Here is a 141,246-nt window from a genome sequence, read left to right on the forward strand (position 1 = left end):
TCTTTGAGAAATGGACAGAGCTGGAAGCCCCCAAACTACCTGCCTTGGCAGCCTTGGCCTTATCTCTGTGGGCAAACGCTTTTTACCTGTGGTTACACCACACCTGCCGGAGGAAGCTGAGCGCTTTCCTGGGGCTGTAGAAAAAGACGTTAAAAGGCACCTGCCTGCCCGCCCGCGCCCCCCCCCCCCCTCCTAGGCCAGGCCCAGTCAGGCCCATTTGGGGTGGTAGGAAGGAAGAGCTCAGGGTCTAGGCATGGCTCTGGGCTTCTGTGGACTTTTCTGATCTCTAGTGGGGAGCTGGCACCGAGATGGTCTGCCTAAAGTTAGCCTCTCCACTTCCCCATGGGGTTTAGAAAGAGGCCTGAACTGTGGGGGCAGCTAGGTGGCGCAGTGGATAAAGCACCGGCCCTGGATTCAGGAGTACCTGAGTTCAAATCCGGCCTCTTGACACTTACTAGCTGTGTGACCCTGGGCAAATCACTTAACCCTCATTGCCCCACCAAAAAAAAAAAAAAAAAAAAGAGGCCTGAACTGTGTACCAGGAACCCTGGGTTCAAATCCTACACCTGTCATTCATGACCTCTGGGTCATGGTAGCCAAGTCACTTCCTTTGTCTGAACCTCATTTTGCTCATCTATAAAATGGGAACCAACATTATTTGTGGATTTATTGCTGGAAGGGGCCTCAGAGATCACTGGATGAAGAAGTAGTCCCAGGGCTGGGACACGGCAGGGCTGGGACCGTGAGCCTGCGCCCATGAAGGACAGGGCTTTGTTGGCCCTAGAGCCTCACACACCTATGAGAAACCTACAAGAAGTCGGCGCACCATCTTCAGCCTCTTCCTTCTCTACTCTGTGGTTTCCCCAGTGACTGGGGAAAGACACAGGACCAGGACCTTCGGGAAGGTGGGGGTGGGGTCTAGGGGGGTGAAGGATCAGCTGGTGATTCATGAATGTGGGGTCACCTCAGTCTGCCTTTCCTCGGGCCCTTGTTGGACCAGCCTAAGAAGGACATCATGTAGGAGACCAAGGAATAGGCTTAGTTGGGCTCTCAGGGAACTAATGGGGGGGGGGGAAGGTGGGGCGGGGCATAAGACCCCCCCCCACGAATCTAAGGAAGACAGTGCTGTGTAGTAGGAAGAGCACCAGACCTTGGGCAACTCTTCCTTTCCTGGGTCTCAGTTTCCCCATCTGCAAATATCCAAACAGATGTGATTTCAACAATGTTGGTGTTCCTTCTGATGATATGAATGATGCCCCTTATGCCTCCCCACTCTGCAGCTCTTACCCGTGGTCTCCCCACAGTTCACCAACAAGAGTCTCTGCCTTCACCATGTGGCCAGCCCGTCTCTTTTGTTTTACAGGGCTTCTCCCTCATCTTTGTTGTGAGTCCTCCTCATGCCCTCCCACTGCCAGGGCCTCCCCATTGCCCTCAGGGGGACCCCCAGGGACCACGGTGGTCTCCTGATCTCCAGTCTGACTCTTGGCCCCACTCATGGTCTATCATCTGGGTGCCCAGAGGAAGCTATAAATGGCTCCACTCCATCAGGGGATGGCCAGGACGCACATGCTGAAGGACAAGCCCAAAGCCTGCCCGTCCAGCTGCCAACTGCCTTCTAGGTAATGGGCCTATATTTTTTCTGGGCAGGTGGTCGTGCATCTCATGTCGGGGGCTCTTCAGGGCTCGATGGAGTCTGAACAGTGTTATCTGCAGCCAGGAATATCCCAAGGGAAGGGATCCCTCCTCAGTGTGGGCACTGTGATGGATCCCTCCCCAATGGACATGAACCCTGCTGGTGCCTCTAGGTCTCCCCTTGCTATACCTGGCTCGTATATATTCAAAAGGGTCAGTGATGTCCCAGCTCAGGATCCCTCCCCTTCCCCACTGTGACACACATTATGGCCCCATGCATTTTGCACCAGGGGGCAGACGTGGGGCCTCCCTGATGGAGTGGAGCCATTTATAGCTTCCTCTGGGCACTGGGAGGCTGCCCCTGGAGCTGGATAGCTGTTCATCTGCCATGCCAGGGTGGTCTCAGCCTTCGGCCACTGCCATCCTCCCCTTTCTCCCCTCCTCTGAGTGCTGTAGGTTTTGTTGCTGACCCAGGATTCTGCGGTAACGGCACAGTGGAAAGAGCACTGGATTTGAAAGAGGTGGGTCTGAATCTAGGTCCTGTGTCACCTTGGGTGAGTTACTTCTCTCCAGTCTCATTTTTTGTCAGAACTAGGGACTTGGGCCAGATAATGGAGGCATCTCAGAGTTGGCGGGGCCTTGGATGGGTTCTTCCCTTTAGCATCTCTGAGCTTACATCCAACCTCTGCTTGGAGACCTCTGGTGACAGGGAATTCGATAGGTTTGGAGGTGCTCGGGTCCCTTGGGGACCTTTCCCTTACTGCCCTTCAGGGGTTTTGCTGCTCCTTGGTCTGAAGTTTAACCCCCTTTCTCTACAGCCAGTGAATGCTGTCCATCTCACAGGGTGCGTTCAGGTCTCTATCTCTTGGAGCCCTTCAGTGATCCCATGATGGGGAAAGGAGATCATGTCTCTGCAGGCAGAGGAGGATACTGATGTTCAGAAAAGCCAGGGAGCGTGACCAGCTTCACACAGTGGGTTTTTGGCTTCCTGGGGCCCAGGCTCAGGGCTTCTCTTCACTTTGTGGCTCTTGTGCTAACAGTATAGAGCTTTCTGGGGTGCCCCGGGGACCCCTTCCAAGAGCAAGAAACTGGCTCTGTGCTGAGGAGCAAACTGGACCCTGGGAGGCCTTTGCTTTTCAAAGTAGCCCTTGGGGGGCAGCTAGATGGCCCAGTGGATAAACACCGGCCCTGGATTCAGGAGTACCTGAGTTCAAATCCGGCCTCAGACACTTACTAGCTGTATGACCCTGGGCAAGTCACTTAACCCCAATTGCCTCACCAAAAAAAACCCACAAAACACCAAAGTAGCCCTTGAATCCCAAACAGCCAGAGCCCAATTCAAACTGGGGTCCCATTCCCTGCCTGGCCCTTTTCACTTATGTGGGTCGAGGTATGCCCTGAGCTATGCTGTTGAAGGCCACACTTCTAAGCCATGGTATTAACTCGGCAACAATCTTGCTTTTCCAAAGGATTCATCCCAGGATCCCTCTAATTGGTGAGCTCCCACCAGACACTAGAAGCACAAAGACATTACTCAAAGTTGGCACCGTATCTTTATCAGGCACCAGTGACTCAAGGATCTGTGATTTCCTCTACACAGACACCTGATAGCACAATCTGCTGCCTGAACTTGTGGTGACGAGCCTTTCTGTGCTTAGCAAGACGGGCCCTTATAGTGACCTCGCTGGCTGTTGGCCTCATACTTGAAGCTTTTCCAGCTTGGAAATAGCTGCCACATTAGTTAGGAGGGAGCACAAAAAGACCTCTGCAGGCTGGAGGGACATGAGGAATTTAATAGGTATAAATGTAAAATCTTATATTTGGGTTCAAAAAGTCAACTTCCAAAGCACTGGATGAGGGAGCTGTGTGTAACAGCACTCTATGTGAACAGGGTCTGGAGGAGAGTGAGTCAACAATGAGATGATAAAGCAAAGGAAATAAAAAGCTCCAACACCTAATTTGAATTGATGTTTCCTTGAGAGGCAGAGCCTCTAGAACTAGGAGGTGATCATTCCACCACTCTGGTCTGATCAGCCTTGGTCACACTACTTTCTTTTCCTTTTTTTCCCCCCCCCCCAGTGAGGCAATTGGGGTTAAGTGACTTGCCCAGGGTCACACAGCTAGTAAGTGTTAAGTGACTTCAGGGCCAGTGCTCTATCCACTGCGCCACCTAGCTGCCCCCTGGTCACATTACTTTCAACAGGCATTGATCAAGCAGCCTACTATGTGCAGTGATGCGATCCCGGCCTTTGGACACCACATTCTGGGAAGAACACCGACTGGAGTGCCCAGGGGATGGCAGGCAGGGTGAGCAGACGGACTTTGAGACCATTGGGGTACAGGAGGAGAGAAGATTTCGAGGGGCCTGGACAGCTAGACTTTGGAGTCAGGAAGATGAGTTGGAATCAGGCCACAGACACAAGCTGTGTCATCCTGGACAACACTCCCGTTTCAGTTTCCTTGTCTGCAGAATGGGGATGATGGTAGTGCCCACCTCCGGGGCGTGTTGTGAGGATCAAGTGAAATGACATGTCAGTCATTTTGTAAAACTTTGGAGACACACAGAGCTGCTGGCTGGGGGACAGCCACTTCTGCCCCTGCCCAGAGGCCTGCATAGCTGTGGAAGTCCTGGGGTGGAAGTTGTGGAGACAGACTTGGGCTGGACGTCAGGAGCACTTTCCCCAAATGCAGAGCCGCTACAGGAAGGAGTGACGTTCACTTGTAAATTCTTTGAGGGCAGGCTCTATTTGGCTTGTTATATTGCCAGTGCCTAGCACAGGGCTAGAGGAGTCATTTATTCTTTCAGTAAACATTTACTAAGCACCTCTTCGGTGCTTAAGAGCTAGAAAAGAAGCAGAAAACAGTCCCTGCCCTCAGAGAGTTTATAATCCAATGGGGGGGGGGCAACATGCAAATAAATAGAAAGCAAGCTCAATAGAAGAGAAATGGTTGGTTGGTTGTCCTTTGTTCTCAAGGAGGATGTTACTATGTTGGGGTCAAGGTGCAGTGTCCAACTGTGACTGATCAAACTAATAGAAGCTCGGAAGGTTCCGCCACAGGTTGGGCATTGAGAGTCGATATAGGAAATCGTTAACAGAGAGAAGGCACGGGGATGAAGAGGAGTCGGGAAGTCTTCTGGAGAAGGTGGGATTTCAGTTGGGACTTAAAGGAAGCCTGGGAGGTCAATGGAGGGAGTAGAGCGGGAGGGTGTACTAAGAATGGGGGGGCGGGCAGCCAGGGAGACTGGGGGGATTGTTTATGGATTAGTATTTAGTAGACACGATAAGCACCTGGGAGATGATTGAGAAGTGCTTGTTGATTGACTGAAAAGCTTTTTGGGTGACTGAAAGGTTGGGCAGTCTTTTGTGCCAGATAGGCTGTCAGTGAGATTTTTGATTTCCTGAGATTCTGTGACTTTGGTAGGACTGGCGGAGCCTGTACAAAGCCTTCAAGAGCCCAGTGTCACTTCAAGGTGCAGTAAGGCACCTGAGAAGATTCTAGTAGGGCTTTCAAGCACATCTGCCTATAACTCCCATTTCTAGAAAGCATGATGAGTTTGAAGGCCTGGCACAGAGCTTGGCACAAAGTACTTGCTTAAAAATGCTTTTACATTCATTGATCTGTCCACCCACCCACCCACCCATCCATCCATCTACCCACTTACCCAATCCACCCATCCATCCTTCCATGCATCCACCCATCCACCCGTCCATTCATCCGTCTATCCACCCGTACATCCACCCATCTGCCCATCCGTCCATCCGTCCGTCCATCTGTCCATGCATCCGACCGTTCATCCATCCAGATAGGAATCTGGCCGTCGGTGGGACGCCCTGGGCTGAGATCTCCCCTGAAGGCTTAGATTCCTTGGCCTCTCTGGGCTTCCCTTAGTTCCCCGGGGAAATGACCGGGTGTCCCCCGAAGCCCCCAGGGTCCAATAATGTCCCCATTTCACAGATGAGGAAAAGGAAGCTCCGTGTGGGGATGTGATGTAGCGGAGCCCCTGCCCCCCCATCAGACGCCAGGCCCATGGCGTCTCCCACGGGAGGCGCTGGGCTGGCCTAGGGCTTGGGGCGCTGCGGGGGGCATCTCACCCGCTGAACATCCCTCTGTACAGGCTGACAGCTTCAATCTCGGCTCCCGAGGCCCCGCCCACCCGCCTCGGTCCCGCCCACCCGCCTCGGTCCCGCCCACCCCGGGCTCCGCTCCCCCGCCCAATCCGTCTCTGTTCCAGGCAGGGTCGTACCACTCTGAATGGAAGGGGGGAGCCTCCCGCTTCTGCTTTCCCTTCTCTTCCTCAGCGGCCGCGCTCGGGGGGCCGCTGCGACTCTCACCAGACAGTTGGGTTCTGCTGCGCCTCGGCGGCCGCTGCCCCTCCTAGCGGGCCGCCCATGGTGCCCGCGGCCCGACCGAGCTCCCCTTAGCCTCCCCAGCCCGGCCAAAATGCCTTTCCCCTGGATGCAGATGAGCACCTGGGGCCCCGCCCCCGGCCGGCGCCGCGCGTGCCGATTGGCTCGGGGCGGAGGCGGGGCCGGGAGGCGGCTTGTTGTGAGCGGAGCGGGATGGCCGCCATCTTGTGCGGCGCCCGAGCCCGAGCCCGAACCTGAGCTCGAGCCTGATCACTAGGCGTGCGGCCTCTGAGCGAGGGAGCGCGGGCCCAGGTCCCGGAGGCGCGGGAGCGGGAGCGGCCGACCCCCACCCACCGCCCCGCACCGCCCCGCAGCCCCTCCCCGGACCGCGGCACAGCCCGTGTAGAGCGGAGCGCTCCGGGGTCCGGCGGGGGCCCGCGCCGCCCGCGGAGGATGAACGGAGGATAAATGGTGCCCCAGGCGGACAGCGGCGCCTTCGTGCTCCTCTTCCTGCTGGTGCTCACCGGCACCGAGCCGCTGCGCCCAGGTGAGGACTGAGGACGAGACCGAGGGCCCCACGGGCCCCGGCCAGGGCCGGGGGGCCTGGGGCCGAGGGGCGGGGCCTGAGCGTGAAGGAGGGGAACCTGAGTCTGGGGGCGGGGCCTGAGTCTGGGGGCGGGGCTTGAGCGTGAAGGAAGGGAACCTGGCCCACAGGGGGCGGGGCCTGAGCCTGAAGGAAGGGAACCTGAGCTCGAGAGGTGTGGTCTGAGCCTGGGGGGCGGGGCCTGGGCCTGGAGCTGTCCCCCTTGAGGGTGCCCTGGAGGCCCCTGCGCCTACACTGAGTGTGACCCAGAGTAAACCGTGACCCCAAAGCGAGTAGAAACAGGTTCCTACATTGGGCTGATTTGTTTTTCCCGGCATTTTGCAGAGTCGGTAAACATTGATTAAACGCCTGCTGTGTGCCGGGCACTGTGCCAAGCAGTGGGGAATGCAAAGAAAGGCCACGCCCAGCCCCTGCCCCCTGGAGCCCCTGGTTCCCCCCCTCCATGTTTTGTTTCCTTTCTTTGGCCTCCGCCCAGGCCCGGTACACAGGAGGCACTTAATAAATGTGGGATGACCTGACTTCCAGCCCTCATGGGTGCTTCCCCTGCCCCAAAGTTGCCCATGGTTCTAAGTGCCCCTCACTCATTGCCCTCGGTCTTTTCCCAGGGACCCAGCCCTGATTTGGTTTCCCCTTCCTCTGGCCCAGGATGGGGGGTCACGGGAGACCAGCTCCCAAGCCTGCTGACCACTCGGCCATTTCTTCTGCCGCCATTTCCTTTTGGTTGCCGGAGGCGCTTCGTGCTTTACCCTCTGATTTTATGTTCTCAGAAGGAACGCAGTGGAAGCCCCCTTGGCAACAGCATGCCCAACAGCCAAGCCAGCTTTCTGAGGGTTCTCTTAATGCAGTGCCTGGCATGGGACGGGGTTCTTCCTGAACGCTTGCTGACTGACTCCTAGATTGACCCCTGAGGGGATGGGCAACAGTCAGTGAGAGTCATCCAGCAGGAGAAGGGCTGCTTTGCTCACTCTGAATGTTCCCTGTTCCTGGGTCCTGGATACAACAGGGACTTCTGCATGTCCCCTCCCGGGCAGAGGGGCCGGGCTCCAAATCCCCATGCCAGTGCTTGGGAGGGACCCCCGTTGTCGGTGTGTCAGGGCTTCCCCTTGGGACACTTGGACTTTTCCCTTCAGTGAAGCTGAGTTCCTTGTGCTTGTTCCCCCCCTCCCCCCATTCCAGAGCACCTACTGTTTGCCTGTGCCTGGGAGACCACCCACCAAGGCTTTCCTTCTGTCCCTGAGGGTGTGTGATTCTGTCATTGGGGGCAGGGAGCCTCTCTTTGACTCATTCATCCCTCTCGGGCCAGTATAGGGGCGAGCCGCTCCAAAGTGAGGCTCCACATTTGGACGGTGCATAGATGTGTGTGTCTTCTCTCGGGGCCTACCTGAAGAACAACCTTCCTGAGTGTGCCCTCTGTTGGCACAGCTGAGAAGCCGGGATTGGCACTTGTCTGCCATGGGATGGAGGGAGGCTTGTACCCAGATGAGTAGGGCTGTGAGAGCAGTGTGGGGGTGGGGGTGGGGCGAAGTGATGGCCAAGTAAGGGAGGGCCCTTCTAGCCTTCCATTTCTCCAAGGGATCCCTTCTGCTGGGAGGAGGAGGACAGGAACCAGGGGCTGGGAACTAGGGGCTGGGACCTGGGGTGGGGGACCAGGGGCTGGGGGAAACAGCATTTGCACAAGGTCTTCTGAAGAAGCTGGGGTTAGAGAATCGGAAAAGGGAGGTGTTGGCGTCCAATTGGGAGGTGTCTCTTCAGTGGAGTACCTGGGGGGGGAGGGGAATTCAGAGACAGCAAGCTGAAATCCCTGCTCCACAAGTGAGCGTTCTTGGGTGTCTGCCGATTGTTTGTGAGATCTCAGCAAACTTTGGACTGTGTGGCAATGGATACATGGCATAAGGGAGACTCCTTCCTTTGTCTTTGGGAAAATGCGATTTAATCTATCGGTGTGCATTTATTAGGCACCTCTGTATGCCCAGTAACACTTTGCATTTCTCTCCTAGCACTTCATAGACTGTTTTTGCCTTGGATTAGAGTCATCCAGGCATTTGTCCTTTCACTCCCAATTGACTGGAAGCTCTTTGAGGGCAGGGACTGGGTTGTACCCCTGCTGTGCCTCTCCAAGTGGCTCGATGTAAGTAGGTGCTCGGGTGACTCTTTGGTGACCTGGGCTGCTGACTTCAGGATGGGCTGGTTTGATTTCTGGAATAGACTCTCTTCATTTTCGTAAATGAGCATTGCTTTCAGGATGTGCTGTCTGAGAGATGGCTTTTGTCTCTCATTTCTGCTCTGTGTACCAGTCTTCAAGCTTTGGGCTCCTGCCTGCCACTGAGGTCCTTCCAGGAGCAAGGCCGGCGGCATGCCAGGGGCCATGCTTCTGCTTTTGTAGGGCTTTACTCCTTGGGTTCTGACATTAGTCACAGCCCAGATTTCACCACAGCTCCCTAGAGCACATGGTTCGTGCCTGTGGGACTCTGGGGGCTGGGCACTGTTCAAGTGGGGAAGCTTCATCTGGATGAATTAGTGGGCCTTGTGCCTTGGCCTACATGACCAAAACTTTACAGTTCACGGAAAAGGTTGTATCCGAATTTGGCAGTTTCTGTACGAGCGGCCATGACATCTGCCTCCGTACAGTGAGTTCTCGATGATTTTCACAGCTTACTAGCGAATGAAGGTGTCCCAAGGATGAGGGCATTTGTCTTTTTCTGGGACAAGTTTCTTGAAGTGGCGGGGCTCTCACAAGGCCTTTCACTAAAGCTGCCTCAGTCAGGAGACGTGGAACTGGAGCCCAGAAAGCCCAGGTGACCCCTGCTTCCTCTTCCTGCTGCTCTGCTCCCTTGTCATTACCTGTATGGGTGCTGCCAGTAGTCTTCCATTAGGCCCCCTCTCCCTGCTCCCATCTGCCCTCTGTACAGAGCTAGGCACACTTCTATGTTTCAAACTGTTCGGTGATTCCCAGGGAAAGTTCTTTAGATTCGTTAAAAAATTTTAAAATAGTAAAAAAAATGGTCTGTTGAGGCTCTTCAAAACAAAACAAAGCAAAACATGGCCGTCACTTCCAGTGACTGTGAACAGCCCCTCACAATAGAGAAGTAGAGCTGAGCAACACGTTGGCCCTGCCTGAGGAGGGCTGCTCCATTCCTCACCTGTAGTCTCCCACTTCCCCACCCAGAGGTAAGATATATGCCTCCCTGTCGGTCCATTGAAGTCATCATTGGTCATTGCAGTAATCAGAATGTTGATGTCTTCAGGGTTGTTTTCCTTTGAGTTATTGTGGTCCCTCATTTCCTCCTCCTCCCCATGTTTCCCTGGATTCTTCCCATTTGCTATTTCTTTGTTGTTGTTGTTTGTTTGTTTTTGTGTGGCGCAATGAGGGTTAAGTGACTTGCCCAGGGTCACACAGCTAGTGTCAAGTGTCTGAGGCTGGATTTGAACTCAGGTCCTCCTGACTCCAGGGCCGGTGCTCTACGCACTGCACCATCTAGCTGTCCTCCCATTTGTTACCTCTAATGCTGTAGGAATCCTATTCCTGAACCACACTTTGTCTAAACATTCTCTACTCAGTGGTTCAGGGTCACGACCCTGGTGTCATTTTGGTCATCTTTGATGACGAAGGACAAGAACCAAGCAAGCCAAGCCATTCCTTCCTTTGTAGTCACTCAGAGAAGGCCGCTCTATCTAACTCTATGTATTTGAGGCCTTTCCTTCTGACTCTGACCGCCAAAGAGACTTTTCCGGTATCATTCCAAACTGGCTCCGCCAGCCAGTTCATGAGCGCGCCTCTCAAACATTGGCTGTCTGCATCTCTGCTGAGCTTATGGCTCGGGGGCCGCCTGGTTGGCAGCACTCATGTTGGCCCCTTTGTGTACCCGCGTTCCAATTAGACTTGACTCTGTGCTATGCTGTCACCCCGAAATACTGCCATTCGCCTCGGCATTGGGCACACCCACAGTCACTGGAATGGAATTTCCTTGAGGGCATGGACTGGATTACTTTTCAAATGATTGATTTTGATTCAATTATGAATAGATGTGTTTTTTGCACCACTTGAATTTTCTGGTGTATCCCTTCCCCTCCTTACATCTCCCTTCTCCAGCTAGCTCAGTGTTTTAGGGAGCCTAGAAAAAAAAAGCAAGGCGCAGGACAGACTGACGTGGCAGCTGAGTCTGATGGCAGACGCACTGTTTCCCACTCAGCCTGTCTGGATTGCGTCCCTTGTGCCAAGCCCAGTACCTTGAGCACAGGGCGTAAAGCATGTGTAAATTGAGTTGAATGCTAGGATTGTGGTGGGTTGGGTTTCCTAGGAAAGACTCGGAGGTGATGGGCCATGAAGTGTCTTTTTTTTTAAAATGGTTTTATTTTAAATTTTTTCTCCAATTACATGTAAAGGTATTTTTTTGAGTTCCCAATTTCTCTCCCTTCTTCCCTTCCCTTCCCGTTCCGAGGCCAGCTAGCAGTTTGATATAGGTTATACATTACCATCGTGTTAGACAGACTTTCACATTAGTCATGTTGTGAGAGAATAATCAGAACAACAGGGACAAAATGCAAGAAAGAATAAACAAGAACAATAACAAAAAAAGCAACAACAAAAGTGAAAATAGTCTGCTTCAGTCTGCATTCAGACCCCACAGTTCTCTCTCTGGACGTGGAGAGCACTTTCCATCACGCACCCTTTGGCATTGTCTTGGACCATTGTATTGCTGAGAAGAGCTGAGTATCACAGTGGATCATCACACCGTATGGGTCTTGAAGGGAAGGCAGGATCTGGAGAGCGATTGGAGAAGTTTTTCTTTCCTCTGGAATTTGTTTTCCTTTGAGGAGGAGTATAAGCCACAGTGGAGTTGATAAGAGGGCTGGGACCTTTGCAGAAAGGCCTGGGCCCGTGTGGGAATCCTGCTCTGGCCCTAACTTAGTGCCTCCCCTGGGCAAGTCACCGTCCCTCCATCCCTCAGTGGCCTCATCTGTAAGGTAAGAATCCCTAATAATGGCTGGCATTTCTATGGTGGCAGGCCTGGTGCTATGTGCTTTACAATTACGATCCCTCGGGGTTAGGGTTAGATGAAAACCTTAAGGCGTCAGTAGGTGTTGACTATAAGACTTGCCTTCAGTGACCCAAGTGTCCTTTTGCATATGATGCTGAGATGGCTTATTGGAGGCAGCGCCACAAGGCGGCCTTTTCACCCAGGCCGCTCACATCGGGCGATGGTGCTGCTCAGCCCTTCGTCAGGCGGGGCCTGTTGTCACCAGCGGGTGTTACGTGCGCTTTCACACACCTGTGTCCAGGATGTCGGTTTCTCTTTAAATGAGGTCAGCTGCCCCAGGGAGGAGCCTTCATCTTTCTCCCTTTGCCCTTTGGTCTCTTAAAACAATTCATTTTACTGTTTTAGCCCCGTCTATAAAGTGCCAGTTGCCTTTCCATGTTTAGCGCGGTCATCTAAGACTGGGCTCGTTATTTTAACGCTGAAGAAGCCAGGGCCCAGAGAGGCTAAGTGATTTGCCCAGCATCTCCTGGGGTGTGGGGTGCCTGCCATGCCGCCCCCCCCTACTGGCCTTGGAGTTTAGCGAGTGAGCTGGTGCTAGCCCTGAGCCCTGGGTAATTTTGCTCGCAGGCACTTTCCCTCCCAGGGTGCTTGGGAGCCCTCCAGTGCGATGGAGCACTGTAAAACCCACCAGCAGAGAGGAAAGGCAGCAGTACAAATTTAGGTGCTTCTAAGGAGAGGACAATTTCACTTTTTTTTTTTTTTGTAGGGCAATGAGGGTTAAGTGACTTGCTCAGGGTCACACAGCTAGTAAGTGTTAAGTGTCTGAGGCCGGATTTGAACTCAGGTCCTTCTGAATCTGGGGCTGGTGCTTTATCCACTGCACCATCTAGCTGCCCTGACAATTTCACTTTTTAAGTAGATATTTGGATGAAAAGAAAGAGGCTCTGTTCAACCACATTTCCCCAGTGTTCCCAGAGCAGCGATTTAGGTAGGTCTTGGCTTATCCTTCTCAGGCTTTGCTGGAGCAAGCAAGCTCAGGCACCCATTGGGTGGGCGAGGATCCGAGCTGGGAAGATGAGCAGATGGCAGCAGCCAGCCCCCAGCTGAGTAGTATAGGGTATTCTGGTTCCATTGTCCCCCGGCCCAAAGGGATAGGGCATGCAGGGTTCCATACCAATTGTCCTTCCTCTCCCCTGCAAAGAAGGGATGGAAGTGCTAAAACACCCTTTTACTGTCAGAGAAGTCTGCTTCCTTTAAGAGTTGACAGTAATTATACGCATCTCTATGACACTTGAAGGTATACAGAGGACCATGTTGGGTTTTGAAAATGCTATGGAGGCATTGTGTAAGAAGCCAAGTTGACATTTATTCTAGTAAAGGCACAAGTGGGGGTGGGGTGGGGAGGGGAGGACTCTGTCTTCTGACCTTGTTGATGGCACCTAAGTGCCTCCTCCCAGGTCTGGCACATGGGCTCTTTTTGGGGTGTGGCGAGATGTGGGTGGAGGATGGGATCCGATGGCTTAGAGACAGTGGGCTGGGGTAGGGACAGGTCCTAGCTCAGTGACTAGGAGGGGTTTGCGTGTGAAGCTGAGGCTGGACAGGGATTGCTCCTTCTCCTGTCTCATCACACAGTTCTTGACGTCAGGCCTGGTCTCTCAGTGAGCCTGCATCTCTGTCCTGTGCGGTCTGAGTTGGGATGCTCCTGTCATTTCTTTCTTTCTTTTTTTTTTTTTGCAGGGAAATGGGGGTTAAGTGACTTGCCCAGGGTCACACAGCTAGTTGAGTATCAAGTGTCTGAGGCTGGATTTGAACTCAGGTCCTCCTGAATCCAAGGCCAGTGCTTTATCCACTGTGCCACCTAGCTGCCCGCTCCTGTCATTTTTGCCTGAGACTCCTGTAAAATAAGACCCACCGTCATGGACAGGTCTTGTGCTTCTCACTGTGATAGGGAGAATATGTCCCCCAATGCTGAAGCGATTCAGCAGGAGAAAAGAGAAGGCATCGGTCCAGAGTTAGGGCCAATCCCCTGTGGGCAAGTTTTTAGAGTCTTTTATTTTATCATCTGGTCATCAGTCACTAAACATTTATGAAGTGCCTACTGTGTGCCAGGCCCTGTGCTGAGCACTGGGGATACAGAGAGGCAGAAGCACAGCCCTGCCCTCCAGAAGCTTCCTGTCTGCTGCAGGTGATGCCATAAGAGCAGTCTGCAAAGGCGGGGATGAGGAAGAAGGCACCTGGAGAGGCCCGAAGTGAGCGCAGCCAGGTGGGAGATGAAGAGATGTCTGAGGGTGGGCCTGGCCTGGCCCTTCTCACATCTACAGTAACAATTTAAAAAGAAATGACAACTCACCGGGCCAGTCCTTGGGTTTGTTAGGTTTTACTCCGGCCAAGGAGACAAAACTACGCTGTGAGTGTCCCAGCATTAAATGATCTCCTGCCTTGGGGAGCTTTGCCCATCCTGCTCTTTCACAAATAACAGCTCCTTTCTTTTCAGTTTACAACATGCTTTCCTTCTGACAACCCTGGGAGCAGGCCCTGCAAGAATCCCCCTTATCTTAGAGACGAGGAAGCCGAAGGTCCTTCAAGGAAAGTGCTTTGTCCACGGGTCCCGGGAGGGGGCGTGTTGGAAGGAGGTCTTGGGACCTCCTGCTTCTGAGGCCACTGCCCTTTGCATCATTTCATGGGCAAATGGATGGGTGATCTCATTGATCCGGGAGGACCCTGCCATGATTTAGGTCATGACCAGTCCAGGCTTGCCTGTCCAATGTCACTCTTGTTCAGATCCTCCAGAAAGTTTGTCACAGGGAATCCAGCCAACGTGCTGGAGGCCATTAATGGAAGAAGGCTCTGGCTGTCTACCACCTCTGGCTCTTGCCAGGTGACTAGTCCATCTTGTCTACAGTCATAAAATTCTCTGATGCCTTAACGTGCTTTGCCCGTGTCCTTTGGAGTTGCCTCCTGTTCACATCTACCTCGTGCCAAGCTTGCCATTGCCCCTCTCTAGGATCATCCTGTTGAATTGGTCAGAGGCAGTGAGCGTCCAGGTCTTGCTGGGAGCAGTGGAGAGGACCGGCTAATTCTCAACCCTTCCCTGGGCTTGTAAAGCCAGAGTGCTCCCTTAGAGAACTCAGTGACTCTTATGATGTTAGATAGTCTTCTGACTTTGTTTTCATTTTCCAGGCTAATGAAAATACTCTTGTGAGATACATTCCATTTATTCCCCAAATCTGTGCTCCTAATCTCATGTATCATGCTCCAGGGACAGAGCCTTTCTCTCCTCTTTGTCCCTCACTGGTAGGACGGAAACTTCTTCACTTCTTGGTCAGAAGGAGCTTAGGCAAAACCACCTGTGACCCAGTTGGGAGAAAAGCCTGGCACATCCGTCCATTCCTGTAACTTTTGTGCTCTCAGGAGTGCCCTCAGCAGGCTGGGTGGGTGGGCGGGCACCTGGAGAGGGAGGAGGCCGGGAAGGACAGAGCCAGCAGTGCAGGAAATGCCCACTTCTGGGAACACACCCGGGCTCTGCTGGTGGGTGGCCATATGCCTTTTTTTTTATAGAGACTCCATGATTTATATGTGAACACACTGGTCAATAAAGACACATTCCCAAGTGAAATCTCAGGTGGTTCTTTTTCCTAGTGCTCTCTGCTCAGCCCTGCCCATCGGGCATATGTGTTCTGTTATAAGGGCCAGGCTGACACGCAGAGCAGGCAGGAGTCAGCATTGGGCTCTGGAGCCCCACCTTGCCTGTGGCACCAAAGTCAGAGCTTTTCCCCAGAGAGCAGAGAGCTCTGGGACCCTCGTAGGCCGCTGTGAAATATCACGTGCTATGCGCACCGGGCCTAGGTGCTTCTGGTGTCTGAGGAGTCCCCAGGAGGAGACCCAGGTCCTTGGGCCTCTTTGAAGTGATAGCCAACATTGGGGTGGCACTTTTGGACTCTCAGAGTGCTTTCCCACAACAGTCCTGTGATGTGGGTTCTGCACGTACTATTTATCCCCATTTTATAAATGAGAAAGCAGGTTCAGAGAAGTGTTTTGCCCAAGGAAACACAGTTTTGTTTCAGACGCTAGTTTTAACTCCAAGTCCAGCATTCCTAGATGCTGATAGGAGGAGAGCCATTGGAAACTCTGGGGTGGGGAGAAAAAACGAGAAACCAGTAAGGACCGATTTCCAAGAACGTACCAGTAATGTCTAAGTGTGGAAAAGATAGGCCTTTGCTTGCCTTCGATGCTTGGGTCAGGAAAAGGGCATGCAGGCCCAGTGCGCTGTGCTTTGGCCCCGTCTGTCCCAGTTGTGGACACTCTCAGGCAAGCTCTCTAGGACTTGCATTCCAATGCCCTTTGAAACCTGGGTGCTGGACATTCTTCATCCCTCGGTCAGGCCAGGGAGCGGACTGCCCAGACTTGTTGGAGTCTGACCTTTTCTCTGAGGTTCTGTAGGGTCTTGGGGCTTGATGCTTTCAGCACAGTGTCACCCTCCTGGAGACTTTCCCCCACCCAGAAGATCCCTCCTGGATGTGGGCTTTGTGCTGGCTCCCCTCCGTCACTGTGGCCGATGTTTGATTATCAGAGGGCCACGGAATGGGCTGCTTTCCATCTTCCAGAGCATCTTGTGAGGCACTTGGCTATAAAAGATCTGCAAGGGAATTCCAGCCAATAAAATACTTAAAAAAAAAAAAATCAACCAGATGGGATCGCTAGTCTCTGTATCTCTTGGTTGATCACAGCATGGTAAAGCTATGCTCCCTCATTGAAGAGGCCTGTGTGTTCCCTGCTAGTGGCTTCCCCGAGCATGTGCCCAATTTGTGTATACTTTCTCATGTTGCTGCTGGTTCTAAGGTTCTCTGATTCCTTGAGCATGGATCAGCCTCTTCTGGTGCTTGGTGCTGGCAAAGACTGGCATGCACTTGTGGGCAAGATCTCACAACCTTGTCTTGGCGGTGGTTAGCCAAGATTCTAATCTCGTGAAGGAGTCTTGGGGCTCCCCTGAGCCATATTCCAGAATCCCAGGGTAGCAGAAGTTGGCACACAGCATTTTGTTCATTTTGTAAATTCTCCAGGGTACAATGTTGATGGAAATATTCTAGGTGTTGTGTTTGGCAATTTATTAGACAGCTCTGGATGACTGTGCTTAAGTGTGAGTCCCATCCCTTTCTAAAATAGCAATGATATACCTCGAAAGCAAGATTCCAGGCACACACGTTTGCAGAGCGGCACAGTGTGGGGCTCAAGCCCATGAGCTCTAATCTTAGCTCTTCTCCCAAGTCACTAGAAATGCAGGGATATTGAAGTCCTATTTTGACCTTTTGTAGAAAAGCTCCATTTTGTGTATTTTAATTTCGTGGTCATTTATTTAGCCTCTATGTGGGGCAAAGAGCTGTGTTGCTGTCTAGTGGAGGGCCCTGTCAAGATACTCAGACCTTGTCCCTGGGGGCATGGAGCTTAAAGTCAACTGGGGGAGAGGGGCTGCATGTGTGCTCGCACACACACACTCACAGACATGCAGACACACACACACACACACACACACACACACACACACCAGCAGCAGCAGCTATACAACAGCTAAAGTCCAGAAGGGAGCCTGGCAGAAGATTAGTGCAAAGTGAAGTATTAATTGTGTTCAGAGGAAAGAAAGAAAGACCATTATTGGTGTGGGGGAGTCAGTGAAAACTTCCCAGAGAAGGTGGCACTGGGGCATTTCAAAGGGCAGGGGTGAGCCATCTTCAGAGATGGGCCCCTCTCCCCCCATCCATCCTCTGATGGAGCTTCCTGATCCATGTGGATCTGGTTGTCCCTCTGCTCCAAACCTCGTAGGGACTCCTTTGTTGTCTATTGAATGAAGGTCCTCATTCCTTCTGCCGGGAGACTTTGGGGTCTGTGGGAAGAGAAAGAAGGGAATGCATTTGCATAAGAGACATGGGACATTCATTCTCTTGGTGATATGTACAAGGAATGGTCAGTAGTCCAGACTGGTCAGAGTGTAGGACCCTGGAAAAGAAGAGTGTGAGGCAGGACTGGAAATGGAGGCAGGGGCCTGGGTGGGGTGAACTACGGAGTTAAAGCCCCAAAGGTCCAAGGAGAGCATTTCTCTCTACACGGCAGCACAGAAGAAAGAGTCTCTGTGTAACTCTGAGTCTCCAGTTCAGGCTGATCCCTTTTTAAAGGGGCTTGATAAACTCTTCATGTTCCTTTCAAGACTGTCCTGCTTGTCTGTGCCTGCTCTTTAACCACAGTGTGACTTCGGACCCCTCAAGCCCTCAGTCTCCCAAGGCCATCGGCCCTGCACTGTCCACTTCCTTCTCTTTTCCCCATTTTCACCTTTTGGTAAACCAGCTCAGCTCTGCACCATCCTCAAGTCCTCGGCCCCCTTAACTGTTGACCGTTGGACTCTGCCAGGCCTCAGCCTTGGATCCTTCCCACCACCCTTTACCTTTGCTCCTACACATAGCCCGCGGAGCAGGCAACCATTCTGACAGAGCCCCCTACAAAATTGTTACACACCTCGCCTGGACCCTCACTGCTGCATGGCAGTCCTGCACCACTCTTACCACCTCCCTGACCCCTTCTCATGGTGCCTCTTCCAACCCTTTTCATCCTTCCACAGACCTCCCGGTGCGAACCCAGAGAACCTCATATTTTACTGGAAAAAACAGACCATTCGCCAAGAACTCTCTTTTTTCCTGTGTTCTATGTCTCCTAACTCTTAGATGCCTTCGGCCACTATCTCCTCCTTCACTCTTTAAAACAATTTAATAGTACTTTATTTTTTCTAATCACATAATGACAATTTTTAACATTCATTTTTGGGAAAGATTTTAAGTTCCAAATTTTTCTCCCTTCCCCTTCACCAAACAGCAAGAAATCTGATACAGGTTATACATGTGCAGTGGTATAAAATGTATTTCTACCTTAGTCATGTTGTGAGAGAAGAAACAGAAAAAAAGGGGAAAAACTGCCAAAGTGAAAATAGTCTGCTTCAATATGCATTCAGACTCCATCAGTTCTTCTGGATACGGAGAGCATATTCCATCATGGGCCCTTTGGAATTGTCTCAGATCATTGTATTGCTGACAAGAGCTAAGTTATTCATTGTTGATCATGGCACAGTGTTGCTGTTACTGTGTACAGTGTTCTCCTGGCTCTGCTCACTTCACTCACTTCACTCACTTCATTCTTGTCTTGTGAAGAGGGGGCCCTTCTCCTTGCCAAGGAAACCCTTCTTTGTGCACAAGTGATCCCATTCTATCCTGTCTTCTCCAGCATTATTGCCCGCTCTGTCCTTTCTCCCTTATCTTAAATCTCTACTGGTCTAGCGGCTTCTTTCCTGCTGCCTACAAACATGCTCATGTCTTCCCCACCCTCAAAAAACCGTCAATGGATCCTTCCATCTTCACTGTCATCCTATATTTCTCCTCTCTTTTGTGGCTAAACTATTCAAAAAGGCTTCTATGATAGGCAGACTCTCTTGTTTTTGTTTTTTGTTTTTTGGCAGGGCAATGAGGGTTAAATGACTTGCCCAGGGTCACACAGCTAGTAAGTGTCACATGTCTGAAGTCAGATTTGAGCTCAAGTCCTCCTGAATCCAGGGCCGGTGCTCTATCCACTGTGCCACCTAGCTGCCCCCCCCCCTTTTTTTTAACATAAAGATCACATAGACTTTCTCCTTAACCCCTGGCAATCAATCTGGCGTCCACCCTTATCATGCCACCAGAACTGTTCTCTCTAAAGTGACCACTGATCTCTTAGTTGCCAAACAACAGCCTCTTCCTTGGCCTCTCTGCAGCCTTTGACACTGTTGATCACTTACTCGTTCTTGATCCTCTCTTCTCTATAGTCTTCGGGACACTTCTCTCTCTCTCGGCTCTCCTCCTCCCTCTCTGATGGCTCCTTCTCTGTCTCCTTCGCTGGATCCTCCTCCAGATCACGCCCTCGCATCAGAGTCCCTCAGGGCTCTGTCCTTGGCTCTCTGCTCTTCTTCTGTATGACTTTGCTCTGTGATCTCAGCACCCCCATTGATTCATGGATCATCTCTAGGCTCCTGATTGCCAAATCTAGCCCTAACCTCTTTGCTGACATTGGGTCTTGCCTCTCCTATTAGATGTTTTAAACTTAATATGTCCAAAACAGAACTCATTATCTTTCCCCCTAAACCCTCTCCACCCAACCTCCCTGCCCCCTACCTTCTGCTTTCTCTGTTACTGTCCCTCAGGCTTCCAATCATGGACTCCTCACTGTCTCTCACCCCCCATTTCCAAACTGTTGCCAAGACCTGTGTATTGTACTTTTGCAGCATCTCTTGAATATGTTCCCTTTTCTGACATTGCGCCTGCTCTCACCTCATCATCTCTCGTTTGGACTGTTGCAATAGCTGCTGGTGGCTCCCTCTGCCTCCAGTCTCTCCCCATTTCAGTCCCTTCTCCAATTCAGCCAATAAAGTGATTTTCCTAAAGCACAGATCTCACCATGTCACCCCCTTACTCAGCAAACCCCAGTGGCTCCCTATTACCTCCAGGATCAAATACAAAATACTATTTGGCCTTCAAAGCCCTTCATAACCTGCCCCTTCCTACCATTCCTGCCAAGAACTCTCCATGCCAGTGATGCCAGCCTCCTGGCTGTTCCATGAATAAGACCCCTCCATCTCTTGGCTCTGGGCATTCTCTCTGGCTGTCCCCCGTGCCTGCAAGGCCCTCCCTCCTCATCTCTGCCTCGGCAGCTAAAATCCCATTTTCCACCCCCCTCTTAATTCTAGTGCCTTCCCTCTGTGAATTATCTCCAGTTTATCATGTTATAGCTTGTTCGTACATCATTGCTTCCATGTTGTCTCCCTCTTTGGACTGAGCTCCTCAAGGCATAAACTGGCACCTCTGGGGGAGGGCCAATGAGCCCTTTTCAGGGCTGCTCATTCGCCTTTGGTGTCTGCCCACCGCCCAACTCTCCCCTGTGCCTCCAAGAAGCTGTAGCATGCACTGCAGCCACCCCCTGGTGAACTGTTTCAGCTGACGGGCTAAACCAGGTTGAGGGTAAATGAGGGGCCTCAAACCCATGGGCAAGTTAGTGGGGGTCTACCCCACACATGTCAAGACTTCCCTGGATAGAGTGGATTTATTCCAATGGCCATAAGGCGGCTGGAGCAGGACCTGTGGAGCTTAGAGCTTGGTCTGGCATTGGAGATGCCAAGGTCGCCCACTGTGTCCCAGGCCATTGCCGGTCACCCTGGCTTTTGTCCTGCCGCTGGACTCTGATGGCTCTGGAAGAGAACCTGATGACTTTGTGTAGCTCTGCCTTCTTCAATCCAAATCACACACAAGTCAAGCTATCACCCTGTGACGTCATTGGTCCTGGGAAATGAAAGAAGAACAAGAACATCCCCAGTACTTAGCACTTAGTGTCTGGTATCTAGTAGGTGCTTAATAAATGTTTACTGACTGCTGCTTCCTTTTGGAACTTCATTTTTCTTCTGTGAATTAAAAAAAATGTGTCCCACCCCCTTCCTTTTCCTAAGGAGTTTTTGAAAAGTTTTGAGCAGAGTGGTGTCATGTCATATCTGTGCAGGGTGAGTTGGATGAATGAGAGAGATTGGTTGGTATGAAAAGTAATAACAATCAAGCAAGCAAGCAATAATAAATAAATAATCTACTGTTGGTGGAGTTGTGAACTGGTCCAACCATTCTGGAGAGCAATTTGGAACTATGCCCAAAGGGCTATAGAACTATACATACTTTTTGATCCAGCAATAACACTGCTAGGTTTACATCTGAGGGACATCCAAAAAAGAGAAAAAGACCTATTTGTACAAGAATATTTATAGCAGCTCTTTTTTTTTTTTTTGTGGTGGCTAAGAATTGGAAATCAAAGGAATGTCCATCAACTAGGAAATAGCTAAACAAGCTGTGGTATACGATGGTGATGGAATATTGTTGTGCTCTAAGAAATGACAAACAGGATGATTTCAGAAAGGCCTGGAAAGACTTGTATGAAATGATGTATAATGAAGTGAGCAGAACCAGGAGAACGTTGTGCACAGGGACAGCCATGCTGTTTGATGAAGGATTGTGAATGACTTAACTATTCTCAACAAAACAAGGATCCGAGACAGTCCAAAAGACTGAAGATAAAGCATGCTCTCCACCTCCAAAGAAAGAACTGATGCTGATTGAACACAGACTGAAGCAGGCTATTTTTCTTCTTTAGTAAACTGCCTGTTCAGATTCTTTGTTTATCAGCTGGGGAATTAGTATACATTTGAAGCAGTTCCTTATGTCTTTGAAATGAAAGAAACTTTTTTGCAAAAGCTTTTTTCCTCATTTATCTGTTTCTGTTCTAGTGGTAAAAATCCCTTTTTAATCTCACAGTCATAGATTTTTACTTTGTTTTCTGTGATTCTCTATCCTTTGGTCATGAGCTCTTCTAGTTCTGAAAGATATTTTTCATTTTATTTCTTTTATTCATTTGCTTATACAAAATGACTGATATGGTAATGTTTTACATAATTGCACATGCATAGCCCATATCTGATTGCTTACTGCCTCAGGTAGAGGGGAGGGAGGGAAGGAGGGATAAAATTTGAAATTTAAAACTTTAAATAAAAATGTTTATTATTAAAAAAAGAAAAGTACAGGGTCAGCTGTACAGACACTTAACACTTACTAGCTGTGTGACCCTGGGCAAGTCACTTAACCTCAATTACCTCACTAAAAAAAAAAGAAAAAAAAAGAAAAGTACAGCTGTTAATATTTTTTGTCCATATGGGACATTTTCCTTTTTCTTTTATCTCTTTGGGGTAGAGGCCAAGTAGTAGGGTTGCTGTGTCAAAAGGTTATACACAGTTTAATTAGCTTTTTGGACACAGTGCCAACTTGTTTTCTTTTCTTTTCTTTTCTTTTCTTTTTTTTTTTTGTGGGGCAATGAGGGTTAAGTGACTTGCCCAAGGTCACACAGCTAGTAAGTGTCAAGTGTCTGAGACTGGATTTGAACTCAGGTCCTCCTGAATCCAAGGCCAGTGCTTTATCCACTGCGCCACCTAGCTGCCCCCTTCTTTTCTTTTTTAAAAATGAGGCAATTGGGGTTAAGTGACTTGCCCAGGGTCACACAGCTAGTAAGTGTTAAGTGTCTGAGGCCAGATTTGAACTCAGGTCCTCCTGACTCCAGGGCCGGTGCTCTATCCACTGCACCACCTAGCTGCCCCTCCAACTTGTTTTCAAGAATGGCCAGATCAATTCACAGGCCACCCAGAAGTGCTTTAAGGTGCCTGTTTTTCTGAAGTTCCTCCAGCTTTTGTCATTTTACTTTTCTGTTGTTGTAACTGATCTGAGGATTATATGGTGGAACCTCAGAGTTTCTTGGATATACATCCCTCTCAGTATTGGTGATATAGAGCATTTGTTCCCATGGCTATTGATGGCTTGGATGTCTTCTTTACTAAACTGCCTGTTCAGATTCTTTGACTGTTTATTAGCCGGGAAATTACTATACATTGGAAGCAGTTCCTTATGTCTTTGAAACGAAAGAAACCTGTCGCAAAAGCTTTTTTCCTCATTTATCTGTTTCTCTTCTAGTGGTAAAAATCATCCCTTTTTAATCTCACACAATCATAGTTTCCTACTTTGTCTTCTGTGATTCTCCGTCCTTTGTTTGGTCATGAGCTCTTCTAGATCTGAAAAATATTTGTTCTGAGTCCCTCTGATTTATGTTATTCTTAATGTCTAAGTCATGTGTTTATTTGGTGCTTATCTTGATATATGGTAGAAGATGTTGGTCTATATCTAGTTTCTGCCAGATTGCTCTCCAGTTTTCCCAGCAGTTTCTCTTGAAAGATGAGTTCTTACCTTAATAGATTGGGTTTTGGGATTTATCACACACTGTTATTGTGTTCATTTGATTCTGTATGTTGCCTACCTAATAAGTTCCACTGATGGACCTCTTTATTTCTTGACCAGTGCCAAATTGTTTTAATGATGACTATTTTGTACCATAGTTTGAGGTCTGGTATGGTTAGCCCTTTTTCCTTCCTGCTTTAAAAAATTTCCCTTGAAATTCTTGCCTTTTGTTATTCTGGATGAATTTTGCTATTTTTTTCTAGCTCTGTAAAATAATGCTTTGGGGATAGTTTGGTTGGCTTGGCACTGAATAATTAATTTACTAGTATTGTCATTTTCATTACAGTTGCTCAGCCTTCCCATGAGCAATTAATACTTGTCCAATTATTTGGTTCTATCTTTATTTCCCTAAAGAGTGTTTTCTAGCTATGTTCATATAATTCCTGTGTGTTTGGCCAACACATTTCATGGCCTAGGCAAGGAGATATCTAAGTCTGTTCCCTCTTTTCCACCCTCATAGTTGCTAGCTTGTTTGCCCAGCAGCCTGGCCACCACTCCTGCAGGTGCTATAGCCCCAGCCACCAAAGACGGAGAAAAGAAAGTTTTTGCTACCAAAGTCCTTGGTCCTGTCAAATGGTTCAACATGAGAAGCTGGGAGAATTGTTGAAAAAGAAGTTTTAACTTTTTGCTTTTTACATCATGAGAATTTCCCTCAGTATCCCTTCTCCTCTCCTCCTAGAGAGCCTCTCCTTCTGACAGCATTTTTTTAAACAAAAAGAAAGAAAAAGAAGAGGAAAAAGCCAGCACAAGCTATCTATCTTGTCTGAAAGCAGGCAGTGTGTATCACTTGTGGATCCCACCTCCAGTAAGCCTCCTCACCAGTCTTTTTCCTTCAAGTCTTCCTAAAGGAAAGCTCTGATCATGTTACTCCTTTGCTCAAAAACCCTTCAGTGGCTCCCCATTGCTCACAGAACAGAGCCCAAACTCTTGAGCAGCATGGTGTGAAGACCTTGCAGGATCCGAACCAAAGTGTGCATGTGCTCAGGTGTGTGTGTGTGTGTGTGTGTGTGTGTGTGTGTGTGTGTGTGTGTGTGTTGGGGGGAAGGGAATGTAAGAAAACCAGAAAGTTAGGAAGGGTAGGTACCCTTAAATGCCAAGAAGAGATCATATCCAACCCTGGACACAATAGGGAACCGGTGGTGTTTACTGAAGAATGGGATTGATCCAGTTGGATCTGGACTTTAGGAGAATCACTTGGGCACTTGGGTGTTGAGGGGCTGGAGTGAGGAGATCAGCTTTCAGCTGTTGGCAGGGGTCCCAGGCCATAGATGCCAAGGGGCCAAACTCTAGTGGTGACTTGTGTGAGAGGGGAGAGAGCAATATTCTGAGACCTAGATGATTTGGCAACTGATTGGGTCAGTTACGGTTTGAACAGGTGGGCTGAGTGAGGGTTACACTGACTGACATTGGCGGGGACGATTAACAACCGTTTTGGAAAGGTTTCTGAAACGAACAGTTTCCTTTCTCAGCCTGCAGTAGTTATCTATAGGCTGAATTTCCAACTGCTTGAAAAGCTGATAGGAAACTGAGTAGCTGCCTGGCTTATTGCATTCTGAAGTTCCACGTGGGACCAAAGAGTAGATCATTTCGATTTGGGGAGTGAATGCTGCCTGCCCTTCTTTGATTCAGTGTGATAAAAGACTGCCTGCCTGAGGTAACAGTTAAGGGAAGAAGACCTTTTGTGGCCCTGCTTGTTAGTTAGGTGCCGAATATACATTTCACCTAATAGGTTCCTGGGAAGGGAGGATAAATTATCTTGAAAGGAATGAAACAGGTGCTCTGGCTTTACTGACGTCGTGGCAGGAGCTCATCACAACTCTCTCTCCCTGGCCACAAGAGATGAGGTCACTAGGTGCCACGGCCAATAATGGATCCCTGGACCTAAAGTCAGGAAGGTCTGAGTTCACATCCAGCCTCAGACACTTAACTGTGTGACTTTGGGCAAGCCTCAGATCAAATGAAATAATGTTTGCAAAGTGCCTTGCAAACCTTGGTGTGTATTATACATTCTAGCTATGAATATGAAAAATAAAATGAAAGAGAATCTTCAGATCCCTGACCTCTCCTGCCCATCTCTTTTCCTTTCTCACCCTCAAACATGCCTTGATGAGGAATAATGTTCTAAGCATTAGCAGTAGAGGCCTTCCCTCCCCCACTGTAAAAATGCTGTCAGCTGGGGAAGAGGTTGGTGAGAGCCTCTGCCTTGGGCTCTTGGCTGGGCCGCTCCCTGTCTCAGCAGCCCCGCCTTTTCCTCTGTGCTAATAGGAAGAATGCTGACTGCTTTCTGCGAATCATAGCTGTACTGAGAACATGCAGGGGGGTCAGACGGGGTTCCTGGTCCAGAACCCTCCTCTGCACCCCTTAATCCTGTGTGGCCCAGTGCTCCTCCTTCTCTGCCTTTTGGGTCTTTGTATTTGGGGGGTGCATATGTGAACTCATCCAGTGGTAAGGCACCTGCTGACAGCCCTGGAGAGGGCTGTTTTCTAAGGCCTCAGATGCACCTTCGTTAATTGATGTTTGCTTCTGTGACAGGTACGCCAGCCTAATTCAGTCTCATTGAGCCTTGGCCTGTCTTGGGAGGGAGGCAGTGCGGGTGGTATGAAGGAAAAAGCACCAGCTTGGCTGTCAGAGGTCATGGGTTCAAATCCTAGCTCTGCCGTGAACTCTGTTAGTTACCTTGGACAAATCACAACTTTCCTCTAGGCCTCAGTTTCCTGATCTGTAAAATAAGGGGCTTGGACTAGCTGGTCTCTGAAGTTCCTTTCAGAGCTAAGATTGATGGGGGGGGGGCTAAAGGGGGCTAACAGATAACCTCAGACTTTGATCAGTGGTAGCCAGAAGGGTTAACAGAGAAACTAACCCCTGAGTAATCAGGGGGTTACTGTCAACCAACACTATCAACAGAAGCCTGGGGAAGGTAATTAGGGACCATTAATTATTAATAGCCATTAATATTCCTAAATGACAGGACACCTAGAAAACAGATCTTAAAGAGATATCATAAACAGACCCTCTGGCTCTGGCAAATCTAAGCATGTCTTTATGCACATGTGTGGAAAGACCAAATATGTCCTTAGGTTCACCTTATGCCATTTAAACCCTAAAAACACACCCTTAGGGAAAAAGGTCCCCACCTTGGAGGGTGTCTCAGGACCCCAGGAAGTCCAAAATAGGATGTGAACCTTTCACAATGCGGAAGATTAAGATAATGAGGAGATAACATCTACTTTTCTCACTATAAATATAACAATTTTCCCTCTCCCTATTGGAGACACCTTTGGGTGCTTCTCCCTGGGGTCATCACAGTATTCTAATAAAACTTAGTGAACTGAGTCACTGAGTCTTGTAATTCTTTGGGACACTTCACGATCAATTTGATCAATTAAACCCATCCCCCACTTCAAGATCACATCCACAACCTCTCCCAGTGCCGGGCCTGATGTGAACTTTGTGGGGCCCTGGGCAAGTTCCTTTCCCCAGACAGGGCTTCTGTTTGCTCTGCTGTCAGTGAGGGTGCTTGATGAGGTGATGTCCACTGGGGCCCTTCCAGAGCGAGCCTTCTGTGACTGGAAGCTTCAGCAATTCCCCAACACTCTGTTTCTGTCGTTCCTCATGGGGCTGGGGAAGAGGAGGCACTGGTGTGGGTGAGCCGAGATGGCCCAATTTCTGCACACGCTCATTGGCCGTGTTTCAGGCTCTCCATAGCTAACCGTTTGCTTTGGCTTTTGCTCAAGGAAATCTGCAACCGCTTTGTAAGTTTCTTTTAAATTTTAAATTACAGGTCCACCACTAGTTCTGGCGAGACTTCTGTCAGGTGAGTAGGTTCTCCTGCCCGTGGGCCCCACCCCATGACGATGCTCTGCAGCACCTGGTGCCCCTTTGCCCATTTATTCCTCACAGGGTGGGTCTGAGCGTGTCCTCTCTGCTCTTGGCCTCTTGGGCATGGCTGCTTAGGACAGGGCTGTTAGCTCAGAGGGAAGTTCCTAGGCATGCTTCCCACTGGGGGTTCTAGACTGCTCTTACACCTCCCCCTACCTGATGGGGCCTCACTTTCCTCCCTTGCTCAAAGAGGAGACACATGATCTGAGGCCCTGAACATGGAGTCACGGGTTTGTAGGCCTAGTCTGGGGTCATAGGTCTAGTCTGACTCGGCCCCCTTTGAGACCTGGACTGTCACTTGAATCTTCTGAGCCTTAGTTTCCCCCTCTGTAAAGTGAGGGGCTGGGTTAGAGGATTTCTTAGACTCCTTCCAGGCCTAAGTCTCTGGTCCTAAGAAATCTGCCAGGCACGTGTAGGTTGGTATGGCAGACCAAGTGCTGGGTGCAGAGTCAAGAATGCCCCCTCTGGTACTTCATGGGTGTGTGACCCTGGGCAAGTCATGTCACCTCCATGGGATCAGATAGCATCCAAGGCCCCTTCTTGCCCTACATCTCTGAGAGGCACAGTACCTAGCAAATAGTAGGTGCTTAATAAATGTTTACTGAATGAATGACTGCTGGGATTAGCTGGCCACGGTCTGACATGGAGATCTTTGCTGTGCATGCAGCCCATAGGAGCTGCATTAGCTTAGCTGGCTTTAGTTAAAGCAGACCCTCCTGCCGGGGGCTTGTGTGCAGTGACCCAGCCGTGACGGTGGGCAGGCCAGGGCTGACTCCGCTCACTCCCCCTCCTTCCTGGGGCTTCTTCCTCCTTTGCCCCTGCTCGTGTCTGTCCTCATGGGCTCAGGCTTTCTGTTAGGGAGGGAGGGCGGGCTTGCTTGGGCCTTCTGTGCAGGTGAGCCCAGCTCTGGAGTCCTTTTACCTGTTCAGAGAGGACTGTGGGGAGTTTTGTGTAATGCAAAGCAGGAGAGTCCCCCATTCTGAGTTCTTAGCACGCGCTAATGAGAATGTTTTGTTTTGTCTAGTCTAGATTCCCTGTTGCCCTCAGGAACCTTACCAGACCACTGTCCTTTAGAATAAAGAGTTGGTTTTTTGTTTGTTTGTTTGTTTATTTGTTTTTTGGTGAGGCGATGGGGGTTAAGTGACTTGCCCAGGGTCACACAGCTAGTAAGTGTCAAGTGTCTGAGGCCGGATTTGAACTCAGATACTCCTGACTCCAGGGCCGGTGCTCTATCCACTGCGCCCCCTAGCTGCCCCATAAAGAGTTGTTTTTTAAAGAAGAGGAAAAAGAAAAGTTAGCAAAACTAATTAGGCCACTAGGTGACTGTGCTGTGGTTAGAGCAGCAGACCTGGAGTCAGAAAGGCCTGAGGTCCCACATGGCCTCTGCCTCTTCTTAGCTGTGTGACTCTGGGTGAGTCACTCACCTGCCAGCCTCCCCCCCCCCCCCTTAAATGGGGCTAATAACAGCACTTAACTCTCAGGATTAGTGTGAGGATCCACTGAGATATTTGTAAAGCACTTAGCACAGTGCTTGGCACATAGAAAGCACTATATCAATGTTGATTAAGATTATCATTATTAACCAGCCCATTGGAAAAACCGCCCTGCCCATTCTTGTCCCACACCTGTGCCCTGCCCCGTTCCTTCCCCTCTGCAGAGGAGCTGGGGGAGGATCATCTGTGGAGGCAAGCCATGGTTCGAGGGATGGGCCTTTGTATCCTCCTTTGGGTTCTCATTTTGTAAGCCGCTTTCCTGGCTCTGCATAAGTCACATTCTGTCATCAGGTCATGCCAGTCTTTGCGTGCCTCTTTCTCCACACTTGTCATGCCTCAGCACAGGTGACTTTCCTTTACACTCACGAACCATGGTTTGCTGAGCCCTTCCCCAGTCAATGGGCATCCCATACACTTTGTTTTACGATCAGTATTTTCATGTATATACAGAGATCCTCATTTTATAAATGGGAAAACTGAGGGTGAGGTGGAGCGGAATTATCTGGGGACTGAACTCACAGATGATGGGCACCACCTTCCTCCCTTTTGAAGCATCATCTTCCTAGACACTTTGGAACTTTAGAGAAGCTCTGGATCCCATGGGGGGAGGTGAGAGAGGGGGTCAAACACCTGCCACTCCTTTATATTTGGGTGGGCAGACTCCACAGACTCCCATGAGTTATCTGGTGGCACATTGCTTCTCTGTACCACCTGTGCTCATAGTTCCTTGGAACCCTTCTGCCTGGGTAGGAAGGGCCCCAGGTCACTCTTCCCCCTGGAGGCTGTGAAGCAAACTAATGGGAAGGAGTCCATCCGTGTCACTTGGATGAAGCGCTCCTAATTCATGGTTGTTTCTTACTCCTGGAAAGGGTTTAGTCAGAGGAATTGAAGGCTGACCTTCACAGCATCTTCTGCCATGGTCATGTGGGCGTCGGCAGGTTAGAGAGAGTGGTGGCCTCTATTTCCTGGTCTGTTCAAATGAAAGCAAACACACCTTATTTCTTCAGCAAATGAAAACTCAGGCAGAATCCTGAACTCAGTGAGACATTTTTAGGAGCATATGGAATTTCTCACCACAGGAGATAGAGTGGGGTCACAGTTTGTGTAAGAATGCCAAGAATCTGTGGATGGAGTAGGCCCAGTGACTTCTCTGTTTGGGTCTCCACAATTGGTTCAGTTTGAAAAGGGTTCCCTGGCTTAAAAGCAGACTTTTCATTTAATAGGAATGAGCTCTGTGGATGATCTTGGGAACCCTCACAAACCCCATTTTAAGTAGGGAGCCTACATTTTCACCCCCCCCCAACAAACGGGGGAGAGAGAGGCTGTATGGATGAGGCTGTGCCCCGGGAGCAAAGCTTTCTGTGGCTTTCTCTATTTTTTGACCAGAGTCTCCCCCATTCTCCACATTGAGGGCCTTCCTGCTTAAGGGGTTTGTGGAAGAAAACCACAACCAATCTGGGCCTTCCGCTCCTCCTTCCTGTCCTCGGATTTGCACCACCAAGTGCTGTTTCTGCATTTTGCAACAATCTTCCAAATCCCTTCTGGAGCGCCAGGATCTATTTTCTTTCAGATATAAGTGCTGGTCCCTTAGTCTTTGTATGAAGGCTTTGGCTCTGGATAGCCTGAAGCCTGGTCAACCAAGTGACACCTTTGTATGGGTGGAGTTTGTTGGCAAGACAAGATCATTTTCCCAACAAAATCCAGATGCTGTTGTTAAGCGGAATAATTTTTTAAAAGCCGCGTCTGTAATATCAGAAAGCACTTCCTTTGTACGAGGTTGCTTATAGAATTGCTAAGTGTAAAAAAGCCTCATCCACTGGGAGAAATATTGGACCAGCTGGTGGCTGTCAGTTCTCAGGCAATCAAGCGGCATTTATTCACAGTCATTTATCAAGCTGCTGTTTGGCGGCTGAGGATACGCAGATAAAAGTGAAGGGATTGCTGCACCCAGGGAGCTTCCGTTCCAGTGAGGAAGGCCTGCCCTAAGTAGATGCCTAGGGAACCCAGGGCAGCTGGGGGAAAGGCTGCATCTAGAAGGGCTTCTGGAGCTGAGTTCTTATTCTAAGACCCCAAGGTGAAGAGAAAGAAGTGCATGCCAAGGAAGGAGACTGCTGGGAAATGGAGTGATCTCTGCACGCAGGTGCTCATACACAGAGCCCCTGCGAAGAGCTCTACTTGCAGATAACAGAGGGCAAAAGAACTTGCCTGTGTCTGAAATCCTTCACGATCAATAATTTGAGAAACCCAGATTTCTGAGTTTTACCTTGCAAGTGGCCCAGGCACCAGAGCGAGTTAAACACGTTTGTTTGTATGTAAAACTGCGCCTTCTAGACATTTCCTGTGTAGAGATAGATGTAGGGGATGACATTGAAATCGATGTGGGGAAGGACTGATTGCCGGGAAAGCCTGTAGTGGCAGTGCCCCATGGAGAGAGATTTGGGGTATAATAGGTAGGTTTTTACAAATGAAAACAGTAGAACATGGGAGAATGATACTGACTGAGCTCACAGCTCTGTGAGAGTTGGGCTGATAACTAGGCCTATGAACACTTGTTAAAAATGGGACCCCTGTTGTGGTTTGGACATGCTTCATGTTTCACAGACAATCCTTGGGGCAAGAAAGGGAAGTAAGGAGCCACAGACGGGGTTAGCGTCATTGGAATAGTAAACAGATTGATGACAAACAGTCCAGTAAAAGGAAGGTTCTTGGCAAAATTGTGTGATGATGTGGGGGAAGAGGATAGGGTGCTTAAAACCCCACCTTTGTCTTCATCTCTTGTGTTTTGACACTGCCTCTTTTTCCCAGAGGTGTTCCTCTCCCTTTCCCTTCCAGAAAGCCATCCCTGATCACACAGGATGAGTAAGAGGGAGAAAACCAGAGCCAAACCAGTTCAGCTGAATGGAAGGCACACAAAGGCCTCTGTCCTTAACAGACACATTTAGCAGAGTGATTCTCCAACCCTGTAGGGCCTTCAGGGGAGGGGGCGCCCCCTCGCGTCCTTCTGATTGGCTCTTCTCTCCCCTTACACGGTTCTAGTGGGTGCAGATGCTGTTTTGCTGGTTTTTTGTTCTGGTACAAAGAGTGCAGGGAAGTGCCACTGGGGGAAGAATAAGCAGGCCCCTCCTTGAGCATCTCTGGCTTTGTGTGCAAGTGATATCCTGAGGGATAAATCCATTGCTTGACAAAAACCCCTCCTAAAATTGGAGCGTTGGGTAAATATTTTTAAAACCTGTGTACTATGAATCAGGGTGAGGTCCCTTAGTTCATACTTGGATCTAGAAAAGTCAAGTCAAGTCAGCAAACCTTTAGGAAGGGCCGGGCGTGTGCCACACCGTCCTAAGTGCTGGTGATGCAAAGGAAGGAGGCAGTGAGGACACCACCTACACTGGAGATCCTTGAAGGGCCGAAATGCCCGGAACTGCCCACCTCCTCAGGCCCCACAGAGGAAGAAGAAAGGAAGTGGAGTAGGCCATTTCAGGAAACGGAGGGCAAAGTCCAACCTCCTACAAAGCAAGCCCGACCCTGGCTGAGGAAAATGGGAACAGCGGAAAGTCATGTTTGATAGGATCTAACGCTTTCCTAACATGTGACTGTTGTGGGAGCGGTCTCTCTGTCCCTAGGGGCAGACGGAGGCATTTAGACCAAGTCTGTCCGGGGACTCGTCAGTGTTCATGCTGGTGTGATCCCCGTGGGAAAAGGAGCACTTTTATCTACTTTATCTTTGCTCTAGCAGAGAATATAGACAACATGGCCTTTCGGGGACTTGAGGGAATTGTCATTTTTGTTGTTTGGAAGGCAGACGTAGACCCATGCTATAGTCTGTGATTCCTGCCTGGGCCTTGGACGGAAGCCTGGCACGGGAGCAAATGAATGGGAAGTGCTGAATAATCCAGTGGAGAGAGTGATTAATGCTGGTGAGGAACCTTGAAACATGCAGCTTCTTGTGTTGAGCAGGTGCACATGCCTCACCTGTGTCACTGGGTAGATGCCATCATAAGGCAGCTGGTGGTCCAGTGGTTAGCTCATTGGACCTAGAGTCAGGAAGCCCTGAGCTCAGATCTGGACTCAGCACTTATTAGCTCTGTGACCTACCTCTGTTTGCCTCAGTTTCCTCAACTGTAAAGTGGGGATAGAAATGGCACCCACCTTGCAAGATTGTTATGAGACTCAATTAGGATTGTAAAATGATTAGCACAGTGACCGGCACGTAGTGGGCGCTGATAAACGTGAGCTGCTTTTATCAGTCAAGGGCTCTTTTTCCAAAGGTAGTGATTTAATTATTTCCTTGGTTTTGTCTTGTTTTGTCTTCCTCGTGCTCAAGGACACTACCTTGTGGCAGCCTAATTCTCTTTTCTCTCTCTCTTTCATCCTCTGAAGATGGAAAACTTTTGATTATGATAACTAAGCACAGGAGACTCATTATCACAACTTCAGACATCCTCGGGGTTAGGCCGCAGAGCCCTGTATTGGCATCAGAGCATGCAAGTTCCAACTCTGGTCTCCAAGCCTCAGTTTCCTCATTTGTAAAGTGAGGACACTGGTACACATGGTACCTTTCTCAGAACCGTGAGGATCAAATGAGGTAATATATGGAAAACACGCCAGCCTTAAGACACTTAAAATGCCAAGTATTGTTTTTAGCTCTATGACCTTGAGGGAGATCACTCGGCTTTTCTGGCCCTTTGTTTCCTCATGGGTGAAATGATCTGATTGGATTTGATGATCTATAAGGCCACATCCAGGTCTAAAGCCTATAAACTCCATGGCGTGACTTAGTTATATGAAGGTGGTGCTAAGTCCTCCCCAGACTCTGGCTTCAAAAAGAATTCTGCTGACCCTGAAGCAAAGATGAGCCCATCTTTCTGTCAGCTCTGGGTAGGGTAGGAAGGAAGGGTGGCCTCAGAGTCCACCCCTGTTGGCTTTTATGTTTGTGTACAAAACTTCCAGGTTGTCACCAACTGTCCACTGAGGTGTATTTGACACAAGTTCAAGTCTGCTCAGAGTGGCATTTGGAGTCTGAAGATGGTGGTGAGGTGGTGGTCAGCTGACCTTTTGTTGGGATGGTAACGTCATGAACCTCGAGTGGATTGAGTGGGGAAGGGGCTATTCCTGTGTAAGGCGTCAGGTGGGAGTGACCCAGGCAGCTTGGGGCTACAGCTGATGAGCGCCAAGTCTGTGTGAGTGCTTTTGGAAGTTCAGGTGTTTGGGGCTTGTTTTCAGAGCATGGTTTTAAGGTGGGATTTTATTTTTAAATGGTTCTTTTAAAAACCACTTAAAGTATCCCGTTCGTGAAGGAATCGATGCTCAGGTAAGAGAAATTTAACTCAACTCCCACCTCCACCACTTGCTACAGTGTGTTTTTGGACAAGTTATGTGACTTCTCTGGGCCTCAGTTTCCTCATTTGTAAAATAAAGGAAGTTGTGCTAGGTGACCTCTAAAGTTCCTCCCTGTTCTGCATCTGGGATCCCCTGTATGACCTCTGAGAATCTGGTTGGGGTTTTTCCTAATACTTTTTAAAATATAAGTTTTTTCTGCAACCTTGCTCTGCTCCCAGGTCTACCCCCCCCCCACCACAAGAAGCACCCAAGTTATTGTAATAAATACAGTCAAACAGATTTGTACACTTGCCACATCTGAAAATATGTCCCATTCTTCAGCTTAAGTCTTATTTCTCAGGACATGGGTGGCTTGCTTTGTCATTGGTCCGGTGGAGACACGGGTGGTCATTGTGTGAAGTCTTTCAGAAATGTAGTTGTTTACAAATTGTTCTCCTGCTTCAGCTCATTTCACTCTTTGTCAGTTTATGCAAGTCTTCCCAGGTTTCTCTGGAACAGTCAAAAAACATAAGAGCCTACTATGTGCCAGTGCATGATAATAATATTCCTTCACATGCATATCTCATAATCCGTTCAGCCATTCCTCAGTTGATGGGCAGTGCCTCAGTTTCCTGTTCTTTGCTGCAGCAAGAAGAGTTGTTCTAAATCTTTTGGTTCCCATGGGGTCTTTTCTCCCTTCTTTGGGGCTTAGTCCTAAGAGTGGCATCACTGGGTCAGAAGGTATCCAGTCTGATGACTTCTGGGTGCGGCTCCAAGTCACTTTCCGGAACGGCTGGCCCATCACCAGGGTTCAGTCTGCCTGTTTCCTGCAGCCCCTTCAACTCATCATTTTCCTTTTCTGTCAGCATTGCCAAACTGGCAGGTGTGATGTTTGACCTGTGAGTTGCTTCAGTGTGCGTTTTTCTAATCATTAGTCATAGCTTGGATTTCTTCCTTTGAGAACTACTTGCTCTGAGGACCTTTGTCATGTCTAAACTTTCCTTGGGTTGTCTGCTCGTTCTATTTTATATCTATGAGTTACTCATTTTGGCCTCAGAGACAGTATGGCAGAGTGGGTAGAGTGCTAGGAGTGCAGTCCAGAAGATTTTCTTTCACATCTAGCTTCAGGCATGGACTAGCCGTGTGAAACTGAAGAAATCGCTTGCCCGTCGTAGAGGGATTAGAGTCTGCCTTGGTGGGGATTCCCAAGCCTGCAGTGGCCGATGCTGCTGCTGAACTCACAGAAATCCTTTGAGTAATCTTGGCATCTCTTATCTTCAGATGGTCCTCTTGTTGCCTTTGACCATTTTCTGTCTCCCATACAGCATTTGAAATAGTGTTTCTTTTATGTGATTTATGTATTCTTAGGGCCACAGAAGCATAGAATTTCAGAAGCCAGGTCAGAGTAGAAGGCTTGTCAGAGTCTATGCAGGCTAAGCCATCCTTGAAAAGCATCTCCATGGCCACATGCCCAACAAGTGGGCCTCCAGCCTCTATCTAAAGACTCCTGATGAGGGAGAGCCCTTTATTTCCCCAAGTCAGTCAGTCAGTCAGTCAGTCAGTCAGTCAGTCAGTCAGTCAGTCAGTCAGTCAGTCAACAGGCATTTATTAAGCACTATGTGCCAGGCACAGGGGAAATCATGAGTCCTGCTCTAAAGCACCTCCCGTCGGAATAGGGGAGACTCCATGCAGAGAACTCTGTACGTGTGAAGTTTATATGGTATAAATGGAGGGAAGCCACAGTGGGGAGGGGCGGCCAGAAAAGATCTCCTGCGGAAGAGGGGAGCTGAGAGAGGTAGAGGTGAAGGAGGAGAGCGTGCCTGACATGGAGGACACCGAGGGCAAAGGTGAGGGGTCAAGACGTAGAGTGACCTGTGTGAGGAATAGGAAGGTGGCTATGGCCTGGGTTGTGCCGTGGATGGAAGGCTAGGAAGGGCCCAGGTTGGGAGGGGCTTTAAACGCCAACAGAAAATTTTGTCCCTGCTCCTCCTCTCCCTTCCTCTTCCTCTTTTCCAGCCCAGCCAACCCTCCCGTTTGGGGTGATCTGTTCTCTTCCTGCCCAGCTTGTTCTGAGCTCGAGATCCCAGGGGCTCCATGTTCTCTGTGCTGGGCTGGGTCTCTGGGGCTTTGAGATCCCCGTTTCCTGCCCTTGCTTCCTAGCTTCTGCACACAGGGGCCTTTTTTCTATCTGGCCTGCTTGGGGAGTTCTCGCTTCCTTACTGGACTTTTCTCTTTGTTTCTTCAGATTTCATTCTTATGAGGTTTCCCTTCCACACTGGGCTGACTTCCCCTCTAGGCTGGTAGTTCCTGGGATCCCATCTGTCCTTGCTGTGAACCCTTGGAAATGTGCCCTCCCAACACCCGGGGTGCATGTCAGACAGTGTCTGCCTTCTCCTTTCTCACAGAACTCGTCAGGGTGAAGGGTGGGATTCCTCCTCTCCCAGGTCCTGTCCCTTCCACTCCAAGCAGAGTAGAGTCCCTTCTGTTGGTGAGGGGAGGACATGGAATTAGATTTCCCCTTGGTGCTTTCTCTCTCTTTTTAAATTGGAGAGCCCCATGTGTACCTTGAGTCTGTGCATTGGCTTTGAAAGCCATGCCTTCCTTTCATATCTGAGTGCTGCTTAGTATATATGATTGTTTAATTTTAAACATGTCATCAATGTGTAGGCCTCATTTCCTTTGGACTCTATGCCATGCATCCAATGGTAGGGTTTTTGTTTAAATCATTGAATCAAAGATAGGAAGCCCAGAGTACTTTTGACTCGTCTGAGTTCATATGTTTGGAAGACCTGGGCACATATCCTTCCCCACTGTGTGCCTGCCTCCATTCAGATTTATTGCCTTAGTAACTTCAGGTCTGAAATAAGTGTCTTTGCACTGCACATATTCATGCAACAAACATTTATTAGAGGCCTGCCTCCCATGCCCAGAGCACGGTGGCTGCCACTAAGTGAATGATACAAAGTTTGGATAAGAGAAGTCCCTGTTCCTGTGGAGCTTTAGAGCCCAACAGCACCAAGATGCACTGGGAGCAAAATACCTTGTTGGACGAGATGTGGGGCTTTGATTTTCCTTTAGGACTCAGGTCCTCCTGAATCTAGGACCCGTGCTTGATCCACTGTGCCACCTTGCTGCCCCCAATTCGCCAGCTTTTCAGTGCAATGGGGGTTAAGTGACTTGCCCAAGGTCACACAGCTAGTAAGTGTCAATGTCTGAGGCCGGATTTGAACTCAGGTCCTCCTGAATCCAGGTTGGTGCTTTATCCACTGCACCACCTAGCTGCCCCCTCATGTCACTAGCTTAAAAAAATTTTTTTTTAAGTAATAAACATCTCTATTTATGGTTTTGGGTTCAAATTTTTGTCCCTCCTTCCCTCCTTCCCCTTCCCTGAGGCGATAAGCAATCAGATATGGGTTATACATATATGATCATGTGAAACATTCCCATATTAGTCATTTTGTATAAGAAAGTTTGAATAAAAGAAAGAAAATGAAAGAAAGTGATATAGCCTGCTTCAGTCTATGTTCCATCAATATCAGTTCTTTCTTTGGAGGTGGATGGTATGTTTCATTAATAGTCCTTTGGGATTGTCTTGGATCATCGTATTATTGAGAATAGTTGTCATTCACAGTTCTTCACCAAACAGTATTGCTGTCCCTGTGCACAAAATTCTCCTGGTTCTACTCACTTCATCATACATCAGTTCATACAAGTCTTTCCAGGCCTTTCTGAAGTCATCCTGCTTGTCATTTCTTAGAGCACAATAATATTCCATCACCATCGTATACCACAGCTTGTTAGCCATTCCCCAATGGATGGGCATTTTGATTTCCAATTCTCAGCCACCACAAAAAGAGCTGCTAGAAATAGGTCTTTTTCTCTTTTGGGGAATGTCTTTAGGATATAAACCTAGCAGTGGTGTTGCTGGATCAAAGGGTATGCACAGTTCTATAGCCCTTTGGGCAGAGTTCCAAATTCACCAGCCTTTTTTGCTGAGTGTCTCTTAGATGAGGCTGGTTCTTGGATAGAGTTATCCTGTCTTCAGCCTTTCTCACTCGGAGATTATGTTCCGATGGCTAACCCTTAGAGACCCAAAGCTTATCTCCAGATCACAGGGAGGTATTGAAAGAACACTCCAATGGAAGACTATTTTGGTTCTGAATGATACTTCTTTTCAATCTAATCAACTTTGTATTTGTACTAAAGCCTTTCATTTTGTTTTTCTTTATAATTATGTTAATTGATTTATGTCCTTTTGGAGTTCTAGGAGCCAGGACATGATTCATCCACCTTTAGAGGAGAAGTAGGAAGGAAATAGAATAGAGGAAAGGGCCAAGAGAGGTCTTTCTATTATCAGCCAATCACCTAAAAAGAAATACTTGACTCCCCATGGGAAAGGACCAACAGGTGCTTTCCTCCCCTTCACAGGTTTTTCAGGTCTGCCCAAATTGTGTTACTTTCCCCAGAGCTCTGTCTCCTCCTCCTGTATTCCTGCATCTGCTCAGACCATCCGAATCCTTAGGGTACCCTCCATCTTGAACCCCACATCCCAGAAGGCTTCTTTTCCTTGAGGCAAAGCTCAGGAGCCACGTCCTATTGAGACTTTTCCCTCCTCAAGAGTGCATCCCCTGATACCTGCTGATGTGTGGCCCTGGTGAGCTCCCCAGGAGAAAGTGGGCTTCAGGACCACCTCCCTTTTCTGCCTTTCTATCCCCAGCATAAATGGTTTTGAATTGAACGGACCGCATTGAATTTAGCTAGACTGAATCTGTCCCATCATGTTCTGTTCTGGAGTAGTCAGTTACCGAGACAGCTGGCTTTGTATGCACCCATCAGCTGATCTCCACCTCCTGAATTATTTTGCAATATTCTTGTGTTTTGTAGAATTGCGGTGCAATCCGGGCCAGTTTGCTTGTCGCAGTGGCGCCATCCAGTGCATCCCCCTCTCCTGGCAATGTGACGGCAGGGGGGCCTGCGAAGATGAGAGTGACGAGGTTGGCTGTCCAGGTGAGTGAGGACAACACCGGAGAAACATTGTTGTTGGTGCTTTAGAAATGTGGGCTGCGGTCCTACCAAAGTCCCAGCCAGCCATGGCCTGGATTTCAGATTTAATAATACTCTCAGATACCAAGTAACCAACAACAGAATGGAGACACCTCAGCAAAACCACAACATCAGACGTAGTTACACACTTTCAACCACACTTTTAATGTCCGTAACTTATTTATTGTGTTCTTTTCTGACCTGGAATGGGCTGCCTGGTGGATAGTGAGCTCACCTTCTTTCTTTTTTTCCTTTTTTTTTGTTATTTTGTTTTCAGTCAGCAAAGATCTGCTCTTTTTGGGGGGGGATTTTCAATGCAGCTTTGTTTTCATAATCTGCAAAGTATGCTTGTTATTAACTATAAGCTATTAATTCTTGCCCCAGCTCTTCCCTCTTTGCTCCTACTTGAGAACTAAAGGAAAACAAATCCTGTTATAAACAAGTCGTCAATAAAAATTAATTTACTCATTGTCTCATTCCTCACTCTTGAGTTCTTCCCTTATCAGCAAGTGGGTGGCCTCTTTCATCGTTAGTCCTCCGGTGTTGTGGTTGCTCATGACTCATTACACTGATTCAAGTTCCTCATTCTTTCAGAGTTGTTTGCCTTTACCATATTGATGTCAGAATAAATGTTCTCCTGATGCTGTTCCTGTCCCTCTGTATCAGTTTACACAAATCTTTCCATGTTTCTCTGAAACCATCTTCTTCATCATTTCTTACAGCACAGTAGTATTCTATTACATTTATATATCATAATTTCTTCATTCTTTGTCCAATTTATGGTTCCTTCATATTCCCATTCTTTGCCACCCCCAAATTTCTGCTATAAATATTTTTATATATTCTTAGAATTTGTTTTGTCTAGGAATAATATCTCTCTTAATCTTGTTGTCATTCAATTATTTCAGTAGTGTTCGACTCTTTGTGACCCCATCTGGGATTTTCTTGGCATTTCTTTGCCATTTCCTTCTCCAGTTCATTTTACAGATGAGGAAACTGAGGCGAACAGGGTTAAGTGACTTGCCCAGGGTCACCCAGCTAGGAAGTTTCTGAGGCTGGTTTTGAACTCATGAAAATGAGTCTTCCTGACCCCCGACCTGGCACCGTGTGCACTATGGCGCCCCCTAGCTGCTTCTCTTTTCCCCTTTTTTTCTTCTGTCTCTCTCTTAATCTGTTCTCTCTTTAATTCCCCTTCTCCCTCCTCTCCCTTGACTCCTATTTCCTTGTGAAGTGAAATGTATTTCTGTGCTCCACTCTGTATGTGAGTGTGTTCTTCCCTCCTTTGATCAGTTCAGATGAGAGTCAGCTGCTCCTCCTCCTTCCAGCCCCCAGATTATTTTCTCTAAACTTCTTTTCCTTCCCACCATCCTCAGTGTATTCCTCTTCCTCTTCCTCTCCATTCTTCTCTTAAGAAGGTAGTGAGCCGGGGCAGCTAGGTGGCTCAGTGGATAGAGCACCGGCCCTGGAGTCAGGAGTACCTGAGTTCAAATCCGGCCTCAGACACTTAACACTTACTAGCTGTGTGACCCTGGGCAAGTCACTTAACCCCAATTGCCTCACTAAAAAAAAAAAAAAAAGAAGGTAGTGAGCTTTCCATCCCTGACTCTTCCAGGCATTGTCTTTAGCCTGGATGACCACTTGTAGGGGTATCTCTCAGGTTGTTATGTGTTGTTGTACCCTGGTATTAGGCCATCACAGGAAGTACCATTGCTTAAGGCTGATGAAAGAGATAGATGGTACAGGAAGACATGCAGAAGGCAGGCCGTAGTATTGCCTCTGTTCTAGGTTATGTCACAGAGCTGATATCTTTCCATGATGTCGTTAAAGCTCAAATTCTAGCTAAACTATCTAAAATATCTAATGAGTGGTCACCAATAAATTATAAGCTTTAGCAAGAGTTAGACTTTTAAGCATTTATTAAAGAGAATAAGAATTTGGTAAAGAGAGAGAGAAAAGGCCTAGATTCCTATCTATTAAAGGGAGAGCGCATTTCTAACTCCCTTCTCCACCAGCGTCCCCAGGAAAAAAAAGCGAGACAGAGCACCAGGCTCCCCCTTCTTCCTCCCACAAGCAGAGGTCACTTCCTGACGCCAAAGAAAAGACTCCTGGTCTTGCCCTCAAAGACCTTCACTTCATGGGGAGCTTTTCTACAGGAAGTCTCCAGCAGATGGCGTCATTCCAATTGTTACAATGTGTTCACCAGATCTGTTAAGGGTCTTCCCAGGTCTCATCTCATCCTGGGACTCCCCTTGGGCTCTCAGAGCCTCTCCCAGGAAGCACAACACATACGAGCTCTGCAGACGGGCCCAGTTGTGGACCCAGCCTTGTAGACCACAGGGTAGGAGCCCACCAGGCTCAGGACTGGCTGCTGGTTGATAAATTGTTTTGGCTGTGGCAGCTCATCAAAATAGTCATTTAGTCCTCGATCCATCCAAGCATCTAGCAGGCATTAATGAATCACCTCCTGTATGCTGAGTACTGTGCCAGATGCTTTGTAAAATGCAGTATGGGAGGAGATGATTTCAGAGACTCCCTCAAGTTCTCAATCCGAACCTGCCTTTTCTTTCCTGGCTGAAAGGTCTGCTCTGATGCCACTTGAGATGCTGGAGCGGGGAGGCCCCTAAACAGTGACCAGGCTCCATATTGTTTTGAATTATTTGGATGGTCCGGGTAGATGGATTTTGTTAAGGCAATTAAAATATTTTTCTATTTTTTATTTAGTTTAAATATTCTTTTCTTTTTAAGTGTTGTGCTCCAAATTCTTTCCTTCCCACCCCTTCCTCTACCCGCTGAGAAGGCAAGCAATACACTAATTATACATGTTACCTAAAAAATGAATTTATCCTGATCTGTAAATTTTATAACTGTGAAAAATTATCATTGGTTCATAAGTCCCAGCTGGGTCGCGATTCAAATGTAAAAATATTTTAACTAACTGGGCCTAATCTGGACTTTTGACTGGCTATCTGACCGCTTTTAATTCGGTACGGGCTGTTTATAAAATCCCACACCGCTTCTCCCAAATTGATAAGCAAGAGATTAGGAGCCCTCTTCCAGTTTAACAGCAGAGGGTTTATTTATGAGAGACAATTTAAAAACAAGAATACAGGAAAATAAGACATACAACCTGAAACCTCGGCCAACAAACTCTCCACTTTCTCTGTCAGCCGAGCCTTTTCCGTCCTGTCTCTGTCTCCTTCTTCTACCTTCTAACTGAAAAGCCCTTTCTCCACACCGTTGTGAGCTCCCAGCATCTCTAGTGTCTCTGTACCAACCGACCTTCTTCCAGCACCCCCCTCACTGAAAAGCCCCCTGCTTCACCGCCCTGCTCCTTTCTTCTAACTCTAAGCCCTCCTCATTTTGTCGACCCCCCCCCTTTTATGTCTCCCTGTGTGTCTTTTTATTAACCTCCTCTCTCAGGTGAAACTCGGGCTGGCCACACCCAGGGCCGCTGCTGAGCCCTGTGATGCACTTGCCAGGAGCTGGGGGTTGGGTGAAGCAAACCCTGGCATCCCTCCGGCTTCTTGTGTGTCTCTCCGATGTGTGCGTGGCTGTTCCGTGCCATGCCCGGGCTGGGGTTTTTCGGTCCTCGCAGCTTACCCTGGCTCAGAGGCCACCCCCCCCCCCCCCCATGGAGGGGGAGGGGCAGCTCCACTAGCAGAGCCTGAGGCTAATTTTAATGCCTATAATGTAAATTATACATGTATAATTATATAAAACATTTCCATATTAGCCATATTGGAGAGAAACCCAAGAAAAATAAAGTGAGAAAATTATATGTCAATTTGCAATGAGTTCATGAGTTCTTTCTCTGGAAATGGATAGCATTTTTCTTCATGTGTCCTTCAGAATTTTTTTGGATCATTGTATTGAACAGAGTAGCCAAGTCTTTCACAGTTGATCATCATTACAATATTACTGTTACTGTATACAGTGATCTCCTGGTTCTTCTCACTTTGCTTTTTTTTTGTGTGTGTGTGGGGCAAGGAAGGTTAAGTGACTTTCCCAGGGTCGCACAGCTCTAGTAAGTATCAAGTGCCTGAGGCCGGATTTGAACTCAGGTCCTCCTGAATCCAGGGCCGGTGCTTTATCCATTGTGCCACTTAGTTTGCCCCTTTCACTTTGCTTTGCATCAGTTCATATAGATCTTGCCATGTTTTTTTATGAAACCACCCCCTTTGTCATTTCTCATAGCACAATAATAATTCATCATAATCATATACTACAACTTGTTCAGCCATTCCCCAGTTGATGAGCATCTTCTCTATTTCCAATTCTTGGCCTCCTCAGAAAAGAGCTGCTATAAATATTTTTGTACAAATAGGTGCTTTGCCTTTTTCTTTGATCTCTTTGGGATATAGACCTAGTAGTAGTATTGTTGGGACAAAAGGTATGCACAGTTTTATGGCCTTCGGGCCTAGTTCCAAATTGTTCTTCAGAAGGGTTGGACCAGTTCACTACTCCATCAAGAGTTCATCAGTGTCCCTATTCTTCTTTCATCCTATCCAGCATTTTTCTGCTAGGTGTGAGGTGGTAGCTCAGAGATGTTTTAATTTGCCTTTTTCTAATCAGTAGTGATTTTTTGGTATAGCTTTGATTTCTTCTTCTGAAAACTGCCCATTTATATCCTTTGACTATTTATCAATTGGGGAATGGCTCTTCTTTTTATCATTTTGGCTCAGTTCTATACTCAGTATATATTTGAGAAATGAGGCCTTCATTAGAGAAACTAGCTATAAAAATTTTTGATGTTACTTCATTGTCTGTGGTTCCTTTCAGCCAAATACCAAATGTCATTATGCAGCTGCTGCTGCTGCTGCTGTTGCTGCTGCTGCTGTTGCTGTTGCTGCTGCTGCTGCTGCTGCTGCTGTTGCTGCTGCTGCTGCTGCTGCAGATATTTCGGGCTTCTAAGCCTGGGCCTGGTGGCAGATTCATGCAGCTGCCCTCCAGCCCTTCTCACTGGACTTCCAGATGTGTTCATTCAGTTTTAGCTGCCCTTCTTCTGGAGGCTTTGAGGAAGGGCCATCAAAGGGCCACCTTCTTCTCCATGAAACCTTTCTTGAGTCTTCCTTGCCCATAGCTTCCCTGCCTCCCCACCCCAGATGGGACAGGAGCTCGCCCTACCCATGCTTCTCATTGCACACTTGGAGCCTCTCTCTGGCATTGCCACTTTCTGCCTTGTGTTAGTAATTTGTGTCCACGGCTTAGCTTCTCCCTGCCTGTGAGGGCAGAAGCCCATGTCACTTTTCATTGCTATGTTATCCCCAGGCACAGAGCCCTGCCCATTATAGGTGCTTAAGTGTTTGCTGAATTAAATTAAATGGAATTGGTAATGTGACCCTATTTTGTGCATCAGTGACTGGTAGTACAAATGGAATGCATTTAGAGCTTCCTGAAATACAGTTGACATGTTAGTAGCATTTGAACCTGCAGGATGTGATTCTCTAGAGAACTAGATTGCCAGACCATCCTCTCTTTAATTGTCTTCCCAAATGTTCTCCGAAGGGAAACAGGAAAAAGCTTATTTTCATCGATTCCGGGAAAGCTCTTTAGAGCACAGAGCAAGCTTTGGAAGGGATGGTAGCCTGACTCTTAGCTTTCATTTTCCAAGCGATCCTTCAGTTTGTTTTTAGAACCTGAAACTTTTGTGCTCTGGTGTGAAAGAAAACTGAAAGAAGCTGGCAAAAGCTGAGGCAGGCTTTTGTGACAATGAGTTAGATGGTGTGAAATGTGAGAGGAGACACCTGGAGACAAGAGTGGAGGACCTTGCTTTCATCTATAGTGTCTCAGATTCCAGGCCTGAGGGGGACCTTTCACTGATGATCAGCCTTTCCATTTCACTGAAGGGGAAACTGAGGCTCTGTCTCCTTGGGCAGTTCTGGTTAAGTGCCCTCAGTCATTTTCTGCAAGCCTCTTTTCTCCTGATTTTTCCAGGATTTTTCACCTGCCCAGCATGGAGCACTGTGCACCCCAGCCCCCTGCTGGCAGTGTACTCCTGTGCTTATGGACAGATGCATGAAGCAGGGGCCTGTGAAGAGGAAAAGGGCTCTCTGTAGCTTGGGCCACCTCATTCACACTTACAGAACTGAAGCAGAGGATAGCCAGTTACACCTTTTCTGTCCTTTTTTCTCTATAAATCAACAGGGAACCAAGCATTTATTAAGTGCTTACTTTGTGCCAGGCATCCTGCTAAGCCCTGGGAATACCAATACAAGCAGAAAGAAAGTTCCTGCCTTCAAGGAACTTACATTCTAATGAAGGAAAGAGAAGGAGGGAGGAGGAAGGTGTCTGCACAGGGGGAATGGTGGAGAAAATCTAGAGAGTCTGAAATGGGGCCTGAAGAGAAAGGAAGGCGTGCCTGGGCCTGCGCTCTCCTTAAAATGGAGGTCCTGGGAGAAACTGGCCAATCAGGGGAAGGGAAGCATAAGACTTGTTCTAGGGAATGTCTATTGTGAGTTTGGAAGCAAGAGGATGAGGGAGTCTGGGCCTGCTGTGTTTTATGAGCCAGTTCTGGGCCATCTTTGGCTGGAGCCTTCTGCAGAAACAGCTCTGGAGCAAGAGCAGCCCCTGTCCTGAAGACCCGGGTGAGGCCAGAACAGCTTTGCCCAGTCTTCTCTTTCCCTTTTTCACTCCCCCCCCCCCACTTGGCCTCTCAGTTCTACTCCCTTTCCCTTCTCTTTCCTAAGCTCCTGTTTTCTGATTCCTAGACATATCTCTCCACAGGATTGTCATAACTAAAGTGCTCTGTAAATTTTTTAAAAAAATATTTTTTTCTTTTATTTTTTCTTAATAGTATTTATGTTTCCAATGACATGTAAAGAAAGCTTTCAATATTCATTCTTTTTTTTTTTTTTGTGAGGCAATTGGGGTTAAGTGACTTGCCCAGGGTCACACAGCTAGTAAGTGTTAAGTGTCTGAGGCCGGATTTGAACTCAGGTCCTCCTGACTCCAGGGCCAGTGCTCCATCCACTGCGCCACCTAGCTGCCCCTAATATTCATTTTTGTAAGATCTTGAATTCCAAATGTTTCTCCCTCCCTCCTTTTCCTCTCCTCTCTTGAAGCCAACAGGCAATCTGATATAGGTTTTATATGTAAAATCATGTTGTGAAAGAAGAATCAGAACAAAAGGGAAAAACCACAAGAAAGAAAAAACAACCAAAAAAGTGAAGAGTATGTTTTGATCTGCATTCGGACTCTGTAGATCTTTTTCTGAATGTGGAGAGCACTTTCCATCATGAGCCTTTTGGAATTGTCTTGGGTGATTGTATTGATGAAAAGAACTAAGTCTTTTACAGTTGATCATCACACCGTGTTGCTGTCACTGTGTACAATGTTCTCTTGGTTCTGCTCACTTCACTCAGCATCAGTTCATGTAAGTCTTTCCAGGTTTTTCTGAAATCTGCCTGCTCATCCTTTCTTATTAGCACAACACTATTCCATTACAATCATATACCACAACTTGTTCAGTGATTTCCCCAGGTGATGGGCATCCCCTCAATTTCCAATTCTTTGCCATATTTTTTCCAGTTACATGTAAAAACAATTTTTAACATTCCTTTTAAAATTTTTTGAGTTCCAAAGTCTCCCTCCTTTCCTTCCCCCACTCCCATCGAGAAGGCAAGCAATTTGATATAGGTTCTATACATGTGCATTCATGCAAAATATATTTCTATATTAGTCATGTTGTGAAAGAAAACACAGATCAAACAAACCAACCCCATGAAAAAGCAAAGTTAAAAAAAAATTAGCTTCACTCTATATTCAGCCTCCAAAGCATTTTTCATCATGAGTCCTTTGGAATTCTCTAGGATCATTGTACTTCTGAGAATAGCTAAGTCATTCACATTTGATCATAATGACATTGTTGCTATTACTGTGTACAATGTCGTCCTGGCTCTGCTCACTTCCCTTTGCATCAGTTCATTTAAGTCTTCCAAGGTTTTTCTGAAACTATACTGCTTGTCATTCCTTACAGCACAATAGTGTTTCATCATGATCAGATAGCACAACTTGTTCAGCCATTTCCTGATTGTTGAGCATCCCTTCAATTTTAATTTCTTTACCATTCCTATAAACTTTAAAATGCTATCTAGTTCTTCATTATTTTGTTCCTCTTTTTTTACAAAATGAATTCCATTTTCCCTGAAGTTCTCACTCCATTATCTTATTAAAGGATTTCTCCATTATTCCAAATACTGACAAACAATTCATTTTCTCAGTGATAGTTTGTCCTTGAGGAACCTTCCCACTTGGCCCATGGAATGTCGCAGGAAGTGTAGACATCTGTTGGGGTCCTGGACTGGAAAAACATTGGGAAATTCTGGGCTAGAGTGTGAAGTAGTGAGGCTCTGGGTTTCCATGGAATCATAGGAATCAGATCTCTAAGCTCTGAGCTCAGAGGCATCTGCCCAGTCTGTGTCTGAGCCTCGAATCTTCCCCAGGATTCCCGGACATATGTTGCTCCAAACCCGTCTGGGACCATTTTGGACCCATGCTGACTGACTGTACCCTCTCCTGTGTCACATGTGTGTACTGTTCATGGAGAAAGAGTTCACGAGAGGGACTAGCCAGGCTACATTGGGAAGACAATTTACAAACCCAAGCCCTTGTGGCACTGCGGCATTGCTCTGGGGAGAGAATCTTAACGTGGAACGTTCCCCTCTCCTAGCATGTGAGCCACGAGAGACTGTGGTTGTAAATCCAGTCTTTGTAAGTGAGTTCCTTGAGAGCTGAATCTCATTATTGCTGTCTTCTGGAGGACAGAGCAAGGATCTCACTGCCTTTCCTGCAATCACATATAACAAGGTTTTCACAGTTTGCATTGCAGCAGAAATGCTCCCCCCATTCCTATGCTTTTTGAGGGTCTCCTCTCCCTTATTTTTTTCTTAGACCATCCTGTGAGAGTGAAGAGGTACTGGTACTGCCTCCCAGTCTCTCCTTCCCTGTGGATACCTCGAAATAGAGTTAGGAATTGTAGTTACCATCAGTCATCACCAAGAGATAATGGAGGATTGCTGGGCTGTTGTGAAGGGACCTCTGAGATCATTGAGTTCAACCCCCCCCCCCAAAAAAAAGCACATGAATCCTGTGGAGTTGGGGCCACAAGTGACTCATCAGCCTCTGACTCTGAGTGACAATTCCTATCTTACAGAAGAGGAGGCTGAGGCTCAGAGAGGTCAGGTGACTTGCCCAGGGTCCTACAGCTAAAGAGTGTCAGAGCTTGAATTCACACCCTTGGTTCCCAACTTCAGGGCCAATACCCTTTCATCTGTATTGCACTCTTCAGGCAAAATAGCCTGGATATCCTCCTTCCTTTCTTCCTAATGTGGCTCTCTGATGCAAGGCTCCTCTCTCGCAAAGATTGGGCTATATCCCCTTTCTGAGACTTCTCCTAAGTATTCCCCTTCCCTCCTACATTTGAAGTCTTGCTGTGCTGAAGGTTCGGCCCCTTGCCCAAGGGCCTCTTGAAACGTCTCCTTGTGCTGGTTTCCTTCCATGGGGCTCAGATGGCACTTTGTGTTATCTCGGGTGTATCCTTATAATCTGTCCTGCCTTCTCATAGAGTAGAGATTGTTTGCCTGTCTTAAGCCTTGATTTGGGCTGTTGAAAGGAACATGCTTTGTGGCCTGTGAAGGGTTCTAGAAATGGGAGCAACTCTTTGTTGTTGTTTCTTGGCAATTCCATTGGTTCCACAGTATACCTCAGTGCAACCCCCTCCCTCTTTTCTCCTGAGATTCTTGGGCTTGTTCTCCCTCCCCTCCAACCCCCACCCCCCAGTTTTTAAAGGTGATGCTTTTTTTAAAAATCAGTTTTTCCTGATTTACCAATTAAACTTTGTCTTTTAACTGATAAAAATGGTTATCTAAAACTGACTGATGAAGCCACTAAGCCTAATGTTACTGAATTCCACCCCTGTAGGCCTCCGCCTTTCCAGGCTAGAGATTTCTAGGAGGTATAGGGCATTCTGGGCATGGGGGACAGCCTGCACAAAGATATGGAGATGGGAAGTGGACTGTGTGTGAAGGACAGCTTGTAGGCCAGTCGGACTAGAGCATGCTGTGATGAGGGAGGGGAGTCTAGAGTCTAGGAAGGTAGTCTGGAACCAGATTGGGAAGGCATCAGTGAAGTATCAAAGACATAAGATTGGATTTGGGCTTAGATGCAGTGAGTAACCTTGAGAGTCAGCCCTGTGCTTGCTAAAGGAAAGTCACTTTGGGAGCCAGGTGGAAGACGAATGGGGGAGAGAAGAGATTGGAGGCAGGGAGACCACTTAGGAGGCTTCTCTTGGAGTTCCCATGAGGGTAAGAAAGCTTAGCCTCCAACTTGTCACCTGTAAAACAGCATGTGCCTTCCACACAGGGGACTTTATGATACTTTGTGATCAAGGTGCTTAGTAAAAAGCTGTTTAATTGTTCAATAAACATTTATTTATTAAGCTCTAGGCACTGGGGATTCACATCTGCAGCCTAATTTCACCTCTGCCTCCCTCCAAGAAGTGAGCCTTCTTCTAAGGGGATACAGCATGTATGGGGAGTGGTGTTGTGGCCCAGCAATGGAGCTTCGGACTCAATGAGGGGAGTCACAGGGCAATAAGAGGTCTTACGGCACTCTTGTTAGGCTCTCTGATACCTAGGGCATGAACTGGAAAGGGGTCCGTGTGGCAGCAGGGGAGAGTGCACAAGGCCCATGCTGGGCAGGCTCTCGAGGCCTTCCTGGAAGTGCTGGTGTGGTATAGCCCCAGTGCCCAGTGCCTGGAAGGCTGACAGACATTTCATGAATGCTTGATGATTTTGACTCACATGGGCTTATGTCAGGACCTAATAAGAAGTGTTGAATGAAGGCATTTCTCCAATTAAAATGGTGGCCGTCACCACTTAATTCTTGAACTCTTAACTTTTGTCATTCTGAAGCATTTTAGCTAAATTTCAAAAAGTCTACGTCATTTTGTGGTTATCGGGCATTTTATTTTGCTTCTAGATGTGCCTGGGGACCAGCGTTCTTATCATGGAAAGGAGGCCATGGATTCCCGGCCCAGTCGTGGAAGAGGAGACACAACCCGCTTCCATACGGTGAATGTGGCCCAGCCTGTCCGCTTTAGCAGTAAGTTGCAGACTTGGGATGGTCTTTGTCTTTGAGATGGGAAGGTCTGTGGACACCTTCCTGCTGGATCAGACACCCTGTGGTTTTGGCTAGGCATTAAAAGAATAATTTTGTCATAGACGTCACAGTCCTGTAGGCAGGATTGTGCCAAATACTGTAAGTATGTTCTGGTGGGGGTTGAGGTTAATTAGTGACACAGCCTAACATAGGAGAGAGAGCACAGGCTTTGGAGTCAGGAAGACCTGGGTTTTCAAGTCACTCCTTGGAAACTCCTGGGAAGTCACTTGACATACTCTTGGTCCTCCAGGCAGCTCCTTTAGCATTCTGAGTGTGACAAACACCAATAAATGCAAACATTTCCCTGCACAAAGGAGAGCAGGGCTGCCTATGGAGCCAAGAATCCCAGGCCTCCCAGGCCACACTCTTGAGACTGTGATCTGCAGGCCCCTTGCTGAACTCCACTGGTAAGTGGCAATTTGTTTACCAGAAGCTCTCTACACTAGAGAAGTTCCAGATCTGAATCGGTGGCTCTCTAGAAAAAGGAAGCAGTGGTCACGGGGAGGCAACCCATCCAGCTCCTTTAAGAACAGTCCCACCCAGACCAGGCTCATGACTTGTTTGACAGGATACCTAGACTGGCACATCAGGGGAAGACAGTGGGCATAGTTTAGCTACACAGCAAAGCATTTGACAGCCTCTTGCTTCCTCGTGGATGAGATGACATGCAGGCTAACAGTGGATTCAAAGCCTGCTGAACAGCTCACTCAAAAAGCTGTTGTTAGGGCTCTGTCTCAGCTTGGCAGATCGTCTTGAGTGGAAGATCCCAGGGCTTGGTTTTTGACTGACGCTTTGGATAAAGCTAGAGAGAGCCTGCTTTACAGATGTCTAGATGACACAAACCTGAGAGGGAGAGGCACAAGGTTAGGGTCAGGATCCAAAAAGATTCTGGCAAGCTGGAATGAAGGTTCTTTAAAAATGTTTGGGGGTTTGTTTGTTTGTTTCGATGAAGTTTAGGGTGGATTTATGATTTTACCAGCGTAGGGAATTAATTATAAGTCACAGACGAATTGTTAATCTGCACTGCTGGGCCAAATCTAATAAGGTGAAATTGAGTAGAAATAAATGTGGGTTCCAGAAATCAACATGATGAGACCAGGATGAGTAGGGGTGTGGCTAAGCAGCTCACTTGAAAGAGGTGGGGCATGTTTTGTGAATTCCTAGCATGACGGCTCCCAACCGTGAGCCACTGTAGACACCGTAGCTAATGAGGTCAGAGGCTGCATCCAGAAGGTCCTTCACAAGGCGGGCTGTAGGGCTGCTCTCCTGGGCTCAGGTCTGGGCAACACTTTGAGGGCATGGAGAAGCCAGGGTGGGGAAGGAAGGGCCTCCCTCACTGAATGTGCCCTATGAGAATGGCAGAGCTTGAGTGTGCAGAGGGGCAGACTTAGGGGGACGTGGCAGCTGCCTTCAACACGGGGCTGGAGAGCCACTGGATGTGTTCTACCCCAGGCAGCATTTTTTTAAACTAGTAATGGTGAAATCTGACTTTTATGTAGCCCTTAACATTTATTGTTGTATTCAGCTGGTATTATTATCCCATTTTCTAAATATAGAAATGGAGGCCCCGAGTAACCAGCTGTTGTCACTTAGACCAGGAGACACTGGTGGAAGTTACTGAGAGGCCGTTTTAGACTTGATACCAGGAAGTGCCTCCTCACACTGAGAATTGTCCCAGAGTGGAATGAGATGCCTCAGAAAGTGATGAGCTCCCCGGCCTTTGAAATCTCCAAGCAGAGCCTGAACAACCACTTGTTGGTGTGCCATGGAGAGGATTCTTGGTTAACTGTAAATTGACTTTGATGGCTTCTAATGCCCCTTCTAAACCCAAGATTTAGTCACTTTGGTCTCAGGTCTTTACATGTGAGCTCCCCTTTTTTGTTTGCACAGGTTTGCTTTAGGATTTTTTTTTTTTTGGTGAGGCAATTGGGGTTAAGTGACTTGCCCAGGGTCACCCAGCTAGCAAGTGTCAAGCATCTGAGGCCGGATTTTTTTTTTTAAAGTGAGGCAATTGGGGTTAAATGACTTGCCCAGGGTCACACAGCTAGTAAGTGTTAAGTGTCTGAGGCCGGATTTGAACTCAGGTACTCCTGACTCCAGAGTCGGTGCTCTATCCATTGCGTCACCTAGCTGCCCCTCTTTTAGGATATGCAGGGATGCAGGTTGTGGTTTGGATCTTGCTGGGTGGCAGAGTGGGAACTCTGATTCCTGAGGCCCTTAGGGATGCCTCAGGGCTTATGTAGGAACCATAGGATTTAGAATCCCTCCCATCCCCCCCAAGCCTGGCTCAGGTCAGAATCAGGATTCACAGCCAGGCTGCCTAGCTCCAAGGCCAGCATGTTTCTCCATGGCCCTGCTTGATTGGCACACCACTGAGGTGTGTTGGTAATTTTCCTAAATTCCTACCAGCTGAAGATTCTGCATTCTTTTGCACATCTTCCACTTCTCCCACACAGTGTTCCCTGTTGCATTTCTTTTGCAAAGTTGGGCTGGGGGACAGAAGCAAAGTCATGTAACCATGACTTGTGGCGCCATGGAGACTCACTCCTTCTAAGCCTTCGGGAGAAGGCTTGGTCAGAGATCCTGGAGCCCTTGGTGTCTCGAAGCCAGGGGTCAAGAAACCCTGAATTCTGGGAACCTTTTCCATCCTGGCCTCCAATGAAGTGTACTTTGGGGGTCTGCCAACTAGTCTGGCATTGGCCATTGTTGCTTGAAACCAAAGGAAGACTAATTAAGAGACCTTGAACTTGTGTTCTAGTAGTATCTCATAGTTAGACTGTGCTATGACCTAGGGCCAAAGCTCTCTGCCTCTTTGCTTCCAGTTGGAAAATGAACCCTGTTACCCCATAAAGTAAAATGAGGTGACGGAAATTAGTCCTCTTATTTCATGTATTTGCTGAATTTTTAAGAAATGGAGTTGTTAAGTGGAAGTGGGATTTAGGATTTATAGCAGGCTTTGTATAGAGTAGGTATTTAATAAATGCTTGTTAAATGGGGACAGCATAAAAGCCATGATCATGAGGTATTTTTCTCCCAATATCAATTGCCTACATTATTTAAACAATGAATCACAAAACTGAAGAATGGTCATTTAAAAAAAATAAACATTTTTATTTAAAGTTTTTAGTTCCAAATTTTATTCTGTCTTCCCTTCCCCCCTCCCCTCCCCCCCAGTAAGCAATCAGATATAGGTTTTACATGTGCAATCATGCAAAACATTACCATATTAATCATTTTGTATAAGAAAACTTGAGAATTTAAAAAAAGTTTTATTGCTATCTTTTTTGATTACATCACAAAATTTCTTCTCTGTCTCCTTCCCCTCCCAGAGAGCCATCCCCTTTTACTAAAATAATTTTTTTAAAAAGGAAGAAACCAAAAATCAACTAACAGATGTCAAAGATCTGGTGCTAAGGGTAGCATTCCACACCTGTTGACCCCTCTCCTCTGCAGAAGACCAGGGAGAGCTCCCATCTCATAGTTCTTGTTGGGGGCCATGCTTGTTCTTGATAATTATCACCATCAGAGGATGGGCATTTATTTCACCAGCATCTCCTGGTTCTTGGGGGAAATCTTCCAGGCACTGTGTTCAGTCAGCTCAGCAGTATAACAGTTGGTATTGATTCCAGCATGCCCATGTGCAGCTAAACAGAGTTGACCTTCTTTCTCCCTCTGGCCATACACAGTGAACTTCCAGAGACCACTTGTCATGTTACTCCTCTCCCTGAGATAGGGAACAGGGCCCCTTCTTCCGTGCCTCAGTAGAGAGTCTTCATGGATGACTGTGGCCACCCCACTGGTGCTGGTCAGAGGCATCTGGGAGCCCATCCAATCCAAACCCCTCATTTTATAGATAAAGAGACTGGTACCCAGAGAGGTCTCGGAGCTGTGGAGCAGGGCCTATAATTAATTCATCCTCTAGCACCCCCTGCCTCCAGTGGCCTCCTATCAATCTTTTTTCACTTGGGTCTAGATGGTGCTTACATGACAGATATGCCCAAATCTATGCCTAGAACCTTCCATCCAGCAAAGGACTGTCCCCAGGCACAGGAGGGGGAGGTTTATCCTAATGGGGTTTAGGAATTCTGTACCCGGAACATATCCTGTTGGACGTCTCTGGATCCAAGGTGGAGGGAAGCAGAGTCTGGGAGTTGGAGTCAAGGGATCCTAATCTCTGAGAGAAATCCTTGGGATCCCCAAGAGCAATGGAGCAGTGCTCAGCAGAGGGGCGATCTAAACATTAGAAGGCAGAGGTAGATAGTGGCAGGGCCTTGGCCAAGAGAGGAGCAGCCTGGCCGTTTCTATTTGGGCGACTCCTTGGCGCCCTAATCTCCTTATTTGTGAATAGCAGATGATGCTGACCGGTATCGTGCGCCCCCAGGTTTGTTGTGAGGGACTTTACAAACCTTTGGTATTACCAGGAGCAGCAGCCACTGCTCGGCAAGGCAGGAGCGAGGGGCCACGGGGAAGCTTTGGGAGCTGCGTGAGGCTGCCCAAGGCTTGGACTTTGCATTCTTTGGATTTGCAGGGATGACCTGGCACTTACAGACCAGACTGTTGATTTTTACCTGTTCTCATTAGGGAGGACAGACTCTCCAAGATGCCAGGTGAGAAAAGCTGGTCCTCATTTTGGCCTGCTAGCCCTAACATGGGGGACTTTGATTCAGGCCTTCCACTGGATGCTTTCAGAAAAATGAGACTCTCAATGGCACTGGGGATTGGGGTTAGAAACATTTAACTGACTAAATAAAACACCCACTTGCCCCCCTTCATCTTGTTTTATAAAGAAAACAACCAGGTCAGCTAGGAGGTATCTTTTATAATATTGAAGGAGTAGTCACCGAATCGGCTTGTTCTCGGCCCTCTGTGTCCTGAGCTTCTGAGATGTCAGTGATGCAGAAAGCCCAGATACTGCAGAGTCGCTTCACCTTCATGATGAGAATGAAAGCTTTGGTTGGGCGGCTCTTCCCTTGAGAGGTTTTCATAAAATGGTTCCTCTTGTTTCCCTTCGATGAAGAGAGGGATGTCTTTGTCCAAGTCATGTGGAATCTTGGTGGAGGAATGTAGCACAATTAGAACTAGCAGCTGGATGGGCAAGGGCGTGGCGGGGAGCGCGAGCGGCCTTTCACTTCTGTAAATCTGTTCATTTGGCGTAAGGAAAGGCATCTACCTGGTCTGGTGGAATGTACTCTGCTTGAGTCCCAGTCATCTTTGTAGGCAGCGTATGCGTGTGAGCATGCCCATCTGTGAGTGTGTGTGTGTGCAAGAGAGAGTGTGTATGGGTGTGTGTCTGTGTGAACACATGCATGTCTGTGAGTGTGTATGGGTGTGTATCTGTGAATATGTACACATCTGGGAGTGTGTATGAGTGTATGTGCGTGTCTATGTGAACATATGCATGTCTGTGAGTATGTGTGTGAGAGTGTGTCTGTGTGAACATGTGCATGTCTGTGAGTGTGTATGTGTGTGTATCTGTGAATATGTACACATCTGGGAGTGTGTATGAGTGTATGTGCGTGTCTATGTGAACATATGCATGTCTGTGAGTATGTGTGAGAGTGTGTATGGGTGTGTGTCTGTGTGAACACATGCATGTCTGTGAGTGTGTATGTGTGTGTATCTGTGAATATGTACACATCTGGGAGTGTGTATGAGTGTATGTGCGTGTCTATGTGAACATAGGCATGTCTGTGAGTATGTGTGAGAGTGTGTCTGTGAATATGTACATATCTGGGAGTGTGTTTGTGTGAATATGTGCATGCCTGTGAGTGTGCAAGAGTGTATGTGTGTGCGAACACATGCATGTCTGAGTGAGTGTGTATGGGTGTGTGTGAACACGTGCATGTCTGTGAGTATGTGAGAGTGTGTGTCTGTGAATATGTACATATCTGGGAGTGTGTTTGTGTGAACATGTGCATGCCTGCGAGTGTGCAAGAGTGTATGTGTGTATGAACACATGCATGTCTGAGTGTGAGTGTGTGTGAGTGTGAACACATGCACTTCTGGAAGTGTGTTGCTTGGTGTACACTAGACCTTGGTTGGATGATACTTTGGGGAAATGGAGCAAGGGCTTCCTGGGCTAGGAAAATGTATCTTCTTTCTGCTTCTTTCACGTTCCGGTCCTAACTGGGGGGGACTGTTTCCCTTCTGTCCTTCATGTTTCCTAGGAAAGTGCCCGACAGGCTGGCATCATTATGAGGGCACGGCCAGCTGCTACAAGGTCTACCTGAATGGGGAAAACTACTGGGACGCCGTGCAGACCTGCCAACGGGTCAATGGCTCCTTAGTCGCCTTCACGACCTACCAGGAGCTGCGCTTCGTCCTGGCCCAGGAATGGGACCTGCAGGAGAGGACCTTTGGCTGGAAGGACCAACGCAAGTGAGTCATGGAGCTGCTCAGGCTGGTGAAGGAGGAGGGAAGAAAGCGGAAAGGGAGCCAGCCCAGAGCTGTGGGAGCTGGGCTGTGGGGAGGGGGTCTGCCTGTACCTCAGCCCCCATCTGCCCTCTGCACCCCCTTTAAAGGGGCCGTCCAGCCTGGGCTCATAGACCCCCAGGGCTGGGCCAGGCCAGGCCAGGCTAGGCCAGCTACCCACACCAGCCCACTGTGGGGCGGCTCTAGGAGCTGGGAAATGTTTCTGCCTCTGCCTCCCATCCCCCACAGCTGTTGCATCTGGTTCTGTCCTCTGAGGTCAAGCAGATCATGTGGGATTCCCGCTTCCACTAGGCAGGCCTTCTGAGGCTTGGGGATAGGGACTGGGCCCCTCCTAAATCGTGTGTTCTCCTCTGGTTAAGGTGCCCTCGCTAATAGGGAGGTGCTCTCGTTGGCCTGGAAACTGAACAGGGGCTGAGGGTGAAGGGCAGCCCTAGAAGCTGAGGGAGCAGAATGAGCTCAGAGCAGGGTCCAAGTCAGTGGTGGAGGCTCTCTCCTTAGCTCACCACCTCATTTTGCATCAAGGCCCTTCCTCTGTGGGCCTTAAAATGAGTGATGCTACATCAGCTTCTGCCTTCTTAACTCCTCATCTACCTCTGAGGTTTTAGAGTGTCCTGAGGACCTTTTCGACTCTGACAGGCTGGGTTCTAAGGTTCTGTCTGGCAGGCCCATCAGGAGTGACCAGCACCTGGCCAGGGGCTATAGGAGGTAGCAGGCCCCAGGGCAGGGGTTCTTACCTCAAGGTCTGTGAATTAGGTTAGCTTTTTAAAATTATAATGATTTCAGTAGAATTGATTTCCTTTGTAATCCTCTGTTTGATCTTATGCATTTAAACATGCTATTCTGAGAAAAGGTGGTGGTCCGTGGTCTTCCCCAGAGCGGACTGCTACCCGAGGGGTCTGTGGTCTTCCTCAGATTGCTGCCCAAGGGGTTAAGGCCCTCCGGTCTAGGGCTTGGAGTTAAGGTGCTGAGGATTGAGTGTTCTCCAGGGACGGGAGAGATAGGGGAAAGAGGCCCACCAGCCTGTCCCTTCTTTAACGTGCTTAGCTCTTTGGCCTGTACGAAAGTGAATGACGGGCATCTCAGGGGATTTGTCACTGCAAGTGAGAGATCATTAGCTTCAAGCTTAGATTTCAGATCGCAGTCTTAGGGTCCAGCAGTAAGTTGCAAATCTGAAAATACCATATTGTATCCAGGCTTTTCCTTTGATTCTTTGTGGCCCTGACATGAGAGACTGATAGATATTATTATTCCTTTGGTTAAACCGAGACCCAAGAAAGCATCTATTTCGAGCTCTGTAACTGGAGCCCAAAGCTCCCTGCTACCTTTTCTTCCAAGACTTGCTAAGATTATGTGTGAGTGTGTCTTCTGCATTTTATAAATGGGCTCATGGGCCCCCCAGACTTGACAGCCCAGGGTAAGTTAGATTGGGCATAGGAGCTGTGTCTCTTGACTCAGTGGGTGTCCTGGGATCCCAGGCACGGGGCTGTTAGAACATGTGCTTCAGGGTGGTATAAGTGGGGCTTCCTCCCCAGAAGTAGCAGTGAGGTGTTTCACACTTCCCAAGGTGTGGGGCATTTACAAAAAATGGTCCTTGTACAAGCTTAGAAAATAAGAAGGTGCCTGAGGCGGGCAGGAGCCTGGTGTTCCCTCCACTTGGGAGTCGAATCTGTCATCTGCAGGAGAATAAAGCTAGCTAATAGCGTGACCAAACCCTCCATAAGAGATATGGAGAAACTATAATAGGGCTGCTTCTCCATTGAAATCACCCTGATTTTCTTTTCTCTGTCCCCACAGGTTCTGGGTTGGCTATCAGTATGTCATCACTGGTCGAAACCGTTCCCTCGAAGGTCGTTGGGAGGTGGCTCACAAAGGTAAGTGCCTGCTTAGGTGCTGTTTCATTCGTTAGGGGATGGTGGGGGGATAGCACACTGGCCTGGGAGTCAGAAAAACCTACGTTCCAATCCTGCCTCGGACACTTACGATCTGGGTAAGCCATGTCATCACCCTGTGCCTCAGTTTCCTCATCTGTGAAATGAGGGGGTTGGGCTCCATGGCCTCTTTCCTGATTGAAGTCTGTGACTGTGTGATCGTTAGGCAGATACTCCCTGGGCACCTGCTAGCTGCTTCTGAGCTAGGCCCTGAGGAGGAGGGTTGTTTGAAAGCGAAAAGGCGGCCTTGTCCCTGTGGATGGGGAGAAGTTAGGTGCTCCTCAGGTACCTGTCCTCGGGCCCCTTCTGCATCTCCAGGTGGGCTCCTGCTGCAATCTTGTGTAGAAATGATCGATTATGGCTCAGACACAGAAAGGGCGTGACTCGAGGGTTCACTTGTACCTCTGGACCTGGCCTTGGTGTTGGTTTGCAAGAAGGTAGAGGAGGACGCAGTGCTGGCTAAACAGATGTAGGCCAGTGTGGAAGCTGCCCAGGTATGGTCCTGAGTACCTGGGCATATGGGGCACCACGTGGAGATCCAGGCCGAGGAGAATGCCTGTGCCCTGGAGGGACAGCCCAGATCCTGCTCAAGACTCTGCCCAAGCTCTGGCTCATTAAGAAGGGGCCCACCCGGCAGAACCTACACCTGGGGGCCTTGAGAGACACCTGCCCATGGCACACTTTCTGGCTAGCTCTGGAGGAGAATGTGGCATCTTGGATGCTGAAGCTCGATCCAGATGCGTGTCTGCCTTGATGTGGAGGCTCTGAGGAGAGGCTAGAAGCCAGCCAGCTGAAGAGGTGGAGAAGCCAACACGGCTGGAGCCCCAACGAGGCAGGACATGTCTTCATCTGTGACCCCTGAAACATCATGGAGCAGATCCACTGTGAGAGCTAGGGCAGCAGTGGGGCCTCCCCACTCTTCCTGTTTTCTGTGTCATTCTGGGCTCATGCGTATCCAGCCTCTTCAATAAAAACCCTTTACTTCTAGAAAGACGGGATGGAGAGTAATGTATGGGGAGACTTGAAAGCTTAGGTGTTGGGTCAGGTGAGTTATGGGCTTTAAAAGCTAAGGATTTATTGATAGGGAAAGAATTTAAGACCAAAGAAGATATAGAGAACATTACAAAATATAAAATAGATAATAATGATTTTATCAAATTAAACCGCTTTTGCACAAACAAAAGTAATGCAACTAAAATTATAAGGAAAGCAGAAAACTGGGAAAGAATTTTTGCAACAAATATCTCTGATAAAGGCCTCATTTCTTAAATATATAGAGAACTGAGTCAAATTTATAAAAATACAAGTCATTTCCCAGTCGATAAATGGTCAAAGTATATGAAAAGTTAGTTTTCAGATGAAGAAATCAAAGCTATCTTTAGTCATGAAAAAATGCTCTAAATCACTATTAATCAGAGAAAGGCAAATTAAAACAACTCTGAGAAACCACCTTACACCTATCAGAGTGGCTAATATAACAAAAGAGGAAAATATTGGATATTGGAAAAGCTGCTGTAATATTTTTGTACAAATAGGTCTTTTTGGGGGGCAGCTAGGTGGCGCAGTGGATAGAGCACCGGCCCTGGAGTCAGGAGGACCTGAGTTCAAATCCGGCCTCAGACACTTAACACTTACTAGCTGTGTGACCCTGGGCAAGTCACAACTCCAATTGCCTCACAAAAACAAAACAAACAAACAAACAAAAAACAACAACAAAAAAACCAAATAGGTCTTTTTCTCTTTTGGGGGTGTCTTTGGGATATAAATGTCTATATACGTGTATATCTAGATATGTATGTATTCATCTATCCTAGCAGCTCTGACTTCGTCATACATACAGAAAAGCCGAGTGAGTCAAGAATGTGTGTTGCTCATATGCGATGTGCAGTTGGATGGTGGGTCTGGTGAATTCAAACTAGGATTGACGATAAAGGGCGCAGGCTGAAGGGTGCAGGCTTTGGGGTGGCCCTTTTAGTGGTCTCCCAACTTTCCAAACTCAGCTTCTTAATGGACGCCTCTTCCACTGGCTACTGGTCATAGAACAAAGTTTCAGTGACCCACAGGGCAGTGGAGACATTAGCGGTTGGGTGTAAGTAGTCTGTTATATTTTATTGCTCAGTATTCATGGCAGGAAGTGACCCGAGAGAGCTGATGGAGGAAGGGTGTTTGTATGATGAGAAAGGGTGTGTCAGCTTGGACTTTGTACTAGTATCCATGGGAGGAGGTGCCTCCTTGGGTGAATCCTGGTGGAACAGGTGGGTCGTGGCATGGAGAGCATCAGAGGAAGCTAATAGCAGCACCTCAGAGGAACTTGGGGGATTTGCCCCTTCTGTCCTCTGACCCTGCCCCCTCATGCAAGCCCTCGGCCCCTCACCCCAGGACACCGCGGTGACTGTTGGGCAGTGGGGGCATCTGCCTGCCTCATCTCTTTCCCCTCAGTCACTGAAGTGCTTTTCCTGAAGTACTGGAGCCGTGCCACCTCCTCCTCAGTAGGTTCCAGTGGCTCCCTGTTTTCCTCTGGGATCATATGCAGAATGTTCGGTTTGGCATCCAGGTCCTTCAGAGCTCATCCCCTGCCACCTCTCCAGTCTCGTTTCCCCTCACTCCCCAACACGTGCTCTTTGGTCCCATGCCCCCAGCGTCCTGGCTGTTCCACCTCATCTGTGGCTCTGGGCTTTCTCTCTGACTGTCCCTCATGCCCAGGATGCTCTCCCTCTTCACGTCCTTCCTTCCTTCTGCTGCCCTGAAGCCGGCCAAAGCCCACCACCAGCCCCCAGGTCAGGGCAAAGCGTCGTCTCCTGTCGCCAGCTTCTCCTCCTCAGTCACACAACTTCACACACAGCAGTGCCTAAGCTGGCATCGTAACCTGGGTCTGTTCCCAACTTGAGGAACCTGCCTCTTTGCTCCATAGCTGTTACTGCTAGGAGAATTTGAGGATACCAGCCATCCTGCAAAAGTGCCTTGGGAGTGTGAGTAGCTACCCGCTCTGTGGCTCCGGGCAGGTGCCTCAGTCTCCTTGTCAGCTGACTTCCTCATGCAGTCATGCCTCGGTGTGCTGAGCTGTGCCCACAGAGCCGGTGCTCAGACAGGTCCTCCCGAGGGCAGAGCCTTTGAGTGCTAGCCCCTCCTGGTGCCCGTCCTCATTCCTTAGACACAGATGAGATGGCATGGGCAGAGTCCCTCTGTCCTTCTCTTGATCTTATTGTGCCTGTTGGTGTTTCTCTGCCAGGTCCCTCTGAGATCTTTTTGCCACCAGACCCCATTTTTGCCTCGGCTGTGCCTGAGAATGACAACGTGCTCTGTGCCCAGCTCCAGTGCTTCCATTTCCCCACCCTGCGGCACCATGACTTGCATAGCTGGTATGCAGAGAACTGCTACGAGAAATCTTCCTTCCTCTGCAAAAGAAGTAAGCAGTGGCCTTCTCTGCCTCCTGAGCAGGGCTCCCAGGACCCCAGCCCTTGTCAGAGGGGGATCGTGGCCCTTGTTAGAGAGGTACCCCCAGCCCTTGTCAGAGGGGGACCATGGCCCTTGTTAGAGGGGGACACCCAGCCCTTGTCAGAGGGGGGCCTTGGCTCTTGTTAGAGGGGGACCGTGTCCCTTGTTAGAGGGGGGCCTTGGCTCTTGTTAGAGGGGGACCGTGTCCCTTGTTAGAGGGGGGCCTTGGCTCTTGTTAGAGGGGGACTGTGGCCCTTGTCAGAGGGGGACCATGGTCCTTGTTAGAGGGGTGCCCCCAGCCCTTGTCAGAGGGGGACTGTGGCCCTTGTTAGAGGGGTGCCCCCAGCCCTTGTTGGAGGGGGGCCTTGGCCCTTGTTAGAGGGGGACCCCTAGCTCTTGTCAAAGGGGTGACCTTGGCCCTTAGGCTGGCCCTTCTTAGAGGGGGGGCCCCGGCCCTCAGGCTGGTCCTTGTTATGGGGGGGCACGGGCTCTCAGGCTGGTTCTTGTCAGGGGGGGGTTCCCCTGGCCCTTGCCAGACAGAGGCTTTGGGCTCTTTACCGCAGGGATGATCGCTGGTTAGCTCAGTAGCTCAGTGTGGGGGAACATTGCACAACAGGGGAAGCAGGAGAGGAAGCCCTGGCCTGGGAATGCAAGTTGGCCTCAGAGTTAGGGAGAGCTGGGGTCAAAACTCACCGCTGACCCCTCCTGGCTGTATGTGCTTGTACAGGTCACTTAGACGCTCTAGGCTCTGCCCTCAGATTCCCCTCCCGGTTAACAGAGGTCCCCCCCAAAAGGGGCCAGGCCATGGCCGAGCTCCGTGTACTCTCGGGACGGTAAACAAATCAAGGCGCTGATGATCCATGACTTGCAGGTCAGGCGGGGGAAGGCGGCCCTCCCTGGGCTTACCCAAGGGGAGACACCCGCCTGCTCAGGCATTCCCGGGGACTCTCCGCCACCATAACGCCCGCCGTGCTCCCGTGTTGAGTCAAACCGCACCCCGCTTTTTCACATGAGGAAGCACGGTCACACGGAGTCAGTTGCAGGCCTAGGATCCCGACTTAGGCCCCTGACCCCACACCCTGCCTCCTTTCCATTGTGCTCCCCGCTGTCTTTTGCTTCTGCTCGTTGTGCCCCCTTGGGACATCCCACTGTGCGTATATGTCTGTCCCAGACCAAACGTGTGTGGACATCAAGGACAACATCGTGGGCGAAGGCTATCACTTCACGCCCAAAGGCAACGACCCCTGCCTGAGCTGCACCTGCCACAATGGGGAGCCGGAGATGTGCGTGGCTGCACTGTGCGAGGGGCCCCAGGGCTGCCAGCAATATGACAAGGACCCCAAGGAGTGCTGCAAGTTCATGTGCTTGGATCCAGGTAGGAGCCTGTCTCTGAATGCCAAGGCAGACATTCTGATACCCTGTACCAGTCGCAGTGTGTACCAGAGAGGAAGAAGCGGGGGGACAGGGAGAGAGGGAGGAAGAGAGGAGGGAGGAAGAGAGGAGGGAGGGAGAGAGGAGGGAGGGAGAGAGGGAGGAAGAGAGGAGGGAGGGAGAGAGGAGAGAGGAAGAGAGAGGAGGGAAGAAGGGAGGGAGGGGAGAGGTGGGGAGAGAGACAGACAGACAGGAGGAGAAGGGGAGAGGGGGAGAAGGTGGAGGGAGGAAAGGGGAAAGGGAGGGAGAGAGAGGAGGGAAGGACTTCGCTGATCACAAAGCCTGTCCACTCTTTTTTTGGTTTTAAAGTCCACTTCACCCTCTTGCTTATTACCTCCTGCCATTTCTTGACGTGAGCTGCCTTTCCCCCAGACCAGGGGCAGCGGGACCTGTGTGAGACCGTGGGCTGTGGGCCACTCTGACCCCCGGCCCACTTTGTTTTCTGTGAATTGATGGTCTTACAGGGGGTGTCTTTTGTGAGCCATTTAACAAAATGATTGCAGAGTCATCCAGACTCATGTTTAGTAAAGAGAAAATTGATGTTCTCATTCAGTTTTTTGTGGAAAGAATTTCTGTTCAAAGCTCGTGGTGCCCTGATGTACGACAAGTCCCAGACTGCTTTGTGTGGCATGAGGTCACAGGGCCTGCTCCCGTTCTCTTGGAGGTTTTCTTTACTGCTCAGCTATGGGATTCATTCAGTTTAACCAACACTGATCAGCACCTACTGTGTGTCAGACATGGGTGTGGACTGTGTGCTGGGGCTACCCCAGGAGGCAACACCTGCCCTCCCCTGGGGTGGCACAGCCTGGGGGTAACCATGGAGGTCAGAGGCCCAGAAGGGCCTTGGCTGCCCTCTGGTCTGCCCAGGCTCCTCACATACTGGAGGGCCCTTTGTCTGTGCTGGCCAGAGGAGGTATCTCCAACCTGGGGTGAGGAGCCCTTGGGATTCTCTCTCCCGCTCCCATCCCCATTGTTTACATGTTGACGTTTTAGGCGCTTATAAAGGTTCTGCTGTCAAGTGCCCAGGGATAATTCATGATCTGTCAAGGTAGCCTGTCCAGATTTATGAGCTCATCCAGGTAGGAGGCACTTCCTCTCCCAGTGCTAATGGCAGTCCATCCACACCTCTCCTCCTTTGTCACCCTTGCCCCTACCTTGTGGTGCATCCTCCATTGGGTCTGCCTCTCACACTAGGAGCCTTCTCCTGGTGGCATGCGTGATTATCTGGAGCAGCCTCCCCCCCCCCCCACTTAGCTTGGCCCTCCCCACCTCCAGGCCTTGGTGCATATGTCATGGAGGGTGCTGGGTTGCTCTTGGCAGGGCTCTCTTCCTGTCCTGGTCCTCTGAACCATCTGCAGTCCCAAGATGGTGGTGTTGGCATCCTGGGATTTACAGCAAAATAGCATCATGGAGAATATTTGCTTGAAGAGGTGCGGGCCGAGCATCATTGAGTGGCCTGGGCTAGTCAGACGTGCAGCTGCTCTTCCCAAGCCCCAGAGCTCCCACTGAGAAGTGTGCACAAGAGCATGCTTGCTTTCTCTTATGATCAGAGTAACTCGCATTTGTATAGCACTAGAAATTCCCTTGTACGGTTAGCTCACTGGATCTTCATATCAACTGTAGAAAGCAGGTGCTAGTACCATCCCAATTTTTCCAATGAAGAGACTGAGGTCTCGGTGTCATCCCCAGCTTCCCACTTGAGCTCACCCTACATACCTGTATGCCTTGTTTATATCTTGTGTGTGGTCCCTCCCCTTCTCTGCTCACCCGGTGCAGGCCCCCGGCCCATGTGTCCCTCTGTGCCACTCCCATTCAGCCTTCATTCAGCTGCCAAAGTCATTCTCCTATCCTGTAGGCTTGGCCCCGCCACTCACTCAACTCCAGTGACCCCCATCACCTCCAGGATCAAATAGAAAGTCCTCCATTTGGCTTTAAAGCTCTCACAGTCCTGTCTCTGGGGCCCAGTGACCCCGGCCTCTGGCTGTTCTTGCACCTGACACCCCCATCTTCACTCTGTGCCCCTTCCCGACTGTCTCTCCCCTGCCTGTAATGCTCTCCCTCCTTAGCCCTGCCTCCTTGCTTCCTGCTCCCTCCCCCTACCGGTACTTTTGGGTGACCTCATTTGCATGTGCACAGTTGTAGGCACATTGTCTCCCCTGCTAGATTGTAAACTCCTTGAGGGTAGGGAGAAAGTTTTTGCTTTTCTTTGTATCTCCAGTGCTTACCACAGGGCCTGGCCCATACAAGTCACATGATTATTGATTTAACAAATGTTTGTTGACTGACTAATATGGAAATAAAACTTAGGGGAGAGTTTGGGGTGGGATATGTAGATCTGGAAGCCTTTTGCAGGTGACTTACCCAGGGTCATATAGCTAGTAAGTGTCTGACACAGAATCTGCTGCCCTTTCCATGTTTCCACACTGCCTCTCCTGGCCTATACAGAGGTCAGAAAATGCCCGGGGGCCTCCCATAGGGCATCCACCATTGACCACCTCATGACTGGAGTCTTGTTAGGACAAGAATCCTTCAACTTTCCAGAATTAAAAAAAAAAATAACAGCTAGGGGGTGGGAATTCTTTTGACTTGATTTTTATGAATCATGTAACTATTTTGAAATAGATTTATAGTTTGGGGTCATTCCTACCTTGACAAACATCAACATTTAGTATTTCCATATATAAAGAAGAATCGCTATTATGTAAATCTTATTTTTTTAAAAGCGTCTAATAAATTGGGCCCATTTGTCCTGAAGCTGCCCCTCTTGTTGGTGTTCTAATTATCACATGCAAAATGTTTATTGATGTTTTCACTTTTTATCATTATCACTAGTCCCTATGGGGTAGCTAGGTGACACAGTGGATAGAGCACTGGCCCTGGACTCAGGAGGACCTGAGTGCAAATAACACCTCAGACACTTACTAGCTGTGTGACCCTAGGCAAGTCACTTAACCCCAGATGCCTTTAAAAAAAAATCCAAGTCCATCTCCAGTCGTCCTGATATATATCATGCCACCAGACCCAGATGGCTCTGGAGGAGAGAGTGAGGCTGATGGCTTTGCACAGCCCTCCCTCGCTGAAATCCTGTTTAGTGCAAGTCATGACATCACCCTGATTTTATGATCCTCTTCAAGAACGGAGGACAAACAACATCACTAGCCCCATTTCCTCTGTTTTTTAAACACCCTTATAACCCTTAAAGATAAGCAAAAAAATCCATACATTGGCCATGTCCAAAGATATATCCTTCATTTGGTGCCATGGGGCATCCTGCACCCTTGTGTACCACAGTGTTTAAGCCTTTCAGAGTCGTTTTTCTTTAGTGTTTTAGATGTCATATAAATTATTCTCTGGATTCTGCTCACTTCTTATCACATCATTCACACTAGCCCCCTCTTCATTGATGTCCCAGCCAGGAAATGAGCAAGTTTTTATCTTGGTTTCATACTCTCTGGGAATTAACTCTAACTCACTTTGTTGTTCATTTTATTTCCAAGTGACCTCTAAACAATGTCTTTGTGATTTCTCTTCCACCCTTTTTAATTTCCGCTCTCCAAAATCAGATACTTTGGAGATTTTAAAAGGTGTGTATTTCAGGTGAAATTCCTGAAGCCAGTTAGTTTCCAAACAGTGTGTTGGGCAAACTTTTTTTTTTTTTTTTTGTGGGGCAATGAGGGTTAAGTGATTTGCCCAGGGTTACACATCTAGTAAGTGTCAAGTGTCTGAGACCAGATTTGAACTCAGGTCCTCCTGAATCCAGGGCTGGTGCTTTATCCACTGTGCTACCCAGCTGCCCCCAGAGTATTCTTTCTTTTTTCTTTTTTTGATGGGGGCAGTGGGGGTTAAGTGACTTGCCCAGGGTCACACAGCTAGTAGGTGTCAAGTGTCTGAGGCCGGATTTGAACTCAGGTCCTCCTGAATCCAGGGCGGGTGCTTTATCCACTGTGCCACCTAGCTGCCCCCTGGGCAAACTTTTAAGAAGATGATCTGTGGTTTGAATTGTGAATTTTTCCGATGTTATTCAGCCTTGAGTTTCATTCTGTGATCCTTAGGAAGGTGGCCTGTCATGTTGTTTGCTGTTACTGTTGCTAACAGTGCTTTGTCAGCAGGTGGGGCTGTTGCAGTTGGCATAATTCAGCTGATTCCATTTCTCCCAGATTCTTAAAAGTAGAACCTCTGGACAGATACATCCTTTTGACTGATGGTTTGTAACCACATAACTGAGAGGTTGCCTTCTTCACAAGCGAGGGTCTCTGGTCCTTTGGTATAGTCCTAGCAGAGACACAAGGAAGAATTTACAGCAAGGGAAGTGATCCTTGACTGTTGATAGAAGCATTAGGATTTCTTTGGGGGCTCAGCTAGCCCTGAAGACATAAGGCTGGTAATCTGGAGGGAGAAACCACAGGGCCTGGCGGTTTTGAAGTTAACTCCCAGTTGCTACTTTTGGATAAGAGCGCAAAGCTTTTCTTAGGGGCAGCTGAGCATTAGGAATTGACTTGGACTGGGAGCTCAAAGGACCTGAGTCCAGATCTCTCATGAGACACATACTATATGATCCCAGATAATTCCCTTGACCTCTATTGTGCTGCAGGAACCTTGCTAAGTTGAATCCTTGGAGCTGTGGATGGCTCTAGGTATATGTTGGTGGAGGGAATACCCCACACCAACAAAATCATAGAATTTTCAGTTCTCCTCTTGTATTTGTGTCTTGAGGTTTATAGATTGCTTTCTACACAGTGACTCTCTAATGTAGGGGATTACAAGGATCGTCCTTTTTGTAAAAAGGATTCCTTTTTACAAAGGAAGAGGCTGTGAAGATTGGGTGAGTTATCTGTGGCCCTGCAGCTGGCAAGGGTCAGAGCTGAGATCTGAACCCAAATCTCTTGATTCCAAGTCTAATTCCCTTTGGACCACTGATGAGGACAGTACCCTACAAGGAGCCCCTTCATTCAGCTTTTCATTGTGGGGACCCAAAAGAGGGAGAGAAATTTTCCAGTTGGCTCTCATAAACCTTGGAATTTTGGGAGGAAAATAAAAGGTAGCATCTTCCTCTCCTCTTCTCCGAGCATCTTCTACCAAGACAAACTTTTCTCTTGGTCCTTTTCTTCACTGTCCTACTGCCCTCCTCTGGAAATCCAGACATCATCATTGTTGTCATCACCCTTTGTCCTTTTTTTCTTGGTAAATTTTGTTTCTTCTCATTATATTGAGAATCCTCAGGGTGTCACTTCTCCAGAACACGTAAGCCAAACAGTGTAAACAAGTGAATAAACTGATAGTACCTGCAACCTCACATGATGATATTTGACCACCGATTCTTTTAAAGGTATGTCATCAGGACCAGTGTTGCCCAGTGTTTTTATCTTGAATTTTGTTGCCATTTGAAATGGCATTCATAACAGAGGAGAAATAAAAAGAATTCTCAGAACTAACTATGTAGAAATATATACTAGAAAAATGGAGAATTTAAAAGAAATGGTTGAGAGAATATTAACCATCCAAATTGATAGAACAGGAAATAGACATTTTAAACAATCCAAAGTCAGAAAATAAAGTTGAATAAACCCTAAGGGAATTACAAGAGGGGAAAACACCAAGTCCAGGCATATTTAGAGGTATCAGATGTTTAAAGAGCAATTAATACCCATACTACACTAGTTATTTTGTTTTTTGTTTGTTTTTTGTGGGGCAATGAGGGTTAAGTGACTTGCCCAGGGTCACACAGCTAGTAAGTGTCAAGTGTCTTGAGGCCAGATTTGAACTCCGGTCCTTCTGAATCCAGGGCCACTGCTTTCCACTGCACCATCTAGCTGCCCCCTACACTAGTTATTTTGAAAAACTGAGAAAGAAAACACTATTAAGCTTTGATAAGACAAATGTAATCCTAATCCCTAAACTAGGGAGGGATAAATAAAAGAAAGAGAACTGTAGAACAATATTACTATCCACTATCACTGATGAATATGACACCAAAAATTTTAAATGATGTCTTAGCAAAAAGTCTATAGCATTAGATTTAAAGAAAATAATTCACTTTGACCAAGTTGAATTTATACTAACTACAGAAAGATGGTTCAACCTTAGAAAATAACTATTGACATAATTAACCATATTAAAAACAAAAACACTCCTAATTACATAAATAGGTGGATAAAAAGCCCCTGGAAAAGTACAGCAGTCATCTATGCTAACAACCTTATAAAGGGAAGGCATAGAAAGATCTTTTTTTTCCATATAATAAAACTATATATTTCCATATATATCTATATTTCCAACTACACGCTATTATTATTTGCAGTGAGCAAACACTAGAAACTGTCATAATAAATATCGTGCTAAAGCAAGTTTCTTACTGTTATTTAATGTAATTATAGAAATGTCAGCATCAGTAGTGAGAGAGAAGACCTCAAAAACCTACATATTGGCAGTGGGAAACAAAACTCTCCCTTTTTGCTCACAACATGATGTTTTACTTAGCCCCAAGAAAACAACAAAAAAAAACCTAATAAAAAATAGTTTTGGTAAGGTAGTTGTATGCAAAACAAATCCACAGCAACCACCAACATTACTATTTATTGTTATTATTAAGAATAATATCTGAAAGGAAATAATGGAAAAGGAAATTCCATATAAAATAGCTTCAAAATGCATAAAATAGGGGCAGCTAGGTGGCGCATGAGATAAAACACTGGCCCTGGATTCAGGAGGACCTGAGTTCAAATCTGCCCTCAGATACTTGACACTTACTAGCTGTGTGATCCTGGGCAAGTCACTTAACCCTCATTGCCGCCCCCCCCCCAAAAAAAACTCTTCCAAAATGCATAAAATATCTGGGAATTCATCTATTAAGATATGCTTAAGACAAATACAATGACAAAACTCTCTTTAAAGGTATAATAACAAATAATTGAAAGGATATTCATTGCTCCTGGTTGGGGTGGACCAAAAATAATAAAAATGACAAGACTGCCTAAATTCATTTATAGATTTAATGCTATGCCAATATTAAATTCCTAAAGTAGAGAGGTGTGGGTGATTTTATAAAGCTTGATGAAATAATAATTAATTTGGAGGAACAAAAAGTCTAGAACTTTAGGGGAAATAATGGAGAAAAAATTAGAATTGAAGGTGGAATAAGACTTCCAGCCCTCAAATTGTACTTTTCAGTAGTAATAATAAAAACTTTCAGGTATTTTTTACAAAATAGAGAGTATGTGAGTGGAACTGAGTAGATAAGAACAAATCAGAAGCAATTAAACTCAGTGAACCAGTATTTGATAAACCTGAGAATTTCAGTTACTTGAGGAAGAACTCCCTATTTGACAAGAACCGGGAAACCTGGAGAACAGATTTGTAAGAATATGGATGAGCCCCACATCCTGTACTGTGTACATGTCACCCTAGTCAACAAGCATTTAGTAAGTACTTATTGCTATGAGCCTGAGCCCTGGCTTCCAGGAACTCCCATTCTAGGGGCAGACAGTACTATGTACAGAGAAAATAGAGGGGAGGCAGAAGGTCATCCCAGAAGAAAGCCACAGGAACAGCCTCCTGAAGAAGGAAAGGCTGGAGGGGAAAATATATATATATATATATATATATATATATATGTGTGTGTGTGTGTGTGTGTGTGTGTGTGTGTGTGTGTGTGTAAAATCATAAACATTTTTATTTCTAGTTTTGGGTTCCAATTTTTATCCCTCTCTCCCTCCCTCCTCTCCCCGCTCTCAGAGGAGGCAAATAAATATGGGTTATAAATGTATGATTATGTAAAACATCACCATATTTGTCATCTTGTACAGGAAAACTTGATTAAAAGAAAACAAAATGAAAGAAGGTGACAAATCGCCTGCTTCAGTCTGTCCCATCAATATCAGTTCTTTCTTTGGACATGGGGTATGTTTCATCAGTAGCGCTTTGGGATTGTCTTGGATCATTGTATTGCTGAGAATAGTCAAGTCATTCACAGTTCTTCATCAAACAATATTGCTGTCTGTGCACAATGTTCTCTTGGTTCTGCTCACTGAGCAGAATCTTTTTAAAAAAAATTATTAATTATTTAATCATAATGAAAATATAAATAAATAAGAATATATCCACAAACCACATTTATGAAAAATATAATGATAAAATATACAAACATTATATACATATAATTATATTATTAATATACAATGTATTATGTTATATAAAATATAAAAATATATTTATAAAAACAAATATAAATTTATTACAAATGATCTAATCACATTTATTTAAATCAGGTGATTTGTTATTAAATATTTTATTAAATCATTTAGTTATTTTATTTAAATTGTTTTATTATTAAATTGTGTAATTCTTTTTCTCAATTACATGTAAAAAAGAATTTTTTAACGTTTATTTAAAAAAAAATTTTAGTTCCAGATTCCCTCCCTCCAGATTCCCATCCCCCTCCTTGAGAAGGCAAAAATTTGTTAAATATTACACATATGTAGTCATGCAAGATGTTCACCTCGTGATGTCATTGGTCCTTTTTCAAAACGAAGGATGAACAGCAACAATTTCCATAGTAGTTCTGTTGCAAAAGAAAACCACATAAAAAATCCCAAGAAAAATAAGGAAAGTGAAAAAAGTATGTTTCGGTTTGTATTCAGACTCCATTACTTCTTTCTCTGAAAGTGGATGGCTTTTTTTTTTCATCATGAGTCCTTCAACATTTTCTTGGGTCATTTTATTGCTGAGAATAGCTAAGTCTTTCATAGCTGACTACTGTATAATATTACTGTTATTGTATACAGTGTTTTTCTGGTTCTGCTCATTTCACTTTGTGTCAGTTCATATAAGTCTTTACAAGGTTTTTCTGTGTGAGATTTAAAATTGGATATTAGATCATAAATCTCCCCTACTTAACCCTTCCCTTAACTCATCTCCCAGACTAGTAAATGGAAGAAGCTTCTGGTTTTCTAGATAGAGCCTTTATTGTATATAAGGTGTTGTTGATTAGAAGGATAGGAAAACAGAAATACAGTACAAATCGTCTTAAATCTAGGCTTAGTCTATATTCCTTATAAAAACTCACCAAACCGATTTAGGCCACCTTTGGAGTGAGTCAGACCGTCTGTGCCGTGCCGCCCGGAGTCCCGCCAAGCCGGCAAAAAAGGCTACTGCCCTTCTCTCCACCCCGGAAGTCAAAAAACCCGGCAGGCAGTCTGACATGCGCAGCAGGCGGACTGTACCCGGCAGGCAGTCTGACATGCGCAGCAGGCGGACTGTACCCGGCAGGCAGTCTGACATGCGCAGCAGGCGGACTGTTCATCTCCTCCCCAAAAGGGTGGTCCTTGAAAAACTGGCGTCTTTCAGTTATCCTAGCCGACTGTTAAAAACTTTCATATTTTACCACATTTCCCCCCTTTGCTTCCTCAAGAAATGGAATGTTTCCTTGATGGAACAGTAAAAAGAATATAATAACTTCTGCTGACTAATAATATGCGAACAACAATACAGAAAAGGAAGAGAGGAAAGTTTTGTCCAGAGGGACGATTTTTTTTCTTTCCTCATGAACCGACGCTTTGACATTAGTCTTGCAAAGGGAGAGCCTCTGCAGAGAGTACATGTTACAGATAGTATATAACAGAAAGGAGATAGTAAAAGCTAATAAAGCAAAACAGTTCATATAAAGTCTCTGAGTTCTCTTGTCTTCTTGAAGTGGTAAGATGTCATCAGGAGGAAACTGGATTCTGGTCTGGAAAACTGGATTCTGGACTCTGGTCTGGATTCTGGATTCTGGACTCTGGTCTGGAAAGCTGGATTTCTTCTTTAACTGTTTGAATTGCTGTATTTTTTTTTTTTTTTACTAAACCTTAGCATAGCATTTTGCAATCAGTAACACTTTTTACCACCATGTGTCTGGATCAAAGTCAAATTTAGTATGTGTTCATGACACCTGAAAATGTTATGGAAAGGTTATCATACCATATCTCATGGTTCCGAGACAGCCAGTGATTGTGCTAGGCCACAGGTGAATTCAACTGAGTGAGATAAAAAGATAAGTAAGTTCAGTTAAATTAGGTTAAATTAGGAGGGAGAGAGGATGAATACTGGACTGTGCCTAGTAATTGTGCTCTACATAGTCACCATCATAAGCAAACCATGGACTTATGTATACCTGTCTCTCCTTTTGTTGCACATATATTCTCTCCAGGGCCTGCATCAGAGTTCACAGCAAGTTAGTCTCTGAAATGATAAGTTTCCATATTTCTGAAATCTCATTAATTTCACCAAAGACAATATGATGGTAAAAATGTGTGCTATGCTGCATAACTGAGAATATATTAGTGATATATACAATAATTCCAAACCATACCCAGAGTATAATGACATATAAATAATAAACGAATGTAAATAGCTGATTATATTAGACATTGTTACATAATCTTCTTTTAGACATTATTACATAATCTTCTTTTAGCAATTAGACCACATCATCTTATACATGAATTCTCTAGTATAACAGTAGCAGATACTTAAAGTGGTGATTAATTCATCAAAAAGAAATAAGACTTCAATAAGCAAGATTCAATATTCAATAGCATATACTTAAAATGCCTTTGAAAAGTCACTTAGTTTACAAAATCGGGTTTTTAAAGAAAAGCAAAAGAAACAAAAGTAAAAAAAAAAACAAAGCAAAACCAAAAACCAAAAATAAAAGGCAAAAGATTCGCTAAGCACCCTTTTGTGCTCTTAAAGAATTTAAAGGTGTGGTGAATTCCAGGTCTTTTCAGTGCCTTTCAAAAGTCAAAACAAAACAAAAAGCAAAAAGGATAAAAAAAAAAAATAGGTATAGGGTAGGGAAAAGGGTGGGAGAAATTGAGGTGGGCCAGAAAACTAGGCCATGTGCTTCAGTGCTTTTGCCTGTGGAAGGAAATGCTTGTTAAATTTTAAGGTATTTAAGCTGCTAGAGTTTGGGGTATGCCACATTGTTTTAACTGGTTCCCCAATTCTCTGCATGCCAAAGTGGCAGGGGTTTCTGAATTGTCATTGATCTTTCTAATGCTGTCATAATGTTCTTTATGGTAGAAAATGTGGAGTTCTCTAGCATCAGTTTTGTCTGTGCCACTGATTTTCAATAAAGGCTGATTTAATTGATGAACCACAACATTCAGCTGATGCTGCTTAGCAAATGCTACAATTGAATCATTTCCTCCCCACTTTCCAAATTTCTTTAATTCATCAACATATTCTTCAAAAGGGGAGTCATTTACTATAAAAGACTCAAACTCTTGTCTATGGTTAATCATATAAGAAGCAGCTTCTTGTCTGTGTCTGAGATGATTTCTACAGTGACCTTCTAGCTGGTCTGCTAAAGCCCTAAAAAGGCAATTTCCGTCTCCTGATACTTTACGAAGACTGAGTCCCAAAGCATTTAACTGATCAGTGGGATTATTAAATGGGAACTGCCTTTTTCCTCTGAACTCTCTTTGCTCTTTAACAGTTGCTATCTTTAGGGTTTTTACCTCTTTAGCGTCTACCTCAGGTCTATCTGAAATCTCTTCACCTATGAATGGTGCAGGCTTTATATGAGAGCAATGAATCCATGAGTCTTTTTCACCAATTTTAATGGCAGTAGGAGTTGTCAATAATACCTGAAAAGGTCCTTCCCAGGCAGGTTGAGTTCCACTGGTTTTCTGAAAATTCTTTACATATATTTTATCTCCTGGGTTGAAGTTATGCAATGAAAAGTCTAATGGTCCTGCCTGGACCACAGCTCCTGCCTCATGGAGTTCACGTAGCCTGGTCTGTAATTCCTGTATATAGGAAGCAACAGAAGTATCACCTCCCACCAGTGATGTATAAACTGGGGAAAAAGTTTTAGCTTGGATAGGAGGGTGACCAAAAAGCATTTCATAAGGAGATATATGAAGTTCTCCTCTTGGTCTACTTCGTAGATAGAATAATGCCAATGGTAGAACATCAGGCCATTTCAAATGGGTTTCAGTACATAATTTGCCAATCATACTCTTAAGCTCTTTATTCATACGTTCGACTTGGCCTGAACTTTGTGGATGGTAGGGCGTGTGGAATTTTGGAGTCACTCCCAAGAAAGAATAGATTTGGGATAAAATCGAATCAGTGAAATGTGTGCCTTTGTCAGAATCGATGCGGGCTGGTGGGCCAAAACGAGGTACTATCTCTTTAAGAAGAATTTTGGCAACAAAGGCAGCTGTGGCTCGGGGGCTGGGAAAGGCCTCCACCCACCGAGTGAGCTGATCAACTATAACAAGGCAAAATTTATAATGTCCTGCTTTTGGCATAGTAATATAATCAATTTGTAAGTGCTCAAAAGGTGTATATGCTAGAGGACGCCCTCCATAAGCTTTGGCCTTAAAAGCATACTGATTATAAGACTGACATGTGGAGCAGCCCGAGCAGATTCGAGATGCTGTATTAGTCACACCTGGTGCTATCCAGGTTCTCTTAATAGAGTCTACAATGCCTTGTGTACCAAAATGGCCTTTTCTGTGAACAGAGAGGCATACCTGGTGGTAGAATTTCCGGGGAAGAAATGGCTTACCTTCCGGAGACACCCAGATGCCATTGATCTGTTTCGCCTTAAATTTCTTTTTCCACTTTTCTACTTCAGAATCGTCATAGGTTAGGTTGGAAGGAATATCCTCAGAAGGTGAAAGGTTAAATACATGTTCAGGAGCTTCTAATGCAGCTAGCTTGGCTGCAGAATCGGCTCGTGCATTTCCCTTTGAAACAGGATCACTATTCCCTGTGTGGGCAGGGCAATGTACAACGGCTAGGGAAGAAGGCAGTTTTAGGGCATCTAAGAGGTCCTTGATAAGGTCCCCATTGGCAATAGCCTTGCCCGAGGATGTTAGAAAGCCTCGTTGACGCCAAATCATACCAATAAAGTGGCATATGCCAAAGCCATATTTCGAGTCAGTAAAAATGGTGGCACTCTTATCTTTAGCTATATTACAGGCCTGTGTAAGAGCCACAAGTTCAGCAGCCTGTGCACTAAAATGGGAAGGCAGAGAAGCTGCCCAGAGGGTGTCATAATCAGAAACTACAGCAGCTCCAGTAAAACGGGTTCCCTCTCTCATAAATGAGGAACCATCTGTATAGAGGACAAGATCAGGATTTTCTAAAGGTGTATCAAAAAGATTGTCACGGGGTTTTTCAGCCATATCAACTAAAGAAGCACAGTCATGCAACGGTTCCCCCGAGAATGGTAAGTTAGGGAGTAGTGTTGCTGGATTAAGAACTGTGCAGCGTTTTAAAGTGATATTCTCATTACCTAACAGGGTTATTTCATACTTAGCCAGCCTTTGATCTGAAAAGGCTTGTGTCCTGTGACGTAGTAAGAGAGCCTCCACTTCGTGAGGGCATTGCACAGTTAGAGGGTTACCTAGGACCAAATCAGAGGCTTTTTCTACCAAAAGCGCTGTGGCCGCCACTGCTCTAAGGCAAGGTGGCGCTCCAGCCGCTACAGGGTCCAGCTGAATTGAATAGTAGGCTATAGGACGTTGGTTAGGCCCCAGTGACTGAGTCAGGACTCCAGAAGCCACCCCCCTTTGTTCATGCACAAAGAGAGTGAAAGGCTTACTATAATCTGGCAGTCCTAGGGCAGGTGCTGATAACAAGGCCCGTTTTAATTCTTTTATGGCTGAGAGATGCTGGGGATCCAACTGTAAACTGTCTGGAACAGAACTTTTTGTAAGAGCTATGAGGGGTTTAGTAATTTCACCAAAAGAGGGTATCCATTGTCTACAGTACCCAGCTGCTCCCAGAATGGCTCTCAACTGCCTCTTAGTAGTGGGGGCAGAGAGTTGTTGAATGGCCTGGACTCTCTTAGAAGAGACAGAGCGAGTTCCAGCAGCCAAAATAAATCCTAAATATTCTACCTGGGGCAAACACCATTGTACCTTTGTCTTGGAAACCTTGTGTCCTCTCTTGTGCAGCTCCAGCAGTAAGTGACGGCTATCTTCCTGACAAATTTCAGCATTAGGAGAGGCCAAAAGTAAGTCATCAACATATTGTACTAGTATGGAGCCCTTAAAGGTAATAGAGGCCAGATCCTGCTGTAAAATTTGGGAAAATAATGTGGGACTGTCTACAAATCCCTGTGGGAGTCTAGTCCAGGTCCACTGTCTATTTTTCCAGGTAAAAGCAAATAAATATTGGAAGTCCTCATGTACTGGTATGGAGAAAAAGGCAGAGCAAAGGTCTACCACTGTGAAACATGTAGATTCATAGGGAATCGATGAAATTATCGTAGCCGGGTTTGGAACTATGGAATGTCTAGGAATAACATAATTATTAATCGCTCTAAGATCTTGCACAAAACGATAAACAGGTTTACCATCTGGCCCAGGCTTGGGTTTTTTAACTGGCAAAATGGGAGTATTGCATGGAGAGTGATGACATGGAATAATAATACCCTGGCTTTTCAAAGCCTCAATTATAGGGGTGATCCCTTCTATTGCTTCCCTAGACAATGGATACTGTGGAATGGAGGGGGGTGGTCCCCCCTTAACTTTAAAGGTAACAGGCATGGCAGACTTAAGGAGCCCCACCTCATTAGGGGATGAGGCCCATAAAGACTCAGGAATGTCAGAGGGGATTTTGGATACCTCCCCTGCTGTTCCTTGAGCTTCTGTAAGTAAAATTGGTAATAAATGAACAGTATCCTCTGGCAATTGTAAGGAGACAGCCCCATCTGGAGCACAAGATATGGTTGCTCTAAGCTTGCAAAGGAGATCACGACCTAATAAATTTACAGGGGCATCAGGCATGAGTAAAAATGAATGTTCCACTGTTAAGGGCCCCATAGATACCATGCGAGGATTCAATTTTGCCACTCTCTGGCTCTTTCCTGAGACTCCCACTACATTCAAAAATCCTACAGGTCTACACCCAGCATCTGGTTTGCTTACTAATACTGATTTAGAGGCTCCTGTGTCTAGCAGACAATCATAATAAGTCTCCCCCACTTTTAAGGTGACATGTGGTTCATTACTCTGGGGAGGTGAATGGACTGGCACAAGTGCATTCAAAAAATCCGGATCTGGGAATATATGGCTTTCATTATCTATGTTCCATTCCTCCCCAAGACACCATCATTCCTGTGTCCTCTTCTGAGGGGGGTCTTGGTTACCATTATTCTGGTACTGCCTTTCTGTATTCCTCCAAAAAGATCTATTTCTATTTTGATTTCGCCTGTAATTAGAATTAGAATTTCTTCTCCAAGTCCTACATTCTCTCAATTCATGCCCCTCCTTACGACAGTAACAACACACCTTAGTGTCCTTGTTCCGGTGTCCACATGGCTGACTAGGAATCGCTGGTGCCAGAATGCTCTGTTTAGGGTGATCTGGATCTTCCTCACGTGAGTCAAAGACATAATTTGCAAGTTCCTTAATTCTATCTACTGAGAGATTTCTCCAGTCTGGACATTGTTTCAGAAAGTATCTGCGTATTTCTGGCAGTGAATTATAAACAAATGTGTTGAGAATGATACAGGAATCTCTTAAATCTACTGGATCCAATCTGGTGTACTGTCTAGCGGCCTCACAAAGTCTATCATAAAATCTGTTTGGTCTTTCATTAGCCTCCTGAGGTAGGCTTAAAAATTTCTGCCAGTTTTCCGGTTTTCTAGAGCAAGATTCCATTCCCTTCAGAAGTGTTTCTCTAGCATCTTTTAATCTTTGGAAATCCCTATCATCATTATAATTCCACTCTGGATCCTTTAGAGGCCATTCCACATCGGCCTTACCTTTCGCAACAAGGGCATTTCCTGCTGAGATAATATCTGTAATCTCAGTTGGGGACAGTAAAGTTTCCAAAAGGCAAGTAACATCAGCCCAACTGGGTTGATATGCATTAAATATAGTCCTTAACTGTGAAATTACAGTGTTTGGATTTTTCTCAAAACTAGGGATGATTGATTTCCATGCGCTCAAGTCACTTGGTCTAAAGGGGCTATATTTTCTGACTTGAATTGGCACTCCCTTCTTACTATGTTCTATAGCTTCCTGCAGAGGGAGTAGTTTCTGCTGATCTGATTCTGAACTTGGATCATCTCTAGTAGAAACAGCCATTTTGAGGTCTCTCTCCATATGTGAGAGTTTCCCCCACATCATAACAATGATAATAACAAAAACAATGATAATAACAAAAACAAAAAAAAAACAACAAAAAAAAATAAAATCCTTAGTCGTATGAACTATGGATGTGGTATTAAAAGGTATTTCAATTGCAGGCATAAAATTTCTACTTATATTAAACGTATTTTCCCAAAGATTCTCACGTATACTATTATACAAAAAACCTTTTGCTGCCTGAATGAGGAAAAAACCAATAATGTTATGAAGGACCATTGAGTAAACTATTCCTCTAAGTCGGGATGTTATGCTGTCCCAATACATTCCGATGAGAAAAATCAAAGGGATGGTAGAATATTCGAGCATCTTGCCCTTTAAACTGGGCTGGCTTTTCTGTTTAAAGCAAGACTTTTAGAGGCTTAAAGTCTTTAAGGGAGATTAGACAAAGGGAAAGTCCGCGGGGGGGGGGGGGTATTTGGAAAATCCACCGAATTAGCCGGCTTATGGCCAAACTAGGGAGGGTGGGAGGGTCCTTAAGGTCCCTTCGGGGTCGCCAAACTGTGAGATTTAAAATTGGATATTAGATCATAAATCTCCCCTACTTAACCCTTCCCTTAACTCATCTCCCAGACTAGTAAATGGAAGAAGCTTCTGGTTTTCTAGATAGAGCCTTTATTGTATATAAGGTGTTGTTGATTAGAAGGATAGGAAAACAGAAATACAGTACAAATCGTCTTAAATCTAGGCTTAGTCTATATTCCTTATAAAAACTCACCAAACCGATTTAGGCCACCTTTGGAGTGAGTCAGACCGTCTGTGCCGTGCCGCCCGGAGTCCCGCCAAGCCGGCAAAAAAGGCTACTGCCCTTCTCTCCACCCCGGAAGTCAAAAAACCCGGCAGGCAGTCTGACATGCGCAGCAGGCGGACTGTACCCGGCAGGCAGTCTGACATGCGCAGCAGGCGGACTGTACCCGGCAGGCAGTCTGACATGCGCAGCAGGCGGACTGTTCATCTCCTCCCCAAAAGGGTGGTCCTTGAAAAACTGGCGTCTTTCAGTTATCCTAGCCGACTGTTAAAAACTTTCATATTTTACCACATCTGAAAGCATCCTGGTTGTTATTTCTTATAGTACAACAGTATTCCATCACAGCCATACATCACAGCTTATTTAGCCATTCCCCAGTTGATGAGTATCTCATCAATTTCTAATACTTTTATACCATAAAAAGAACTGCTATAAATATTTTTGTATATAAATGTTCTTTTCCCTTTAAAAAAACAAAAACATTTCATTGGGATATAGAGTTAATAATGGTATTGCTGAGTCAAAAGGTATACATGGCTTTATAGTCCTTTGTTCATAGTTCCAAATTGTTCTCCAGAATGGTTGGATCAGTTCAAAACTCCACCGACAGTGTATTAGTGTCCCAGTTTTTCCAGTCCCCTCCAAAAGTTGTCATTTTCCTTTTCTGTCATATTAGCCAATCTGATAGGTGTGAGGTGGTACTTCAGAGTTATTTTAATTTGCATTTCTCTAATGAATAGTGATTTAGAGCATTTTTATATGATTATAGGTAGCTTTTATTTCTTCTGAAAACTGCCTGTTCATATCCTTTGACCATTTATCAATTGGAGATTGACTCATGTTCATATGAATTTGACTCAATTCTCTATATATTTGAGAAATGATGGCTGCATCAGGGAAACATGTAAAAATTTTTTCCCATTTCTTGCTTTCCTTCTAATCTTGGTTGCATTGCTTTTATATGTGCAAAACCTTTTTAATTTAAGGTAATCAAAATTATTCATTTTACATTGCATAATGTTCTCTGCCTCTTGTTGGTCATAAACTCTTTCCTAGGGGGCACCTAGGTGGCACAGTGGATAAAGTACTGGCCCTGGATTTAGGAGGACCTGAGTTCAAATCCGAACTCAGACACTTGACACTTACTAGCTGTGTTACCCTGGGCAAGTCACTTAATCCCCATTGCCCTGCCAAAAAAAAAAAAAAAAAGGAAAGATAAATTCTTTCCTTATCCGTAGCTCTGACAGGTATATTTTTCTATGCTCCTCTAATTTGCTTGTGATATCACCCTTTGTGTCCAAATTATGTACCCATTTTGACTTTATCTTGGTATGCAGTGTGAGATGTTGGTCTGTACCTAGTTTCTACCAAACTGTTTTCCAGTTTTCTCAGCAGTTTTTGTCAAATAGTGAGTTCTTGTCCCAAAAGCTTGGGTCTTTGGGTTTATCAAACTCTAGATTCTTGTGGTCATTTACTACTATGTATATTGTGTACATAATATATTTGACTGATCCATCACTCTATTTCTTAGCCAGTACCAGATTGTTTTGATGATTTGTGATAGTGTTTGAGATCTGGTATGGTTAGTCTGCTTTCCTTCACATTTTTAAATCGATTCCCCTGATATTCTTGATCCTTTGTTCTTCCAGATGAATTTTGTTATTATTTTTTGTAGTCCTATAAAATAATTTTTGGTAGTTTGACTGGTATAGCACTGAATGAGTAAATTAATTTAGGTAGAATTGTCATTTTTATTATACTAGCTTTGCCTACCTATGAGCAATTAATATTTCCTCCAGTTGTTTAGATCTGACTGTGTGGAAAGTGTTTTGTAGTTGCGTTTATATAATCCTTGGCTTTGTTTTGTCAGGCAGACCTCCAGGTATTTTACATTGTCTACATTTAAATGGGAATTTCTCTTTCTATTTCTTCCTGCTGGCAGTATATAGAAATGCTGAAGATTTATGTGGGTTAATTTTTATCCTATGACTTTGCTGAAGTTGTTAATTATTTCAACTAGTTTTAAAGTTGATTCTCTAATTGCACTAAATCTGAAAGAAGTTGTACACACTAAAAAACTGGGGCCGAGGAGCAAAGCATTGCAGAAATATAGCTACTCCTGGGAGGCAGGTGATATTTTGACCTCCATTTTTACAGATGAGGAAACTGAGACTGAGAGGAATGGATTGGCCCAGAGACATTGAGTGAAATGCCTGAGGCAGAATTTGAATTCAAGTTCTCCTGACTTTAAGTCCAGTGCTCTCTATTCATGGCATCATTCGGCTGCCATTCCAGAACATTCCAATACAAAGACGAGGAGTCAGGAGATGGAGTGTTGTGCAGAAAGAACAGTTAGTTGGTTGGGCAATGTACCTGAATTGGAAAATTCATGCAAGGGAGTAAGGGATGGAAAGGTGGGAAGGGATTAGATGATGAAGGGCTTTGAAGGCCAACCAGAGCATTTTGTATTTGATCCTAGAGGCCACAGGGAGCCACTGGAATTTACTGAGGAGATAACATGGTCATAGCTGAGCTTTAGGAAAATCACTTTGGTGGTTGAATGGAGTATGGTTGGGAGGGGGGAGAAACTTGAGGCAGCACTCAGCAGCAGGCTATGTCAATAGTCCAGGGGTGAGGTGATGAGGGTCTGCACTAGGGTGGGGGCAGGGTCAGAGGAGAGAAGGTGGTGAATTGGAGAGATACTGCAGAGATGAAATTGATAAGAGATGCTGCAAAGGTGAAATTGATGAAAGATGCTGCAGAAGTGAAATCCACATGAGATGTCACAACAGTGAAATGGATAAGAGGTGTTGCAGAGATGACATTGACAAGTCTTGGCACCAGCTTGGATATGGGAGTTGGGGTGAGAGATAGTAAGGAATCTAAGATGACTCTTAGTGTGTAAACTTGGGGAATTAAGAGGAAGGTGGTACTTTCAGCAGTTAGAGGAAAGGTAGGAGAAGGGGATAGTGTAGGAGAAAAGTTAATGAGTTCTATTTGAACATGTTGAGTTTCAGATGTCCACTGGACATCCAGTTTAATATGTCTAATAGACATTTGGAGATGCGATATTGGAGATTAGGGGAGGGGTTGGGATTGGGCATGTGGATCTGGGCATCTGCATAGTGATGATAATTGAATACATGGCAAGTGATGAGGTCACCAAGTGAGATAGTATGGAAGGAGACAAGAAGAGGGCTCAAGACAGAGCCCTGAGGGATACCTATGTTTAGAGGGTGTGATGAGAATGAAGAACTAGAAAAAAAGCACGAGAAGGAGCCATCAGCCAGATTGGCAGTGACCCAAAGGAGAACAGTATCACAAGAGAAGAGAGGATGAAGTATTCAGAGGTATTTAGGAGATCAGCTGTGTCAAAGGCTTTAGCAATATCAAGAAGAAAGAAGATTGGGAAAAGACCAAAATGAATGCATGACCTGAATAGAATAAGTCATACTATTAGAAAAAAATGATTAGATACCACTGAAATGAGGTCCCTTTCACAATTATAACAAGGGTTAGAGATGGTCTCAAAAGATGTCAGATTTTGCACAGAGAAAATCAGTGCAGCTAAGATGAGATGGGAAGGTGCCTCCTGTGATAAAATCTTTTTTTTTCATATAAATATTTTATTATTTTCCAGTTACATTTAGAGATAGTTTTCAACATTTGTTTTTATAAGATTTCTAGTTTCAAAATTTTCTCCCTCTCTCCCCTCTCCCCAAGACAGCAAGTAATGTGATATAGGTTATATATGTACAATCACATTAAACCTATTTTTGCATTAGTCATGTTATGAGAGAAGAATCAGAGCAAGAAGGCAAAACTTCAAAAAAGAAAAACAACAACAACAAAAACAAGAGAAATAGTATGGTTCGATCTGCATCCAGATTCTACAGTTCTTTGTTTTTTTTTTCCTGGATTTGGAGAGCATTTTCCATCATGAGTCCTTTGGAACTATCTTGGACCATTGTATTGCTGAGAAGAATCAAGTCTACTATGATAAAATCTTTACACCAAATATCTCTTAGGAAAGCCTAATAATTAGAAAATTGGCACTCATACCTGAGACCAAGAACCATTCCCAGTGGATCAGCAGTCAGCAGATAGGACCAAATAGTTCTCAAAAGAATTTCCAGCAGTTAATCACCATATGAAAGGATTCTCCAAATCCCAAGAAATATGAGAGATGCAAATGAACTCAAAGCTGGAGTTTCATCTCACTCCTAGCAAATTGGCAAGATTAGAGAAAATAGGAATAGTTAAATTCATAAAAATAGTTTTTGTGGTTGCAAAGAATTATAAACAAACCAGATGACCATCCCTTCGGGAATATCCAAACAAGTTGTGGTATGTGAATGGAATGAAATATTACTGGATTATAAGGAATGATTTATAGGAACTCTTGCAGAGTCATCCACACAGAACCAGAGGAGCAATAAATTCAAGGACTTAACAATGGAAAGAAGGAAAAAAATGAAGCTGAATGTTGGATAATTATAACAACCAAGCCTGACCCCACCTAAGAGTTGGAAAAATGAAGAGGTGTGATTGTGATGATGAAATACAGTACGTACTGTCAGACACAGTGATGTGTTCATTGGTTTTGGTGAACTGCCTTTTTTTCCTCTTTTTTAAATAATATTTGTTTCAAGGGATGACTTGCTGGATATTAGAGGGAGAAGGAAATATTCAGAAATGAAGGCAATGTAAAAATAAATTATAGGAATGAAACGTACAGAAGGGTGTGTGTGTGACTTTTTGTTTTGGTTCTACTTCGTTCACTTGGCATCATTTCTCCCCTTTGCTTAAAAGTTATCCTATTTGTCACTCCTGATGATGTAATGAGCATATTCCATTTCATTTACACACCCAGCTTGTATAACTGCTAATCACTGAGCTTAGTTTGTTTCCAAATTAATATTTAATTCATTTGGTTTTTTAATATTTTTTCAACTTTTCCTTTCTTCATCTGGGTACTTGTTAGTATCGTATAGAACAGCTGATGGGGTATGGGGGCAATATTTTGTATCCTATTCTTTTGCTGATTGTTAGGTGATTCTCTAAGGCTTTCTAAGTTTTTTTTTTTAATGAGAGCTCATTTATGGCTTGTTTCACTTGATTTCTGGTGTTGGGAATTAGGATATTCCTGTTTTGTAAAAATTTGTTTTAAGTTTTCAATATTATTGAGAAATTTCTTTGTTTCATTTTTACTTGTGAATTCCTTCTTTGGACTTTTTATTTTGAGTCTTCTATTTAAAAAAATCAAATTAGTCAGTGGTCTATCAGTTTTGTTTGTATTGTTTTTTTAAAAAAGCTTTTTATTTTTTAAAAATTCAATTTTGGGGGCAGCTAGGTGGTACAGTGGATAGAGCACTGGCCCTGAAGTCAGGAGGACCTGAGTTCAAATCTGGCCTCAGACACTTGACACTTACTGGCTGTGTGACCCTGGGCAAGTCACTTAACCCCAATTGCCTCACCAAAAAAAAAAAATCAATTTTGTTTATTTCATCTTTCATGTTTGTGCTTTTTTGGAATGTTAATTTCTTGGACTTTTAAGTTTCCAAAACTGTATGCTTCATTCAGTTGTTCTCTCTTCCTCTTTGGTTAATATGTGTTTACGGATATCAAGTTTCTTCTTAAGCATTGCTTTTGCCACTTGCCATTAATTTTGTTATATAGTATCATCATTCTACCTTTATTGTGTTCATGTGGAATCTTTTTGTGAAGTTGTCTCTTACCTTTTCCTAACTCTAGCTCCTTTGCTTAAGAATTCTTCTCCAGCTGTAGTTTAGAATGTATTTGTACTTGTTTTCTTCTAATTTTGTTATGATGTGTTTTTTTAAATTTTCTTTTATTGTGATTATTTTTTTTTACATATAAGGTATTTTATTTTTTCCGTTACATGTAAAGATAGTTCTCAACTTATGTTGATACAAGCTTTACAATTTCAGATTTTTCTCCCTCCCTCCCCTCCCCTAGACAGCAGGTAATCTGATATAGGTTATATCTCTATATCTATATATCTACATCTACATCTATATATATACACACACACACACACATATATATATATATACACATAATAACATTAATCCTATTTCAAGAGAAAAAATCAGAGCAGTGATGCAAAACCTCAAAATAGAAAAAAAAACCAACAGCACCCAAAACAAAAGAAATAGTATGGTTCAATCAGCATCTATACTCCACAGTTTCAGCATCTATACTCCACAGTTTCTGATGTGTTTTTGATGAGTTGTTTTGTTAGTTTTCCTGCAAGGTTTTTCCTATGAGGGGTTTCTCTTCCTCTTTTTTTTTTTTTTAAGTGAGGCAATTGGGGTTAAGTGACTTGCCCAGGGTCACACAGCTAGTAAGTGTTAAGTGTCTGAGGCCGGATTTGAACTCAGGTACTCCTGACTCCAGGGCTGGTGCTCTATCCACTGTGCCACCTAGCTGCCCCTGTTACGGTTTTTATTTTGATTTCTTTGGTGCCTTTGTCTCACTGTACTGGGCTTAGTTGTGACCTTTCACTTTTTGGAACTCTTTAGACTTATCTTTGTGAAGACAAGTAGTGTTAAATCAGTGATACGGAATGGATGCCCCAGAAAGACTGGATTGTCTGAGAGGTAACCTTCCCCATTGTCAAAACAGGGCCTGTTGTACCTTACCTGTTGGGCAAGCTGGACTCATCCTGAAAGACATTTAATGGCTACAGTGCTAAAGAGGAAGGGAGCTTGTGTCCTGTCTTCCACATCTGAGTTTGAAGGAACTTTCCAAGTTTCCAAGGTTTTCTTTTTTGTCTACCCTCAGGGACTGCTGCTTCCTTCACCAACTTCACTTCTCTCTGCTCAGATGAGAGACCATCCTTGACCCAAGGGTGCGAATGGCTGCTTCTCCATGAAGGGGCCTCCGTGGCTGAAATGATGGGATGAAGCCAAGAAGAAAAGTCATAGGGTCAGAGGTCAGGCTTTAATTGGGGTTCAGAGTAAGGGCCATAGAAGTATCAGATGGGTTAGACAAGCCTAGAAGGCAGTTCGGGTGAAAAAATCTTGGAGTTGAAATGGACAACTAGCTGGTGTAGCCAGTAGTGTCCTGTGGGAGCTACAAGCACTACAATGATTTTAGGGGGCCTTGGTGGAAGTGTGGCATCATGCACAGAATGAAGAAAGGGCCACTTTTAGGGTTAGGGTTAGGGTTACGGTTAGTTGTGCCTGGTCCTGAGCTTACGGCAGAAACCTGGAGTAGGTGGTTACTTCTGGAAAAGGAGAGAGAACAGCCCTATATGGTGAGCAGACTGGGAAGGGTCTGGGGAAGGAAGAAGTTTAGCCTGGAAAGGGGATAGCAGAGTAACATGCAGTATGGCTGTTGTCTTCTAGTGTTTGAGGAAGAGGCTCGGCCCAAGGGCAGAGCTAGGAGCACTTGGCAGAAGTGTCAGGGATCCAGTTTTATGAAAGGGCAGGGAGAAGCATTTAAAAGTAAGGGTGGCCACAACTTCAGGGACTTGCCCAAGGTGACAGAGCTTCTAAGTGTCTAAGACAAGATTTAAACTCGGGTCTGACTCCTGAGTCCAGGGCTCCCTCTGCTGTCTAAGTGTCACTGGTCTGGCGGTCTTCCAGCAGAGGTCATATGACCCCTTGGGGTGCTGTCCAATCAATTCATGATTCTTTTTTTTTTGGTGAGGCAATGAGGGTTAAGTGACTTGCCCAGGGTCACACAGCTAGTAAGTGCTAAGTGTCTGAGGCCAGATTTGAACCCAGGTCCTCCTGAATCCAGGGCCGGTGCTCTATCCACTGCGCCACCTAGCTGCCCCCAATTCATGATTCTAAGATCTTTGACTAGGTAGGAACCTCGAGGCTCTTTCCAGTTCTCAGATTGTATGATTGTCTGTATTGGAAATATTTCAGTTCTGACTGAGGTAACAGGACCAGACTACAGGGAAGAGATGTTCCTTGCATACAGGGCAGCTAAGGAGCTCTTCCCAATGGCTGGCTGGCTGAATAGAAGGATGGATGGATGGACAGACAGATGATGGATGAATGGAAGGATAGTTGGATGGGTGGAAGGATGGATGGATGAGTGAAACGATAGATTCATGGAAGGATGGTTGGATGGATGGAAGGCCTCATTTTGGATGGATATCTTAGGATAAAGCATCTCCTCCACCCCATAAAGGATGGGAAGGAGAAGGTTTGTGAAGGTTTGCCCCTGGCTCCTACCCAGCTCATCCCTGATCCCATCTTGAGGCTACTAGTAGCACAAAGGGCTACCCAGTCATAGCCAATATTTCTCTCTCTCTCTCTCTCTCTCTCTCTCTCTCTCTCTCTCTCTCTCTCTCTCTCTCTTTTTTGTGAGGCAATTGGGGTTAAGTGACTTGCCCAGGGTCACACAGCTAGTAAGTGTCAAGTGTCTGAGGCTGGATTTGAACTCAGGTCCTCCTGAAACCAGGGCTGGTGCTTTATCCCCTGTGCCACCTAGCTGCCTAATATTTCTCTTTGCAAGTTTTATAAAGCACCTTACACGTGGTACCTCATTTGAGCCTCACAGCAGTTCTGTGAGGAAGCTGCTGTTTTTATCCCCAATTTGCAGATGGAGAAACTTAGGCTGAAGGCAGTTAAGCTGCTTGCTAAGGGTCTTAGGCAGGATTTGAATTCAGGCCTTCCTGACTTCAAGTGTAGCTGTGCTCTTTCCACTGCCCCGCCTTGCTGCCTCACCCAGCCTTACTACACATAGTAGGGATGGAGTCTCTTTCCAGGGCAGTGTCTCCTCTCCACTCTGACCAGATGGGGCGGCTTGAGTGGCTGCCAAGCCTTCTTGGTGCTGTCTTCACTGTGCCCACCATAGCCCTAAAGAAGCCTGGAAATCCGCTGCCCTGTGGGAACTCTACAGTCACTGGGCCCTTGACGGGCCAGGTGAACTGCTTGCCTCCCCCTGCCCTGCCCGTGCTTCTCTCTGCCAGCTCCCAGGCTCCCTGCCAGTCACTAAATAGCAGTGCCAGGAGGGACCTTGGAGATCATCTAATCCAGGCTCCTTACTTTGCAATTGAGGAAACTGAGTCTGGACAGGTTTCGTGCCCGGCCTCAGGTCATAAGGGTAGTAAAGGACTGAGCCAGCAGCCCACGTAGAGCTCCAGCTCCAGTGAGAGGAGCCGAGGGCTCTTTCCCGGTATCTTGCAGCCTCTACCATGTACTTGGGCCTAGCTCCCGGCCCTCCCAGAGTGCATAGGCTGGGAACCTACCCTGGGGGGTGGGGGGTGGAGAGCCTGGCGGCCGGGCCCCCATATTCTGAGATATAGCCGTCCTTCAGTCCTGTGGCCTGGACCAGGAGAGACAGAAACAAACACTGGTCTGCCCCGAGCCCGAGGGAACCAGCGGCCCCCAGGTCAGGTCGCCTTGGTGGCAGGTGGAAGCTGGATGGAAAGGTGGTATTTCCTGTCAGCCTCCAGCCGGGAGCCACAGATCAATAGGGGCTAAAGGCAGCGGCCTGCTCCGAGCCTGCAGCAGAGCTTTCAGACGGCTGGAGTCAGAGGCTGACCTTGGGAGAGCCCAGCCGTCCTGCCCCCCGGACCCCAAAAGGAAAGGGGGCCGCTCGGGCGGCGCTGGGCCCTGGGGGAGGGGCCGCTTCCGGGCATGGGTGTGCTTGGGTGTTCTTGACTTCACTGAAGCGCTTGTGCTATTTGTGGGCAGCTTCCTGCACGGCTGCTTGGGTTGTGGCTGCCTGCCGCCTGAGCAGTAGACCGTTGGACATTGGGTTCTTGTTTCTGGGGGAAGGCGGTCTCCACTGTGTGTGGGTGTGGCGGGGTGGGGTGGGGAAGGGGACAGTGTCACGTGCGAAACCTCTCTCTCCTCCTCCCCGCGCACCAAAGGAAAGCCGGCCTGGGTTCTGTGGACTTGCTGTGCAGTTGGGGTTCACAGGGACCCCCAGGCAGAAGGGTCCTTTCATTCTTGAGGTAGGTAACATCAGCACCTACCTCCCGAGGTGGTTGTGGGGACCAAGTGAGATTATTTTCATAAAACACTTTGCAAACCTCCCGGTGCTGTGTCACGTCTGGACCAAGGCTGTCTGCCCAAACCGGCCTTTCTCCTTTCATTCCTCTATCCTCTCCTCCCACCCCCGGAAGGACACAAGGCACGAGCTGGTGATGAACAATGTTGGAAATGGTCAGGCCTCATTCTGTCCCGCCACCTCCCTCTTAATCCCCGTTGGCCTCCTTGATAAATATCATCACAGGAACCAGCCTTTTGGTGGGGAAGGCCGAGGGGACACCGGAAGCTGCCTCCCTCCAGTGGCCTCGGGGCAGCTGCAGCACATTGTGCCAGATCCAGGACCATTACAAGGAAAAGGACACTTCCCTCCCAGGGTTAGGGCCAGAATAGAGGGTGATGTTAGAAACGAAATGCTTTGTACGTCTGATAGCAGCCTGGTAGTGAGGGCCTGTTGTAGGCCACCTCCCCTTCCCTGACTGTTAGCCACCTTCCTCTCTTTCTCCGCCCTGCTGGTTCACCCATCCCCCGAGGGTACCATGGCCACCCCATGCTTGGGATTGCCTCTCCACCCACCGCTAGCCTCTCTCCTCAGAGATGCAGGTCCATTAGCAGGTGTGCAGCAGATTCTTCCTGAGGGCAGTACTTAATGTTGTCCTCCCTTGTCTTTGGGTTACCTGTCTTCCTCTTTCCCTTTTAGATTTTAAGCTCCTTGAGGACAAAGGATTTGTTGTATGTCCCTATATCCCTGCACTTGGAAAAATGAGAGTCCCACCATTTCTGAGCTGGGAGGGGCCTCAGAGGCCTGGCCTATCCCAGAGCAAGTGACTTGGTTGCAAAGGGCTTAGATCTCTTTGGAGGAATTAGTGGGACTGGAACATCGCAACCACCTAATCTGCAGTTTACAGAACAATAAACTGAGGCCCATGGCAGTAGGAGCTGGACGGGAGCCCCTTGTCTGCAGATTCAGTGTTCTTCTGACCACATACAGATCAATGCCAGCCCTGTGCCACCTAGTATCAGGGATTAAAATGAATGTGCCAAATCAGTGGGTGTCTTACAGCCCTCATCAGAGGCTCTGAAATGGCTCATGGACTGGGCAGCTAGGTTCTTGGAGTAATTAGGGGGCGCAGTGGGTGGAGCCCTGGTCCTGTAGTCAGGAAGAGCTGAATTCAAATCCTTCCTCCTCTCCCTCAGCTCCCTCCTCTGTGAAATGGAGATAATAATAGCACCTCCCACTCAGGGTTACTGTGATGATGAAATGACCTGACACATGGAAAGCACTTTGCCAGTCTTAAAGCCCTGTGTGAGTGCTTGCTGCTCTGCTGCTGATGGTTGTTAGAGAAGTCATTAATAGTTCATTAGTTAACCAGAATGGGCAGCCTTTTCTGAGCCAGCGAGTCAGTGAATCCAGGGCTGCCCATTCCCCACATAGGCAGGAACAAATTGTTCCCCCATCAAAGAAAGGAAGCTAATTAGTGAGGAAACGCAGCCTTTTCTCATGTTCCCTTCTCAAGCTCTTGTGAACCACAAACGGGCCTATTTTAAGGAGCTTTCTCATCATGTGGTTAGAAAACAGGAGGGGGCCTTGGCAGCCGGCCTGGCTCGGTGCACTGGGTTGGCCAGCCTCATTCAGATGCACTGGGGGAAAGGCCCCAAGAGACGAAGCAGGGTGCTTGGCACCCACCCGGGGGCTGAATAGCTGTGGGGGGAAGTCTCCCTGCCTCAGGTCTCTCCACTCTAATCCATCATCCTCTCAGTTGTCAAAGCAAGCTTCTGAAAACTCAAGTGTTTAGTCCTACCATGCCACTCCCCTAGTCAGTAAACTCCTGTGGCTCCCTAGTACCTCCAGGATCCAAAAAAGACCCTCTTTTTGGCTCACAAAGGCCTTTGTTAAGAAACATTTTTATTCATAGTTTTGGTTTCCAATTTTTATCCCTCTTTCCCTCCCTGAGATGGCAGACAATCAGATACGGGTTATATATGGATGATTATGTAAGACATCACCAGATTTGTCATTCAGAGGCCCCCTCCCACCGTCCCAGTCTTCTCATACCTCACAAGTCACACTGCCCCCTCCTCCACTTGTTCTTTCGTCTTGTGGCCCTGATCTCCTGAATCTTCCTTACACAAGAAGGTGCTCACTCCATCATCACTGGGCCCCTGTAGCCTCCTGGCCGGTACCTATGACTCAGGCTCCGCCCCCTCCCTCAGCTCCTTCTCCAGTCAGCTGCCCCAGAGATCTGACCGCGCCATCCCCTTATTTGACCCCCACATTTCAGTGGCTTCCTGTCACCTCCAAGATCCAATGTCAGATCTTCTGTTGGGAACAACCTGCCCCCTCGCCCTTTCTGGCCCCCTTACTCCTCTCTTGTCCCTGTGTGCTCTGGCATCCAGGGACACAGAACAAGATGCGCCATTTCCAGACTCTGGGCATTTTCTCTCTCTGTGCCCTGTGCCTAGAGAGCTTTCCCTTCCTAGCTCCACCTCTTGGATTCCCTGGCTTCAAATTTCACTTTCTATGAGAAGCCTTTGCTATTTCCCTTGAATGTAGTATGTTCTCTCCTCTTGGTTGTCTCTAATTTATCCTGCATGTAAAGTATAAAGGTAGATCTACAGATATGTGTAGCTCAGGTAGACTTGGGATTTCCCTGGTTCTTTAGCGATACAGATTGCAGCCTATCCATGCCATGCACATACACACACACCACACACGTATGTACAGGTATACACACAGACACTTATACAGCAAATCCTCAACATTTGCATGTTTAACTTTTGCAACTTAAAGCATTTCACATGGTTTTATTAATAACCTCATTTTCATTTTCTTTTTTTTTTTGGCGGGGCAGTGAGGGTTAAGTGACTTGCCCAGGGTCACACAGCTAGTAAGTGCCAAGTGTCTGAGGCCGGATTTGAACTCAGGTCCTCCCGAATCCAGGGCTGGTGCTTTATCTACTGTGCTACCTAGCTGCCCCCACAGCCTACCTTCTTAAACTATGAGTCACAACCCAATATGGGGATCCCTATGTGGGGATCACGAAAAATATGGGAGCAGTAAAAGGTTATATATACTTATTTTATATACCTATATACCTGGGGTCACATAAAAATTTCTTGGGCAAAAAGGGGTCATGATTGGAAAAAGTTTAAGAAGCCCAAATACACAGTACAACCCGCTCATACTAACCATCAGACACGCTGGAAGGTAAGATTCAGGATAAAAAATGCTTTAGTTCCAAGAGTTCTATTTATCATACAGTATTTATGGTACTGTATATTTCATGTGTTATGAAAAGTGAATATTGCCTGAAATAAATTTTTAAAAATTGAAATGTTATGACTAATGCAGAAATATGTTTAATGTTATTATGTGTGTATATATATATATATATATATATAAAACCTATATCAGATTACCTGCTGTCATGGGGAGGCAGGGAAGGGAGGGGAGGGAGAAAAATCTGAAATTGGAAAGCTTGTATAAACAAAAGTGGAGAACTATCTTTACATGTAACAGGAAAAAAATAAAATACTTAATAAAATTTTAAAAAATTTGAGATGTTAGCACAAAAGGTCGCAGAATTCTAGGGAATTACTAGTGAGAAAAATGTTTTGCGTGTTAGTAATTTTATTTTGTATACTGCATTTTATGGGTTATTTCATGATTACTGTGTTAGGAAAAGTGCATATTATCAGAATTAATTTTTTGTTATAAAGAGGTGTATTTTCATCAATGTCTAGTGGAAGATTCCAGTTTTTGGCTAGTCACAGGAACCTAATTTCCTAATTCCCATAGGTTCATTGTAGCAACATTTGCATTTTTTACTTTCACCCTATTTTCTGGGAAAAGTTGAGCATTGATGTATATCTTTATCTAAAGTTGTTTGCATTTTTGTTTCCTCATTGGACTGTGAGTTTCTTGGAAGCAGGGACTGTCCTTTGCTTTTCTTAGTATCCCTAGTTCTTAGAAATGTGACTTGCACATAGTTGGTGCTTAATAAATGTTTCTTGACTGACTCCATGCATTTCTACTGACTTTCCTCCTTGCCTGGAATTCTCTCCTCCATCTCCTGGCCTCTCTAGCTTCTTGTGAGTCCCAGCTAAAATCCCACCTCTTCAAAGAAGCCTTTCCCAATATCTCTTTATTCTAGTGCCTGTCCCCTAACAAACATCTACCATTTAGCCTGTTTATAGTATGTTTGTCCATAGTTGTTTGAATATAGTCGCCTTCAGGGGAGTGAGTGAGCCTTACTCTCATCAGAATTGGCTCAAAGAGGGAATGACATAAACACTCAAGTGAGTATAGTCATATATTGTGCCCTGAGGGAAAGTGGGAGGGGAAGAGGATGGGAGTGGGGAGAGGCAAAGGAAGGGAGGGCAGATTGAGGGAGGGGACAGTAAAAAGCAAAACACTTTCGAGGAGGGATAGGGTGTAGGAAGATAGAAAACAGAGTAAATATCAAGGGAAGGGAATAGGAGGGAGGGTCATACAGTTAGCAATAGTAACTGTGAAAGAAATGGTGAGCAGGATGCCATCAGAAGGATGTATGAAAAATGCAAACCATCAGCAGGAAGAACTGATGGCATCTGAGTTCAGATGGAAGCATAATTCTCTTTGTTTGCTCCTCTTTCTAAAGGTATTTTGTCTGTTTTCTTTCACATCCTGACTGATGAGAAGATGTTTGGCATGACTGCACATGTATATCTTATATTGAATTGCTAGATTTCTTAGGGAGGGGTAAGGAGGCAGGGAGGAAGAAAATTTGGAACACAGTTTTAAGAAAAATCTGTGTGAATATAGTTTCCTTCATCAGACTGTGAGCTTCTTGAGCGCAGTCCTTGTGAGGTATCTTTTGTCTGTCTTTGTGTCCCCAGTGCTTAGTACAACACCTGGTGCAATAGCAGGTGCTTAATAAGTATTTGTTGATCTGATTTGACTGGGAAGAATTGCAGCAGAAGCAGGATTTCATTCTTAACCTCAGAGAACATCTTACCTACCTGTAGAAATCAAGAACAATAAAAGTACTGCTTTTCCTTTGAAGTTTGGGCGGCTCTAAGCTCCCTTCTCTGATGACCACTATCACTCTTCTTATCTTGTGGGATTCTTGGTCATGTCTTCATAAATGCACCAGAGAGGATATACCCAAGATGATAGGGTCCTTTCTTTGGTCCTTTGAGTATGTCAGAGGTCTGTCTGTCTGTCTGTCTCTATCGCTATGCATCCATCCATCCATCCATTCATCCATCTACCCATCCATCCATCTTTGTCTCTCTGTCTCCATCCATATCCATCCATCCATCCACCCATCCATCTTTGTCTCTCTGTCTGTCTCCATCCATATCCATCCATCCATCCATCCATCCATCCATCCATGTCTCTCTGTGTGTCTCCATCTATATCCATCCATCCATCTTTGTCTCTCTGTCTCCATCCATATCCATCCATATCCATTCATATCCATCATCCATCCATCCATCTTTGTCTCTCTGTCTCTATCCATATCCATCCATCCATCCATCCACTGATCTATTTTAATGATAGTTAAAGAAGGTCCCTTCTAATGCTAATTACCAGCTTTTCCGTAGCTGTAAATAGAAACACAGACAGTTTTTATGCCATAAGCTGGTGCCCAGAAACACTGTCAAATAGCCCTATGATTTCTTTGATTCTGGAGTCCTTCCAGTGATGCAGATCATAGCCCGTCCATGCTCTGTTGCTCTTGTGCATGCCCTCCCGTAAGTTGGCCACATGGGGTCCCCTCGTGAGTTCTGGAGGCCTTCCTTATGCCCTTACTGTCTCCATGCCATCATCCCTCACTCTGCATTTGACCAGCCTACCTCTGCCTATCAATCATACCATCCCTGTTCTTCTACAGAGTACCTCATTGGTTATATGGTAGAGCCTACTTGTACCACACATTTCCAAAAATTATATGACAACAATATTAGCTACCACTGCTCACATTTCTGTAGGACTTTTCAGGTTGCCAAGGTATTTTATTTGAAGACCCCCTTGGGAGTGGGAACCCACCACCTCCTAAGGCAAGCCATTCCATTTTTGGATAGCCCTCATTGTTTATCTGTTTGTTGGCTGGGTTTTTGTTTTATCGGAGAGTCTTCTCTCGATGTATGTGGTGTTTCATTCACTTTTGAGGTCCTCCCCCTTTATTGGTGAACAGACTCTGAGGCTAGGCTGAGGCTTCTTTGGCCTTCTTCCAATGGGAGTGAATGGCCTGGGTCCCAGCCCTGACTAACCTGGGGTCAAGCGGGTAGTGCAGGACCGACCTCAGTTGGGTTTCCTGTCCCTTCAAGCCCACCCTGCCCATTTCCTCCTCTGGAGGGAGTCAGTGCTTGGTGCTTCTGGGGGCTTCTTGCCATTGGTGTATGGAAGCTGGGAGGCAGGGAAGGGCACCAAGTTAGATGTTTCGGTATTAAAATTCTCCTGGGTTAATCCATAATGTTTCTATCTTGTGGATGGGAGTACAGTTCTGTCTCCTCCTGTGCTAACTTTAATGATTTGGCATCTAGTGAATAATTTCTTCTGTGGTTCAGGTTTCCAGAAAGCAGCTCATTTGCCATCTTGCCAGTCCTGTGACTCAGCCCTGATTGACAGGGAGCTTTTCCTTATACCCCCTGAAGCTGCCTCTCCTGAGCTTCCCCCTCTCCCCATTTCCCAATTCTACTTTTCCACAAGCAGCCCTTTTCAAATTCTTGAGGACAGCTTGGATGGCTCCCACACAGTCCTTGCCTCTCCTCTGTGTCTGAGAGTGTGTCATTAGAATCTTGTTATGCAAATGAGGTTGAAACATTAGGTAGAAATTCGCCTAGTCCCAGTGGCAGGCTTTTCTACAGCTGGTTTGGGCCCAGCGTCGTGTGTCCAGTCCCATGGCAGACCCTGGGTATTCTCCCAAATAGGCCAATGAGGCTTCATTTCCTGGGCAATGGACCAGTGTCCGCAGATGGGAGGACTTGGAATAAGGGCAGGGACCAGTGTCTCCTGAAGAATTGTTGAGATAACTTGGGGGTCTTTAGCCCAACCTGGAGATGGTGGAGGGGGAGGCACAGGATTGAGAAGGGAAGTAATAGAATTACCTTCAATTAGCTGAAGGCTCATCATGCAGAAGTAGTACTTCTCTTATTCTGATTGGTCCTGAGGGTAGAGCAAGGGTTGGTGTCTGAGGAATAGAAGGGAAGCAGATTGCAGCCCAGTTTAAGAAAGGCCTTTCTTGTCCCTCTGCATCCTCTCTGTCAGTGTGTCTGTCTCTCCCCTTCTCTCCCTCCCTTTTTGTCTCTGTCTCTGTGTCTTTGTCTTTCCCCTCCCCTGCCATTCCCCATGCTTTCATTAATTAGTCTCTATGCAGATGACTCCCAGATGCCTATATCTAGTCCTAGCCTCTCTCCTGAACTTCAGACCTCATCACAGGAACCCTCTAACCAGATGTCCTGAAGGCATCCCAAATCCACCATGTCCAAGCAGGACTCATTTTCTTTTCCTTAGGAACACTTCCCCGACCTTCCTAACTTTGCTATTTCCACTGGTGGGAAGCCTCCACCATCTTTCCAGTACCGCCGGTTCTTAGCTCAGGATCCTCCTCCTCACCTCATGACCACTCGGTTTCTTCCTCCCCTCACAACATCTCTTACAGCCATCCTCTCCTCCCACTCACACCGTTAACCTCTTAGTTTCCAGCCCTCCCCACCTCTCACTTAGACTTGAAGTACCTTCTTAATCGATGTCCTCCCTATATCCAGCTTCTTTCATCTATGATCTCTCTTTCTAAGGCACAGATCTGACCATTCCCTTCCCCTGTTCAAAAAAAACCATTTTCATTCTTCCTCTGAGATAAAGTGCTGCCTCCTCTGTGGCTCTCAAAGCCATGCTCAGTCTGGCTCCGGCCTTCTTTTCCAGGCTGATTGCCCCTTCCTCTCCTTCACACCTTCCTTGTCCAGCCAATTCAATCTGCTTGTTTTTCCTCATACGTAACATGGATTTTGACTTGATGGTTCTTATCAGCTCCCATTTATTCAGTTATTTCTCTGCAGATGATTCTTTTTTTTTTCTTTTTTTTTTTTTTTAGTGAGGCAATTGGGGTTAAGTGACTTGCCCAGGGTCACACAGCTAGTAATTGTTAAGTGTCTGAGGCCGGATTTGAACTCAGGTACTCCTGAATCCAGGGCTGGTGCTCTATTCACTGTGCCACCTAGCTGCCCCTCTGCAGATGATTCTTAAATTTATTTTCCAGCCCTCACTTCTCCCCTAACCTCCAGTGTCCCATCTTCAGCTATCTTGGACATCTTGAATGGCATGTCCTGTAGACCAAAGCTTCTTAAATTGTGGGTCGTGACCCTATATGGAGTCATATAACTGAATGTGGGGATCGTGAAAAACTTGGCATCAGTAAAAGGTTATATATGCCTATTTTATGTACCTATCCACCTGGGGTTGTGTAAGAATTTCTCTGGCAAAAAGGGGCCCCAAATGGAAAAAATTTAAGGAGCCCTGCTGTAGATATCTAAAACCTACCAAACTGAACTCATTCTCTTTTCTCTAATTTATCCTGTTGATATCTTGCATGTAGGTATGCTTTCTTGTGCATCATCTCCACCGATTAGAGTATAAGTTGTAGTTTTTTAAAGTATTTTATTATTTTCCAGTTACATAAAAGGATAGTTTTCAACATTTGTTTTCACAGGCTTTTAGTTCCAAATTTTTCTCCCACCCTCCCCTCCCTCCTCCACAAGATGGAAAGCAGTCTGATATAGGTTGTATATGTACAATCACATTAAACATATTTTTACATTAGTCATCTTGTGAAAGAAGAATCAGAGCACAAGGGAAAAATCTCAAAAAAGTAGAAACAGTCTGGTACAATCTGCATTCAAAGTTCACAGTTCTTTTTTCTGGATGTGGAGAACATTTTCTATCATGAGTCCTTTGGAATTGTCTTGGATCGTTGCACTGCTAAGAAGAGCCAAGTGTGTCACCATCATTGTTCATCATACAATATTGCTGTTACTGTGTACAATGTTCTCCTAGTTCTGCTCCTCTCAGTCAGCATCAGTTCATGCAAGTCCTTCCAGGTTTCTCTGAACTCCTCCTGCTCATCATTTCTTTTTAAAATTTTTTTTATTATAAAAGTATTTTATTATTTTCCAGTTACATGTAGAGATGGTTTCAACATTTGTTTTTATAAGATTTTTAGTTTCAAATTTTTCTCCCTCCCTCCCCTCCCCTCCAAGATAGCAAGTAATCTGGTATAGGTTATATATGTACAATCACATTAAACATGTTTCTGCATTAGTCATGCTGTGAAAGAAGAATCAGAGCAAAAAGGAAAAACCTAAAAAAAAAGAAAACAGCACCAAAACCAAAAGAAACCGTATGGTTCAATCTGCATCCATATTCCACAGTTCTTTTTTTTTTTTTCTGTATTGGGAAAGCATTTTCCATCATGAGTCCTTTGAAACTATCTTGTATTGCTGAGAAGAATCAAGTCTATTACAATTGATCGATATGCAGTGCTGTTGATACTGTGTACAATGTTCTCTGGCTCTGCTCATTTCACTCAGCATCAATTCATGCAAGTCCTTCCAAGTTTCTCTGAAATCTTTTGGCCCATTGTTTCTTTTTTGGTTTTGTTTTTTTGGTGAGGCAATTGGGGTTAAGTGACTTTCCCAGGGTCACACAGCTAGTAAGTGTCAAGGATCTGAGGCTGGATTTGAACTCAGGTACTCCTGAATCCAGGGCCGGTGCTCTTATCAACTGCACCACCTAGCTGTCCCTGGCTCATTGTTTCTTACAGCACAATAGTATTCCATTACATTCATATACTACAACTTGTTTAGCCATTCCCCTATTGATGGGCATTCCCTTGATTTCCAATTCTTTACAACCACAGAGAGAGCAGCTATAGATATTTTTGTACATGTGGGTCCTTTTCCCTTTTCTATGGTGGGAGCTGTAGTTTTTGCCTTTCTTTATCTCACCAGCACTTAACACAGTGCCCAGCCCATAATAGGTGCTTCATAAATGCTTGTTTTGTTTCCTCTTTGCCTATTCTAATTCCTTTAATTTTTCTTTCTTCTCTCATTGCTGTACCTAACATCTCTAGTACAGTATTAAATAGTAGAGGTGATAATCAGCATCCTTGCTTCCCCCTTGATTGTATTGGGAAGGCTTCTAGGTTATCCCCATTACAGATAATGCCTGCAGATGGTTTTAGATAAATACTACTTATTTTAAGGTAAGCTCCTTTTATTCCTATGCTCTCTAGTGTTTTTAATAGGAATGGGTGCTGCATTTTGTCAAAGGCCTTTTCTATGTCTGTTGAGACATAAATGCTTGTTGGCTTTACAGCAGTCCATCTCTGCCCAGGCTGTTGCCTGTGCCCCTCACGCTCTTCCTCCTCCCCTCTGCCCTACAGACTCTCTGTGCTTGTGTCATGCTCCAGGAAACTCCTCCTGATCCCCCTCATTCCTAGTGCCCCCTCTCCCAAAGCACTCTGGCACAGTGTGTTTGTGTGTTTTGTATACACACACATATAAATAGGTACTCACACATATCCTCCCTCTCCCTGAAATACAAATCAGTCATTGTAGATAAGCTCTGGCTTTGGTGTCCATCATGTTTCCTTCCAATAGAATAGGAGCTCCTTGAAGACAGGGGCTGTTTCCTTTTTAGGCCTAGGGTCTAGCTCAGGGGCTGGCACTCAGGCGGTGCTTAATAAATGCTTGAGAAAGAAATGAGTAATCATTGAATGATTTCTGAAAACAGAATTGAGTTCCATGTGAGATACCGAGTTCCCTATTAGAGAGATGACTGTTTGTTGGGAATGGCTTGGAGGGGATTCTTTCATTGGGCAGGTGGTTGGACCGAGTGACCTTGGAAGCTCTTTGCACTCAAGGCTTCTAGGATGGTCTCCAGATAGATCATCAGAAGGAAGACCTGCAACTCATTCCTGCTGGGTTCTATTGTCTCCGAAGGGCAGGGGAGCCAGACGTGACTCCCCACAGATCTCCACGCCTTCCTGGAAGGGCCGATGTCGGCTTTCCACCCATCTCTCTTCCAGGGAGTGTGAGCTCTGGCCTCCTTCCTTGTCTCTCAGGAAGAAAGGGAGATGATAGCCACATACACTTCTTTTTTTTAAAGTAATAAACATTTTTATTTATAGTTTTGGGTTCCAATTTTTATCTCTCCTTCCCTCCCTCCCCTCCCCCTTCCCTGAGGCAGTAAGAAATCAGATATGTATTATACATGTACGATTATGTAAATCATTACTATGTTAGTCATTTTGTATAAGAAAACTTGAATGAAAGAAAAAACTGAAAGTGAAAAATAGCCTACTTCAGTCTATGTTCCCTCAATATCAGTTCTTTCTTTGGAGGTAGAGAGTGTGTTTCATCAATAGTCCTTTGGGATTGTCTTGGATTATTGTGTTGCTGAGAATACCTGTCATTCACAGTTTTTCATCAAACAATATTGCTGTCTCTATGCACAAGGTTCTCTTGGTTCTGCTCCCTTCACCATACATCAGTTCATACAAGTCTTTGTAGGCCTTTCTGAAATCATCCTGCTTGTCATTTCTTAGAGCACAATAATATTCCATCACTGTCATATACCACAGTTTGTTTAGCCATTCCCCAATGGATGGGCATTTCTTTAATTTCCAATTCTTAGCGACCACAAAAAGAGCTGCTAGAAATATTTTTGTTCAAATGGGTCTTTTTCTCTTTTTGGGGATGTCCTTGGGATATAAGCCTAGCAGCGCTATTGCTGGATCACAGGGTATGCACAGTTCTCTAGCCCTTTGGGAACAGTTGCAAATTGCTCTCCAGAATGGCTGGATCTTTCCACAACTCCACCAACAGTGGATTAGCGTCCCAGCTTTCCCACGTCCCCTCCAGCATCCAGTATTTTCCTTTTGTTACATTTGCCACTCTGATAGGTGTGAGGTGGTACCTCAGAGTTGTTTTAATTTCCATTTCTCTGATCAATAGTGATCTAGAGCATTTTTTTCATATGATTATAGATAGTTTTGGTTTCTTTGTCTGGAAACTGCCTGTTTATATCCTTTGACCATTTATCAATTGGGGAATGGCTGTAATTTTTATAAATTTGATTCAGTTTTCTGTATATTTGAGATATGAGGCCTTTATCATAAATATTTGTTTCAAAATTCTTAGTTTTCTGCTTCCTTTGTAATCTTGGTCACATTAGTTTTGTTTGTGCAAGCTTTTAAATTTTATATAATCAAAATGATCTATTTTATATTTTGTTTTACTCTCTATATCTTCTTTGGTCCTAAATTCTAACTTTGCCCATAAATCTGACAGATATACAATTCCATACTCTCTCAATTTGCTTATGGCTTCATCCTTTATGAGTAAATTATCATGTATACTTCTTTAGGAACTTCAAGGCATGTCTTAATAAACCTCTTTTTTTTTTTTTTTTTTTTTTTTTTTTTAGTGAGGCAATTGGGGTTAAGTGACTTGCCCAGGGTCACACAGCTAGTAAGTGTGTGTTAAGTGTCTGAGGCCGGATTTGAACTCAGGTACTCCTGACTCCAGGGCCGGTGCTCTATCCACTGTGCCACCTAGCTACCCCTTTAATAAACCTCTTAAAAGCCTAGGTATCAGGAGGTCCAAGGTTTGGTCCTGGCAAGAATTTGTGACTCCACCACCTTCTAGTAAAGTGACAGGGTCATTCTAATGGTCTTTTCAGGCTCTTTCTGAAGCTCTCAGGCTGTGCTCTAATTTCTGAGGGGTGTTTCCACACTTAAAAAGAGGCATGAATGGGGAATGCATCGTGGGGGGCAGTTTGTCTCAGATCTGTGACCCTCCTGCTTTGCACGAGGCCAACCCTGATTTCTTCACTTTCATGCAACCCAACTCTTTCTGTCAGTGAACTGATTTTGTTCTTGACATATCCCTTTCCGAGCCCCACAGACCCCTGGCCTGTTCCTTTAACAAAACAGAGCTCAGATAGCGTTATTCAGTTGGTGTTTGCCATTCATTAGCAGAAAGGAAGGAGGGATGCTCTAAAATCAGTTACCGGGATGGCTGTGAGCCAGTGTATTCTCTCAGGAGCCTGGCATCGTGGGCTGGCACTGTCTTCATTGATGTCATTGCCGTCAGGGTACAGATGGTTCTCTTGGTCTCCTTTGTTCCTCAGCATCGTCATTTCATACACGTCTCCTCATGTTTCTCTGAATTCATCTTCACTGTTTATCAACGCCTTTTCATTCATTGATTCTTGTGGTGCAAAGAGAATTTCATTATATTGCTGTGCCGTTGTTTCCAATGGGCGTGGGTGTGTTTCCTGGCTAGACTGTAAGCTCCTCAGGGCATGGGGAGGGCTTTACCTTAGTGTGTGTTTGCCCATCACCTAACAAAGCGCCTGGCTCACAGTAGGACACTAGCTAATTGGTTGGTTTAGTGGAACAGCCACATGACATTTCCTGCTTTGAATATTTTGGTACAAATTGGACTTTGTTCTCTGCTAGTGACTTCCTTGAGGTATGAACACAGTTGGGGGGGGGGGGGTCACCGGATCAGAGTCTAGGCACATGAAGAACTGTCTTGCCTAGCTTGCTGCAGTCTGGCGCCCCGGTATTCCTGTCTGCCCACGTTCTCCCCACCACTGACGATTTTCATCTTCTACATCTTGGCCAGTTTTAACGGGGTGGTGGGCTGCTGTACCTGGTGGATGAGGCTGTCAGTGAATGCCACTTTGGGGCTGGTTGTTGGCCTGAGGTAGGGCTGGCTAAAGAATTTGCTATTTCCAGGTCAGTTCATCCAGCAGTGTGGGGAAGAGGGAGGGAGGAGCCATGTATTACAGGTGTTAAAAAGGAAATCATGAGAAGGGAGGCCCCATGAGCACCAGCAGGGGAAGCTGGATTCTCTGTAGAGGGTTAGCCGATCCCCAAGGGACTGGGGCCTGTGCTCTTTGACACGGGGGCTTTCTGTGACTTTTGGCCCTGACGTTCTATGTCCCAGCGTCTGTTAAGGTTCTCACTTGGTGTGTTTTTCCTCACTAAGCTCTGGGCGTCCCTCCTTGCATGCAAATGCCGTTTAGGCCATTCCAATTCAGAGCCCCCTCACTGCTCTGTGTGGCATGATCGGTGGCGGCCGATTTAAGGGACTGCTGGACTTGAGTCGCCTCAGCCTCAGTTAGATGGTGGCCCCCACCAGCCAGGTAACTTCTTCAGTCCCGTCTGCTCAGAGGCAGGGAGAGTAGGAACTTGGCCAAAGAGCAGAGGAACGCTGCGGCTGGAGTAAGGAGAAGCACCGCCAAGCACTGGGTTTGCTTGTTTTCTACACTGGGGCTCCCTATCTCATCGAGGCTGGAAATGCAGGGAGCACTCATGAGCTGATTCTGACACTGATCAGCAAGGAAGCTTGACCTGCTTGGCTTTGCCGACCCCTTGTTAGGCAGCCTTGTACCCCCTCTGTTCTTGGGGGCTCACCCCATCGACCGCTGACTCAGTACGGACACTCGACTGCAGCTACCCTGCTGGAGCTCAGTACTGCCAAGCTCAGTGGGTCTCCCAGTAGAGCCTTCCCCACTGCTCCTGGTCCAGCATGCTTAGCAGGCATGGGGCCTCTGGCCCCAAGACCATCCCTGGACATAACCACCGTCCCCTTTCTTCTTAAGCTTTTGTTTGTTTGGAGGGATTTTTCTCCATAGCTCCCACAGTCTCTCAGTCTTACAGTGGAAGTCAATCAGGAAGCAGGACTCTTGGGACAGAAACTTGCTTTTGAGGCAGCTTTGCTAGAAGACAGAATCTGTACTGCAGGGGATGTTGGAATGGTCAGGCCGGGCAGTGGGCAGTGCAGCTTTGGGCGAGGTGGAGGGCTGGGGCCCCCAGAGTGTTCTGTGGATGCGCCGTCCTTCTCTTGAATGGCTATAAATAGAGTCTTTGTGCAGAGCCCCCAGAAGGAGCCCGGCTTGGCTTTTAAGGCACATTAATAATGTACTTCCTGAAAATAGGCCGCCACTGGCAGCTTTGATCAGCCAGAAACAGGCTGGGCCTGGGTTTTCAGAAGAGGAGTCTGGCCATTTGTTTGCAGGAGCCCCCCCATGTAGGCCTTCAGACCCCGACTGTGGGTCTGTTGTTCTTGTCTCTCTTGGGTGAAAAGCTGTTTCTCCTGTCTGATGTCCTCTTCTTAAAAATGATAGTTCAGTAAAACACTGTATGAGCCTTGAAGCCCCATCGAAATGGAAGCTGCCAACACCGTCATAAAGAGGAGACTCCCTAGAAAAGCCTCGGGATCGTTCTGGGAGGACAAGCTCTTTGGGCAAAGCCGAAGTTAAGAGCCCAGCACTCTTTGGCGCTCTCAGCATCATAGATGAACAAGGCAGCACAATGGCCCCTCACGAGCCCAGAGCTAGGACTAGGGCAACCTGGGCCTGTGGCGTGAGCTGCCAGAGCCCTTGGGATGGGATCTAGGCCTAGCGCCATTCTGGGGCCCTTGACGAGCGCAGCATCAGCAGTGCGGTCTGCCAGTGTCAGGAGATCGCCGAGGGCCCTTAGTTAGCAGCAGGCCTGGAGCCTTTCCCAGACCTTCATTGGTTTCTGATTTTAGGTCCTTGGACTGAAAGACGTGTCTTTATATTTGAACTGAGGGGCTCAGGTTTGGGTGACAGAAGGCAGCACAGTGTGTCTTGAGTGTATAAACAGTTGGTACCCATGTGGAACTTGTCTCCAGGGTGTGTGTGTGGGGGTGGGGAGGGACAGATAAGGAGGGAGATAGATAGATAGAGAGGCAGAGATTGAGAGAGAGGAGGAGAGAGGAGGACAGGCCCTCGATCCTTGGGCAGCCGTCACTGACTTTGCTTTTCCCTGCCAGACGGCAGCAGCTTGTTTGACTCCATGGCGAGTGGGATGCGCCTCATTGTCAGCTGCATCTCCTCCTTCCTCATCCTGTCCTTGCTGCTCTTCATGGTCCATCGGCTGCGGCAGAGGCGCCGAGAGCGCATTGAGTCGTTGATCGGCGCAAACCGTAAGTAGCCTGTGGGGCTGTGGAGATTCCAGGGGCTGAGGGGACAGTTGGTCCAGACCTTTCTTCCTTTTGAATAGCATTGCATCTATTCTCATTGATGAAATGAAGTGGCCCTCATGCAGGGCCCTGGGGATGCAAAGGGAAAGGAATTAGGCCCTGCCTTCCAGGAGCCGGGAGAAGACAACAGATATACAGACAGCTGAGTACAGAGTCCATGCGGGATAAATACCAGTCTGTGGAGGGGCCGGGGAAAGTCTCCAGTGTGAAGTTGTAGCTTGAAGGGCTGCCCAGATGCCAAGGTGGAGAGGAAGCAGGAGAGAGTGATGGGCCTTGGGGACGGCCTGGGCAAGGAGATGGGAAGAGGGGAGGCTGGAATGTCTCCTGGTGAGAGAGCGGGCAGAAATTCATCCTAAGGAGAGCTTGGAACCAGTTTGGGATGGTTTTAAATCAGGAGGTCAGGCAACAAGCAGGCATTGCAGAAGTGCTTGCTTACTCTGCCAGTGACCACATTGATGAGGCCGTCCACATGGAAGCTGCTGCTTGGGAAGGGCCGGATTTGGCTCCAGAGGGGAGAGAGGAACAAATACTCCCTTGCCTCTTTGCAGGGTGGGGGGCTATGGGGCTGTGGCACTGTAGACACATGTTCATTTGTTGGCTGGTTTTCCTTTTTTTGGGGGGGTTCTTTATTATAAAGAATGATTTTCTGGGCAGATGTGGGGGGAGGAATACAGTGGAAAATGTAGATGATATATAAACAAAAGATAGCAGAGCAATTTTATTTACAAAATAATGGAGCGGAGGTTCCAGCTTGCACAAGGGGAGGGTAGAAAGGACTTTGGGACAGAGCCAGGGGAAGGGCAGGGCCGGCAGGCAGCAAAGGAAGGGGAATTTTCATTTCTGCAGGATCTGAGCCGGATTCTAATTTCAAATCACAGGGAAATTTTGTCAACCATCGAGCAGTAGGTGGCCGCACACTTTCTGATCCAGAGCTGATACCCAGACGGGCTCTTTATTTGACTACCACTTCCTGCACAGGATGGGGTGGGAGCTAAATCCTTGAGCTCCTGATCCCAGCCAGTCCAGGTGGCCAGGACTGGTGTTGTGGGGCCCGTCTGGGAAGCATCGGGGCAGAGGCCTAGTATCGGCCCTTGGGGATCGCCCTCCCTCAGCTCGGACAGCTGCGTCCCAGGCCCGAGCTTGGACGTCGGTTTGATGACACCCTCTAGGTAGGCCCAGAGCAGCTGATCCAGGTCAGAGGGCCACAGGCCTGGCTTGGGGTGCAGGAAACTCCCAAGGGGAGCAGGCCTTTCCTCGATGCCCCAGGACATACACCCCAGGATGACACAGAGACTGCCCTTGAGGAGGCTGGTGTGTGACGGCCTCTTGGTACAAGGGAAGCATAGGGTGGAGCCCGGGCCAGAGACTCCACTGGGGTGGCCCAGCCTTCTTGGGCTCAGAGGAACTCAAATATTGGGGTTGGGGGAATTGGGGCAGGACTCTCCCCATAGCCCTCAGGCTGGGGCTATTGCCCAAACTGGGTAAGGCCCATCTTCCTCATGGGCTTCTGGTCTTTGTTAGTGAACAAGGGGGCGGACATCAGGGTGCACTGGAGAGCATGCTGCTCTGGAGTCCAAAGGTCTGGATTCAAATCCTTCAACAAGCAGCTTCTGCTGCTTTTACTTGGGGGGACTGTGGGTGTTCACTTTACCTCCAGGGGCCTCCATTTCACCTAAATTTTTTTTTTTTTTTGCGGGGCAGTGAGGGTTAAGTGACTTGCCCAGAGTCACACAGCTAGTAAGTGTCAAGTGTCTGAGGCTGGACTTGAACTCAGGTCCTCCTGAATCCCGGGTTGGTGCTTTATCCACTGCGCCACCTAGCTGCCTCCCATTTCACCTAATTTTTTAAAAAATTCAGGTTTCTTTTTTCAGCTCTAAATTCTTTCCCTCCCCTTTCTCTTTCCTCCCATGGTAAAAGCAAGAAAAGCAAAGCCTGCTACAAAGTATCTATGTACATGTATACATACACGTATTAAAAAACCACACTCCCAAACCAAAGCTAGGCCGTCCTCTGAGCCCATCGTGTGTCTCTGGAGGAGGTGGCGTATTTTACCGTGAGACCCTGGAATTTTGTGCTGGATCCTCGTGTTGATCAGAGTTCCTGAGCCTTTCCAAGTTCTTGTTCTTGTGTAAATTGTTCTCCTGGGTTTGCTTTCCTTCCTCTGCATCAGTTCAAACACGTCTTCACAGGGTTTTCTGAAATCATCCCCATCATTATTTGGCCATTCCCAACTTCGCCACCTCGGGGCTTGTTTTCCTCTTTAAGCTCTTTGGGCCCTGGAGGGAGGAGCAGGACGGCGGGGACGAGGACACGCGCAGCTCAGTGGCTTTTTGGCCATAACCAGAGTGGAGCTGTGCATTCCTGTACCCATTTTCACACAGCCACTCCAGCATTTGTCATCTGCTAGGTGTGAGGCAGAACCTCGGGGTTGTTTAATTCGTGTGTCTCTAATTACTGATGCAGAACATTTTTTCATGCAGCTCCTGATAGCCAGGGTTTCTTCCTCTGAATACTGCCTGATCATGTCCTGTGATCAGTTAGCAATTGGGGAAATCCCTCGTATTCTTATGAATTTGAATCTGTTCCCAGTATATCTTAGAAGTGAGACCTATCAGAAAATCTAAGTGCAGAGATTTTTCCCAAGTGTTCTAAGGTCCTTTCCAGCTCTAGAGTCGTGTTCCTGCGAGGGGCCCAAGATGAGGAGATTCAGAAGAGCCTAAAACGTGTGTGTGTGAGTGTGTGAGTGTGGGAGTGTGTGCTTGCACGAATATGTGCGTGTGTGTGTGTGTGTGTGTGTGTGTCTTTGTCTGCTCGCTGCAATTAGAGTGTTCTTGTGAAATATCGATCAAAACTGTGTCATGGGACGTTCACTTCCATTTATTTTGATTCCGGGAGCTCAGATTAAGCTTGGAAGGTGCCAGGCCCTGCTTGTGCTTGCAATACAAAGCTGGGGAGTTTACAGTCTCTTGGGGATGGGAGGGGGGGTGCAGGTCGCAGAGCAGGGTGCAGGTCTCAGTAGGCCCCCCTGCTGTGCTCTCTATGTATGGCCCAGAGTCTTTGGGGGTGGGGGCGGTCAAGGACAAAGGCGAGGCACTGCTTGATTTGTTCCCCGTTCTCCAACAGTGCATCATTTTAACCTTGGACGGCGGATCCCAGGCTTCGATTATGGCCCTGATGGCTTCGGGACGGGCCTTACTCCGCTGCATCTCTCTGATGATGGGGAAGGTGGAGCCTTTCATTTCCACGACCCTCCCCCACCCTACACGGCTTACAAGTACCCAGACATCCAGCACCCTGACGACCCGCCACCGCCCTATGAAGCCTCTATCGACCCCGCCACAGCGCTCTGCGCCACTCCAGGTGCTGCCCCTGTCTGGGCTGGGTGGGTCCCTTCCCTCTGGGCTTGTGGTTTTAAAAGGATCTAGAATTTAAGGGGGTGAACGATTGATTCCCATCAGCTTTCTGTTACCACTTTAACCTCTGTGTCCTCCTCCCCCTCCTCCTCTCCCTCACCTCCTCTTTCCCTTGGTCTTTCCTTCTCCTCCTCCTTCCCCTCTTCTTCCTCCCTTCCCTCCTCCTCCTCCTTTTCCCTCTCCCCTCCTCCCTTCCTCTTCCCCCTTCTCCTCTGGTGGAACATTGTTTTCGCTAACACTCTCCCAGGTAGCTCCCGTGACGCTTGCTCTTCAGTGGAGAGGCGATCCCTGGGCATGTTGGCAGGTGCTTGTGCTCAGGCCCTTAGAATAACTAGCACTTTGGTTTGTCTTCTTGCAGCCCCTCTGTCTCCTCTGCTCCCTGACCCTCACTCACATGTAAATACGATTTCCCACTTTGAAAACCATCCCCTCAGGAGCCCGTTCGAAACAGGATTGTCTGTAGGGTGCACGTGCCCGGCTGCTCCCAAGACTTTGTCTGCCAGGCCCCCATTTGAATGAGGAATACCTGGGAAGCGGGTTCTTTGTGGTCAGTGGACATTTTGAGAGTGCCCTTTGTGGGCTGCACTGCCGGATGTCATCCCTGTGGACAAAGCCTCGGGGCAGAGTCTAAGAGGTAGAAGGAAGCTTTGTGGTGCTGTGGCCCTTCCAGGGGGAACACTGAGGCAGAGGGAGGTGAAGGCACTTGTACAGGCTCCCCCTGACACTGAAGGGCAGAGCGGAGGCTCGCTGGCGACCAGCGGGTTTGGACCAGCTGATCCAGCTGGCCCAGCAGGTCCTGTGCTAATTGTCGACCCTGGACGGATGGACAGCTATAGGACAGTGAAAATCATTCATTCTGGTTTCTAAAAACATCTAGTTGGCCCAGCTGGGCTTACTAAGGGGGTGAAACTTGGGGGTGTTAACTTGCCACTTGGGGCAGCCAGGTGGTGCTACAGTGGACAGAGCACTGGGCTTGGAGTCTGGGAGACCCAGCTGGGTGACCCTGGGCAAGTCACTTTACCCTGTTTGCCTCAGTTTCTTTGTCCATAAAATGAGCTGGAGAAAGAGATTACAAACCACTCCAGTGGGAAAGACCCAGATGGGGTCAGGGAGGGTCAGGCATGACGGCAGCCTTCTGGGCTGGCTGCTGCAGAGCTCTGTGACGTTGCAGGCCCAGGCCAGGCCGGCCTCGAGGGCTTCCTTTGTGAGTCGCTGATGCAGGGGTGAAGGGAAAGGGCCTCCCCGCTTGCTCAATGTCAGTCTTTGCTTCCTTTCCTAGATGGTGTTTGTCCCCAGCCAGCTCAGGGCAGCCCGCCCTCCCTAGGAGACAGCGATGCATCTCCCCCCCTCCCCGAGGGGCCTCTCCCGCCCTCGGCGGGGCCCTCCGCAGCAGAGCTGGATGACTCAGTAGATAGCAGCACCCTCCTCGTACCTCCGGACACACCCCTGAGCGAGAGTGGGCCGGCAGAGACTCTTGGGGGCAGCCGCCCCAGCCTCTGCTCTCTCAACACCATCGTATAAAGGGGTGGCGAGCCGATAGCCTGCCGGTCGGAAATCATCGGAGCAGCTGTTTGCACACCACTGGACAAAGAAACACGGCTCCAGGCGCCAGGCTCCGCAGGGAGCGCCCGCTCTGCCTTCTCTCTTCCAGGCTGGCATCACCCCCCCATTGTGCTGGGCTGGGTTCTGCCCTCACTGCATTCACCAACTGGTTTATTGTGTATATAGGAAGGGCAGCTGTGGTCAGGCTTCTTGTCTTTAGTCATGGGGGAGGGCCTGGGTGACTCCCTGGGGTAGAGATCGGGCTGCGGCCAGGGCCGCGAGGGCCGGCGTCTCCCTGGATGGCCGGCTCCAGTGTAGCACTTGCAGGTGTCCACAGGACAGCCGCAGGTAGGGCTGACTGGGGGGACGTGCTACTCACACACGAGCTTAGGACCAGGGAGGCCCTGGTGGCGAGTGTGCCGGCGGCCAGCGCTGCAGCTCCGTCTCGAGATGGCAGAGAACTAGAGGGAAGGGGTCTGCAGAAGGTTTGGCCTTTTAGGCCTTGGACGCAGGGGGTACTTGGAGATCCTCGGGCTTCAGGCTGTGGGCTGAGCAAGCACGGCCGAGTGGAGCAGGCCTGTGTCATCTGAGGAGCCCCACTGGCAAGGGACCTCTGTGCAGAGTGAGGAGGGGGCTGGCCGCTGGCAACCGTCCTGTGGCTCCTCTGTTAGGATGAATTCCTGCATTCAGACCTGCCTGGGTGAGAGCAGACAAGAAGAAGGGAAATGGCACCTTGGGTGCTGGCCTTGCAATGGGATTGCTTCTCCACCGGGGTCTCAAACTGCAGACTGATGGCCTCACCGGGAGACGGTGTGGCCCAGGCCCAAGGAGGCTCTGTGGGTCATCATGCTCCTTGGGACCCACCCCTAACCTCCGGTGCCTCCTCTGGAAACTGGGGCCCCTTCTCCCAGGCTCAGTCCTCCCTGCCTGTGAGCCCCTGAGGATCCCTCCGGGGGAGTGGCTGCCCTTTTTGATGCCTCTGGAAGCAGAGGCTTTGGGGCAGTGGGCAGCAGGAGGGCTTTTCAGGGCATTGGAGAGCACCCACCAAGATGCGTGATTGCTGCTGGTGTAGGCCTCAGTCTCCTGGGTGAGGGGGTGGTGGGGATCTTGGCACACTCGGTGATGGGGGCTCCCTCTCCACTGAAAACTAACAGCATCTTAGGGATGGGCCTCAGATGGTATTTCACTTATACCTAGACCTCTCAGTATTTCCCCAGGCTCTCAGCCTGAGGAGTGCGATCACTGGTGTCTGTCCCCACCTGTCTCTCTCCCCTCCCCTGCAGTTCAGTTAGTGGTTTACCCTGGTAGGAATTCTGGGGGGCATTCGGGGGTAGCTGTACCATGTGTTTGTCTCCTGCCAAGGTCGGGCTGATGCCTCCCGGTGGGTGAAGGTGCCCCTGGGCTCAGCACGAGGGAGTGAATGCCCGTGGTCAGTGGCTTATGGTTGTTCAGCAGAGGCGAGATACTTGTGGTTCTATCTCCCAGCACCCCCGTCCCACCCTCCAAAAGGCCAAAGCTACCTGCCTTGGGGAGGAGAGGGCTGGAGGCTGGGCCCGCCTGAGCAGGGCATGTCCATTTTGGCCCGTTCCTCCTTCCTCAGCCATGACCTGCACGGCGTGTCTTTGGTCCCGAGCACCCAGTGAAGGGAGTGGGGGATTTCTCTACATGGTGTGCTCCCGCTCATGTTTCAGAGACTCGGACGGCCAGAGACGGTAGCCTGTGGACAGCAAGTGTTGCCCAAGTAGGAATAATAAAGCGGGTGTTGTGCACTTTTGAGCACATCTATACATTTTCTATACATTGTATGTACTGACCGTGTTTCCTTTAGTTTTATTTGGGTGGTCGAGTGTGTGTGTGTGTGTGGGTGTGTGTGTGTGTGTGTGGGTGTGGGTGTTATCACAGTAAGGTGGATGCCCACCTGAGGAAGGAAGGGCTGGGATGGTTCAGGTAGGAGTCCCCCGAGGAGGCTTGGAGCAAGTGCTGCTGGGTCAAACCATACTGGGCATTCATTCATTCATTCGTTCAGCCAGCCATGTTTCCTTGGGCTAGAACCAGCCACCTTGTGGGGGCATCATTCAGTCTCAGTTGAGTGATTCAGATCCTGGGTTGTCACCTCTCAGAGAAAGAGGGAGAGTCCCTGCAGCTCTTCTCTCTGGGTTCCTCAGTCACTTGTGGCTGTTTATTTCTCCTGTCCTAGTGCAGATGAGGCCCAGGACTTTTCTCCTGTGGGCATGTGAACCTGTTTTTAGTCCTTTTTCTCCTTCTGTGCAAGGAGGGCTGGATGCCACTGGGGCTCCTGCCCTAAGCAGACCTTGTTGACACTCCCCCCGCCCCGTGGCACTGGCTAGCTGAGGGGGGGAAGCCTCGGCCTCTTCTTTAGACCTGGGCAGGGCCGCTGGTAGCATCACTCTTCCCTCTTGCCAAACGGTCGATGTGGGAAGTGTTCATATTTTTTGTTTTTTAAAGAATGATGACATCATCTATTTGCACATTGAATTCCCCATTCTGGTTGTTCATTAAAGTCACAAAAAGCTTTTGGTTGCTGTTTCTGGAATATTCTTTGAGGTCTGCTGGGGAAGAGTAGAAGGCTGTGTTTCAGAATGGGGAAGTGCCCATCGTCTCCTCACGTGCCTCTCCCTTGTATTTTCACCGCGTCACCCGAACCCTTGGACGGATGGGTTCTTTCTCATTTTTAAACCAGTAAGACGCTAGAAGCACACTGAGCTAACCAATCTCTAAGGCCCCTTCCAGAATCAGTGCTGTGATCCACAGCAACCAAAGGGGAAGGAAAGCCACTGGTCAGCTTGTTTGCTTTCAGCTCCTGACCACTGGGGAACCCCGAGCAGGGAAGCCAAGGTGGTCTTATCTGAGGTGGCCTGAGGCTGGGCCTCCCTGAGAGAGGCCTGCCCCTGACTGGTTCCAGAGCGGTCCCCTTCGACCTGAGGGCCTGTAGGGAGAGCAGAGGCCAAGGTAATTGTTCCTGAGAGCCAGGCAAGGTGCCGCTGTGGACCCAGGGCCGCAGCTGAGACACATTTCTGCACGCTGGAGTATTATAGGTAGCAAACCTCCCTTGTAGCTTCCCTGAGCCTAGCTCAGCCCCTCCTTGGGTGGGTTGTAGTTTTTGGTAGAGACTTCTTCCTCCCTCCTCCTGACACAATGCGGTGCCATTTGAAAACACTGGATCGACCCTTTCAGAAATACTTAGTCATGGGTGTCATTTTTTCACTGGATAGAATGACTTCTTGCCAATCAATAGCTTAGTTCTGTATCGGGTGACTTCAGCTCCTGAGGCCTGGGAGGGTAGAATCAGCATTGGAGGGCCCTCCCCCGCCCCCAACACACTTTCTAGCTACAGCCTGAGCCTGGAGGCCACGCAAATGAGTGCCTTTCATTCCAAGCTGAGGCCCAGGGCCTGGGTGCCCAGCCTGGCCCTGCCCTGCCCCATTGTCTTGTAACCATCTGCTTCCCTGAGCCACCCAGGGTCTGCAGCAGGAGAGTGTGTGGGTGAGCCTCTCACCATAGTACTGCCTGTAGGGGTGTGGCTCTCCCTGGGGAATCCCAGACTCCTATGCAGGGTGGTGGCACATCACCTCAGAACTGACTGAGCGGCTGTGTGGCTTCCTTCTGTGAACATGGGACCCCACCCCCTTGGAGAGAGCCACTGGGGTCTTGGTCCCCATCCTGCCTCCTTGCTTGCTCAGAGCGAGGACTAGATTCTGCTCAGTGAGATTCACATGGGAGCTTCCACATGGGTCAAGCCTGGGAGGCCCGTGTGCTTTCTGTCCACAGAAGATGCTTCCACATTCTTGGGGGTCGTCAGGAAGCATGACTCAGTGCTGAGACTGGGGCAGAATGTGCATTGGCCCCCTTCTCACCCTGCTGAAAATCGCCACCCTCTCCAAGGATTTAGGCTCCAGACTTGACTGAGTACCTCACCAGGGGAGGGGGAGTTTGTATGGTCCAATAAGGGAGGGGAGGGTCTTTCCCTTTTCCTCACACTCCCTGCCCGAGAGGTGGAATGCCCCACTTCCCACATGCCAACATGCCTCCCCCATTCCCAGGGCCAGATTCTGCCCTTGCTGGGGAGTCGGGATGGAGAGTGAGGAGGCCACCCTCCCCTCATGCCCTGACCCCTGTGGAGTTGGTGATACTCTACAGCCTTGTATGAGGGCTTCTGGTCTTCTCTGAAAGGAAGGACCGGCACTGGACACTGGGGACGTCCTGAAGACTTTCTTGCTTTCACAGAGGGGGTTTTAATTGTTTGGACTGTTTGGGTTTTGTTGTCCAGTTGGCACTAATCTTTTTGTCCTCAAGCTGCTGTGAGAACTGTGTCATCTAAATGCCAAATAAATTTGTGTTCTGGCCACAACTCCTTAGTTGTCGGTTTGTTCTAGGACCTGCAGAAGAACAGGGCTGCCCCCTTGGAAAGCTGGGCTTGTGGATGGGAGGGATCGTGGGCACCATCTTTGGCACGCTCTGTAGAGGCATTGCCCTTGATGCCCTTGGAAAGCTGGGCTCTCATGGATGGGAAGGATCATGGGCACCATCTTTGGCATGGTCTGTAGAGGCATTGCCCTTGATGCCCTTGGAAAGCTGGGCTCTCATGGATGGGAAGGATCATGGGCACCATCTTTGGCATGGTCTGTAGAGGCATTGCCCTTGATACCCTTGGAAAGCTGGGCTTGTGGATGGGAGGGATCGTGGGCACCATCTTTGGCACGCTCTGTAGAGGCATTGCCCTTGATGCCCTTGGAAAGCTGGGCTCTCATGGATGGGAAGGATCATGGGCACCATCTTTGGCATGGTCTGTAGAGGCATTGCCCTTGATGCCCTTGGAAAGCTGGGCTCTCATGGATGGGAAGGATCATGGGCACCATCTTTAGCACGGTTTGTACAGGCGCTGCCTGAGATGCCTTCAGGCTGCTGGTCCGCAAACTGGGCCAGGCAGGCCCAGGGGACCAGAATGAACAAACCAGCTCACAGACTGTGCCCTGTTGAACCACAGGGGACTCCGTCTCCATGATTGCTGATATTTGTGTGGCACTAAGAGGTTTATGAACCACTTGGCTAAACACAACCCAGGGAAGTAGTTGTATAAGCATTATTCTTCTTACTTTACAGTTGAGGAAACTGAGGCTCAGAGTATTAGTAGAACCAACTAAGAGTTGTAGCTTAAGGCCAGCACTCTGGTTAGAAATGAGTGTGACTCTGGGCCTTTGGGGCCCTTTTGTGTATTCTTCATCCAACCCTGGGGATGGGGAGAGGAGGATAAATAAACAATCACAGAATTTTAGAAGGAAGAAACCCCAGTGTGAGTATAGTCCAACCCATCCCTGAAAAGTAATCCCCACAAGAGTGAATGAATGAATGAATGAACAAATGAATGAATAGAAAATAATTTGTTAAGCACTTAATGTGTGCCAAGCACTGTGCTAAGTACCGAGGATACAGATATGAAACAAAGTCTCCTTATCTCCAGAAGTTTGCATTCTAAAAGGGAGAAGATAAGGAGTGATGGTCAAGGAGAGATGTTTTGGTTGGTTAAGCTACACTGACATTGAGCAGACTGCGGGAGAAAATGAACTGAGCCTTTCCAAGAGCAACGACAGCTCATTTCAAGAACTGGAAAGAGGAGGCAAGACCAGGGAAGCAGATCCTATAAAAATTGTGGGGAGGAGAGTACAGGGATGAGGGGCAGATAAAGAGGGCCTTTCCTCTGGTCATTCTTTCCCACGTGTAACTTGCTTCCTTTTGTATCCCTGGCTCTTAGCACAGTGCCTAGCCCATAGTAGGTGCTTAATAAATGTTGATGGGACCATCCAGTCGGGCTACATGGAAGGGGGAGCATTTGGTTGGGACTTAGAGAATAGATACCATTTTATCAGAGATGAGCAGGAAGGGCGTAGGAAATAGCATGCACCAAGGCAAGGTGGAATGGGAGCTACTTGAGGGCAAGGTCTGTCTCACTTTTGTCTCAATATCCCCATCTTCTAGCATTTAACAGACGATTAGGACATTAACACAGGATTAAAGGGAGCCTAGATCAGAAATGGCCGGAAGGTGGAACCTAGGAGGGAGGCCCAGTGTAAGACTAGGAGCTCCCCGAGGGCAGGGACTGTTTATTGCCTTTCTTTGAACTCACAGCATTTAGCACAGTGCCTGGCTCACACTAGGTGCTTAATCGATGCTTGTTGACTTGGGAAGGCTGGCTAAGGCCATCTTGTTAAGGACCTTGAATGCCAGGCGAGGGAGTTTGGACTTCTTCATTCAGTAGACTATTGAGTGACATGACTAGATGGGTAGCTAAGTCTGGCAGCCAAAGGAAGGATGCATTGCAGGGGAAAAAGTGGAGGTGGGAGGATCCATTATGGGGAGATCACAGTAGTCCAGGTGGGTGGTAATGAGGGCCTGGGCTGAGGCTGTGACGTGAGATTAAAGAGGAAGGGAATGGGGTGAGGTGGAATCGAGTGTGGAGGGGAGCGACCAATGGTACTGAATATAGCCAAGCCTCGCTGCTGCTACCGAAAGGGGATGCTTAGAGGAGGCGTTGTCTGACAGATCATTCTGGGTCAGGGAAGCTGAGGAGACTCACGTGATCCAGATGGGCGAGATGACTTTGGTGCTTCCTCCAGACTTGGGAGTCTACACCCCTAGTGTTCTGCTGTCACTGTCCTCCCCAAGCATCCTTCTCCTTTGCCCCACCTGCCCAAAGCTTCTTGCAGGTGATGGATTGAGAATGCTTAGGTCAAGCCTTATAGGCATGGGACTGAGCAAGAAACACAAGAAAAACGATCCCTCTTTCCTTCAGGAGCTCGTCCGTGTGTGTGTGTGTGTGTGTGTGTGTGTGTGAGACAGAGACAGAGAGACAGTGGGGAGAGAGGAGAGACAGAGACAGAGAGATCAGAGCACCTGGGTTGTATGAGTTTGGTTTTGCTTTATATTCTGATCATTGTATTTCATTGTAACTGGTTTACTTTGTATCTTTTCTTTCTTCTTTTTTTTGGGGGGGGGGAGAAATGGGGGTTAAGTGAATTGCCCAGGGTCACACAGCTAGTAAGTGTCAAGTGTCTGAGTCGGATTTGAACTCAGGTCCTCCTGAATCCAGGGTCAGTGCTCTATCCACTGTGCCACCTAGCTGCCCCTTCCTTTGTATCTTATTGGATGCATTCACAAATGTGGTTCTGAGAAAGGGTCTGGGTGCCAGAGGCATCCATGACAAAAACAGGTGAAGATCTGTTAAAGTTGAAACTTCCCAAGCCTCAGAGTCGGAAGACAGATTTGGGTTCCAGCTGGCCGTGTGACCCTGGATGAGTCTGTTATGTTTAAAATCTAAATGTGTGGTCGCCTTAAATGAGAAGCTTTAGCACCAGTCTTAGCTGATTGGTGTAAAAAATAACAGAATATAATACCCTATGCTGACAAACAGTATGTTAATAACAACATAGAAAAGGGAGAAAGGAGAAGTTTGTCCAGAGGGGCGGTCCCTCACGAACCCTTCAGAACTGCCTGTGGAAAGTGGTTTCTCCTGCTGACCTCAGCAGCATACGTCACTTCAGGGCAGGCCAGGTGTGGCCCTTCCAATCAGTCAGCCAAATTCCAATAATCTTGCCACAAGTTCCTTCCTGCTCCAAGCCTCCTCTTCTTCATGGGTAAAACACAAACCTAGATTAAACTCCTACTGTGTGCTGGGAAGTGTGATAGAATTAGCTACAGTGTAGCTTTGTTACGAGAAAAGGGATGTGTGAGCCATAAAGTGCTTTACAAATGGAAACCATTGGCCTCTTTTGGGAATGCTGGCTGGTTGGAGGGAGAAACCTTTGGCCTTGTATTCTGGGCTGGGTCATCAAGGGCTTCTCCGGGGCAGCTGCTCCTCAAAACCTCTTCCCACCTTCTCATGCTTCATCTTAGAATACTTGACGTGGAGTCAGGAAGACCTGAGTTCGAATCCTGATTGAGCCACTTACTGGCTATGTCTTCACTTAGCCGCTCCCTACCTCAGTTTCCCCTTTTATAAAATGGAAATATAAATAGAACCTGCCTCCTAAGTTGTTGTGAAGAACACGGGCCTTGCCACCCACCCGGCTGCTGCATCTTGGGTCTTCCCAGTCTCTATCTGCCCTGAGGCAGAACTCTTTTATATGTTGCTCCCCCACTTAGACTGTGAGCTCCTTGAGAGTGGGACCATCTTGGTTTTTCTAATTAAGCCCAAGTGCTTAATACTGTGCTTGACCCACAGTAAACACCAAGTGCTTTTTCATTCTTCAGAGAAGAGGCAGATGGCTTGGACCACTGTTCAAGGCCTAGAAGGTAGGAAATGAGATCAGGAACAGTGACACCTCCCTGAGCATGAATTTGTCAGTCACTTCAATGGGGTGAGGTTCTGCTTGGTGGAGAAAGGCTCTAAGCATTACACAATCTGAAACCTCACTCAGAGTTCCCTTGTCTAGGCCCCCGCCCCATTCCAAGGTCTCCTTCACAGCATCCCTAGACCCGAGGCTTGGAACCTGAGGCTGTGGATGGATTTCAGGGGGTCTGTGAACTAGGGTGGGGAAAAAGACTCATTTTCACTCACCTCTAACGGCCATGTAACCATCATTCATTTAAAATAAATCATCATTTAGTGATTTAAAGCCATGCAAGGGGCCATAGGCTTCTGCAGACTGCCAGAAGGATCCACGTCACAAAGATGATGCCCAAGGCCTAGCCTGGGCTCAGCTTTGATGCCTCTGGTGACAAGGGAGAGGCTGCCCATTCACTTTCTCCTTATATCAAGCTGATGCCCACCTCCTCATAACGCCTAGTTATGTCCTCTGTGGCTAAGCTACAGAAGTCTAAGCTTTCATCTACAAGGCAACCCTAGATAAATTCGAAAACCGGGATGATGTCATGTCTCCCCCAGGTATCTTCAATCTCTTCAACAAATTCTCCATTGGCAAGGTTATAGGGGAAATTAGGTGGCGCAGTGGATAAAGCACCAGTCCTGGATTCAGGAGGACCTGAGTTCAAATCCGACCTCAGACACTTGACACTGACTAGATGTGTGACCCTGGGCAAGTCACTTAACCCCAATTACCTCACCACCACCCCCAAATTGGATGGGATTAAAAATATTTCTATATATGTATGTATATATGCGTGTATGCACGCAAGCATGTATGTGTGAGCTATAACTGGTTCCGTTGGCAAGGTTGCAAGCCCCCTCACTCACCAATCCTGGTTGTCCTCAACAGAACCCTCTCCAGGGTGTGATGTCTGTCCCAAGGTGTGGGATCCAGGCCTGCTCCCACCATTCCAGGTGTCATGTGGCCAGGACAGGGGCGTGGGAGGAATAAGAGCCACAAGGCTGACGTGTCTGACTTCATCACTTCTCTGTGCCTGAGTGAATTAAAATAGTTCTGGGGAAAGCCATGGCCCGTGTCTCTCTCTGCTGTAACAGCCAACTCCACGGTTTGTCCGACAGGACCCGAGGGAGGTGCTTCAGGAGAGGTGACCCAGGGTGAAGGAGCAGACAAGATTGAGTTTGAGACCTGACACAGTCACCAACTGGCCTTGGAACACTGGCCGAGTTTTTCAATTATACACTTATTAAGTGCCTATAAGAACAGCTAGTGTTTCTGTAGTGTTGCCAAAATGTGTTACGAACCTCTCATTTTATCTTCACAACTATGGGAGGTAGGTGCTATTATTATTCCCATTTTACCATGAGGAAACCGAGGTAGATGGAGGCTAAGTGACTTGCCCAGGGTCACACATTTTGTCTGAGACAGAGTTCAAACTCAAGATTTTCTTGACTCCCGGCCCACCAAGCTGCCTGGGTTCCTCTCTCTTCCTGGCTCTGGACACACAAAGACAAGAATGAAACGTTCCCTCCCAGCAGTTACAAAGCAGGTAAAAGGCTTTATAGAGGAGGTGGCACCCAAGCTGAGTATTGAAGGAAAATAATCAAAGAGCATTTTTAAAGCACCTACTATGTGCCGGTCACAATGCTAGGTTGCTGGGAGTGAAACAGCAAGGGCCTACATGCCACGCACGGAGGCAGGGGATGGAATGGACACTGGAGACAATTTCTCCTGCAATCCAAGCTTCCTTGTCCGTTAATAATTCTCTCTTCGGAGGGTCAGTTTGGGAATTTTCTCTTTGATCAGAGCCCCATAAATGCAAGGTCTACAAGCCATATCATTTGGAGACTCAGCTCCATTTATGGCATGGGGGAAAGACCCCCGAAGTGGGAGGCAGGACCCCTGCTTAATCTAGTCTAGACTTGAGCAAGTGCTTTCCTGTCTTGGGGCCTCGGTTTCCCGTCATCTGTAAAATGAGATGGCTGGATTTCGTCTCTAAGGCCCCTATCGGCTCTGACTCGACTTTTAGGATCCAGCGCTGGACTCACAGGAATCCTTCATTTTTAATTTTTCAGGACTGTTTGGTTTTGACCCCAGCAGCTGTCTCTGGGGACAGGCTCGGGCTTTGGGCTCAAATCGGGTCAATGGGGTCTCAGCCATCCCCTTGTACTGCGTGACGATCAGACTCCACGTGAGAGGGGTGTGGGTGGACCACGGTCCTTTCCGACTTGGAATTCTGGGATTCCCTGGGGGGGGGCAGGGTTGACAGGAGGTAGATTTCAATTTGGTTTAAGGAAGAATTTCTGGCCGAGTTGCCCATTACTGGAATGGTGAGCTTCCTGTATCTGTCATCCCATCTTTGAAGAGAGACTGAATGACCCTGTGAGGGGATGTTGTGGCAGGAAGGTCTGCTCAGCTGTGGGGAGCTCCCTGCCGGCTACGATTCTCTTCCTCTGCTCCTTGTGACACTCCAGCCGTGCTTGGTTTAGCCTGGTTTGGAGTGGTTTCCCTGGGGTCTAGCCTAGGTCTGCCTCTGATGAGGCCCTGGTGGAGTCTACAGGACAGGCTCCCTCCCCCAGGACTGGGCTAGCCCCCTGCCTGCCCCTGGGACCCGGCTGCCAGAGGAACCAAACGTGTCAGCCTGGGTCTCAGGGGGTTGGTCTGGTTGGTGAGCAAGGAGGCTCAAAGGACTGGTCAGATTGGGGCCTCTGGGAGCCTGGCTGGGCTCTTGGCTTAGGGTAAGAAATTGATCTCTTAGCAACACACTCAAGAGGCAGCTGGAAGAACTTTTAACTGGAAAGTCATGGGTTGGACTCTAGGTCCTGCCATTTAACAGCTGTGTCTCAGCCTCAGTTTCCTCATATGTAAAATGGGTGTGAGCCTTCCACACTCTTCCTCCCTGGATTGTTGTAAGCCAGCTTTGTAAAGTTCAAGCCCTAATTCTTCCTATTCTGCCTCTGGTAGCCAGGCCCACTTATTGCTGTGGCCTGCCTAGCCCCGCTTCCAGCCCACCCCTTCCTGCCTGGTTTTCATTTTTTTTATTTTTGGTCTTCGCATCCAAAGCCCTTAGCATCTCTCTCCTCCCTCAAACTAACATTTTGGAATTCGAATTACGGACATAAGGGTTGGAAAGCATTTCAGAGGTCATTTAGTCTAACCCTTAGCCTGATGTAGGCAGGCACTGCTATTGGGCCTGGGATCCTGGACATATTGCTGAATGAACTGAATAAATGACTGGGTGTCAGAGAGATTCACAGAATCTTCGAGTTGGAAAGTCTAGCCCAACTCCCACCCCCAAAGGATGAATCAGCCTCTGTCTATGTTGGTGTCATTGTCACATCCCGGAGGGATGCAGACCATGTTGTTCATCACTTCCAGAAACCATCCAGATCCATTTTGGGAAAACTTGTTCTTAGGAAACGGTTCCTTATGCTCCATGGAATTTGGCTGCTTGTAACTTCTTTTGGTGGCTAGTCCTTCTCTATGGATTCACACTTAACTTTCCATATGAAAGCCCTTCCAAAATTTGGAAGTCAGCAAGCATGTGTCCGTTCTACCTTCTGTGGACAGTACACAAAGTGCTGCTGAGCCTTGGGTGCGGTAGAGCTGTGTTCAGATCCAGCCTCACTTAGTAACTCTGGGATTTGTCACTTCACCTCTGTCTGTCTCACTTTCCTCAACTGTGAAATGGGAATAATAATAGCACCTACCTTGCAGGGTTGTGGGGATCAAATAAGAGAATGTTTGTAGAGCACTTACCATGGTGCCAGCGCATAGTAGGCGCTTCTTCCCTTCCCCTTTTCTTTTCCAGATTCTGTGTTCTAGGTTCCCTAAACAGATACTCCCAGAGCATAGAACAGTCCTCTCACCATTCAATTTGCCCGCTGGACACTCTCCACCCTGCCCGTGATGGTCTTTCTGACCAGAGCGTCTCATGCCTCTATCAGTATAGTCCTAGATCACATTGTTGGCTGCCGTATGGAGGAGTGGATGAGAGCATTGGTATTGGAGCCAGGAAGACCTGGGTTCAAGTCTTGCTTCTGATATATTCTGGCTCTGGGCAAGCCGCATACCCTTCAGTGCTCTGGGCAGCTACCGGGATTAGAAGTTGGAGGAAAAGAGCCAAACTGCATTGGGAGAGAAAACTCCCTCACTTGAAACTCTGCTCTCTATAGCACAATCTAGTCCCTATCCCCCTGAGAGGTGGATACCAGCATCTGAGGAGATCAAGATAGGCTTCCTGTAGGTGTTGCTAGAGCTGAGTCTTGTTCTTTTAGCCAAATGGCGCTTTTGCTTCTGATCTTTTGAACCCAAATGTAGGACTTTACAACTTATTCCTATTAAATCTCATCTTGTTAGACTTGGCCCAGTGTTCTTCCTCACCGAGTTCCCTTTTTCACCCCAAGACTGTTAGTTTGTTTACTATCCCTCCCACCTTTATATCAGGGCTGTAAGGGCACTGTGGGCATCATGAAGGCTAGAGTGGGGGCATGGAGGGAGAAGATAGAGCTTGGATGAGGGTCTGACAGACCCAGACTCTTCGCTACATTCATCTATATGCAGATCAGTGAGACGTGCCTTTGGAATGAATCCAGCTTGCCTGGGAGATAAAGTAATCCTTGTTTTATCTTTTTTCCTTTTCCAAATTTTTGAGGTGAGAAGGAGGGTCACTGGTTAGTCAGCCTTGTCATTCTAAGCATTCAGGCATCGGTGAAGCACTTGTGTTTTAGAAAGATTTCCACACAAGTGCAGAGATAGAGAAGGCTTCATTAATACAAGCTTAGTAAGGGTGGGGAGTGAGGAAAGGAGAGAATAGACTTGGGTAAAGCAGAACAGGAAGAAGAAATCAGTTGCTTTTTTCTCAAGATTCCACAGGTCTACAATAGACCCTACAAATTAGGGACCATTTGTCTCCCCAGTTTTTTGTTCATCCCATGAGTAGATAGTGCCTAAGTTGGGATCCCTTCACTGTGTGGCTACAGGCAAGTCACAACTTCTCTGAGGCTCATCTCTAAAGTGGGGAAAATAACATCTGTGGTGCATATCACATGGGTTTGTTGTAAGACTTGAATGAGGTGATGTATGTAAAATTCTTGTCATGCCAATGTCACTGGAGGTGGTATCAAGAAATCTGGGTTCAAATCCTGACTGATACTTACTGTGGTTGGGTGACCATAGGGTTGGTTCCTACCTCTCAGGGTATTGGGAGACAAGTTCTGAGCTGTATCCATGGTGGAGCTGGAGCCAACTTAAGCTAGCCCCTTAATAGTATTTTTTTTCCAGTTACATGTAAAGATAGTTTTCAACATTTGTTGTTGTTGTGTGTGTGTGTGTTTTTTTTTTTTTTGTGGGGCAGTGGGGGTTAAGTGACTTGCCCAGGGTCACACAGCTAGTAAGTGTCAAGTGTCTGAGGTCGGATTTGAACTCAGGTCTTCCTGAATCCAGGGCTGGTGTTTTATCCACTGCGCCACCTAGCTGCCCCCTCAACATTTGTTTTCATAGAATTTTTAGTTCCAAATTTTTCTCCCACCCTCCCTTCCCTCCCCCCTCCCCAAGATGGAAAGCAATCTGATATAGGTTATATGTCTACAATCACATTAAACAGATTTCTGTATTAGTCATATTGTGAAAGAAGAATCAGAACACAAGGGAAAACCTCAAAAAAGAAAAAAAATAGCCAAAAAGTAGAAACAGTATGGTTCAAACTGCATTTAGAACCCACAGTTCTTTTTTCTGGATGTGGAGAACATTTTCCATCATGAATCCTTTGGAACTGTCTTGGATCATTGCACTGCTGAGAAGAGCCAAGTCTATCACAGTTGATCATCACACAATGTTGCTATTACTGTGTACAGTGTTCTTCTGGTTCTGCTCATCTCACTCAGCATTGGTTCATGTAAGTCCTTCGAGGTTTTCTGAAATTCTACAGCACAATAGTATTCCATTACATTCATATACTACAACTTGTTCAGCCATTCCCCAATTGATGGGCATTCTCTTGATTTCCAATTCTTTGCCACCACCAAGAGAGCTTCTATAAATATTTTTGTACGTGTGGGTCCTTTCCCCTCTTTTATGATCTCTTTGGGATACAGACCTAGTAGTGGTATTACTGGGTCAAAGGGTATGTGCAGTCCCATAGCCCAAAGATAGTTTTTCAAAATTCGTTTTTATATGATTTTTAGTTCCAAAATTTTCTCCTTCTCTCCCTTCCCTCCCCCATCCCCAAGACAGCAAGCAATCTGATATAGGCTACATATGTAAAATCATATTAAACTTTAAACTAGCTCCTGAGAGCCAATAGTTAAAATTTTACTGTGAGCATTTATACTGTGAAATCTGAAAACTCCAAAAGATATAAATCAGAGTTTTATTTATTGTTTCACTGATCATCTAGCCTTGAGAAGTGATGGAGAAAATGTTAACAATGAAGACTTAAACTTCAAAATGTGGTGTATAGAAATTTTTTTCCCTGGAGAGCTACTTGTTAAATATTTAATAGCTCTGGATTGGTTTGTCCCTGCTTCATTGCTTTCAGGGAGCTATGATTGGTTCCAAGTGAGTTCTTCCTCCCCTAACACAGACTAAAGCCCATCTATGCCCTAATAGATAGTCCTCCAGGGTTGCTGGACACGTGGTGGTCAAATCTCTGGTGATAAAGTGACATAATGATAATAATTCTTGGTATAGTCAGAGAGACAGCATGGTATAGAGGATAGAAAACTGGCCCTGGAGCCAGTAAGGGCTGGGTTCGAGTCCTGACCCTGACATACACTGACTGTGTGACCCTACACAAGTCAATCCCTGTATTCAACTCTCTTAAGACTCCAAGTTTCACTATGGCCAAAGGGCTATAAAACCCTGAATACTCTTTGACCACTACTAGGTCAGTATCCAAAAAGAGATAAAACCCCAAAAAGTTAAAGGACCTACATGTACAAAAAAGATTTATGGGACAGCTAGGTGGCACAGTGGATAGAGCACTGGCCCTGGAGTCAGGAGTACTTGAATTCAAATCCAGCCTCAGACACTTAACACTTACTAGCTGTGTGACCCTGGGCAAGTCACTTAACCCCAATTGCCTCACTAAAAAAATATGGCAGCCCTTTTCTGGTGCAAAGAATTCAAAACTGAGGAGATGCCCATCAATTGGGGAATGGCTGAACAAACTGTGGGATGAGATTATGATGGAATACTATTGTGCTTTAAGAAATGATGAGCAGGATGCTCTCAGAGAAACCTGCAATTAGGGATGCTGATGCCTGTAGCACCCATTTATTTCATAGTTTGAGGATTAAATTTGAGAACAGCTATGAAGTGCTTTGCCAACTTTAAAGGGCTATGCCCATGTCAGTTGTGATTATCAATCGCACATTTCTTCATGGAGCCAGTGTGAGGCAAAAGCGCATACAGATTGTTTTTGTCATTTAAGTGATAAAGTATTCACTTCAAAAGGGACCAGACACAGATTTCTTTTCTGGCAGGTCTGCATGGTAAAAAGTGGATTGTTTTCCCCAGCATTCTCAATAAGTGGCTTTCCACCCCCATTGGCCAGTGCGTATACATGTGTGTGTGTGTGTGTGTGTGTGTGTGTGTTACTCAATCACTGACAACATTTTTCCTGAGAATTAAAGACATCTTCCCCTGGAAATTGAGAGTTCTTCTCTTGTCTGTAATACTTCAGAATAGCAAAGAAGAATCTTATAATTGTACTCAGTTTTTTTATTAAAAGAATTCCTTAACCTCTCCCCACCCCGACAACCATAGCATAGTATTTTGGGTGAACTGGGAAGGAAGTGCTCAGCCTCATTTGTATGTGATGATGATGAAGACAATACCTGACAATGCAGCATTTTAAAGTGTGCCAGGCACTTTCCAAATATGATTCATTTGTGACTCCCAGTGACCCCATCAGATAGGAAATACAAGTACCTTCATTTGATAGTTGAGGAAGTAACTTTTCTAAAGCCAAGGGAACTTGCCCATCTGCAAAGACTTACTTGAGCTGATGCAAAGTGAGATGTACTGTATACCAAGTAGAAGCCACATTGTTAGATGATCAGCTGTGAATGACTTGGCTATTCTCAGCAATGCAATGATCCAAGACAGCTCTGAAGAACTGATGAAAAGTTGTCCTTTCCTGAGGTTAAGACCAAGACTGTAGCAACTCCCTGACACTGCCTCTGATGCTTGCTCCCTGTGTCGCTTTGGGCAAGTCAGATCGCTTCACTGGGCCTCAGTTTCCTCCTTTGTAAAATGAAGGGAATGGACTCTGTGGCTTCTGAGGTCTCTTCCATTTCTTTTCTTTCTTTCTTTCTTTCTTTCTTTCTTTCTTTCTTTCTTTCTTTCTTTCTTTCTTTCTTTCTTTCTTTCTCTCTCTCTCTCTCTCTCTCTCTCTCTCTCTCTCTCTCTCTCTCTCTCTCTCTCTCTTTCTTTCTTTCTTTTTGCGGGGCAACGGGGGTTAAGTGACTTGCCCAGGATCACACAGCTAGTAAGTGTCAAAGTGTCTGAGGCCAGATTTGAACTCAGGTCCTCCTGAATCCAGGGCCGGTGCTTTATCCACTGCGTCACCTAGGTGCCCCGGTCCCTTCCATTTCTAAAATCCTGTGGTTTCTGACATGGATGAGCTTTTAAGTTTCCAATCTTAGGATCGTGAGAATTAGAGCTAGAATAGACCTTCAGACATCACCTGGTCCATCCCCCTGATTTTACAATGGAGAAAACCAAGGCTAAAATGGGAAAAGTGACTTGTTCTTGGTCACATGGTTAGTTTGTGTGCACAGTCTAGAGACTGAGTCATTAAGGTTGTTGAGCCTTGTGATTGTTCAGTAGGATACAGTGTAGCATGGCAGGAATGGGAATGAAGCACCTTGTTCATTTCACTTGGCAGTTAACAAGAGTTATTAGCATGTCAGGGGACCTGATCGATGACTTCAAAGTCTCCTGGAAAATATGGAAGCTCACACAGACCCAGGTAATTAGTATAATCATTACACATGTCATGTCGATTGATATGGGAATTATAGCTTCTCACTACAATAGCCCCAAGGATCTCACCGTAAGAGAAAAAAGACCAACACATATATAACAGCTTTTTTTTTGCAGTACCCTAAGTTAGAGACTGAGGTGGGGTGTCCATTAAGAGGCAAACAGCTGAATAAGCTTATGGTATATGAAGGTGATCAAATACTATATTGTACTCTATGAAGTGGTGGCTTCAGAGAAAAGTGGAAAGACTTGTATGAACTGATGCAGGGGAAGGCAGCAGCAACAGGGGAATAATTTCTATGGTGGCAACATTATTGTAAAGATACACAACTTTAAAAGACTTAGAAATTCTGGTCAGCATTATGACCAATCATGATTCCAGAGGACTTCAGATGAAACTTTCAACCCACCTCTAACTGAAGAGGTCATGTACTCAGAATACAGATTGAAATGCACACCGGCATTAAGATGTTTTGTTGGGGGCAGCTAGGTGGTTCAGTGGATAAAGCACCGGCCCTGGATTCAGGAGGATCTGAGTTCAAGTCCAGCCCCAGACACTTGACACTTGCTAGCTGTGTGACCCCGGGAAAGTCACTTAACCCTCATTGCCCCGCAAAACCAAAAAAACAAAACTAAGAAAACAGAGGCTGCAAAACAAAGCACATGTTAAGGGAGTCATGAAACATGTTTTGTTTTCCTTGGTTTCTCTACGAGGGGGGAGATAGGAAGGAGAGAATTTGGAGATGAAAATAAAATTGAATTTTTACCAGAGAATCCTTCCTATAATCTTCTTTCCAAGTACCCCAACCCCTTCCCCACTCCCAGCTTCTGCTTGGGCACTTCCACTGGGGGTCAGCCCATTCCCTCCTGAAGCTGCCCGGTCCCCTTCTGGATATTTGTTAGGGAATTTTTCCTGACATCAAGCTTGAGCCTGCCTCTCTTCACACTTCCCACTACGGATCCTCGTTGTGACTTCTAGGACGAAGCAGAATCCAAGTGACACTCCTCCAAACATTCAAAGTCTTCTCTCCAAGCTACACACCCCCATTGCCTTTGACTGGTCCTCATTTATAGTATATTCTAGCAATAATAATAGCTAGCAGCCCGGCGTTGGCCAGCGAGAAGCTATTCCGTGACTCACCATCCGCCCTCTCAGCGCTGTCCTCCCTTCCCTCCCTCTCCAGCTCACACACACCCGGGAGATGGCGGCGGAGGCGGGGGACTCGGACTCCTGGGACCCGGACACGTTCTCGGTGGAGGAGCGGTGAGGGGGCGGTGTGGGAGACTGGGCAGGGCTTCGGGGATCGCTGGGAGGGCGGTATGAAGTATGACGATGTCAAGGAAAACTGAGATGATGCTGAAGAAAAAGAGCACAGAGATAAAGAATAGGAAAAATCAAAGAGAAAGAAGAGCAGCTGAAGAAAAGACAAGAAATGAAGAGAAGGTTATATATAGAAGCCTGAAGAGATTACACCAGGAGAACAAAGAGCAGATAATCTACCTCTAAAGAAACCACAGGAAGAGACAGACCTTGAATTAAAAAAAGAAACCTTTGGTGCTAACAACACAATCTGTGGCACAATTACTGCCGATCCATCTTCTAGAGATGAATTCCCAGTTTGTCAAGTTCCTAAAAAATACAATTACCCAAAGTGCAAAATCTCGATCTTCTGCCAGTTTCTTGGAAGCCTTAGTTGGAGATGTGTGTATTTCATTGGAAATTGGTGACTTAAGAAAGATGACCAATGCATTGGCAGTGTTATGCAGGGAAAACAGAGATGAGGAGAGCCACCTCCTCCAAGAAGAAAGGCGTGGTTCCTGGGGGTGGGTGTTAAAGGCTACAGTGGAAGATAATCTTGTACTCTATGGTGGTCATCATATGGAGGATGTTGCAAGACTTTAAGACTTCATGTGTGGGGGCAGCTAGGTGGCTCAGTGGATAAAGCACCAGCCCTGGATTCAGGAGGACCTGAGTTCAAATCCGGCCTCAAACACTTGACACTAGCTGTGTGACCTTGGGCAAGTCACTTAACCCTTATTGCTCCGACCCGCCCCCCCCCCAGACTTCATGTGACATTGTATCGTCTTCTGTTGCCCACAGTTCCTTCAACACTTAACACAATTTGCTTTCCTTTCAGTTCTGGCAAATGCTACAATCAAAAGTGCATTATCTTTGTACTGGCTACTTAACCCCTTGACACTTAAATGCTAATGCAATGGGGAACTTGGTTTTTGTTGCTGGGGGTTACTAAATGATCATAAAAGAAATCCTACTAATGTTGTCAATATTGCTATCTTGTTCCAGGGCAGCAGAGTCACTAAATTGAGCACAACAGCTGCAACATGATCCCCAAAGTGTAGTATTTACCAGCCTCATTCAGTAATGTAGCCTTAACCACCACCAACAAAGGCGGGATGCAACAAGGGCATGTGAGTGTGCACCTGGCATTGAAATCACTTTGTCTTAAGGTGGAGTATGAGGATTTAAAAAATACATTGCAAAGAAGGCTGTTTATTTCAGAGTAAGGATATTGTGCCTGAAATGGCTATTAGTTTGACATTAAAAACATTAAATGACCCAAACCCTCCAATCTTTTTTTAATTAATAAAGTATTTTATTTTTTTCCCATTACATGTAAAGATAGTTCTCAACTTTTGTTTATACAAGCTTTCCAATTTCAGATTTTTCTCCCTCCCTCCTCTCCCCCCCTCCCCTAGACAGCAGGTAATCTGTCATAGGTTATATATATATATATATATATATGTGTGTGTGTGTGTGTATATATATATACACACACATAATAACATTAAACATATTTCTGCATTAGTTATGTTATAAGAGAAAAATCAGAGCAATGACGAAAAACCTCAAAATAGAAAAACATCAGCACTAAAAACAAAAGAAACAGTATGGTTCATTCAGCATCTATACTCCACAGTTCTTTTTTTTCCCTGGATTTGGAGATCCTCTTCTATCATGAGTCCCCTGGAACTCTTCTGTACCATTGCATTGGTGAGAAGAATCTAGTCCATCACAGTAGATCAACATTCAATGTTGGTGATACTGTGTACAATGTTCTTCTGGTTCTGCTCATCTCGCTCATCATCAGCCCACGCAAGACCCTCCAGCAAACCTTCCAATCTTGAAGTAGCAGAGGTAATGCCTCCATGATGGCATTTGACAAAAGCCAGCATGTGATATTTTGTTTATCTAAGCAGTCTAGTTTATATTTATGGGAATATTTCTACTATTTCAGCTCTTAAGGTGGGGGGAGTTCTTGATCTTTTTTATTTTCTCGATTTAAAATATCTGAGAAAGAAAACTTCTTTTGTTCTCCTAGACTGAAATGAAACAATTTCCACAGGGTTATGGCTTTTCCTTTCCTTTAAAAACATGCTTAGCAAACTACAACAATTACTCCAGTTCAGTAAATTGTTATATGAACAATTATGGCATCTGCAATGTTTTGCAAAGCAATTAAGTTAATAAAATCACTATTGGGAGGACTTCAAAAATAATGATACTTGGCATTTATATAGAGCTTTAATATTTGAAAAGTACTTTACATATGTCAACTCATTCAATCTTCCCAACAACCCTGTAAGGTAGTTGGTATTAGCCCCATTTACAGATGAGGAAACTGAGGCAAGAAAGGTTAAATGTCTTGTCCAGAGTAACACAGCTAGAAGTGTCTAAAGCAGGATTCTAACTCACATTTTCCTGTCTCCAAGTCCTTCACTCTATCCACTGCCTCACCTAGCTGCCTGGAGGAACTAGGGGAAGATTTCCAGTTCTCTCCCCTATTCTAGTCCTCCTCGGGATGAACTCTAGCCTGTCGATGTACTTTCGAAAATAGAAGATTTAGAACTGGAAATGATCCTTCAGAAGGTGTCTGACCCCCAGGATGAGTCCTGGTCTTGGAAGACAAGAGACCTGGACTTGAACCCTGTCTCTGCTGCTGTGACCTTCGGCATTTGTGGCACAGGTTGATTAAAAGGTCCCCTCTAACTCTAGGGTTCCATTACTTCTCCTGAGGTCTCCTTCCTTCTCTGGGCCTCAGATCCCAGGTCTATGAGGGCGTGGTTGTTAACTTCCTTCCCTTCCAGGGCTGATCTTCTATCGTGCTCTGTGCCCTTCTGACTGGTTGGTGTAATCAGAGTGAACACTTTTTCTGGGGGCTTGAGGGAAGCAGGGCTTCTAGGATCTCTGGAGAGGCTGCTGAGGGGTTGGAAGGAGGGGTACACTTGTCAGCTTGAGTTCTCTGTTCTGGGGTGAAGGAAACCTGGCTCAGCTTCCAGACTCCCCAGTGTTGCCCGATCTTCAGAACCATGGAGAGCTCCCAACCCCCTTCTGGCCACCTCCAGAGGGCACCCTCAGCTGGGAGTTTGCTGGGGAGTGTCCAGGCCAGTCAGTCATCCTGTAGAGAGCTCATTCCAGGTCTGTGCTGTAGCTGGCTTCCAGATAGGGGTGTGTGTGTGTGTGTGTGTGTGTGTGTGTGTGTGTGTGTGTGTGTGTGTGTGTGTGTGTGTAGGTGAAGCCAGGTTTGTGAGTCCTGATCACTGCTGTGTTCCTGTTCCCCTCCCCCCCATATGAGTAACATTCCTTCCCCTGCACCCCCCCCCATCAATTACCCTACACTCACTCCTCCCCCAAACTTTCTAGTGACCATTCCATCATGGGAGTGGACGTATTCCTGGGCTTGCAATCAGAGAAGCTGGTTGGGAATCTTGGTTGTGCTGCTGCCTTGGGAAAATCACTACTTTTCTGAGCCTCAGTTTCCCCATATGTGGGTTAAGTTATCCCTAATATCCCTTCTAGCTTTGAAACCTGTGGGTCTTCCATCTCTTTCAGGCCCTACCATCTCTTTTATGGAAAGAGTCCTCTGCATTCTCCTACTCCATTGCTCCCCCTTTCTCAGCCTCTGGCTTCCACCCCCCTAATAATATTGAAGCAACTTTCTCTGAAGCTAGCGATTGGCTGCTAATTGCCACATTCAGTGGACATTTTTCAATCCACATCATTGACCCCTTGGACAACATCAGAGCTAAAGGTAGGGAGGAGAGGGGACTTTAGAACAGACAATGGCAGAGCTGGGAGGGCTCTTAGAACATAGAAAAATAAGAGCTGGGAAGAACCTTAGAACAGAGACTGACAGAATGTCCATAAATAAATCCTAGAATGTCCAATCTGGATGGATTTTAGGATGGAGAATGAGGATCAACAAGCATTTGCAATCTGAGAACACAGAAAGTCAGAGCTCAGAGTGGGGTAGGGGGTTGTTTGTCCTTTGTTCTAGAAGAGAACATCCGGGCAATGTCATGACTTCCAGTGAATTGGATTTAAGTGACAGAGGGCTGTGCACACTTGTCTCTACCTTTGTCTCTCAGTCCTGGTCTCTGTCTCTTCAGGGCTGTGCAAAGTCACTAACCTCGCTCTCTCTTTCAGAGCCATCCCAGTCCAGCAGAAAGATATAATAGGACGGATGTTTAAGGCAAGTGGGATTAAGTGGCTTGCCTAAGGTTACACAGCTACTAAGTGTCTGAGGTGAGATTTGAACTCAGGTCCTCTTGACTTCAGGGCCAGTGCTCTATCCACTGTGCCACCTAGCTGCACTGGGCTCTGGGGGTACCTTAGAACAGAATGTCAGAGTTGGAAGGGACCTTACAAATCACCTTGTCCAAACGCTCATTGCCTGTGGATGGCTCACCCAGGTCAACAAACATTTCCTAAACCCCAGGGAACAGTTTCTGCCCTTCAGGAGTTTGCGCTGTGCTGTACAAAGAACTAGATTCCGGATCACAGAGTGATGGGACCGAAGGAGGGGATAGGGCAGAGAAAGGGAACCCTAACCAGGGGTCGAGGAGATCAGGGAATGCATCCCTGGCAGAGGGGGCACCTGGAGGAAGCTGGCCAAGAAAAGAATTCTAAGACGCAGAGACAAGCTAGTGGCAGAGCAAGGACTAGATCTCCGGCAGCTTGGCCTCCTCCCAACCCAGGACTCTTCTTCCCTGCCCCGAGGGCACAGCTGCCTCCGGCTTTCGAGTGAATCACCACCTCCCCCTCCTAAAGGGTCCCCCCCCCCCCACACACACACTTAGCTTCCACCTGTCTGGAGCATCCTCCCGGCCCTTCCCGTTCGATGTGGGCGTCTTGGTCCGCTCCTTTCTCCCTCCAGTCTCGCTTAGAGATAGACTCAGTTGGCGGCATGAGTACCCTGGGGCCCTGTGTGAGGCCCATGAGCAGGATGGGCCGACTGAGGCTGGGCGCCTCAGGAGGGAAGGAGTTAACTCCCCCACCCCTCCCCGCCCGGGCGAGCCAGCGCTATTTAAGAGGCGGCATAGGCAGCAGAGGCGCTAGTCGGTCAGTCCCTCCATCCTTCATCCCTTCCGGCAGGCAGGCAGGTCTGTTTGTCCAGCTGTCAGTCGGCTTCTGGGGCTCAGCCTCGCCGGGGGGGGGGGGAACCTAGGAGCCCTGCACCCCTATTTCGGTCATGCAGCCCCCGGGAGTACCGTTCGCTTGGCTCACGCTGCCCCTTCTTGTCCAGGCGGCCCCCGATGGTGAGTGGCCAGAGGGCTCCCCCCTCCCCCCGCCCTCCTCCCCCCAATCCGAGCCCTCAGCGGTCTCTACTTTTCCCGTATGTGTTCAGTCTGTCCCAGGCTCAGCGAGCGTGCGTCTCTGGCTGTGTGCGTTCCGAGTTTGGTTCTTTCTCTTTTCTCCTACACTTACTTGTCTCTACCTTTGTCTCTCAGTCCCGGTCTCCCTCTGTCTCTTCAGATTTCTATTTCTGTCTTACTGAGTCTCTCTATGTCTCTCCCCCCACCCCCATACATAGCAGCGTTGCTTCATGTGGGCATTCTTGCCCCGTTCCCAGGGATCTGCAAGAGCCCGAGTCTCTCCCTTAACACCCCACCCCTTTCCTCTGGGTTGCCTCAGCCAAATGAGCCCCTTCTGCCCCTGTGGATCCCTCTCCCATCCCTTCCTCCCCTCTCCTCCTTGCTGTTTTTCAGGCTCTTTCCCTTCCCTCTAATGGCATCCTCCAGCCTAGGGGCAAATGACACCTTCCTTCTGGACTAGAGCAGCCGGACAGGAAGAACCTCCACTTTGAACCTGCCAGTCTCTGTATCTATCTCTCTGGTGGGGGTGGGGGCAGGCTGGGGGGAGAAGGCAGCCGTCCAAGGACAGGGACAGAGGCAGAAAAGCAGCCTGACAAGAGAGGGGTAGAGACATACGGGCTCCTTCTGTGTGGGGCCACCTCCCCCCTCGTCTAGGAGAGAACAATGTGTGTGGGGGGAAGAACTTCAGCTCTAACCCCCCACCCCCATCTGTCTTCTACAGGCTCTTGGTGCTATGATTCCCAGAATCCCCAATGTGGTGAGTAGAGCGATGGTGGGGGTGTCAGTGTGAAGGGAGGGGTGTGTGGTGGGGGAAGGTACAGACAGACAACTTGAGGAAGTAAAGGAAAACTTCCTCCCAGTGATGGCTCCCCAAAAGGGGATGATGGGGTCACTTCTGGAGATGGTGAGTTGGCCCTCATTGAAGGTTGGAAGACCATCAGAGGAGAATGTTGTCACTTAAGGGGATTCCTGTGTAGATATGGGTTGAGCCTGACGACCTCTGGACATTCCTGCTCCACTTGTTGGGTTCTGTGACTCTGTGTGTGTGTGTGTGTGTGTGTGTGTGTGTGTGTGTAGGTGTTAGGAAGGTCTGACCCCTGTGGGGTGTGAAGAAGCAAGCCAGGGCCACCTTCTTGGTAGCTTCCCCAAGATGGGGCTCTGTGAGGTTGTCCGTGCATCTTGGTGACTGTGGTGGGAAGAGGGAAAGCTGATGCACCAGCCAGGCTTTGAGCATCCTGGTGTCATCGTCATCGTGATCTGCTCTCGTCTGTGGTGCCCCCATTTTTCTTTCCTCTTTCCCCCTCTGCCTCCAGGCCCTTCACACTGGAAGGAAATAGCCCACACCTGTGGGGGCTCAGCTCAATCACCCATTGACATTGACCGGCGCCAAGTGAAGATGGACCCGAGCCTGGGCCCTTTTGTGTTTGAAGGATATGACTCAGCACCCCCAGGTCCCTGGCAGCTCCTGAACGATGGGCACACTGGTCAGTCACCCCCAACAGGCAGAGCCACATGGGTCGGGCCCAGGAAACCCCGGTGGAGGAAGGTGGGCAGGGGAGCCAATCACGCCCTTCCCTCCCCACACACTCGTTTATGTATTCAGTCCCCGTCAGCCCATTCTGAACACCTACCAGGAGAAGCCTTTGAGGAGGACAAGGACTCTTTCCCTTTAAGGTTGGGGGTCTCTGCCCTTCAGGGACTCAGACAAGTTTAGGAAACACCGAAGAGTTAGCGCTGAATAGTGCCCGCTAGCGAGGCTGAGTGTGTGGTGATGAGGGTGGACAGTGAAGAGCTGCCTGAGAGCTCTAAGTGAGAATCAGCACAGGGGTTCTTATCCAAGGCCGGCAGCCCCTGGGGCTCTTCCTAGTCTGGGTCATGCTGTTCTCCTTGTCCCAGTGGCCCCCAACCCCACAGAAGCCAAGCCCTCCGAGGGCCTCAGTTTTTCTTGATAATGTAGGTGAGTCGCCACCCCTCTCTGGGCCTGCATTTCCACGTCTCTCCAAATTAAATTCGACAAACATTTATTAAGAGAGACACCTCTGGGGGCAGCTAGGTGGCACAGTGGATAAAGCACCGGCCCTGGATTCAGGAGGACCTGAGTTCAAATCCGACCTGAGACACTTGACACTTACAAGCTGTGTGACCTTGGGCAAGTCACTTAACCCTCATTGCCCAGAAGAAAAACAAAAACAAAAAAAGAGACACCTTCCCCTTGGAGTATCTCTACCTATCTGTATCTATCTGTCTAATGGGCATACCTGTAACTCACAGCAGAATATAAGCTCCTTAGGGGCAGGGACCATTTCATCTCTGTATCCTCAGCATTTAGGAAGTGCTTGTGGACTTGAATGGAATTAAGTGCCTAAGTGATTGAGGTGCTGTCCAGGGAGGTGGATTAGAGGTCCCTCCCAGGGGTCCCTCCATGACTGAAGAAACTTTGATGGCAATGCTGGGACTATCGCTGGCTTTGAGGGATGGTGGGGATTGAGGAAGGTCCCAGAGGGGGTGGTTTAGGCACGGCCACATGTTTCTGACCCTGTCTTCAAACGGGCCCTCCCAGGTGGCTCTAACCCAGCAGAGTATGTATGGAGAGGTGGGCTCCTGTGTCCTGGGATAGACCCTGGATAGAGCATGTTGTGTGTGAGTGTCTGTGAGAGTGTGTGTGTGTGTGTGTGTGAGAGAGAGAGAGAGAGAGAGAGAAAGTGTGTGTGTGTGTAAGAAAGAGAGAGAGAGAGAGACAGTGTGTGTGTGTGTGTGTGTGTGTGTGTGTGTGTGTGTGTGTGTGTGTGTGTGTGTGTATGGAGGGTTTCAGGGCATACCACAGAGCCAGGCTAAGTCCTACAACAATACACTGACCTCCTGTATGTCTGGTGCCCCCTTCCTCCAGTGCTGCTGAAGCTGCAGGGGGCCCAGAGCCAGGGCCAGGGCCAGCTGTGCATCCGGGCTGGGGGGCTGCCCCACACCTACTGTGCCCTGCAACTCCACTTCCACTGGGGCAGCCCCACAGGCAATGGCTCTGAACACACTCTGGACGGGCAGCGTCAGCCTATGGAGGTGAGGGCCCGGCCCAGGGCCCAGGAGGGGAATTCGGGGGATGGGGCCCACGGTGGAGGTTGAGGAATTCTCTCACTGCAAGCAACCACTCAGTTTCCCTGTTGATGCAAATGAGGGGGTTAGGTGGGGTGGCCCCATTGGGTTCCACCCAGCAGGCCCAGTGGGATATGTCGGTGTCTCCTCCAGATGCATGTGGTGCACATGAACACCCTCTACCAGAATCTGCAGGAGGCCCGAGGCCACCCTGGTGGCTTGGCTGTGTTAGCCTTCTTGTTCAAGGTATGGGGAAGACTGGGGAGGGCTGCTGTTTCCACTGCTTACTGAAAGGAGAGGGGGTAGGCATGAAAAAAATCAAGTGGGGAAATTGGGTGGAGACAGCCTATGTGGGGGAGTGAGCCAGGGTGGAGAAAGAGGGAGAGACGAGGGGTGGGGGGGGTGGGGGTGGGGGTGGGAGGGAGAGACAGAGGGGAGAGACACAGAGACACAGAGACAGAGAGAAACAGAAAGAAACTGAGAGAAACAGAGGAGGGAGAGACAGAAACAGAGAGAGAGAGAGAGAGGAGGGAAAGAGAGAGACAGAAACAGAGACAGAGGGGAGAGACACAGAGACAGAGAGAAACAGAAAGAAACTGAGAGAAACAGAGGAGGGAGAGACAGAAACAGAGAGAGAGAGAGAGAGGAGGGAAAGAGAGAGACAGAAACAGAGACAGAGGAGAGAGAGAGAGAGAGGGAGGAAGGAGTGAAACAGCCCATGAATGAACGAATGAGCTTGTATCATGACTACCAACGAGGCCCATCCTGCCTCCCCTGGGCAGGTGCAGAATGAAGCCAATGCCAACTACAACACCATTGTGTCTGGGCTGAGGAACATTTCTTACCAAGGTGAGAGCTCTAGAGGGAGTGGGGCAGGGAGCCAGGGGTCAGAAGTAAGGAGGTGAGGTAGGGGCGACCGTGGAGAGGGCAGGGAAGGAGGGAGTAGACCCGGGGGTGGTGGGCGGGGAGGGAGGGGTGGTCTGGGCACATGGGGCTTCTTCCATCTCCACCAATCAGGGGAGTTTGTCGAATTGGCCTCCACCTTCCGCCTGGACAAGCTGCTGCCTGAGCCAGCCCTTCTCTCCCGCTACTACCGATACCCCGGGTCTCTGACCACACCAGCTTGTGATGAGGTTGTCTCCTGGACTGTCTTTGAGGAGCCCATCCCCATTGGCAGGGCTCAGGTACCGGGACGCCTCCCGCCCTGCCCCTCTCTCAGCTGCCCGTCACTCATCTACTGGAGGAGTGTGGGGACAGATGCCTCTCCCCCTGTGTCTGACGGGAGGTGACTTTCTCTCCTCTTCCAGCTGGCCCAGTTTGTGTCCACCCTTCAGGCCAGTCCCCCGGATGCTCACACTGTGAGCGTGATGGTCAACAACTTCCGCCCAGCCCAGCCACTTGGGGCCCGAAGGGTCTTGGCTTCCAGGGACGCCACAGTCAGCGGTGCCGCAGCCTTCTCCCTCCCAACAGAGACGTGGGTCCTGCTCTGCCTGCTCCTCAGCCTGGGGTGTGGTCCTGGCTTTGGCGGAGCACTCTGACCCTCTTCACACTTGAATTCTGGCCCAGCCCTTCCCCCACTCTCACTGTTCTTGGTGGCTCCCCAAGTGCTCCCTAGCGGGAGTGTCAGTGTGGGGCAGGGGAGGTGCTGGCGACCACCACTGGAGCTTGCTCTGCGACTTTAGGGAAATCGCTGGATTCTCTGGACCCCAATGTCTTCATCAATCAAATCTGGGGAAAACACCTGCTCTAGGGTGACTTGACAGGCTCACTGAGCAGCAGGTTCAGTGATGGGTCTAAAAGTTCGACACCTGCTAGAGAAGCAGTGAGACATAATGGGAGGGCGTTGGTTGGGAGTCTGGAGCTGAGCCCGAAGCCAGGCGGCCTGTGGAAGCCTCAGCATTCCACGATGACCGCAAGGTTTCTAACGTCTTTTCATGTGCCCATATTCCTAGGGTTACGGGAGGGACATAAGGGATTATCTAGTTCAACCCTCACATGTTCTAAGGCTCCTCCCAGCTCCGACATTCCCTGTTCTAAGGTTCCCCCTGATCTGACATTCCCTGTTCTAAGGGCCTTCTGGCCCTAATATTCTGTTCTACATATAATCCCACCTCCTCCCTTTTGTATTTATCCTGTGGCTTCAGCCATGCCAACCACATCCTGGGCTCAGCCACACCTGCCTCCTTTCTTCCCCAGTACCTTATAGTGTCTTCACCTCATCACCCCCCCCATCCCTTCCTCATCCTCCATCCTTATTGGTCCCCCACAACATTCCCTCAACAACAGAGACTACCATAAGTTATACTAGCCCTTCCTGGGCCGGGACCCTCAGGGTTGCTCATTCCAATTCTGTGCCCAATGAGCTGACAGGATGGCAGCCTGGGCTTGTGTCTTCCCACCCTTCCCTCTGTCCCCCCAGTGCTGGGCTGACAAGGAGGGGAAGCCAGGTTTTGTTAATAAAATCCATTTATCAACTGATGACTTCTTACAGACTTCATTTCCATGGATGGGGTGAGGGCATGTAAAATCCTCTGGGGTCAGATTGTGAGTCTGGGTGAAGATAAGGGTCTAGGTGACGATGCCCAGCAAGACTGAGAAGCTGGGCAGTAGTGATGGCCAGTGAGAGGCTGATAATCTGGGCAGTGCTGGCTCCAGGGAGTCCTAGGGTCTAGGTGAAGCACTGTGCTGGCTGGTCTGAGGCTGACATTCTCCGGTCACAGCTGCTTGGTACATGGCTGACACAGCTGCTCCCCTCAGGCTGTTC

The 141,246-nt window shown here is 47.4% G+C and overlaps 2 protein-coding genes and 1 pseudogene across 7 annotated transcripts; all 3 read left to right on the top strand.

Moving 5' to 3' along the window:
- The first annotated feature begins 6,336 nt into the window (after positions 1 to 6,336).
- Positions 6,337 to 115,822, top strand: DGCR2 (DiGeorge syndrome critical region gene 2). Of its 3 annotated transcripts, none has more exons than XM_043981136.1 (10): positions 6,337 to 6,528; positions 39,019 to 39,141; positions 50,155 to 50,277; positions 56,493 to 56,712; positions 58,561 to 58,637; positions 61,924 to 62,100; positions 63,301 to 63,504; positions 106,289 to 106,441; positions 109,622 to 109,858; positions 111,191 to 115,822. In XM_043981136.1, exons 1-10 carry the CDS (start codon positions 6,450 to 6,452, stop codon positions 111,430 to 111,432), a joined length of 1,635 nt encoding a protein of 544 aa, XP_043837071.1. In that variant the 5' UTR covers positions 6,337 to 6,449; the 3' UTR covers positions 111,433 to 115,822. The 3 variants fall into 3 exon arrangements, with proteins under 3 accessions (XP_043837071.1, XP_043837075.1, XP_043837080.1); XM_043981140.1 differs by having other exon boundaries at positions 56,502 to 56,712; XM_043981145.1 differs by lacking the exons at positions 6,337 to 6,528; positions 39,019 to 39,141 and adding an exon at positions 54,863 to 54,941 and having other exon boundaries at positions 50,217 to 50,277; positions 56,502 to 56,712.
- A 12,878-nt stretch (positions 115,823 to 128,700) lies between these two features.
- Positions 128,701 to 130,683, top strand: LOC122744247 (annotated as a pseudogene).
- A 3,748-nt stretch (positions 130,684 to 134,431) lies between these two features.
- Positions 134,432 to 141,044, top strand: LOC122734396 (carbonic anhydrase 15-like). 4 transcript variants are annotated; one of them, XM_043975201.1, is made up of 9 exons: positions 135,079 to 135,338; positions 135,789 to 135,900; positions 136,117 to 136,152; positions 136,709 to 136,879; positions 138,283 to 138,449; positions 138,636 to 138,728; positions 139,265 to 139,331; positions 139,500 to 139,666; positions 139,790 to 141,037. In XM_043975201.1, exons 4-9 carry the CDS (start codon positions 136,792 to 136,794, stop codon positions 140,018 to 140,020), a joined length of 813 nt encoding a protein of 270 aa, XP_043831136.1. In that variant the 5' UTR covers positions 135,079 to 135,338; positions 135,789 to 135,900; positions 136,117 to 136,152; positions 136,709 to 136,791; the 3' UTR covers positions 140,021 to 141,037. The 4 variants fall into 4 exon arrangements, 3 of the variants coding, with proteins under 3 accessions (XP_043831134.1, XP_043831136.1, XP_043831135.1); XM_043975199.1 differs by lacking the exon at positions 135,789 to 135,900 and having other exon boundaries at positions 134,483 to 135,182; positions 139,790 to 141,044; XM_043975200.1 differs by lacking the exon at positions 135,789 to 135,900 and having other exon boundaries at positions 135,081 to 135,338; positions 139,790 to 141,032.
- Positions 141,045 to 141,246: the final 202 nt, after the last annotated feature.

This window comes from Dromiciops gliroides, chromosome 1 (assembly GCF_019393635.1).
Source record: "Dromiciops gliroides isolate mDroGli1 chromosome 1, mDroGli1.pri, whole genome shotgun sequence".
NCBI classification, from domain to species: Eukaryota; Metazoa; Chordata; class Mammalia; order Microbiotheria; family Microbiotheriidae; genus Dromiciops; species Dromiciops gliroides.

Bases quoted from the DNA above. Each gene is read 5' to 3' on its own strand.
- DGCR2 (XM_043981136.1), top strand. From the start codon at position 6,450: ATGGTGCCCCAGGCGGACAGCGGCGCCTTCGTGCTCCTCTTCCTGCTG. The intron at 6,529-39,018 runs GTGAGGACTGAG...TGTGTTTTGTAG, and splicing joins CACCGAGCCGCTGCGCCCAG to AATTGCGGTGCAATCCGGGC. The intron at 62,101-63,300 runs GTAAGCAGTGGC...TGTCTGTCCCAG, and splicing joins TTCCTTCCTCTGCAAAAGAA to ACCAAACGTGTGTGGACATC.
- LOC122734396 (XM_043975199.1), top strand. From the start codon at position 134,921: ATGTGGGCGTCTTGGTCCGCTCCTTTCTCCCTCCAGTCTCGCTTAGAG. The intron at 136,153-136,708 runs GTGAGTAGAGCG...CTCTGCCTCCAG, and splicing joins TTCCCAGAATCCCCAATGTG to GCCCTTCACACTGGAAGGAA. The intron at 138,729-139,264 runs GTATGGGGAAGA...TCCCCTGGGCAG, and splicing joins TGTTAGCCTTCTTGTTCAAG to GTGCAGAATGAAGCCAATGC.